The sequence below is a fragment of the Podarcis erhardii genome (assembly GCF_964252035.2).
Source record: "Podarcis erhardii genome assembly, chromosome: 8".
NCBI classification, from domain to species: Eukaryota; Metazoa; Chordata; class Lepidosauria; order Squamata; family Lacertidae; genus Podarcis; species Podarcis erhardii.
In genome coordinates this window covers 44,964,229-45,108,407 of record NC_138499.1, presented here as the reverse complement: position 1 = coordinate 45,108,407, position 144,179 = coordinate 44,964,229, and the positions used below count along the sequence as shown (strand labels likewise).

Sequence of the window (144,179 nt, the reverse complement as noted above, 5' to 3'; positions counted from 1 at the left end):
ATAATCCGCAACCTGTCCTGGACAATGCTGCTTCCTTCTCACAGGGCTTGGGTGGCGTGCTTGTACTTGCCTAAAACAACCCCTGACTAAAACAGCAACAACACAACAGTATATGGTCACAGAGATCAGCTCTGTGGCAGATCCAGATGCCAACTCTGTCTCCACATTTACTTGTATGTAACACTTTTATAGGACCTAATGATGTCATATGCAACATCAGGGGTTCATTCCCCTGGTCGTCTTCCAATATGATTCATACCATAATCTAACAATAATCCTCTTCTGCATTCTACAAAGGACAAGCAGGCCAGTCTCTGCGCAAAAGAGTAAATACACATACTTTTGTTGTCAGAAATTGCAAAAAGGGAAATCCAGCCTCTTAGGCCACTTTTCAAGCAACCTTAACATGGACATAAGGGAACAAGGAAACTTCAAAGGAAGACTGCAATTTGAAACAGCTGAATTACAATTTGTCAGTTGGTTCAGCGCAATCACATGTGTATTGAATCAGAATAATGGATTTTTATATCAACAGTACATGCATTAATTGGTTTACCAATACCAGGATGTCTGTGTTATCAAACACATGTATTTTAGTGACTGGTTACTAAATCTATAGATTTCTGCTTTTCCTTTCCTTCTAATTTCTTTCTTTCTTTCTTTCTTTCTTTCTTTCTTTCTTTCTTTATTAAATTTTGACATAAATATATTTCACAAACGTACAAAAGACAAAATGAAAAAGAAAAAACAGAAAAAGAGAAGAAAAAAAAAAGAAAAGAAAAAGAGAAAAAAAAGAGAAAAACACAAAATACATACAACTTTAAATAACATTGATCGACTTCTAATTTCATTGTTTACATGTACATCCCCTCCGCAGCTTGTACACAAGTGCCAGCAACTCATGAAAACTTTTCATGCATCTGATCATGAAAGCTTATGCCATAATAAATTTATTAGTCTTTAAGGGGCTACAAGGTTCTTGGTTTTTTCCCTGGCAGTGCTTCACTTGTGTCTAGTTATGGTAGATGCATAAGAGTTTTATTTATTTACCTTATTTATAGTCTACCTTTCACCACATGGCCCCAGGGTAGAGATAAATCACATAAAAATCTTAAAATGGACAACAAACACTATAAAATATCACAATAATAAAACACACAATCCACCATACTCAAGTTACTTCAGAGGTTGTTGACTCCAACTGTTGCAGTAGCTTGCAAGCCATAAAGCAGACTTAGAGAAAACTAAATATTCTTTCCATGGCATTCCCAAGTCCTCCTCTGGTGCACCTGTGAGGAGATGGGAAACTTCTTCCTCCATTTTAGATTAAGTTGTGACTAATCTTAAATGGATGTGAATCTCCCAAACTCCTCCTCATGGCTGCTTTGGAGGAGGCAAGAATACATGAGCCCAAAGCCTTGTAAACCATGGGCCAGAACAATGGTTTAGCATTATATGTGACTGCAGTCATACCAAGAGCAGGCTTTTCAACTGCTCTGTTTTTCTTTCATAATAATGTAATCTACTCAGCATAGATAGGTAATAAATATCTCCTGCCTCGTGGTGAAGAGTTTAAGGACTGAGTGATCAACATAATATTTAAATCTGGCATTCAGAAGTGCCATTTTAAGCAAGACACACTTGATGGATTAAGACAGTAACCCAAAGGAACACTGGTTAGTGTTGTGTTCCCATCTTTGGCACTGATGCTTCTTCCCCACAGACAAATGCAAACCCTGCTAGAACTCAGCATGTTCACTGATCTATAATGAAATTAAGAAAGTCCTTAAGTGGACATTTGTAAAAAAACCGGAGGCTTTTCTCTTGGGCATGGTCGGCCAATTGGTACCAAAAAAAGATAAGATCTTTTTTATGTATGCAACTACAGCAGCAAGAATACTTCTAGCAAAGTATTGGAAGATGCAAGAACTACCTACTCTGGAAGAATGGCAGACGAAGGTGACTGAATTTATGGGACTGGCAGAGATGACCGGCAGAATCCGTGATCAGAGGAAGGAGACGGTGGAAGAGGACTGGAAAAAATTTAAATCATATCTTAAGAACTGTTGCAAAATTCTGGACTGATAAAATGTCAAGGGTTAAGAAATAGAGAATTATAGTTGGAAATATTTAAGTTAAGAAAATCATGAAGGAAATCAAATTTTGAAAAGGAATGAAGGATTGCTAAAAATTTTGGACACAGGGGTGCAGTGAAGGGGAGGCATGGGGAAGTCATGTATTGTTTGTTTGTTTGTTTAATTTTGTGTTTTTTGTTTTATGAAAATTAATAAAAATTATTTAAAAAAAAAAATAGAACTCAGCATGTTCACATTCAAAATACCTGCCTAATTATATTTTATAACTGTACAGGTTTTCCCCTATGTGGCAACTGACAATTAGCTCCATTCACTCAGAGGAGGGAACTGCAGCCAGATGGTTTAAGTAACTTACCACGCTTTCATTTATTGTTCCTTTGGCTGGTTAAACTTTGATTAGCAATGACCTAAACTGGAGACTGCAATACTTCACTATGTATTATACACTGTGTCCAATACTTCAACATGTCTGGTCAAATGCTGAAGAGATGGTATTATGTGTTTGTAATGCACATCCCAAATTATAATAAAAAGCACTTTAATATAATCTTAATTTTAAGAAACTATCTCATTGCGTATCCTGAAAATACACTTCTCTGGGCTGAAGCCTATATATGCCATCAGTGCTAAGTTCTAAAACATTTAATAAAAGATGAGTATTCCCCCCCCCCCCGACTATGGCCTTCATGGTATCCTTTATGTGCACATTTTGTGGGATAAATGTTGCTAGTGGAATACTAGTTGCTAGCCTTATACATGAAATTACTCACATAGATATTCGCTCATATGCAGAAGTCTTCTGACGCTTTCTGCTTGTGTGGTGGCACCTCAGTAAAACCACTTCTTAGTGTTGTAGAAGAGTTTTCCCCCCAGAGGCAGAGGACAAGAACAGTAAAAGGTAAAGGTAAAGGTACCCCTGCCCGTACGGGCCAGTCGTGTCCGACTCTAGGGTTGTGCGCTCATCTCACTTAAGAGGCCGGGAGCCGGCCCCGTCCAAAGACACTTCTGGGTCACGTGGCCAGCGTGACGAAGCTGCAGCTGGTGAGCCAGCACCAGCGCAGCACACGGAAACGCCGTTTACCTTCCCGCTATAAAGCGGTCCCTATTTATCTACTTGCACTTAGGGGTGCTTTCGAACTGCTAGGTGGGCAGGAGCTGGGACCGAACGACGGGAGCTCATCCCGCTGCGGGGATTCGAACCGCCAACCATACGATCGGCAAGTCCTAGGCACTGAGGTTTTACCCACAGCACCAACTGCGTTGTAGCAGAGTTTTCCCCCCAGAGGCAGAGGACAAGAACAGTAGTCATAGTCAAATTCCTCAGTCAAGAACTTCTTTATTGCTTGACTGGTTGCACAAGCATTTCTGTTGCTAATATATACAAACTACAGTGGTACCTCTGGTTAAGAACTTAATTCCCTCTAGAGGTCTGTTCTTAACCTGAAACTGTTCTTACCCTGAGGTACCACTTTAGCTAATGGGGCTCCTTGCTGCTGCCATGTAATTTCTGTTCTCATCCTGAAGCAAAGTTCTTAACCCAAGGTACTACTTCTGGGTTAGCGGAGTCTGTAACCTGAAGCGTTTGTAACCCGAGGTACCACTTTATTTACATTACATCTGTATCTCTGCAGCATGGTATAAACTCAGAAAGAGAGAGAGAGAGCCTTCCTCATGCAGAAATTGCAGCCTGAAACTTCCTCCCTTTATTTGCCCCTCCAGCTGACACCAAATCAAGCCTGGAGTGCCACTCCCACACACTAAAGAAAATTCTGGAACCCTCTTTAAAACTTAAAGGAACTTTTATCAGTTTCTTAAAGAATGTTTCTGAACATCTTCTCTAAGATTGTTGAAGCTAGGTTTCCTTTTCAGACCTTTGTGCTCACCCCCCATGACAGGGCAGATCACCAGCCCCACTCCTGCTAGTGGCCTAATGCACAAGGGTTAGGGAAAACTAGATGTTAATTGAAAACCTGAAACTAATGTCACATGTCTGGATTTTATTTTATTTTATTGTTTGGCTGCAAAGCAATTCTAATGTGCTTAACATTTTAAAATCTCAATGTGCTGAAGAAAGATGACACAAAACCATAAAACAGTATAATGAAAACAGGGATGCAACATAAAAGCAGTAAAGCAGTATTATGAAAACAGGAATTCAGAAATAACAGGGTCAGGGAAACCTAATAACAAGAAGTCGTCTTCACAAGCAACTAACAGGTTATGTTTCATGCATGAAAGAGGGATCTGCAGCCCACAGCATGGGGACAGTGGCAGAGAATGCCCATGATCAGGTCAACACCCTCTGGTATTCTGCAGGGTGCAGTGCCACAAGTAAAATTTCCCTATTTAAAATTAAAATAGCTGCCAAAGGGGACCTAATCATGAATGGGCCCATGGCATGCAATGAGAGTGAGATTAACTCTTTCTCTACATGCCACAATACCAGTTACAATTGCCCCCCCCCCATGTGCTGTTCACTCTAGGAAGAAACCATGCACTGGAACTGCTGAAAGTTCCCCTCCTCAGGAGAATGGCAGCTTCAAGATGGAGAGAGATTTTAGCAAGGCCACAACATAATGGTAGGGTTGCCATATTTCAAAAAGTGAAAACCCAGACACAAAAGTTGTTAAGCTTTTTGGGTCAAAGCTTTTTAGGGTTTTTGTTGTTGTTTTTGCAAAACTTCCCCCAAAAAATGGATTTTAAGGAAATTTGTCAAAAAATCAACACTTCCAACATGGGTGGCAATGACTAGGGGTTTCTGAAAATTCCACTCGGATGCTATTTCTGACGTACAAATCACAAATATGTCCAGGAAAGTCCTACATTTGTTGAAAGCCGCCCAGAGTGGCTGGGGAAGCCCAGCTAGATGGGTGGGGTATAAACAAACAAACAAACAAACAAACAAATAAAATAAATAAAAATAATAATTACACAATGGGAAAAGGTTAAACCTCCACATGGTACAATTCCCAGTCCTAACACTGTTTCACTGTTGTTATTTAAATAATTTTAAAAGATATGCGAAATGTAACCAGACATGTGATTTGAATCCCAGCAACATTCTAAATCTCAGAAATCTAACCACATTTCACATTCTTGGCATTCAGTTATCATGATTCTCACTCTTACAGTTATTTGGTTTGGCTATAGGAGGTCCAGATTCTATCATACCCATGTTCAGTTGTAATCTTTATTGGTTGGCTTGGGCAGAACATAATTTCTCATTGTCGCTGGGTGGCTGTGAGACTAAATGAGACCATCTTAAAGGGTCAGGGGACTGCGCTATAGCAATTATTTGTTATTGATTTGTTTCTGCAGCTGTTTTAGATGCAGTTCTCCTTTCACAATCTACACCACAGAGTAAAAACACACATCAAAATCTCCCAGCTGATGTTGCTAATAAGTGCATCGGAGAAGCTATTATATTTTATGCTCTCTCTATCTAGTGGCGATCAGCTTCTCTTGACCTACTTTTCAAATCTCCTGTTGGAATGTTCTGAAATATTGACATGCACATCCTCGCTCACCCCTTCACATTTTACTAAAGGCCCACATTTCACATTACGACAGCAAGTTCTGCCACACCTGGCTCTTTTTATAAATAAATAAATAAATAAATCTGAGCAACACTTGATTTGCAGATGTCGCACCTCTTCTGAGTCTTCCAGCATCATCCTAGACAAACTGTTCTTCATTGGACAGCAGTAAGCCATCTTTTAATTTTGCAGAAATCTCCTGAAAACAATCTGACTGTGAGAAAAGCCACCATTTCCTGCCAGCTAGAAGAGCCCTCTTTCCAGTAATTGCAGAAGCCATTAAGGAAAGGGAGGGGAGGGGAGGGGGAGGGGAGGGGAGGGGGTGGGAGCTGGGAAGCAAGACACAAAAGGGAATAAATACTGTACATAGCCTGCAGCACTTTCCCTCCCACACATATGATTCACTGTTGTTCCCTGCCTCACATGGGAAAACGTTGTCCTGCTGAAAACATACCTTACAGGCAGCTCTGCCTCAGAGACCTCACATATGCATATTGATAACATGCACTTTGTAATGCCTAGAGTTGTTTTTAATGAGGCATGCTGAAATGTACCAACAACTTTCTCTCTTCCCCTTCTGCGTGGCGCAGATGATTTTTTTATGTGTGTTTCCTGGTGGTCCCCTGTCCCTTGTGAGTATGCTAAAAGATGGCAAAGAGAAAAATTCTGAAGGGTCAAAATGGGGCAAGTCCAGCTCCTTTGAACACTTCAGAGCAGGCCTTCTCTTGCCTGATCACTTGCAGAGAAGACCAGGGCCCCCTTTGACATCCCTGTGCATTTATGAAGATTTGTGCTCATGGTGACATTGGAGCGGTTACAGCAATCCCCTCTATCAGTGCCATTTGCACCTGCATCCAGTCAATGCATGGCCCTTTGCTTCCTCGTGAAACCCTATAACTTTCTATATTATTATTATTATTATTATTATTATTATTATTATTGACACCCATTTGACTGGGTTGCCCCAGCCACTCCAGGTTGCCTCCAAGAAAATATAAAAACACCATAAAACACCAAACCTCAGAAACTTCCCTATACAGGGCTGCCTTCAGATATCTTCTAAAAGCTGTAGAGTTATTTATCTCCTTGACATCTGATGGGAGGGTGTTCCACAGGGAGGGCACCAATACCGGGGAGACCTCTGCCTGGTTCCCTGTAGTTTCACTTCTTGCAGTGAGGGAACTGCCAGAAGGCTGGACCTCAGTGTCCAGGCTGAATGATGGGGGTTGGAGATGCTCCTTCAGGTCTACTGGGCCGAGGCCCTTTAGGGCTTTCAAGGTCAGCAGCAACATTCTGAATTGTGCTCAGAAGCATACAGGGAGGCAATGTGTTATATATTCTGTTTCTGGTTCTTTTTTGTTCTGCTTCTGTTGTGCTATAGCACAGGAACGCCCCTCCAGCCAGAGATGAGATTGGGGAAGCACTGCAGAAGGACTAATAAAGGAGAATAATGTGTGGGCTTGTACAGTATAAGTCCACCACTAACATTGTGTCAACAGCATGTTGCAGAATATGTCAAAAGGGCCCCTGAAAGACAGAGCACAGAATTTGGATGTTTGATTTAAAACAACAACAGCAAGCCACCATCACACCATACATGTAAAGCTCTTTAAACAGTCATGGCTTCCCCCAGAGAATTCTGGATTAGACCAATTCATGGTGGGCAAGGCTCTCATTGACTACTAGCTCTGGTGGCTACATTCTCCCTCCAATGTCAGAGGCAGAATGCATCTGAATGCCAGTTACTGGGAATCACCAGTGAGGAGGGTGAAGCTGTGCTTGTGTCCTGCTTGCGGGCTTCCCACAGATACCTGGTTGGCCACTGTGAGAAAAGGATAGTGGACAAGATGAGTCATTGGCCTTCTCCAGCAGACTCTTCTTGACTTCTTACTGAAGTCACAGGGTTTGTAAGGGGAAGTGATCCCCAACACTCACCTTTTCCTTTGCAGAATCAACCACCATAGCATTCAAATGGTAGTACAGGTAAAACACATGCCCCTCGCCACAGGTAAAGTTTATTTACACGCATATTTCTATAATGGGTGTGAATCAGAATCAGACACAAGTAGGCTGGCCAGATGCAAATGAAGAACCTTGAAAGGTCTGTAAGAAGGGGGGATTTTAGCTGGTGTAACTTGTACAACCGCCTACAGCCGCTGAGATGCTCCCTTCCATGCAACTATAATAGGTGCAGGAACTCTGTTCTTTTAGCCATCTGGCCACCCAATTCCTACCTTTTATGCAAAGGATCATTCAAGTTTAATGAACACCTGATACTCTGCTCAAATGAATAATAAAATTTGAACTACATTATTTCATTAGTTAATAAATCTAATGTTTATCTTTCTTGCTTCAGGCGGTTCGCATTCCGTATAGAGTCCTTTTTATGGCCTGCACATACATATGTTATTAAAGATAATGCAGATCTTCAGACTTTCATAAAATAAATTTATGGGAGCAGTGTTTGATACCACAAGGTTTCGTTTATATCCCTGTACATACCATTTACATTCAGACTTCAATGAGCTAATCAGAAACAATCCCTTTATTTGGCAAATTTCTACTCTGATCCAGGAAAACAAACCTGAAAGATCAAGGGATTAATACTAAAGGTCATTGATGGAAACAGGTGAGGCTAGTCTGCGGCCCTCCAGATGTGGCAAACTACAGTTCCCATCAGTCTCAGCTGGCATGACCAATGCTGTCCTCATTGCAACCCTGTCTGTGGTGTGTATTTTGGTAAGAGGCTTATACTTCCTGGGACTAGGACCCTAACACTGACAGCACCCAAGGGACTGTAGAAGAAGAAGAAGAGTTTGGATTTGATATCCCGCTTTATCACTACCCGAAGGAGTCTCAAAGCGGCTAACATTCTCCTTTCCCTTCCTCCCCCACAACAAACACTCTGTGAGGTGAGTGGGGCTGAGAGACTTCAGAGAAGTGTGACTAGCCCAAGGTCACCCAGCAGCTGCATGTGGAGGAGCAGAGACGTGAACCCGGTTCCCCAGATTACAAGTCTACCGCTCTTAACCACTACACCACACTGGCTAGTCCAATAAAGCCATTATATTTTTGAGCCAACAGATCAGTGAATTCTGAAAAAGAAACAGTTTGTCGTAGGAAGAAATGCCAAAAGCACCAGTGCCTGCCCAACAGTGGTAGATCTCAAGCTCTAATGCCGATCATGTATGCACCAGCCTCTTGAAGAAAATGGATCTGTAATAAAAAACATTTTTTTTAAAAAAAAAAAGTGAAAACAGAAAAAGAAAGTCAGTGACAGCAGAACCAGATAGGTGTGGAATAGCAAGGTGTCTCAGAAGAGCTCTTCTGAACAATATTGGAGTTAAAACATGTCAACAAAATTTAATAAGGAAACCTTTTACTTGCTAAATAGGAGGTTTTTAAAATGCTTGAAAGAAAAGGCAGATGAATAAAATGCAGCCCAATATAATAAACATGAAATACTTTGCTTCTGAGATTTCAGCATCAAAAACCCAGCGGGTGGCAATGGAAAAATCATGTTAATCACTGGGATTTGTCTGTGACCTTCCAGCACACCAAATATAAACACCAAATCATAGTAAATGTCAAATATTACGGGAACCTCCGTGGCAGAGTAGCCATCTGTGATTGCCTGGAGGCATTAGAGAAGAAAGGAACTGTCAATGATTTCCTCTGCTGTTTCAAGATTTCCATCAAGGAGGCTCAATAAGGACAGGAAGGAACATAAGAGGCAGGAATAAAGAACCCATATCCCTCCAGACATCACTGAATTCCAACTCGCATCCCCCTTGGTCATGCTGGCTGAGGCTGATGGGAATTGTAGTCCTGCAACATCTTGAGAGTTGCATGTTAGTCGCCCCGATTTGCTCATTTATTCATCTACTTTAAATATATACTCTTATGAAACTGCTGGTAATTACAATAATCCTGCCAATGTTCTTATCTGTTTACAATTCATCTGTAAATATTCAATGAACCATTTCCATTCTTTTATAAAAAGTTTGTTATCTTGACTTCTTATTCTTCTGGTAAGTTTTGCCATTTCTGCATATTCTGTAAGTTTTTGTATTCATTCATCTTTTGCTGGGACTTCTGCTTCTTTCCATTTTGGGGCAAGTAACATTCTTGCCTCTGTAGTTGCATATCTGAATAAGTTCCGATACAGTTTGGGTAGTTCTGTCCCTATAATCCCCAAAGGAAAGCTTCTGGGTTTGTTTTTTTAACAAACATTATTTTAAACATCCTCTTCAATTCATTACATATCATTTCCCAGTAAGTTTTAACCTTACTACAAGACCACCACATATGATAAAAAGAACCTTCTTTCTCTTTCCATTTCCAACACTTATTTGATTTAGATTTATACATTTTTGCCAATTTACTCAGTGTTAGATACCATCGATATATCATTTTCAGACAATTTTCTCTTAGACCATAGCATGCTGTAAATTTTATTTCCATGTTTCACAATCATTTGCATGTTTCCATGTCTATATTATGACCAATGTCTATTGCCCAATGTATCACTGAGTATTTTATCTGCTCATCCTTTGTCTCCCATTCCAATAATATTTTATACATTTTATGCATTACATTCCAACAGGTCTCTCCCCAGTTGTGATATTTGTTCCCCAAACCCTCACATCCTATCTTTCTTAAATGCTTCATTCAAATGATGATATTGTATTCATGTTGTTAATTTTCCTGATAATTCCTTAAATTGTCACTCTCTTCTCTATTGTTTTAATAAATTTCTATAAGTTGTCCACTCTTCTATCATTAAACTTTAGCATGGTCTTTTGACTGCAAGGCTTTGACAGCCTGGGGAAAAGTAGCTGAATGGTTTTGTTTTGTTTTTTGTTTTTTGCATTTATTGTATTAAGGTCAGTCATGTGTTCTTCAGTGAACAAAGATTCATGCCTTGAGCTGCCTCTGAAGCTGCCATGCCAACTGCAAAAGGAAGAAAATGCTATATGTGGCTTAAAAAAAAAATACACAGAAAGATGGAAAGCATAGGTAAGCAGGCACTGTAGGGTGAATCTGTGCCAGAGGTAAAATACATACACAAATAAATTCTAGTAACAAATACCAGGATGTGCACATGTGACTTTTGGGCATCATTATAAAACTATACCCTGAGATGACAAGCTATTCTGGGAACAATCTGTGCCTGAACTATATGCAGCTTGCACAACAAATCTTGCCTCCTCATGACAGAGGAGTGTGAACTGAAGGATGGAGTGGTAGATGACACTCAGAGCAAAGTTTTTGCATTCAGCAATTTGTACTAGAAGTGGACAATTGAGCTTGTTGCGGAATGCTAGACAGAAAGCAACCTGAGCTTCAGATCCTTGGAAGCATGTGCCATTGCTGTGTCGTTTCCAGGGCAGTGGACCAGAGTCTGGTCAGAAATAATAATAATAATAATAATAATAATAATAATAATAATAATAATAATAATAATTTATTTCTACCCTGCCCATCTGGCTGGGTTTCCCCAGCTACTCTGGGCAGCTTTCAACAGAACATTAAAAACAGAATAAAACTTCAAATATTAAAGACTTCCCTAAATTAGGCTGCCTTCAGATGTCTTCTAAAAGTCATATAGTTGTTTATTTGATTGACATCTGGTGGGAGGGCATTCTACAGGGTGGGTGCCACTACTGAAAAAGCCCTTTGCCTGGTACCTCACTTCTCACAGTGAGAGAACCGCCAGAAGGCCCTCAGTGCTGGACCTCAGTGTCCAGGCAGAACGATGGGGGTGGAGATGCTCCTTCAGGTATACTGGGCTAAGGCTGTTTAGGGCTTTTCAAGGTCAGCACCAACACTTTGAATTGTGCTCAGAAACGTACTGGGAGCCAATGTAGGTCTTTCAGGACCCACCGGTCTTGGCGGCCACTCTGTGTCACGAGTCTAGCTGCCGCATTCTGGATTAGTTGTAGTTTCCGGGTCACCTTCAAAGGTAGTCCAATGCAGAGTGCATTGCAGTAATCTAAGCAGGAGATAACTAGAGCATGCACCACTCTGGTGAGACAGTCCGCTGGCAGGTAGGGCCTCAGCCTGTGTACCAGATGGAGCTGGTAGACAGTTGCGCTGGACACAGAATTGACCTATGCCTCCATGGACAGCTGTGAGTCCAAAATGACTCCCAAGCTGCACACCTGGTTCTTCAAAGGCACAGTTACCCCACTGAGGACCAGGGAGTCCTCCACACCTGCCCACCTCCTGTCCCCCCAAAAGAGTATTTCTCTCTTGTCAGGATTCAGCCTCAATCTGTTAGCCATCACCCATCCTCCAACCACCTCCAGGCACTCACACAGGTTCCTATTTAAAAAATAGATAGAGCTGGGTATCTTCTGTATACTGATGAAGAGACCCTGTGATGTGAGATGACACAGAGACTGCAGCTGCTATGGGCAAATTGGACATGTGGAATGACACCCCTTCCCATCTGCCCTTGCTGTTTATCTGGCCACAGGATACCCAATATCTGGGTACCTTTTCTCATATTTAGCATGGCCACTTACACACTACCAAAAAGGGGGAGGGGTGGCGGAAATGCCTCACCAAATATAGAGGACAAAATGGACTGTTTCTTACAATATCACTATGGAAAAAATTATTACCGCTTTCCCAGTCAGTGCCTACACAGTACGAAGACACAGGTAGTGTCTGCATAGTTTGAAATAATCAACATTGGCTCATGAACCTTCTAGGTGAAAAAAAGTAACCGATTCAACCATAAGGTGGCACAGTATAGTTGTCATTTCAGGTGAGCATAAGTGAAATGATTCTCTCTCAGCTGAAATTGTTCACATTGCACAGGAGACTTTGATGGAGTTTCACAAAGCTGCCTTGTTTCCCCCTCTTGTGCATTGGTTTGTTTGTTTTTAATCTCATTCCTATTGCGACTGTCTATGCCTCCTGCTGTTCATTCTCCCGCCCATCTAGCCTTAGTGTCTTTTTTACTCTCAGTGTACTGAGGAGGGTTGTGGGATAGTTGCTGTAGGATTGACAGGTTTCCTCCACTCCCCCCCCCCAAGCTTGCAGCAGCGTTGATCTGAAACACTTTCTCATGTAAAAATGTTTTAAAAGGTCCTGAAATTTTAAAATGCTCTGTATCCATACCTGCCAGTTTGGAGCAGCTACACAAACTGGAAGATACAATGGGCCAGAACAATACCTGGGCACTAAGATATATTAACAATATTCTGAGGAAAACTTGAGTGGGAAGCATGTTCATCAGCTTAGTCAATTGGTATCCTTTAAAATTCCCACAGTGGCAGTGCTGGATGCCTCCGGGAAACCTGAAAGCAGGATTTCAGCACAGGAGCATTCTTCCCTCTTGTGGTTTCCAGAAACTGGTATTTGAAAGCATTACCGGTACTTATTTCAACCATGGATGCGGAACATAAGCATTATGGCTAGTTGCCATTGATCTCCCTTTCCTCCATGAATTTTCCTGATCTTAAAACCAATTCTGCTTTACCAAGATGTCTGCAAATGTGACATGAAGACTGGCAGCATTAACCCTGCCTTATGGGAATCACTTGCAGATGATTGCAGTACCTGGAGACAGTCAGGTTGTGTATCCATAGGTGTGACCAGATGAGGAATGATTGTTGGGAGGAGGGCAGAGAAAAGAAACACCATGGCGCACCTGAAGCAGCAAAACCGGATGCCTTCATCTGCCCCACCTGCAATAAAACATGTCTCTCCTGCATTGGTCACTACAGCCACAGCTGGTGCTGTAACTCTCCAGCAGTTTGACTTTATCCCCAAAAGCACTCTCTTCCATTGTCTCCCAAGACAGATGAATGCCAACCAACCTTTTAAAGCCATATTGTTTGGTAGCCATCACGTTGCATTGGTGGTCAGCAAGCTGCATAGATTACGTGCTGTTTCACAATTCAGAACTCGAGAATCTCAGTGTTCAAGTTGCAGGAGAATTCAGAATGCTGGCACAGCTTCTGGTCAGCATAATGGCCACAATGTCTACAATAGGGTTAATTTCAAGCATTTGGTGGCACACAGAGAGGCATGCATACCAGAACATGGTTCAACATGATGCCCCCATCTCTTCTAATTTCAGCACTGAACATGCCATCGGCATGGCATGCCAGCCCAATAACTGGAAACTAAAAGTTCCTGCATTGAAATACAACTGAATGACGATGTGCACTGCACAAAAAAGACTTGGTTTGAAAAGAGATTGAATCCATTGGTGTACGTCTTACACTCTAGATGTGCAATTGAATCTCCTGTCAATTTTTCGAATCCTAAGAAGGAACCGTGTGTGTTTCCTCCCCTTTGGCTGGGGAAAGGAAGAAGCGTTTCAGAAGGGTGTACTAAATCCTTTTTTTACTGATTGAAGTCTCCCATCTACCCAAGCTGCTATTGGTTCAGTTGTGGAAAAAAGACAAATGCAATAAAGGGACATTTTGTTTTTTCCTGAGCAGGGCTAATACCAGCTTCAAGCAGGCAGAGATTGTGAATGGGATTCGAAGGGAAGAATTAGTTTAAGCACCCCTCATTCAGCACCCTTTTAATTTTCAAGAAAAGTCATAAGATCTGGTACCGGATTTCCCACATCACGTTTATTTTGTCCTCGAGTATCTTTGTATTTATGTACTGCTGTCAGCTGTGTTTATGTCATACACAAACATACAGCAGGATAATCTCCAATGAAACAATTTGCACACTTTTATCTTCCCCTGCAAGGGAAACCAAGTAAATTGCTAAAACACTGAGCACTGGACACTAGATTTAAGCCTTCATCCCAAGGTGCCTGGTTTCTTTAATGAACAAAAATAATTGGCCAGCCACCATGCCATTAATTAGTACCCCAGTGCATTTCATTCTTGCCATCTTAATGTATTTTTCAGGTTCCTCTGGATACCATTAAATTATCCTTTCAAAAGAAAATTAAAACTCCATTTTCAATGGATTATTATGACTATGTATCATAAGCCAGGTGACATCTTCTACTGAGATAATTACTCATTCTCCAAAGAGGTTAGAGCAAATCATAGCCATCCTGGGACCATGAGCTCATCTTCATGTCTGTCTTTCTAATTAGCAACACAAACAGCTCCTCACCTCTCCAGCCTCCCATGAGGTCCACTTGCTAACAGAGTGGAAGAAACATTCCGTAAACACACAAGCTGGATTCTTCACAATGGCTATCAATTCATTTAGTTGGGAACAACATTTCTATTGATTGCTGTGAATCTTGCTTCCATAAGTAGGTCTATATTTTATTAAAGCTACAAGAACTACAGAGTAATTCTGGGGGGACCACATACTAGAGTAGGAATGAACAACATGAGGCCCTCTAGAAGTTGTTGGACTCCATCTCCCATCAGCCCCACTCAATGTGGCCAATGATCAAAGAGAATAGAAGTTGTAGTCCAGAAATATCTGGAGGGCTACAGGTTGCCCGCCTCTGCTATATGAGAGAAAAACCACCACTAACCCCAGTTAAAGAAACCAAGGATTGCACTTTAAGTTGTGTTCATTCTGGAACTCTAAAGCACATTCTTTCCCTCAAAGAATTCTGGCCACTGTAGTTTACCCCTCACAGAATTACAATCCCCAGCAGCCCTTAACAAACTACAGTGCCCAGAATTGTTTGATGAAAAGAACAGACTTCAAATAGGTTTTTAAGATATTGTGTGTGCACAGCCACATTGCTGGTGAACAACATGCATATCTTTCATAAAACCTGTAGGAAACAATCTGAAATGACCACGCATTCCTGTAGGTGACCTTGCTCATGTTTGCAATGGGTTGTCCCTCCCCATTCAAGGGCTGTGTCAGCTACCATGTAGTACAGGTGGTGGTGGGAGAGAATCATATACAAACACAAACTGCACATGAAGAATGTTAAGGAATGGTGGAGCTGTGCCTCTTGTCATCTGTGGTGTCACAGGCACTCTCCAAGACCACCACAGCAATCTCAATGGCAATGAAGGCTAGGAATCTCATTTTAACTTAACACCCATGCCAGGTTTTGCATGGATGCCTGGAAAATGAGATTTCCCAATATCTAACAGCACAACTAGAGGGGAAAGGGTATCCTGTCCCTGAAAGTGTTACAAGCACATCATCATTTCCTACAAAAGGAAGAAGAAAAAATAATACTGGTGCTGCTGACAACTGGAATCTTTCCACACAAGGAGAAATGTATCTGCGGCATCCATTTCTAAGGGTAGCTTGAGGACTTGATTACTTTGAGGGATGTGCCTAGATGGACTCTTTGACCTCCTCCTTCCCTTGTGGTCAGCTGTCCCCCCATTTCTGTTTTAGGCATTTTTTTCAGATATAAAAGGTTGTAAGCCACAGAGCGACATGCTCAGATTTGAGTCTGGAGGCTACAGAAGCTTTCCTCTTGTCCCCTAGCAGTGTGTGCCAGTCAGTAAACTTGAACTGTTCTGGACAGCTGTGTAGAGAGTGAGAAATCATAAGTGCTTTGGAAAACATTCGTCCTTGCTTTTTAGGTCTCCTGTTTGTGATGCAGCTGGTCCAAATTAGCTCTGAGAAGATGTTGTGCAGCTGTTTCTCTGAAGCATCACCACCAGGCAAATGGCATCACAGCCCAACGTTTTCCTGATCTCTGTAACTTGTTTTCTCCCTACCCTGTCATGTTTCATCTCTATACACATTAAGTCTTTATTTTAAAGTGTTGTCCCTGGGCATGTGCTCAGAAGTTTACAGGGACAACTTACCACACCATGAAATGCCCTTTTCCCTCCCACTTTCCAGTTGGCCCCTAAAGAGTTGCCAAGAGAAGTTTCTTGTTTCTTGTGGCAACTTAGTGTTTTCCTGTCTTTTCTCCATACGAAAGGTTCACCCTTTGGGAACAGATGATTCCATCCAAGTTCAAGGCCAGCTTCTGCAGGGAATGATAGCTATGCCCCGTTGACATATATGAAAAATGTGTTTCCTTGTCATTGATGCTGTTAGAATTTTATGCTAGCTAGAATTTACTTGCACAAAATAAACAACTTGCCAAGGAATATATAAGAACCACCATTTTTTCCAGTCTCAGGATAGGGTGCTGTTTGGTGCCCAGGAAACATGCCTCCATTTTTAGATCAAGGGCTGGTGCTAAACTGGTGTTTGGAGGCAGTGGTGGGAGGGATGTGGGTTATTAAAGTGAAGCTGAATTCTGAAAAGAAAGTTGTGTTACATATTCCAAGTTCTTCCAGACTGGATTACTCCAATGCACTATATACTGCCCTCAGAGAGGACTTGGAAACTTCAACTGGTCCAAAATGCAGCAGCCAGATTACTGGCGGGGGTTTCATTTACAACTCATATAACTCCTGTTTTAAAGCAGTTGTATTGAATGCCAGTTTGTTTCTGTTTAAGTCCTAAATGACTTAGGCCCCGACTATCTGAAAAACAACTTCCTTTCCTACAGGCCGACTCTCAGGTATTAAGACCAACAGAGGGGGGCCCCCTTGGTAATTCCACCACCCTCAGAGGTTCAGGGAGTGGCAGCCTGGGAGAGGACATTTTCTGTGGCAGCCCCTAAATTGTGGAATTCCCTTCCAACAGAAGTGTGTCTGCCAATTTCACTGTGCAGTTTCCACCATATGTTGAAGACACACCTCTTTATCTGGGATTTTGACATCTCAGATATACAGGTAATCCCCCATTTTAGGAGTGATTGATATGTGTGTGTGTGTGTGTGTGTGTGTGCGCGTGCACACACACACACACACACACACACACACACACACACACACACAGTGCCAAACCCAGAAACGTAATAAAATATGTCATTAAATGGGTGGGGCGGGAACAGGGCAGAGCAGGAAGGAAACAGGATGGAATGGGGTGTTACAATGGCACACAATTTCATGCAAGAACACAATAACTTGGAATGCAAGCCCCATGCAAATAAGGGGTTGCCTATAATTTGTTTTAAACGGTTTTAATATTGAATTTTTAAATTGCTGAAACCTGCCCAGGGACCCAGTATTATAATGATCACAATCATTGTATCTTAACCTTTAAAAACAGGGGCATGAACAGCATACACATACACCCTCAATTTGATTTCTTGGAATAAGGCATGATCTGATGTTGTTGCTGTAACATCTAATTCACCACTCAGATGAGCACTTTCTCATCCAAATACAGAGAGTCCTCAGTTAAGCATCTCCAAGGTCACAAGACTGGAAATGATGCAAATCCTGGATAGAGCAGAGTAGACTTATGATCTGAATTAACAAAGGATTTTTGAGAAAACCAAATGAACCTTGAGTAAGCCTCACCTCCACAGATTAACAAAAGTGACCCTTTTGACAAATAGCAGTTCACATAACATGCACAGAATAGCTGGACTTCACTGAAGCATAAAGAGAAAAGGGGGCACATGCCTTATATGTACAACAATGGTACAATATTTAAACATTCGATAAATTCATGTTCCCCCAAGAGATGCAGGTTGTAACACAGTAGAATTAAGGACCTACAAATCCCACTGATTTCTCTGAGGTATTAACTGAGCTTAGCTGTGCAACAGATCGAAGACCACTGTAGAGTTTGAGAAGGCACAATGAAAAGGCAAATAAATATTTGGAGAGTGGATAACCTTCCTTGTGGACAACTGCAATAGGAAGGATAGTATCGAAAGCAGACTTGAGATGATCCCTGAGATGACATGGAAGAAATTGTGCACTCAAAATACAATAATGCAGGGTCATCTCAGTAAAATGGTAGGTAGCAAGTTTATGGCAGAGAAGAGTGGTCTTCCTAGGATACCTTAATTCAACATTCATCTATCTGGTGCACTCCAGATATTTTGGACTATACTGACTATCACCATAGGGTTGAGACCCATCAGCTACCCTTACCTGGTTTAGCCAGCCAGTCAAAGCTATTTCCCGGGGTGTGGCTGCTGTTACATGCTGACTGCTTCTAGGAGCCACAGGTAGAGCTGAGTGCATGGTGGGGACCAATGGCGGACAAACTACCCTCTCCAGAGGGACTATCCCTCCCCTAGTGTCCAAACAACTCACTTGGCAATCAGAGGTCTGACTTCACTCATTGGAAAATGTAAATTTTACCTTTGTACAGCAGGTCAGTTTCTACACATACCCACACAACCCTATGTATCCTCTCTAGACAATCAAGGGGCATTATCAGAGTCCAAGGGCACATTCCAGCCAGGAAGGCAACACACAATCCCCAGGCCTGAGGTTCACCCATCCCTGCCTTAAAGAGCCTAAAGTTTCTGTCACGAACCCCTTTGGAATATTATTCCAACCCACAACCTGCAACTATTCATTCCTTATCAAAATGACATTTATTCACCATGACACCTAATTGTCAGCATTCATATCTGATCTCTTTATAACATTTTAAATGCATTTCAAGAAGAAAATGCAGGGATGAATCAAAACAGACAATAGTTTATTTACAAGACATAACCATAAAGAATACAGCAGAAGAGAAGAGGAACAAGATAAAACTCTATTGTTGACAGTAGGACATCTTAAGTAGATTATTCCAAATGTTACACATTTTGATTTATAATACTATTATCACATCAGTTCTGATAAGGTTGAATAAACTTGTAATAATTTTTTTTAATGGCCATATGTTTAGTATGTTTACTAGTTTAGCCCTTATCATTGGTCCTACAAGTGATAGATTATCCTTCATGCAGCTCTTAATAGGCTTTTATAAATTGGATTCTGGATATGCACCTGAGATTTCAGAATGAAATATTTTGTGACATCGCATTTTATTTATTACAGCTTTCCACATTCACGATGAAGATTCTTTTGACCCTTCAGTTGCGGAGGGACACGAGTGAGAAGCAGAAGACAATGCTCCCCCTACTTAATCCACATGCTCCCAAAACTAGCAAAGGAAATTGGCATGCTTACTCCAAACAGATAACATTCCAAGTAAAATTGCTGCCTTTTGTACCAAACATTTCAACTGAAACATATGCAAATGATTATGGCAATTAACTTTGTAGGGAATTGCTGTATATGAATGGCAAAAAATAAAAACAAGAACATTACAAAGGTGATGTTCATGCTGCCATTTCTGCCAGGACCACACTAGAAAGTGTGTGTACAACTATACACAATCTATTCTTTCCTCCCCACACAACAAAGTCCTTAGGGTACTTTCAGCATCCAAATTTCAAATTATTTGGAGGATTTTTTATTTTAAGGCAGAAAAGCTAGGAGAAAGGCAGCTGTGAGTATAAAGCATCTCTTTCAGAATAATTTCTATGACTCCATGCTGGCCTGGTATGGTACACAAAGTGGGATAAACTATCAGGTCTTTCTGTTGATGAGGCTATGTGAAGCTGTAGCAGTCTCTAAATGATTTGCTTTGCATCTAGTGCTTGCTATGAACAACATGGCAACAACACTATCTCAAATATAAGACATGTTACATCTGTTTGTAAGACATCTTAATAAGCCACTGAAATAACCTATCACAGTCACTGAGTTAACAAAATGTAAATTATAAACATGCATTGATGAAACATTACCAAAATACAAAGTTAAAGCAAAAGGCTTAGGAGGGAAAGTACAGTCATATATTTATGAAGTGGAGCTTCAGTGTATAACCAAAGAGTAACTGTTACACCAGTGCAAAACATGTTGAGAAATGCAACCAAGGACACTTGTGAAGTTCACATCACTAGTGAAATGAAAATTCTGTATCTACTTCCAGGATTCTAGATTACATTGGCTGAGGAGTCTTTCTGACTTTTAAGGTTGTGAAAGACACCGAGGGTTCACATATCGAGCATTGGCAAGAGAGTTATTGTAAACTTTGAAATTACAGAGATTCCACCTGGAAATGGTGACTAAAAAGGTATTGTTTTGATCTCTCTCTTGAACAAGATAAGGAAAAGCGTTCTACGTCAAAATCACAAGACACTTGATCTTGAACCAGTAATTTGCTCTTGAGTAATGAGCTCTGATGTTGTCCACAGAACTTCCCTAGACATTTTCATTGAGAGTTCCGTGCACATCTCTTTCTGTTTGCTGAGGTGCTGCACCACAGATGAATGGAACAGCTCTAGGTGTACGTTGGGACACACATGGACATCTTGATTGGGGTAATGATTCATTGCCGCATCTATTCAGGTATAAACTTAATTGTACGCTACCTTACGACCACCAAATGGCTTGCAATGCTTACAAAATACACAGTAGTTTATTTTCTAAGAACAAAAGAAGAGTCTGCTGGATCAGGCCAATGACAAATGTGGTCCAGCATCCTGCTCTCACCAGACTGTTTAGATGCCTATGGGAAGCCATCAAGAGGGATCTGAGTGCAGCAGCACTCATCAGGGCATTAGTATCTTAGTATATGGTATAGTATATTAGTATATTAGTATATGGTCTCCCTTTGGCAGACCAGGTGAATTTTACTGCACAATATGATGTCTTTTTACTCAGAAGTTCCACTAAACCCAACAAGGCTTACTCCTTAGGAAGTAACTTGGTTTGCTTAGGATCACAGCCCTAGTTGGATTTCTTTGTTTTGGCTTTGCTATACGCTCAGTTCTTTCCTTTTTTGTGCTTCACACTGGGCAATTTTGTTAGATGGGTGCTGCTGCTTCTATGGAGGAAGAAGTGTATATTTCTTTTATCACGTCGTGTTTCTTGTGCATAATATTATCTATGTACTTCTCCCTACTTAGAAATATTCACCACTAGTATAGTGTTCTTTTTCTACAAGACCAGGTGTTCTCAGGGTGGTTCTGTACATTCGCCTCAATTCACCACCAAAAACCTTAATAGTAATGGATGAGTTCCATACAAAGAACCTCAGCTATAGCAAATTTCAGTTCTGGCTACATTCAGAGAAAGTGTAAACGTTACTCCTTTTTGACCAAAAGCATTTGAAGTTTATAAAAAGCAAACTCACCGTTCAGCAGCACAACATCACACAAAGTTGCAAGCTATTCCATGCTCTGGCTTCTTGATGCATTGAAAATTCACAGTTGCTATTTAACTGTTTCATTGATACTATAACTGCATGGAGATCATGCAACAGTTGCACACATCTCTGTTGACAATGGCTTTCTGGCCTATGTACACTGAGTGCAAGCAGTGGAACAGACATGTCTGCAACTGTCACACATGGAAATCTACATGCAGTTTGCCTGGATGTAGAGCTTTTTATATAGGAAATGCATTGTGTTTGACGCAGCTCTAAAACAAATCTTTTTAGCCACAGAGTATTCAAAGCAAAGCATCAGTCACCAAAGCATTTCCCAGCAGTATTTTAAATAATTATGAAAAGCCTACTTGTTATGCTTTTTTTTTAAAAAAAAATCACATTGTGAGCAAAATAGTTACACAATTTTAACATTTCAGTTATATAAAATTGGCACAGTAACATTTTATTTGTTTGAATAAGTGCACTGAAAACAGAACAGCCTTCAACTTCTTTTTGATACCTGCGTATTTTTATTTGACATGATCCACCCAAAGTTAACCACTGTTAAGTCCCACTGATGTCACTGGGAAAGTTAAGCTGTGTATAAATGTCTCCTGGTAAAAGTATCTGGAAATCACAGGGCTTAACTTTGGCTGGAATGCACACATTATAAGATGGCATATAATACAGACTTATTTTGTTCATTGTATGTCTTCAACAGTTCCGGCAATAGTATGTCATGAGAACATTTTTGTGGAAGGACAACTCAATGTGGGGGACATTTGAAAGATTATGAGTCAAAAGGAGAGGACTTCCTTTTTTGTGGAAGTATAAAATGTATGAATATGTAGTAGATATAAAATGGCAAATGGCAATTCTTGTTTTTTTGTTCTGTTTTGTTTAAATGTCTTCTCCCCAAATGTAGCATGGAAGGATTAAAAATAACAGGAGGACTAGAAGAAAGGGAGGAATGAGGCTTTTGCAAGCATTTGTTGTATCCTGCATGTTGGCTCTGCTTTCACTGAACCTGCCATAGACTTTGTCATTAAAATTCTAATCAGGATTGACAACAGCCAATTAAGTGTCAGAAGAACAATCTGATAGACACTTCTTTCTGTGTCTATAGGCATCTTTTGATAAGTTTCATCTGTCAATCTGATTGACGAAGATTGCTATTTCCTGCTCATAACTGCTTGCATTAAAACCAATGCCTCTTTCAAAATTCACTCAGAAAGCAGAGAGGGAATTACAGGATTCCCTTATGGCTATTGCCAAAAGGACATTTATGAATTTGGAATAATCTATGAGGATCCCTCAACATAGTTAGCTGCTACCATGTCAACAGAATGGGAGTCTGGTCTGATTAAACAGCTAATTCACTGCTGCCATTTTCCTACAATTTTATGAAGTTGCAGGTGGCTAATTTACAACAAATCTGTCTCTTTTATGGGTGGAAGGCTATCTGTGGGCCTGCTAGTAGACTGTTCCCTGCTTTCAGTGCTCCTTGCTAGTCATACAGATGATAGCACCTCATTGGTTGGGTCTCTACCCTTCTTATCATCACCCCTCTCAAGGTCAAGGACGTGGACCATTCCAGGCTTCAGAAGCAAATCATCCGTCTCCACCTGGCTCCTGGTGTCTTCAACTTCTATGTATTTCCCTTTGGACTGCTGGCTCGTTTTAGTAAACGCTTCTTTGAGCCGCTGTTTGAATTCAGCATCAGGACAGTAGACATATTCATAAAGGGCGCCTGCAAGAACTGCTCCTATAATTGGTCCCACCCAATATATCTGTACAAAACAGGGAGAAAGAAACATACATTAAAGCATGTATTGGGAGTCACATTTCAAAGAAATGTCAAGAGTCCAATAAGGAAGTTGGATGTTACCAATGTTAGCATAGTTGGTGCTTCCCTTATTTGGTGCTGCAGGAAATCTTAACAACCTACTCAGTTTAGCAGGGCTTGGATGTGTCAATGGCACATCAGAGGCTTTGCTGGCACAGTATGTGAACACATGTGTTCAGCCAAGCCACATGAACAGATGTTTTATAAATACCTGGAATGCTGTGTCTTTTATAGGCATAGAAGCACATACAGACACAGAATGATAAACTCACACCCAAGAACCTTAATTAGGCTGACTGAAGAATAGCTAGTATTCTCTTGAATTCTGATTGGATGATGCTTTGTCATTTGTATCAGCAATGCCTTTGTTCATGAATCAATCAGCATAAAATAGCTTTGGATGAAACTAAATCAATACAACACACTGTTGCACACCACCCCAACCACTGAGTGGTGTGAGATTCCAGCAGTTCTAGGCACTTACCCAGGGTTTGGTTTCCTTGGAATGAGGGACAGCGGAGACTGTGGTGTCTTTAGGATATACAGTTTATTTACACATATATACAACCTTAGCCTATGATGGAGGGGTTCACAGCATTAACACCCGACTGGGTCTTTCTTCTCCCAATAATCACAGCCTTGGATTACAGCAGAAATCTGGCATGACTCTGTCTCTCAGGCTTCCCAGCCAACTTCCTCCTGCTTCAAGCTTCAAGCTCACATGCCTCAGGCCTTTGTCTTTCTAACTAACTAACAGTTAAGGCAGTGAGGCCCATCCTCTACTCTCTGCCATGGAGCCACTTCCTTTGTTATCTTAACAACTCATACTTAGTGGATGATTACCAAGAAACTTGTCTGGCTATTCAAGAAAGTGGATCCTTGTTGGAAGTGACTCAGGCATACAGCCTACCCACCCCCCAAACTCACAACAATACAAACACCTGAAGTCAAACAACTGGTACTTAGATTCAGGTAGGTAGCCGTGTTGGTCTGACGCAGTTGAAATAAATTAAAATATTGTCCAGTAGCACCTTAGAGACCAACTAAGTTTGTTCTGGGTATAAGCATGCACAATGAAAGCTTATACCCAGAATAAACTTAGTTGGTCTCTAAGGTGCTACTGGATAATTTTTAATTTATTTCAACTGTCACTTATGTTGCCAGCATATCGCAGCTGTTTTCTAACACTAAGAAAGGAAATCTGGAGAGCAATTCAAAGCAAGCCTAGAAACATACACTCATGAAGACACAGCTAAGGTTCTACGATGGCATTCCAGCAGAACCTTCTGAAGTCTATCTAATTAGATCAGTTAGTTATAGGAGACAACTGACATTTGTAGGAGCATCCTGTTTAAGTACAAGTTCTTATAGATTGCATTGATTCTGTTTCAATACAGAATCAAACTTAATATAGGTAATGTCTCACTTTGACTCATCTTGGAACATGTGAGTTGTTGTTTTTTTACAATCAAGTAGTATATAATTTTTTTGAAATAAATAAAATACATGATGGTAATAATACTGCTATTGATGGTGGAGGAAGCCATAGATGAGCCTTGTCCTCCACAAATTTGTCTAATCCTAAACCAGCAGGTTGGTGGCCATTGATAAATCATGCATGAGTGAATGAATGAGAAGTATTCAGGTATATTCACTTACCCAGTGGTTTTCCCATTTCCCCATGATAACTGCAGGTCCAAATGACCTAGCAGGGTTCATACTGGCGCCTGTGTAGTTAATCTGCAAGATATTTAAAAGGAAGACTGTTAATCATTATTATACAACCATCAGACATCCACATGTTTTAATGATCTTGTGATGGAACCAGCTTATGACTGGCATTGCTCTAGATCTATTGCCCAAGTCACTAATGCCACTTTCTCTGCATTCTTTTTTTTTATATAATAATTTTTATTAGTTTTCCAATTTTAAGACAAGACAACAACAACATACAAACATCAACAAATACAAACAAACACACAAATATAATTTCTTAACCTCATTTTCATAAACCTCCTTTCTCGGACTTCCCCGTACCTCACCCTTTTTGCATCCTTATTTTACAGTTTTTCAGCAACCCTTTTTGCCAATTAAATTTAAATTTATTATCTTTCTCAATTTCACCTTAAATCATCAAACAATTTCAGCTGTAATTCTACATCTTCCTTCCCCTTGACATTTTAGCACTCCTCAATTTTGTAACAGTTCTTAAGATATACTTTAAACTTCTTCCAATCTTCCTCCACCGTCTCTTTCTCTTGGTCACGGATTCTGCCAGTCATTTCTGCCAATCCCATAAAGTCGATCACTTTCGTCTGCCATTCTTCCAGTGTGGGTAGTTCTTGTGTCTTCCAATACTTTGCTAGAAGAATCCTTGCTGCTGTGGTGGCGTACATAAAAAAAACCTTATCCCTCCTTGACACCAATTGGCCGATCATGCCCAAGAGAAATGCTTCTGGTTTCTTGTGAAAAGTACATTTAAGTACCTTCTTAATTTCATTATAAATCATTTCCCAAAAGGCCTTAATCTTTGGGCAGGTCCACCAAAGGTGAAAGAAGGTACCTTCAGTCTCATTACATTTCCAACATTTATTATTGGGCAGATGATAGATCTTCGCAAGCTTGACTGGGGTCATGTACCACCTATAAATCATTTTCATAATATTTTCTCTTAGGGCATTACATGCCGTAAATTTAATACCGGTGGTCCATAACTGTTCCCAGTCAGCAAACATAATGTCATGGCCTAGGTCTTGTGCCCATTTAATCATAGCAGACTTGACTGTCTCATCTATTGTATTCCACCTCAGCAACAGATTATACATTCTTGATAAGTTCTTAGTATTGGGTTCTAACTTTCTCTGCATTCTTTCCCCCACCTGGTTGGCAGCTAATGGGGATAGGAAACATTTCTCAGTGGGCCAGTTCTAGCCCATGGACCTCCAGTTGCTGAAGTCTATCCTCAAGATTCATGCCAGTCCAGAAGCGATGAGCCAGAGATAGCAACGGAAACCAGGATACAGGACTGCTAGGAAATTCTTTCCAGGACTGTGAGCATCCCTCTGGACTACTCATACTTCATAGAATATGAATACTCTTTCCAACTTGCTTCTTCATCTCTATGTGCTTTTCAAAGCTAAGATTAATTCTGCCGGATCTGACTTTTACCCAGATCTCTTGGAAAAGAGAAGCATGTGTGTGCATCTTTGCCCTCTTTCTCTCAGCATAGTGGGGGAGGGTAATCTGGGGTTGGTAGAAGTGACTGGAGGAGTACACATGGCACTCACTCAAAAAGCAAAATGTGCCGGTGGGCCTAGATTGATAGAACACTTTTCAAAATGTAGAGCAAATGTGTACAGTGTGGATGTCACACAATTATGCCTACCAAACACCTATATGTACACACTGTTATTTGATTCTTTACTATTTAATAAATCCACCACTATTATAATGTTACAAACATGTCACAGAATGCATCCACAATAAAGCACCAATCTGAAAGGGTCCCAACAAGATGTCTAGGTACGCTGACTTTATATGTCTCCTTCAGGAATATTTCTACCACACCTTATCAGTGTCTCCTGTGAGACAAGCGAGGATTATTCCTATTTCACATATACAATAATATCATTTCAAAGCAGGGAGTCAATATTTTGGAGCAAGTTAGTCAAAAGGTACTTGGGGATATACAGGCATCACATCAAATTTACTTGAGCCAACAGTGGGTTTTGGAGTAAGATTCATAAAGCATTGAAATGACATGCACTTTACTGTTAGCTACCTAGCACAGCTCATGGAAGAGGCCGGCAACTTACAGCAAACAGGTGTCCGATCGCAACGGAAAGTCCAATTGCCAGTGCCACTGAACCCGTGACATCACTTCGCTTAGAATCACAGCTGGCAAAAATAGTAAGGACCAGCTGGAATGTAATTATCAGCTCCACCACTAGCCCGTGGCCAGCAGAAAGGTCATCATGTACCTAGAAATAAAGGAAACACACTGGAGTTTCAGGAAGCACAGAAAAAGTGTAAACGACTTTTCTTACATCAGGAAAATATAATTTCCTCTCTACTAATTAAAGCCGTTTCAAATTGGATGTGTCTGTAGTGAAGTTAAGAAAAGGGAAAGGAGGGAGAAGATTGTTTTGACTAATTTTACTGTTGTATTTTTATATTGCTGTAAGCTGCCCTGGTGAACATAAGGTAAGAAATCGAATAAATAATGTTGTTGTTGATGGTAATAATGGATTAATTTAAAGTCATTGAAATAACAGGCTTGTGCCACTGACTATGATAGCGCTGGGAGGCAGTGCTTATTGATGGTTCTGGTCCTTCCTTAAAGGGTAGACCATGTGGTGGTGCTGGACAGGGCTCTGGACCAAATTGGTCTAATCCTGAGACTAATTGGGCTGATTTGGGGGGATTTGGGCCTAGGTCGAATTGGGAAAGGGCTTGCAAAGCAGCACCCCACATAGTCCTCCACAATCCTCGGTCCTGAGCAGAGGATTCAGTCCCACAGGGTGGCAGAGTTCCCTTACAAGCTTCTTCCTGTCAGGGAAGGTTCTTGTGAAGGAGTGCCCATCACCACCAGGCCCTGTTGCCACAGTGACTGCCCAGGTCTACTACCACTGCTGCAGAGATCAGCAGTGATGGGAGAAGCAAGAAGGGCGCCATTGTAGCAGAGGAAGGTCTGGGAGGTTGCTATAGCAATGGGGCCTTGAGAATAGGCTGCAAGGCCTGGCAGGGAGGTATGCCAGTGGGGACTTTAACTCTCTTGTTCTCAGTGTGTGTGAGGGGAAGGCAACACAGTGCCTCTTCCTCTGTACTCCTGGCTGTAAGTTTAATAAGAGTTTTTTGGGTTTTTTAAAACAACTTCATTAAACAGAGTCCCATCCCTGAATTGATTCAGGACTGGATACAGGACATGCTGGGTGATCTCTGGGTTGACCAAGGTTGTGCTCTGGCATGGGTGACACTATTTTAGCTCCCTGTGAGTGTTTTTTTTTTTTTTTGCAGCTCTGACAGCAACATTGTGTAGCTGTGGTACTAATGTGGTGTCCATTTTTCAAATGTCAAAGTGACATAGTTTTTCACGTTCTGACACAAGCAATTCTGTGCTGCTGCAGCAAGCCACAGAATTGGGTGTTTAGTCACCGTCATATATGGCAGAAACATACAAGATTTGGATTGAACATGGTCCAAACACGGTTCCATGGGTGATTCTGAGTCAACTCCCTGGGACAGTTTATTGCTGTACATTGTTTCTAAATTTAGTGTTGTATATTGTTTTAATTGTCTGTTTTAACCATATTTGCACAGCAGTTTTTAACATTGTGAGTGTCCTATATTTAAGAGGCTTCTACTCTGCAGCCTCTTATAGTTGTTTTATCTGCGAGTTTTTTAGTTCTTATGCTCTTACAGTTGTTTTAACTGCGTGTCTTTGTTGGTTTTTAGCTCTTATCTGTTTTAATTATTAGTTTTTTATCCACCCATTATCTGTGTTTAATCTTGTATTTTATTTGGATGTTTTATGCCTGTTTCCTTGCTCTCATTTGCCCTAACAATTATTGGTCAAAAATCCCAACTGCTATTTTATCTATATGCTTTTCTTAATCCTGGTCTATGACCGTAATAAAGTTCATTCATACAAGATTTGGCCTAGCACAAGATGCAGTCTGCTATATGCATATAGCTGGTTTTTCCATTAGATGTTCACATGATATACTTAAGAAATGAAAGGCTTCTTTTTTCCTTAGGAGGACTGTAGTTTAGTGTTCTATTATAAATCCATTAATTAGCTCTAACTCAATTAATTTCAGTTTCAATTAAAAGTAGGCAGCATGCAGCCCAAGTGCATTTTAATTTCCTTCAGTGAGGCTAACTGATGGGATTCTTTATTAGTGGAGAATGAAACTAGAATTTAAGGCACAGTCTATTATAAAGAAGTGTGTCATCTTAAATATATGGCGTTATCAGTCACTATAATAATGACATAGATTTCAACACTCCCATGTTTTCATCTTAAAATTGCATTTCACATCTGGCTGCTATGTACCTGGTATTAAATCATTTCTAAAAGTTTAAAAAAGAAAATATCTATTAGAGAACAATTGCTGGGTGTAAAGAAAAGGCTGTCAGTAGGATAAATCGAAGGCATTTACCTAAAATTCCGCTGTTATTTTGAGTTAAAGAATAAATACCACCTACTCTTCACTAAAAGCTTACACAAGCTGCCTCCCCACCAGCCCTGCTCTCATGAAATAGATTTTTAGCATTCACTTAATTATGGAGAGCTACATGGAATCTGTTCTTATGAATGGATTCATGAAGCCCTTGGCAGCCTGCCTATCAAGATTTTTGAAAAACAGTTTGCCAAGCATATGCTAAACTCTTTCATGGAAATGGGTTCCATTTCAGTCTCCACCACAGGATGACTATCAAGAGATCACCCTTTTTATTAAAAGATAGCAGTGTGAATCACACGAGAAGCCATTCCAAATGTGAAGGCACACTCTCAAAACATCTTCTTGCAGATTGTTTAACCTTGGCCACATATTTCTCCTTTGTTCATATAAATAAGGACATTAAAGCACATTTACATGGTATTAGTCTTTCAGTTTATATCCATGCTGGTCTTCTGACAAATCTATACTCAAGTGTGAATGTTTCCATGCATAAGGTTAATATAAAGAGCCTGGCGGAAGCAAGATAAAGCAGAAGTGATACATTTTAATGCGAATGAGCATTTGTGCCAGTGTAAATATAATTCAATTTGAAACTATATTGGCAAGAATGGTGGTTTGCTTTGCAAACTGGCTGAAGCAATAGCTGTTTGAAGCTTCATCAGCCAAAAAATAAAATAAAATTCAGTTGTAGTCTTTGATTAAAGTTTAATTAATGCATCGTGTTCCCTCAGTCACAATAACGGATATGTTAGACTCCACATTGCATCATTCTAATGCTCGATAGATAACTGTTCCACCATACCTAGTACTTGACCACAGCTAATACATATTATCTACCCACCTATAATCTGTAGGGAAATCAACAGTGAGCAAAAATATGCATCTTCCTGAATTTAAATTGGAAACGTGCTGTGGGGATCAGGTTCCATTTTATTATGTTTCATAAGAATAGGGAACTCCCAAGTCCTCTGCCCTACCTTGGTAATTCCCAAGCCGCCCACCACACGCTGGGGGGTGACAAGGTAGAGAATTCCCGCCCCTGCGATGGCACCCAGGCATTGGGCTGCAATATAGAAGACTGACTTGGCAAGGCTGATCTTCCGAGTGCAGACCATTGCAACAGTCACAGCAGGGTTAATATGGCCACCACTGATGTGTCCAATGCATTGCACCATTGTTGCAATGCTGAGTCCAAAGCAGAGAGAAATGAGGACCATGTCGACAGGCAGAGGGTTTTCGGCTCCACCCCAGTTGATTGTAGAGCCAAGGCTGAGGAGGACAAAAATGAGCATGGCCAAAAATTCTGCAGAAACAGCTTTCCAGAAAGGCTGAGTCCAGATGCCTTTAAATGCCACCATGATGGCTTCGCACTTACACAGACGTCTGCACTTACTGAAAAAGGAAAACAAAAACAAAGCAACATCAGGAGCTGACCCAGTAACTTCAAGGTTGGCTCTAAATACTCATAATCATCTGCAGAAGGTCACAGACTAGGTGGGGCTAACATTTATTCATAACTAGCTAAGAGTGGCGTGAAGGAAGGGTGCCCACTTCCCACTTCCATTTACCACATGCCTCCCCTATTTCTCACTGTTATTTCCTACATTTACATACTGTACATGGCTGAGGCTATGACCATGGGAGGATATCTGGGATTTCTCAGATCTGATCCTGCTCTCTGCTATGCCAGAATTATCAAGCACTGAGTAAGAGGTGATGAATGAATCCTACTTGCTACCCACAAACTGCATTTAGGAGTAGTGTGTGCACCATGTCCCAGAACTTTCTCAAAGGTGGTGAGGTCCAGGTTCCAGTAAACACCTGAAACTTCTCCAACAGCACAGCATTGTCAAACTGCATGGAGCGCCCAACCAAATTAGAAGTGGCATGAGAAATTTGTTGTTTTCTATGCCTTCAAGTGAAGGGGGTTTAGTAAAGGTGACCCACCCCCAATCCTGGAATCAGCTCAGACTGCTTTCTCCATCCTTTTTTGAGTGGGGGGGGGCAAGGAGAGAGTATAGGAAATACATCTTCCCCCACAATCCTGGACTCTTTAGAAGGGGGATATACACCCCCATTTATATGATTTGGCCATCGTCCCATACAATCTTCCCAACAGGAGATTGTATGGTAACCAGTCATTTATCTGAACTATGCCCTCACATCACTATGGGAGAAGATGCACAATCTCCACTTTTGATGGATACCTTTGGAAGAATGAGTCATTTTCATTTCCCCTTCCCTGCTCTCTTCCCTGTAACATCCAAAGACACCTTAAAATTGTTATTTGAGTCTGTGTGCAGCACAGCTGCAGTACTTTCTTGATTGCACCATGCATCGGATATATTAGTTGGTCAAATAGGCAAGTTAAATACATGAACCCAGGGCCTCTGGCTTCACAATCTCTGTACAATCTCAAGGAGCCAACCAAGGTTGTTACTGCCAAAGGGTTGAACAGTTTGGAAGCAATATCCCCCACTGTATAGTGTAAATTCATAAGGCCAGGACTTTGCTTGAGAATGCCCTGACCCTGAGCTGTAAAACAGAAGTGGAACCAGCTACATCATGAAGGCCAGCAATGTAAGCCGTACAAGTCTTGAACCAAACCAGAGCCAAGTCAGGAAGAGCTCCCTAAACTGGAACCCCCAGAGATAGCAAGACAGCACCCCTAGAGACAGATTCCCTTTATAGCAGGGACTTCACACTTCCCAGTCCTTGCTCCACAATCCAGGCAATGCAGAAGACATGAGATGACTGATAGGCAACAGGGTTCTAGGCCAGAGAACTACCACTCTAAGGCACTCTACTCTTCAAGAATGGTGCAGAGCATGGAAAGGATAGGGTGTCCAAAGGCTGATACAGGTTTCATTTGAGCTCCAGACCTTGGTAAAATGAGTTGTCTGATTAGAGCTATCCAAGGTCCTGAAACTCCAGCTTGATGCTACGTAGTTAATTAAGCCACCTACAGATGTCTATTGTGCCCTATGTACTTCCCACTTGCAGTTAGGGTATGATGGTGCAGCAACTAGGATTACTGCTGTACAGGCTCTTCTGCTTCCTCAGCCTAAACCTCCATGCCTCTGCTCTTCCTGGCTTCTCTCACTGCCTGCCTTCATCCTCCCCTGCCTGACCTACTAGACTCAACCCTGCCAATGATCTGCTGCCAAAGTAAGAAAATCATGTCACATACTTGAGTTTCTCTTTCCAGCTGTTGGCATGGTTCTATGAGAAACTAACATTGTCAAAATAGAAGCTATCCACCACTGTATTTTACATTATGCTTTCACAAAATAAAGTTTATTTATTCCAGCGATTGATATACCATCTTTTTCTGAATTATACATTTTATACACTTTGTTGGAATTCCACTAACTCAGCTTTGATTTTATAAAAGCAACTTTTTGCTGATTTGGAACAAAATAACAAAACTTCCTAAAAGGCCTCAGTTCCAACTAAAAGAATATAGTGGGATGCATGATGTAAAAACCAGTTGGAAGCACCTTATAAGGTTGATCACTTTCACTTTTGCAGAATTCCTCATATCATTTAAGAGCTTCTTGAAAGGCAGAAATCAAGCAGGTGAAACTTTTCCTGGTACAAAGATGAAGTGATGGGGAAAGCTTCACCTCATGAATTTCTGTGTGCTGTACAACTTTTAAATGAGCCCTTTGCCTTTTAAACAGTTGGCAATCCTAATACTGCCGTCATATAACCAATGAACTCTACAGATACTTTTGCGAAACTTGTATAGGATTCTATCTTGCTGGGACATTTACTCATGAGCATTACTGTTCATCCCCAGGTAGGGAATTTATTGAATAAAAACACAACCTATATTTAAGCAAGATGATACCCTTCTTTATTAACTTTACTGCAGTAAAGGACAGTCCCATAAGTGAAAGGTACTGTAATGACCACAGGTTTTACACAGCTTTTATACCTTCTTATAAACAGCATACATCATATTTGTTATATAATTACTGCTACACTATCCATCACATGCCAGCTATGACATGACAACTTCAGATACCTGCCAAATTAACTGTACAAGTTGGCCAGTACAATAAACTAACTTTTGATCTGGACAGTAAACGGAAGCAGGTCCCACAAAAAAGTTAAGCTTTCAACTAATTAAATCAACAAATTCTCCATCATCTCCAGAGTTTTACAACTGAGCAGGGATCTGAACCTGAGTTTCTAACACCTGAACCCAACAGTGGCACTAGGAGTCATGGAACCATAGAAGGGTTGGAAGGAAACTAAGGGTCATCTAGTTCAACTGGTGCAATGCAGAAATCACAGCCACCCAACCTCTGTTCAAAACCTCCAATGAATGAGAGTCCACTACCTTCGGAGGAAGTCAGTTCCACAGTCCAATAGCTCTTTCCACCAGAAAGTTTTTCCTAAAGTTTAGCCAGAAGGAAGAGGGCTAAGAAAGGCCTTCCCTTTCCCTACCTTAATGGCCCTCTGTTCCAAGCCATTCCCATTGTGGAGGCCAGATCCAATCCAAGTTGCCAGTTGCAATCTTACAGACATGACACCCTCTGCAGGTTCATGCTTCCTCGAAGAGGAGAATTCTAACTATGAAGACACAGAGAGAGACATTCCTGGCAGCAACTGTGCCTGGTTGCAAGTTCTGAGAGCACAGCAGTCTGGAGTGCGTGTGTGCCTGCCTGCATCTCCCCCCCCCCCCCAGCGCCACTTAGCAACCCAGTAGGAGGGGGAGGGACGAAAGAGAACAAGCCAAATATTATCTTTGCAAGCACGAGAATGGAATCCTTCCCCCCTCCCTTACTTGTGCCAAACGTTCAGGGTTTCGAAACCTCAGCAAATGCCGAGGGTCAAGCCCGTGCTGGCGTCCAAAAGGGTTTGAAATTGGAGGTGGGAGAAGAATTTGGAAGACGCAACTTTTTACCTTCGGGTCCCGCGCCTGGAGTCCTCTGGAACGCAAACCTGAGAGTTGCAGTCGCGGGTCCCTTGGCCGCCCTCTCTGCCCTGACCCAGCCGGCACCTCGCGGAGTAAGCACAAACTGCTGGCAACGGTATATTTTTAGGATTCTTTCCAAATAGGTGAAAAAGACGGGGACTGCCCTTGACCTTTCCGTGGACGCCGATCGCCTAGGTTTAACGTTTCAGGCTTAGACAGTTATGGGTCCAAGCGCGCGAGCGTACGCGCACGCAGCAAACCTTGTATATATTGCAAACAGGGGAGACTTGCAAGTGGGGCTTTCTCACGAAACTTCGCCGGCTTGTTTGGCGGAGAGGGAATATACATGCTGCCAAAACAAAGATAAAAGCACCAAACAAACTAACAAACGAAACACCGTCGCAGATATTGATCAACCCAGAGCTCATCCCAAAGGAGCCTACAAAGAAGGTGGGAGAAGCGACCCAGAATCCAAACTCACAACGGCGAGCGAAGGGTGCCGATCCGGGCGCAGGAGGCCACCGGTGGGAGACATGTGGGATTGCAGGGGAGGAGGAGAGAAACGACGGAGCGAGCTCCGCCGAGGCTGCCGAAGGGGCCGGCGCGGCAGAGGACTCTCGCGACGGCCTCTGCTTCGCCCCGCCTCCCAGGCACTGGCCTCCGAGTGGCAAGGGGGCGAGCGGGCAGCCTGCTGGACGTCCTCCTCGCGAAGCAGCAGCTGCTACAGCAGCAGCCGCAACTCTCCCAGCCCCTTCACGCTTTCTGCCAGTCGCGGAGCCCTGGCCAAAGACTCTTTGCGTTGTTGTTGTTGTTGCTGTTGCAGATCGCATCCCTTCCTCGTAATCCGTTTGCCCACCCCACCCGCCGAAAAGTTCCAGGAAAATCTCAAACTCGCCTCTCTCTTGTCTTTTGGCAAACGGAAAGCCCCAAACCTGCCTCGCTCTTTTGGCGCGCCGGAACAAAGCGGGGCTTGTTTCCCTTCTCCCTCTTAGTAGCTCTCCCCAAACCACCTTTTGTGCGTGTGTAGCTGCTGTCTTCATGCATCTCAACTGCAGCCCACGTCCAACCGTGGTCTAACTCCAAGGCATTGCTATTAAAAGTTGGGCGGTTTTTGTTTTTGTTTTTGTTTTTGTTTTTGTTTTTGTTTTATTTTTTTATTTTTTTTTGCGAATTGGACTCCAAGGTCTGGAGCGGTGCACAGTAGCCAAACTTTTTGCGTTTCTCTCTCTGCCTCTCTCTCTCTGCCACCTTTGGCCCCGCGCCCCCTTCTTTCGCCTTCCCCACCTGCGCCACCCCCCCTTAACCCCACACTCGCCTCCCCTGCCATTTGGCGTGAAGCAGCCCTTGGGGCGCCCTCCACCCCACCCCACCGCGCCTTGCTGCAGCGCCCTGACGACTCACCCCCAGCGGCCTCCGGATGCGCTCCTGTCGCTCATTCCTTCCCGGGTTTGTGCGCCTGGCAGAGACGCGCCGGAGTTGCTGGAGAGCGAGCGACGAGGGAGGCGGAGGGAAGCCGCCCGGCGCGCTCTGGGGAGTCGGATTACTGTGCGCCTGGCCTGGTGGGGTTTGGGGGAGCCGAGGGCGGCTGGCCGAGCAGATGGCAGGTTGTCGCGAAGTTATATTTGAACGGCAGATAACTTTCCCTTACCTGATCGGCTCGAGGCACGCGGCGACCGCCTCGCCAAGCACAGCAAAACGCAGCAGTAACAGAATCGGATACACACGGTCGTGAAGGAAATCAAGTTTTGACCATCATCACAGCAAATGTAGATCAGGCCCTCCTCGACGTCGTTTGTTTGTTTACAGGACTCTCTACACCGCCTTTCAGGGCTAAATGCCCCCTCCAGGCGGCTCATCAATACAACCTTGAAACCAGGCATCAAAGCTGGTGGAGGTGACTTCGCTGCAGATAGCGCTGGGGAAATTGAAGGAGGGCAGCCTTTAATCCAGAACATCTTTCTCACTCTCGATTCACCCACCATCAGCAGAGGTGCCCCTAAAGGAATGTGGGCATCAACAAAAAAGGGTGGCCTATCCTTGGTGTAGATTGGGGATCCTTAACAGCACCCTTAGACACACACCCCTTGCTGCCCACCCAGTTGTTTGCAGGGTGGGGCTCTGAGCAGCATCAGTGCTCCTTTGGTCAACTGGGTATATTGTGGGGCCACAACAGTTCCTTAGATTTCCAAATTTGCCCTCTGCACCCTTTTAGACCTACAAAAATATTCAATGAACAGCAGATTTAAAGAAACATCTTTTTTTAATGGTCAACAATGGAGCATCTGCAAGCATAGACAGGTTGCCGCATTCAGCACCAGTGGAAGTTTCCAAACTGTGTTCGACAGCAGCCCTGTAGAGACTGCACCACAGTTTACTCTGGGTGTAACCAGAGCAACAATGACTACAGTGATGCTGAGCTGCAAGGCCCATGAGAAGGTAATTCAGGGGTGAGGAATTGGTCCCAGCCTGCAAGTCTGATCCTGACCTCCCCCCACCCCCGGCACTTCCATGGGCCATTTTGACCAGTGGGTGGGACTAAGCACATGATGTCACCACAATGTTTTCCTTTGTCCATGGGTCTGAAATCAAACTGTACAGACCAAGGCACCATCAATCAACTGATCAGGCAGCACCTGATCTTTTAGCAGGGAGCCATGTCTTTATCTGCCCTAAACCTGTGGTCATTTATTTATTTATTATTCCCTTATTGTCGTCATCAAGTGTAGGACAGGTCACATGGTGTGGGGGAAAATGGGACAAATTAGGACCCTTAATGGGCCTAATCAGGCCTGTGGACCAAATGTTCTACACTGCTGACTTATAGGACTGTACTCCCATGCCAGCATCAGCAGTGGTGGAGAAAGCCACTCGGGCACCATAGGGGCACACCGTGGGGCCTCTGGAGTCTGCCTGCCTCCTCCCACTCAGCCGCCCTACAGCTGGGGGGGGGGAGGCAGTGGGCAACCATTTGGGCAGCACAGAGCCTGCAGTGCTCCCAAGCCACTCTGTCTCTCCCAAGAGAGACACATGGCTCGGGCGCGCTCCAGGCCTGCGGTGAGTGCCACCCGGCATTTTGTCACCCCCCCTCAGTGGTGACACCCAGGGCGGCCTGACCCACCGCATCCCCCTTCCTCCACCCCTGAGCATAAGTCATCCACCAGGATAAAAAAAAAGGCAGGCTGACTGGAGCTGAGTCAATTAATATAATCCAAAATGACATTTTCCAATATTATACTCAGGAATGAAACCTGAGTAATTGAACAATAGTTATCCAAGATCAAAAGATCAAAATTTTATTTTCTTTTAAATATATCTAATCATTGCTTTAAAAAAAAAAAAAAAAGGACCTTCCACCAGAGAAACATTATCCACTGCTGAGGTGCAGAAGTTAAGCCTTACGGTAAAAGGCAGGTGTGAAATCAATCAAATAAAATGGTAAAATAAACTAAGCCCATAGCTGGCAAATTTCATTACCTAGGAAGGGTAAGGATCCACAGAACAGGTGACAGTTCTCAAACCTCCAAGAAGAGTTTCCCACATCATTGGGCAGAACGAACTGAAACAGATCCAAGGCAACGTGTTCCTACATTACACCCATGACTGAGATCATTAAGACTCAGACTCCCCCTGCTTGGATTGTGCAAAGCTGAGAAATGACAAGTCTTTTCTATCTTATCAAAAGGGCTGGATAGCTTTACTTCACAGCATTGAGGTGCTTCTAGACAGGAGCTTAATATTGCAAATTGGGCATTAAGATATTGCAAAAAGGGACAATGGCAGTAGACTTTCTTTTCTTTTCTTTTCTTTTTTTAAATAAGACTAATTGGATTTTCATTGAAAGGGAAAACCTAGATTAAATAAAGTGGCAGAATTGGGCACCTTTTAATTTTTTTTTTTTTTATTAAGGATTTTCTTGTTTTACAGAAGTGTAATGCCTCGTATTTTTTCCATGTAACATTTTTACAAATCCGTTTCATTTGTTGAGACATTAGGGGGAGAAGAAGAAAAAAGAAAAAAAAGGGGGTGGAGGGAGGGAAGATGGGTGGGACACAAGTGAACAACACAAGCAACGCTGACACCAAACTCTACATACATTGGGCACCTTTTTTTGACACTAACAACCCTTTCAGGAACTTAGGTGATGCTAAAAGCCAGGGCTGGCCCAATACATTTCAGCACCTGAGGCAAATTACAAAATGATTTCTCCTCTCCACCAGGGAAAAAGGAGTGAGTGAACATCTACATCATGAACAGAGGGGGAATAAAGATCAACATCCGGATCTGCTGCCACTGTGGATCTGTCTGAGGCAGTTGCTTCACCTCGCCTCCTGAGTGGGCTAGCTCTGCCTACAGCTTCCCTTCTGCCTTTAAATTTATTCTGAAAGCTTATATTTCCTGTTAGGCTTAATCTTCAAGTTCTCATCTTCAGTGGAATTGAAGTTGAAGCACATGTAAGTGCAATGCATTTTCTCACATCCATCTCTTGTTTGATACCCCACTTTGCCTCTTCTGCTCCTCTGCTCTCTGTTGTGGGTTAACATTGCCTGCACCTCATCTCAAGGGCAGAGGAAGGGATGTGCAGTCATCCTGGGTGTCATCTCTGAGGGGGGGAGTGACAAAATGCTGGGCAACACTCACTGCGAGGCCTTCAGCACACCCGAGCCATGCGTCTCTCCTGGGAGAGACGCAGTGACTTGGGTGACCATAGGCTCCATGCTACCCAAACGGTCTGCCCACTGCCCCCCCCCAGCTGTAGGGCAGGCAGTGGGAGGAGGCAGGCAGACTCTGGAGGCCCCGTGGTGTGCCCCGCCCCTGGGTGCGCTGCCGTAGGCACCTGAGTGGCTTCCTCCACCGCTGCCTCATCTCCCTTCTCTTTCTCCTATCATTCCCTTGTTAGGGCCAAAACAGATGTGATGCAGGAGATCAAGAGTCAGATTACCTTTTTTTAAAAAAAAACAACCACATTGAAGCAGGTGCAAGAGACTTCAGTTTGAATGGAGCAACAGCACTGGAGAGACAGGTGCTTAACGCTTTTCCAAGAAGGAGAAGGGGGGAAAAGACTGCTTGACAGTTCTCAGACTGTTTATTGACAGAAGGCTGTGCTTTTATATATGCAGGCCCTTTTCAAGTTTGCTTTGGTGAGCTGCAGCATGACTGCTTTCCCAAGCAGTTTTTGCTCGGGAATCAATGTACAAAAAAATTGCCTTCAAAAACAACCCCACCCCAAATATATTGGGAACTACCACCCTGTGCAACAGTCTTGGTGTGCATGTCTTTATCCCTTGTCTTCCCCTTGTCACTTCCCTCAATATCAATCATATATATGTACATTTACTTGAAAGATGCTGTTAGCATGCTGGACAATAATGTAGGTACCAATATAGTTCCTGCATCCCCCTTGTTCCTCCATGTTGCTAATTTTGGGGAGGGGATATTTAGAGCAAGAAAATAGCCTGGGGCAAAGGGTCATGCAGCTCATCCCTAAAATCAAAGTCTCTTGCAGGTATTTTTTCTGTCTGTCTGTCTGCCTGTCTTTTTTGTAAAAGGAAAGGCCAATGTTTTTCCAGTGCCTCATCTGCTTTGTTCCTTAAGTTTGAAAACAGAAGCCTGCCATACACCAAGTCAGACCATTGACTCATTGAGGTCACTGGCAGCAGCTTTCCAGCAAAAGTTATTCCCAGCCCTTCCTGGGAACACCAGGGATTGAACCTGGGAACTTTCTGTGTGCAAAGCATGTACTCTGCCACTGAGCGATGGCCCTTTCCAAAGATCCTTGAAGCAGCGATTCCCTACTTACGTGGGGATCACTTTCTGGGTCCCAGTGTACATAAGTGAAATGCACATAAGTAGGGAGCCCAGCATAGTAAATACAGCTTCCCACCCAACAGCTGTTGAGTAGGGTAGTGTCAGGATGCTGCCGGCAGCTCCCGGCTGGTTGCCCAGGAAAGTATAAAGACAAGGAATAGTTTCTTAATGTCTTTTTTTATTTCAATCTTTACAGAGAGAGGCTATAGAACCCAGCTTCTTGGATATAATGGCAGTGTCCCAAGTGAATCTCCACCCCCCCATCTCTCCCATTTCCTCATTTGTCATTCTCATAATCTTCTCTACAGGTGCTGCTAGATGCCCTCTGTCTTTGAGCTCTTTGATCTCCTACTTTTAAGGCTTGCTGGGTTCTGGGAGATGGAGGGTCTGGAATGCTTTCTAACAACATTTCAGCTGGGTGTTGTCCTGGCTCTACCATGATTTCCCAGCTTTCCCCCTCATCTGCCTCTGAGCTGCTACATCCCTCAAACCCCTGTTGTAAATCTATACTGTCTTCCTTTTCCTCCTCCCTGGAAGGGTCAGGATGGGGAGATGGTCTCCACCATTCCTCCTCTACCTAGTCCCTGTCAGGTAGCATGTTAGCAGTGAGAGCTCCTGTGTGCCATTTTGGAGTCCTTAGAGTCTTTTTTTTCCTGGACATAAGGCTCTGGGGAGGGTCTCCTTGTGAACCACGAGGACTTTACAGCTCTCTCCTGTCATTTCAAGTAAGCACTGAATGTCCCAAACAGACATTGTGATAAATGGTAGCGAAAGCTGTTGCGCCCTAGCAGAGCCAACAGAGACACTTTCCTCCTGATGAAGACTGGCCACCAAGGCGACCAAAGCTGTTTCATTCCTGAAACTGGGCCTGAAGCAAACACTGGAAAGGATCCAAGTAATCAGTATCATCTTAGAAAGCCTGGAGTTGAGGTGACACAACTCATCCAAGTACCTTGCTTAAAATGGCAGATTGGGCAGAGATCTTAAATTATCCACAAGGGTGGGAATCTAATGATGTAGTTTTCCTCAACAGAGACCTAGTCTTTCAAAACAGATGGTACAACAGCATCCTCATTGACTGTAGGGAGACACAGCTGTGTGCATACTTGGCATCTGTCCATATTGGTAGAACACATGCTTCTATGAAGGTTTCAGATTCTGGGGAGGGCTATCCCCGGTCAGAATAAATAGGACTTCAGTAGTCCAAAGCAGATCCTTATCTTTCATATTTTTAAAGCAAACAAATCTCACAATAAAGATGCACAGTATTCTGTCTCACATCTAAAACACACCAAGCACTACTCCAGCTTTTGTCATAAACTGAATCTTCCCAGATCCATAATAACAACACATTTCCAACACTGTAATCTTAGCCGGGTCAGTTCATTAAGCCTTACTAGATGCTTCGTTCCCTGACATTTAGATCAAGAACTCCATGGGAAATCAGTCAAGGGATTTTGACATTGCTGCTGGCCATCATCCAGGGGGTTTAGTTTTACCATCGTTCTCCAGCACATGCACACATTCTCCCCACAGAAGCTGCACACATAATCCCATGCTAGGGGACTAGAAAATACAACATGACAATTCATTTGAACAAGTCCCTCCAGATTTTGTTGCAGTGTTTAAGAAAAACCTTTAATACGGCAAAATGGTTTGTTTCCTTAGCTGGCGTGAAAGTAATTTGCCAGTCCGAAGTATGTATGTAGGTAGGTGTGTGTGTGTGTGTGTGTGTGTGTGTGTGTGTGTGTGTGTGTATATATATATATATATATATATATATATATTGTTAAAGAAGAAATTGCTATGGAAGAACAAATTGTAAAGCAAATAAAATGGACAACATGGAAACAGATGGAAAGTGTTACAATGGAAGAACAAAACCTGCAAGATAAGTAGTCAAGTAATTTAGCAATGGGGTGTGCAATTCCCAAAATGAATCGCTACAGTTGCTGTGGCACTTAGGGCAAGAGTGCTTTATTAGATAGGTGTTTAATATAAGAGCACATCCAACACACAGCTCATTCAGGGTGTGTAGATTCTCTCATTCTGCACATTTCAGTCCAGTATTTTTTTCTTATCAACGTATCAGTATTTTTAGCTCACCCTTCAACCAAAGTTCCCAGGGTGCTGAACAATTTATATTAAAATGCAAAATAAGATATCAGCATTTTAACTCGAGAACTATGATAATACAGAAAAGACCAACAGCAGGACAGCATATAGTCACAAAGCAACCACAGATCATATTGTGACCTTCCAAGGGTCAGGCTTAGCAATTGGCAGCAAAATGATAAGAACAAGGGATATATATATATATATATATATGCTTTCGTAGATTTTCACGGGTACAGGAATGCAGGTTTTGGTGTCCTCGGGTGTCTTCCCGTGTAAAAGTTGGGGTGTCTAGGCGACGTTTCGACGAGGTCTCACTCGTCATCTTCAGGCTGGTGCTTTCGGCTTCTTGTTACTGGAACAGAGCAGGATCTCAGTGTTTGAGTTCCTATAAATACTGTAGAGGGGGTGTGGTGTATAGCCTCCAATGTTCTGGGCAGAGAGGAAGTTCCCAGGCTAGTGTGCCTTTTCTTCTTTTGTTCCTTAATTACTTGAGAGATATCTTGAGTGATTTCTTGAGTGATATCCTGAGTACCACTTAGGTGGGTCATTAGGTGTGGATTAGTTGTTAAAGTCTTTGTGTCTTGACCTCTTGAACTTTGTGAAGAGTTTTCCTGAGAAGATGGCTGTACTGTACTTAGTTGTGCTCTGGCTTGGCTTCGTGTATAGGGGCGAGCTGTGGTTTTGTGGCTTGTGTCAGCCAGATCTGTGTAGGGATTGCAGGGGGGTGCAGCATCCGGAGGTGCCACCATGGATTGGCTACTGGATGGTGTCTGTAATTCATCTGTGGAGAGGGTCTGGGTTTGGGTCTGGTGTGGTTGATTGGTGTTGGCGTTCTGTGTGCCTCTGGATCTGGTGTCAGTTTTTGTGGGGAGGGCTAATTTCCAGATGTCTGGCAAGCGGGATGTGTCGTCACGCTTGTTCATGTTGTGAGGGTGTTTCTCTATCTCGATGGCTTCCATGATTATTCTCTTGTGGTGATGTTCCGTGTTAAAGAGCAATTTGGAATCTGCAAAATTAATTTCATGAAATAATTAATTTCATGAAAGAAACAGGACACGAAATTAATTTTGCAGATTCCAAATTGCTCTTTAACACGGAACATCACCACAAGAGAATAATCATGGAAGCCATCGAGATAGAGAAACACCCTCACAACATGAACAAGCGTGACGACACATCCCGCTTGCCAGACATCTGGAAATTAGCCCTCCCCACAAAAACTGACACCAGATCCAGAGGCACACAGAACGCCAACACCAATCAACCACACCAGACCCAAACCCAGACCCTCTCCACAGATGAATTACAGACACCATCCAGTAGCCAATCCATGGTGGCACCTCCGGATGCTGCACCCCCCTGCAATCCCTACACAGATCTGGCTGACACAAGCCACAAAACCACAGCTCGCCCCTATACACGAAGCCAAGCCAGAGCACAACTAAGTACAGTACAGCCATCTTCTCAGGAAAACTCTTCACAAAGTTCAAGAGGTCAAGACACAAAGACTTTAACAACTAATCCACACCTAATGACCCACCTAAGTGGTACTCAGGATATCACTCAAGAAATCACTCAAGATATCTCTCAAGTAATTAAGGAACAAAAGAAGAAAAGGCACACTAGCCTGGGAACTTCCTCTCTGCCCAGAACATTGGAGGCTATACACCACACCCCCTCTACAGTATTTATAGGAACTCAAACACTGAGATCCTGCTCTGTTCCAGTAACAAGAAGCCGAAAGCACCAGCCTGAAGATGACGAGTGAGACCTCGTCGAAACGTCGCCTAGACACCCCAACTTTTACACGGGAAGACACCCGAGGACACCAAAACCTGCATATATATATATATATATATATATATATATATATATATATATATATATATTTCCCCCCCAGGAGGGAATTACAATATTAAGGTGCCAAGTCTGAGAAGGCCCTGCTATGTGTCACCATGGCATGAGCTGTGGTTAAAGTTGGCATCAGCAGGGCTGCCCCAGCAGATCTCAATACACAGATTGGCATATATGGGGAGAGCAGCTCCTTCAATTACCAGGAATTCATGTAAGTGTGCAGGAGCTGGATTCACACTGCATTGGACCATTGTTCCCACAGAAGGGCATCTAACACAATTGAAGTGCCAGAGTTTTCACATTTCAGGTTGTCACAGGAATTCCTTCTCTAAAGCCAAGTATAAAAGAAGCTGCTTTGTGGGGCAATCTAAGGCTAAGTTCAAGACTACAAACTCCATCTTCTCCAGAACACCAGTCTATTTTTATTTACAACATTTTAGTTTAGTCAGAAGAATAGATACTATTTCTGATCTTGCAATAAACAAAATCAAACTTTTGAGAAGCATTTACTGTATCTGCATGCTGCTTAACGCCAAAATAGGCCTCTTAGTGGTGTACAAGCACAAAACCCAATGACACAAGCATCAAAACACAAACATCCATAATTAAAATACGGAACAAAACATAGGAGGTAGCCCTGCTTTGTTTGGGGGCTCTTCTGATTCATTCTGCAGAGTGGGGCCCCGATCTGCCACCCCACAGATCTGCCCTGGTGGCACCACTGCCCACCATTGCATGAGCTTTTACCCTTATGCTCTTTAAGTAAATTCTTCAGAGGCTGTGCAACACACAGCTAAAAAGATTTGTAAAGAAACAAGGTGTGTGTGCATGGGTATATGCAGAGGTGGAGCTAGCTGCTCTGGCACCTGGAGCGGCGCACATGCTGTGCACTGGGGGGCGGGGCTAGCTACCCACATGGTGGGGCGAGCATCATAGAATCATAGAATCATAGAGTTGGAAGAGACCACAAGGGCCATCGAGTCCAACCCCCTGCCAAGCAGGGATGACACCTGGGCGGGCTGCACCCCCTTCCTCTGCTAGTGGGTTTATGCAGACAGCAACAGGGATTTCAAATCATACTGTTGGGGGCTGATTCTTGCAGGAGCATTAAGGAAAACGTGAAGCAGGGTAAAATACATCTGGCACAAGGCTTTAAATAACATTTAAACATTTAAGCAATGTTTTCATACCCACCCAATAAGGAAGTCACAAAACCATGTCTTCCCCTTAGTAAAGGAGGAGCTTAACCAAATGCTTTAGCCTTTTGAGATGCTGAAAAGTGGCTTTTAACTAGCCTGAATAAAAACTGGACCAAACAGGATGGCAAATATGATGGGCTTTTTCACTACATTGTCCCCTCTACACAAACATCTTAACATGTCAGTTGTTCACTAGGCCTGTCTCCTTTCCCATTTAAACTGCCCATCTGCTTACTTGACTGCCAATGCTGAGTTTTTACTACCGTGAACACTGCAGAGCCAAAGTTAGATTCTTTTCAACTACACGCATCGCTGAAACAATTATCTATAAGCCTCCAGTTGTGAAGCCTTTACAACTGGAAGTGGGAAGAAGAGTCGGTGAACGATTAATATATTTTTTTTCCAGAAGACAACAGTAACCCTGTTTCAAAACATCCTATTGGTGACAGCAGAGAAAGAAAAGCTGCCAGTTAGGAATAGTGACAACAAAGCAAAACATGATTAGGAAGCAAACTGGTTTTGTTAAAGAATCATTTGGAGATCAAGAATGTTAAAACTGTTAATCAGAGACTTTCCCGGCAGTACCTGAACTTTGATGACCTAGAGGTGTTTTGCTAGCTCCTTTGAGGTTAACTCAAACTTCTCTCTTTGCCAACCCAGAATGAGTCGTGCTATTCCTAAAACACCACCACCAATGACTCAAATGTTTAACTTCACAGGACAACATGAAAGGAAAGCAACACTATTCCAGTTAGCAGAGGTGAGGCGTTTGTATCTTTTTGAAATTAGATTACAAAAACTAAATATGCATTCTTAATTCCAGTCTGAATAGGATTGTATCCTAACGGTAACATGAGCGGAATGCCACTCTTACCGCAGCTCCCTACATCACTCAATAAGTCTCTCATGGTAGTTGACCTTCAAGAAAGGCTTGAGCAGAGGCGCCATCTTTCAAAGAACATTGAGGGGGCCCAACACAATGTCCTGATGTTGCTCAACATCCTGATGTTGCTTCATGCTCTGCCTCAACAATTGGAGTGGGTGGGTGTGCCTATGGGCCTGGCATAGAGTTGTGGGGGCTTTTATTGGGAGGTGGAAACAGGGGTGGGGATGGACAGAAACAGCTTCCATACCAGAAGCTCTGTTCACTCAAGCTGTCCTCACCCAGTTCTCATTGACACACTGTAGCCTCACTTATCACATTCCAGGCCTTTCCTGAAAGGTCCCTTGAACTCCAAGAAAGGCTGCTTGCAGGGCACAGGTACTACAATGAGGAGAGGGGAGAGAAATCCATGTTGGATATGGAGTCTTTTAGTCTTCTGAAGAGTACATTATATTTTTCACAAACCTGGTGACTTTTGAATGGTTGTGGTCACATGTAGTTGTTCAAAAATATTCATGCTCAAGGGATCTGAGATTTAGCAAGAGTGGGACACAAGGCTGCAAAACTAACAGAAAGCACAGTGAACAGATGGGTATCTTCCAGATAATGTGGGGCCAACTATCTTTAACTTGCAAAAAGTGGAGGGCTGGGAATGGACTCAATAATTTTTTTGGGGGGGGGCAGTGGATTTTCAAAGTGTTTCTGAATACACACTACACAGATTCAACTCTGGGTAAAAATGTTTGTTTCAGCTGCTTGGAAGCTCCCAATGAGTCTTTTATCACTAAGGAGGTGGAGTCCAAGGCGCCCACAGCATAAATGCAGGCTAGGGAAATACTTGACTTTTGAATAAGTTCAATTTGTCTGTAATGTGAAGAACTGAGGCAAGAAATAAGAAAAGGAAGAGATGGCATATTTCCTTCCCAAGGACACTTAGAACTTCCAATTACTTCAGAGGCCTTTTAACATGAAAAGGGTACTGTTCTGTGGTTAAGAGGCAGAAAGAGAGCGAGAGGCCTTTCATGGCCTTCTAGTAAATGGTGGTTGCCAGGACTGTAAAGGCTGGCATTTCTTGCTACCTCTAACTGCAGCAAAAGAACTTTCTGTGAAGCCCCACAATGGTTTGATCCTAGGATTTTGCTGCTGTGCCAAGGTGCGTAGTCTAGGCATAATAAATGCGAATGAATGGAAAGTCCAAGCACTGACAAGTACCCAGATTTTCTCGTTCAGCATATTCACACTGCTCAGCAAGCAGAACAGCTTTGGCAGAAAGAAAGCAGCAAGCATCCCTCAAGCTTTCCCCGGGAGAGCTTGTTTCCTTTGGCAAAAAGGATGCTTGGGGAAGAAAGGAGATGCACTGAAAGTGAATAGAGGTGATTTCGCACTATGCTTTTGCACGTTACTCCCGTGTCTTAAAACATTTGCATAAGAAGTGTTTAGTGTGATTTTTACTTTCAAGTCTGGCCCATGTGTACTATGAATCATAGGATGGCTTGGCAGTACCCATGAGACTCTTTGTTTCTGCTCAAATGCATTCTTTAAAAAAAGGCTAACATGGCTATATAGGACTCATTCTGTGGTCTGTGGCATGAAGAAAATATGGCCAGCATCCACTTTTTGGCTCCTGCAACTAAAAATACCCAGCCTGTCTTTATAACGAAGGGCTCATCCACACTTCCTCTTATCTCATGGCTTTCCCCAGGGGAAAACCACTCTTTAGCACTCAATCAGAGCAAACAACAATTTGGGGTTTCTCCAAATTAATGTTTGCGTCAATTTAACACCAAATAAAGGGTTTTCTCTGGGAAAGGAGAGGGGCACCCTAAGTGAACCTGCAGCAGCTATCTGGACTTAAGAAATAATAACAACAATGGCTGAGTTTTCAATCTGATGCCAGATATCTAGATCAGCATTTACTTGCAAATTTACTTGAATTGCTTACATAGCACAAGTTTTAGCAGAATCATTGATTCAGGGATCAAGTCCTCCTTCTAACTAATGAATGTTCTTCTGGATGTGGTATTTTACTTGCTGTTGCACCACACCGTAGTGTTATTGCATAAACAGTAATTTGTACGTTTGGTTAAGACAGCACCATATCATGGATTTTGTCTTAAAGTCCGCACAAACAATTGTTCTTTTGCATGTGCCTTATTTGTTTACATGAATTAAACTACTTGCACATAAAACTATAGATGGTTTGGTGCATCAAGGTAAAATGAAGATTTAATGAATAGTTTAAAGAAGCACTATTAGTTTGACAATAAGAATTGTCATTTACATAAAGCATCTCTCCCAAATTACAGAATGCAATTAAAGACAAAGATGCCAGAAGGTGAAACTACTCTCTTCAATGAGGAGAGGTACATTTTTTTCACTTAATGCATGATCTCAGAAGCACAGAAGAAGAACATTGCTATTTATTTTATTGCTTTCTGTGATATGCAAACAGTCCTATGCATTACTCTAGAGTGAATTCTTTCAAAATATGAGATGGAGGCAGGTCACAATCTTGAACTCTCTTTCCAGAGATAAACAAGCACCTGAATTTTGTCCCACTGACCTGCCATCAAATCAAACCAATGGATGTGAGGGCGATCTGGCTACGACATCTGTCACCCCACTGATAGCCAGGGTTGATGCAACCTGCCATATTTTGACTGAAGACATATGTTGGAACTACTTAAGACTATTATTACAGTAACTTTTAGAGAATTTTTTAAATACTGAATTATTAGCAAAATTCAGTTTATTGTTCCCATTTCTGCCTGCTTGCCTATGTTTTAGCAATGAGGCAATACAGTATTGCTGCAATTTTCAGCTTTTAAAATTTTCAAATTCTAAGTACACTTAAAACTTCTGTAGGCTTGGATGGGACGTGAGATTCCTGTATGTTCCCTGCCTCCTTCACAAAACATGTGGATCTGTGTCTACATGAACTTGTTAGCAGCTATGTGGGGAACAAAGAGGAGAACTGGAAGCAGAGTAAATTAGAAGACAAAGGGGAACTCCAAAGGGGAACATGAAAAAGCCCTTCCCAGAACACAATGTTTTACAAACTGCCATTATTATTGTGAAATCAGTGCCAACATTTGTTCTTCTGATTTGCACCAGATATAATGTACTTTTCTGCACACAGGGACAGGAAGTCCTGATAGAATCCTAATAGAATCTCTGTGCTCAAAAGCCATCCATGTACCAGACAAGACTGCCATCTGTTATCAGCATGTGTCCATACTTGTCAGCAAGACTAAGGAGGCTCCCAGACTGTCACTAGTTTCAGGTGGGATTCAAACACATGCTGGGAAATTCAAAATTATAGTGGATTGGGAGATCTTTCCCAAAAGACTGGACTTTTTGTAATGAGGAAAGTGACGGGAAGAGGCACTATAAAGTGAGGCATAGCACTTGCTTTGACACAAGAAACTCCAGCTTTGAATCAGGATGAATGCTCAATAAGAAGGTCATCTGGGAGCAGCCTGAATCTCATCAAGGAAAGGATAATGCATCTGTGGGCTATGAACAAGACCAGGTCTCATCTCATGTTCTTAGAAGATTTAGAACCACCTGTCAGATGGTGTGTAGGATAACAGATAGAACAATGCCAGATCTGGTCCTTTCCATAACCTGTCTCAATAAAGACAGGTAATGCTTGCCTCCAAGACTGGCTTGGGAAGCACTGTCCATACCTCTTTGCCACTTTTCCCTACAGGCAAAGAGAGCACATTGACAAGCACAGGCATGAAAAGGAATAGCAATTTTTAAACACAGAGTTACATTTTGCTGCAGCTTTGTGAATTTACACTATGCCATTTAATGGTACAGGGAGCTACTTAGCTACCTAAGGATATCAGAATGCAGCTATCCCAACACTAAAGTTCCAGGAATCAAGCTTTTGTTTGATATGAAAGTGTAGCTACATCAATATCAACACTTGTTTACTGCTGCTACACGTTGCTAGCAATTTCAGATCAACTTTGCAGATTTCAAATGACCACCATGGTTTTAGTGAAGAGGGTACAATTTTTAGATTAGGCCTAATTTTAAAATTTCACAATTAGTTTTTGCTCACCAGACCTTCACTTTAAGTCAGGAATGGGGAACTTGTAGCCCTCCAGGAGTTTTTCAGAAGCTGGAAAACTGAAAGTTATATAATTTAAGCAGGATTTCAGCTCATTTCTAAAAATGGTTGGAATGACACAAATATGTACAGATTAATTGCTTTATTAGTCCAACCTTGCTTCGTGTGCACATCTGGCTTCTGAACTTTAGAGTGCATCAGACAGAATATAGTTGTGAAATTACATGGATCTCCCATTATTGCCACTGCTCTTATGTTCTCACAAAAATGGGATGCATCCAACAGAAATAATAAGAATGAAGAACCAATCTCAAGATGTTGAAGAGCACTGCACTGTTTATTAGTGCTTTGTGTTCTCAAAAGGTTCCTGCCATCCCTTCCCTTTCTGTAATGTCGAAACTGCAGATCCTCTTGGCCTTAGTTGGCTATAAGAGGAGGGGGAAAAACCTCAGATCAGGGCTGGCATTGTCACTTCCCATCTTACTTTGCTACTCAAGAAGACTGTCACTATCATCACAGATTTGCTTGCAGACATGGCCAAAGGAGGGGAATGCAGTGACTTTTGCTGTTGCATTTCAGCTGCTATGATCCTAAGCCTGGAGACCAGGTGGCTGCCATATATTTGTGCTCATTCATGTCTCTTAAGCACCAAAAATGACCCTCAGAATACAAGGGAAGTTAGGTATGGGAAGGGTTCTCTCTCAGACTCCACTGCAATGGCACACTGTTCCAGAAGGGGTAGAGGAGCACCACGTGAACTGTGCTCCTCCCAGCCGGCCCCATAGTTGATTGTTGGGTTGGAGGGTGTGTGATTGCAATGGGGAGGAAGCTGTTTGGGGGAACTAAAGGAAGCACCATCTCTCGTTGCTAGGGTGGGGAAGGATCTGCTCTCCTCTGCCTCATCAGGGACTTTGAAAGTGAGGATCACGCTGGCTGCTGCCCCTGTAATCCCCACTTTAAAAAGATTTCTTACTCATTGCTGTGATGGAGAAGCCTGCCTTTCTTGGTCTGAGCAGGGAGAGACTATGGCAATGTTTGTGCGTGTGTGCGCGCACGCATGTGCACTCAGACCACGTTGATGCCACCAACTTAGGCCCTCCAATGGTCACACATTGCTCCATGTGGTCCTTGAGGGCAAAAGGCTTATCCACCTCTGCTCTAGGAGAATGTATGGAAAAATTAATCATAGGATACTTGTGCTAACAAAATATGATTTTTAGCAACTAAGGTTATGGTCTCCTTCTATTCCCATCTGGTGCTGAGTACTAGAGCTATCATTTAGCACAGGGCTGGGGAACCTCAGGCTGGGAGCCTATTTGCCTGGCCCTCAAGACTCCCCCAGGCCACCCTTGGCCCTGCTCCAAAGCCTCTTCCTGGAACAGGATGAGGGACATGCAGTTCAGCAAGTGATAGCACGCTGGACAGCTGTAATTTTGGCCCACAACAAAAGAAAATGTGAGTAAAAAGCAGAAGCTGCTTACTTTTAATCACCTTCTGTAAAGTCATCTCTTCAGCCTACCAGCTCACATTTCACAAGGTGACCATTCAGAGGGTCAAAGCTGAACACATATTGTAAATTCTTCAATGATTTTAGCTTGATGTGAAAGTTTTATCAGATTTCCTGGTGGGAAAGTAACTGAGGAGTAATTAACCATGTCACAGTATTATGGACCAAGCTGGATGAGATGGTGATCCAGCTGCCATGCATACGCAAGTCCAGTTAGAAAGCCAGTTGGTACTACACAACTGGGAACAGTGAAGGAGTGGTGGTGGACTGAGTTCCCCATGCTCCCCAAACAGCTGCTTCTCCCATTCTCATAGCACTAGGACTCAGGTTCATCCAATGAAGCTGAATGTTGAAAGATTCAGGATATAGTGCTTCTTCACACAGCACACAGTTATGCTGTGGAATTTGCTTTCACCAGAAGCCATGATGGCCACCAACTTGGATGGCTTTAAAAGACAAATTCATGGAGAATCAGACTATCAATGGCTACTAACCATGATGGGTGTCTTGCATCTCCGTTGTTGGAATGCTGTTGTGCTCTGGTCCTGCTTCTGGGTTTCTCATAGGCATCTGGTTGGCCACTGTGAGAACAGGATGCTGGACTAGATGAACTACTTCTTAAGTTGCTATGACTGGTAAAGGTAAAGGGACCCCTGACCGTTAGGTCCAGTCGTGGACGACTCTGGGGCAGCGGCGCTCATCTCGCTTTACTGGCTGAGGGAGCCGGCGTACAGCTTCCGGGTCACGTGGCCAGCATGACTAAGCTGTCATGGTCCAGTCTACGGGCAATCAAAGTCCTGGCTGAGGACATCGGGACCGGGGGCAAGATGGCGGGGTGGGAGCAGGAACAAAAGTCCAGAAGCCAGGGGTCCAAGGGTCAGGAAGCAGGGAGTCATGAAGTCAAGGGTCCGGGGGTCAAGAAGCAAGGAGTCAAGGAGATGAGGTCCGAGGATTAGGAAGCAAGGAGCCAAACGCAGCAAGGCAGGAAACGTGTTGCTGTGGCAAAGAGCTGAAGGGAAATGCTAACCTTATATCCCTTCCTGGCTCTTGCCACCAGGTGCAGTGAGTTACCAAGTAGCCTCACCTGTGCCTTGCCTCTCCAGAACAAACTTAGGAAGGCCCCAGTCCTGTGAAGCCCTACTGGTCACAGGTCCTGGCTCCTGCATACACTCCTGACATAAGCTGTTTCTGGCGAACCAGAGCAGAGCACAGAAATGCTGTTTACCTTCCTGCTGGAGTGGTACCTATTTATCTACTTGCACTTTGACGTGCTTTCGAACTGCTAGGTGGGCAGGAGCTATGACTGGTACAGCCATTTTATTTCTAACAAAGTTCTATGTATGCACACAGATGGACTTGCTTACTAGCAACCAATCCAACCCCAACAGTACATTTTGATGTTCTATGAATGCTTGAGATACAACATACAAATTCATTAAGAAAGCTAGTTTTTACTTAATATTTCCTTGGAAATACAAAAATACATTCATGAAACATGACTAGATACAATAATATTATGCCATTTCAGAGGTTTTGAATGCTTGGCTTATTCCCTTTAGATACATTGCTTTGAAGACTCTAAAACTTTCTTAATGTAAAAGTGTTTTTCTGTCCAGACATTTCAGTGCAATTAATTTTCTTCTCATAACTTGTTGCATTTCTTCTGCTCCCAAACTAAATGGTAAAAATTGCTTACATACTAAACCAATCCAAGTCAGGGTTATACATATGGTACACTGTAGTTAAACATTAAATAATCCAGATAATAAAAGTTGTAAATCTGCTGTCTTTCTGTGTTGGAAATTTCTGCCAAGTATTGTCTGACAACTTCTAAATTTGTTCTTTTTTCACTGGAATGCCTGTCTTTGAAATTAGGAAAAGTCAGCCCCTCTGGTGCACCTATTAGTCTCAAAAAATAATTGGCATCATCTCCCAAAGTCTCAAATTTTCCAATGTAATCATAGTTGATAGCACAAGGATAACAGAGTTGGCTGATCTGTTCCCAGTGAGTGTCCATACCTACTGGCCGATGGGAATCTAACAAATACTGGATGAACTCTTTAAATTTCACTCCTGAGCCCGTTGCCAATGCCACTCTATCTGCATTAAGTCTGTATTTCTTAATAATTGCCTTCCCAAATACAGGGTGGTAGTAGCTGTTTGGATGTTCAAACTTATCTCTGAATGCAGACACTAATCTTTCCATGGGATCCCGCACAAATATAACTTTGGTGTACGTCTTTAAACGCTTGTGTATCCCTTTTAGATTGTAGCTGTCTAGTTTTCTGAGATGCTTTCCATAATGTGCAGCATCATGCGTAATGTTAGCAGCAGAATTAGCAATGCCACTGAGCACCATCAAAACCCGCTTCCAGTTGGAACAACCTGCCTTAGGCACCTCACAGTACAAGACTTTGTGCTTATCTTCCACATAGAGTCTGGACACCATGCGCGTAAGGTGAGTCCGGGGTCTGCTTTTGCCAGTGTACCTTTTGCAGAAATCGTAAAGGAAAGATCTTCGTTTCTCTTGCATCTCATCTGTGGTTTTCCAGTGATTGCTTTTGATTAAAGTTTTGTTTAAAGGGCGCAGAACTGGTGGTAAATTCACTTGCCTGAACTGTTTAAGAAGCGATTTAATCTTCTGAGACTCTTCAGATAATCCAGTAGTCAAGGAGCCTGCCATCCCTAGAATAGCGTCAGCATCTCCCTGAGAATGTCCAATCTCAATAAGAGCTTTACTTGGCTTGTCAAGCTTTTCACCAGTGACCCAGTTTTTTGGTTTTCTTTCAGGTTCCTCTGAAGAATAGAATCTGAAGTTCTAAGGGGGGAAAAAAGAAACCAGAGAACTCTTAGAATGTTCCTCTATTGGGGCCTGCTAAAAATGTTGCTGCGTAGAGAGCTGCTTTTCGGGATTCCAGCTGCCCCATTACTTTCTCTCTCCCCTCCAATTTTTCATCCCCCCACTGCCCCAACAGTTACCCAGCATGCTGTAGCAATTAAGCATGTTTTTTGGGACTCTCACTCCCTTAGGGTTTTGGTTTCTTTAGAAAAAACCGCCAACTACTACTGCAGCCCTTGATGTTTCCAGTGTATGCTTGCACTTCCCTCTTGAGCATGGATGCTGTCTGCTTTGGCCACATAAGCCAAACAAATAGCACTTGCTTGCTGAAACAGATCTTATCTGCATTGCTCACCACCAGTCAACCTTCATTAACAAAGTAATGAAGTGATGGGTAATGAGTGAAATTTGCTGTAGGAAGGCACTCTGGAATCCTTGTTAGCAGATAAGGAAAATGGATTCTCAGTATATTTTTTATTGAACAAGTAGTTCTATGTTCTTTAAAGGGGAAAATGAATATTAAGAGATGAGACTTATCTTTTTACAGAAGTTGAGTAACAAGGAGTCCTCTCATGCATGGTTCTCAGGGGTTTGCTAGATTTATTTATTTATGAGCAGATTTATAACCCACATATTTCACAAATGCTTGCACAAGGATTTGTGCAGTACTATAATACCAGGTTCTGTGGGACTTCTGCTTTATCTTGCACTAGAGAAACCACATCTTTGGATTCTGCTTAACTTTTCTGATTAAAAAAAGATCTAGGATGTGGCATAAACTATCCTTCCATGACTAGAAGACACCTTTCACGTGTGGAAGGGAAGGACACTTTTGGAATCTTCCAACTGATTTCACTGGTGGTTTTATTTGTTTTATTTTGTGTTGCAATTTAGTGGCTTTATATGGCGAACTGCCTACAGGGCTTAGCATGGGTTGAGGTGAAAGCTGAATAAACAAACAGACAAACGAACTGATTGAAATTGACTAGCGACCAGGAATCTATTTATAACTGTACTTTTCTGAATGTTGTGTAGATTGAATCCCACGAATCCCTAAATGATACAAATGAACTTCTGCAGCTGAGGATATATACAGGAAATATGCAAATACAGATAACAACACTGATATCACAAACATCTGTAGATCTTAAATTTACCCTCAGTGTATTATGAGTGGAAAACCTTTGAACGATTTCAACAAGAGGGAATGAGATATAAAAAGCCAGGTGATGGCTATTATCCAAGAACTGATTTAAATAAACAAGTCAGCTGGGACCCCTGACCAAAGCTCAAAGTTATCCCTAAGGACATTGCAGAGAGGTAACAGAAAGTGACCAGAGGACTTCTAGTGCAGCTACCTGAGAAAGAAAGTACGCACTTGCAGCAGGAGATGCTGAACCACTATGACAGGAGTGACTTTTGTTGTTGTTGTTTTGTTTGCTAGAGCAGCTAAGCTTCTCAAAAGTGCCTCAGGTAGCTCTCCCCAGGTTCAACTGGCACACACACACAGCAGGAGTGCCGTGGAACTGCTCCCTGCTCAGCTCTGGGAGAGAAATTGTCAGTCAGGAAGAAGGCAGCACTAATCAGATGTGGGGTGGAAAGGGAGACAAAAATAAGGGGAAATGGATGTTGCAAGGTGAGGGTTACATTATGTAAAGCACCATTTTTGCTATTTTGTTTCATGGCCCCCATACTTCATATTTCTGTAGTTCCAAAGTCATTAACAATGGTACCAAGTAGTGACTAGTGGCTGGTGATTGTCAGGTACTGAGTAAGTGAGTGCAGAGTGAGGGAAGGACAATCCACGTCAGTCTGTGAGCCATCGGTTGCTGGTCCATGGTGCCTCCACCACAGCCCAGCTTGGGTGGGATGCTTCAGGGACCAAATAGGGTACCAGTATCTGTGGGGAATGCTGATCCACCACATCAGATAGCGTGAGAAGCACTGAATATTTTGATGCAAGTAGCATGAATAGTCCCTGTATTATCCTGCTTTTTGTTGAAATTGCAATGGTATACTGCCTTGTCAATAAATAAATCATCACTACAGTCTCTCTTCCTTTTGTGAACCTGTGTGGTATAGTGGTTACAGTGTCAGACTATGACTTAGGAGACCAGGGTACAACTCCTCACTCAAAACTTTGGGCCTAAACTACCTTGCAGGGTTGTTGTGTTTAAATGAGATGGGGGAGGACCCTGTACACCTTGAGCTTGAGCCACCTTGAGCTCCTTGGAGAAAATAGTGGGATATAAACGCATTTAAATAAACAGATAGATAAAATAGGTTTATGTTAAACATAATGGATGGAATTCAATGTTGCACTAATTTGATCATTCTCTCAGTGTTTCCACATGCCAGAAAGAATGTTCTCCACACACAGAAAAACACCTGGGGTGTTCTGGGAATTCTCCTGACCCCCTAGAGCTAATTTGGTGGGAGGGCACAGAGGAATAGGGGAAAGAAGTCCCATTGCACTAGCAGGATTTCTTGTTCTGGCTCCTGCTAGTGCATCTGCTCAGTTGAATCTGGCCCACTAACTGCTGCAATTAGTGAATGAAAACAACTAATGTTTGAACACTGGGAGCCTCCATAAGTGCTTTGTTTTATTGACTCTATTTAGGAAAAGGAGCAAAGAGAAAAATGTAAAGCGCAAAGATCAGCTGATCACCTACTCAAATGGATGCAAGTTAGATATCTTGGAACTTGTTTTCATGTTTTCTGTATAAATTAAAAACCTTGGAAGTAGTGATTTTGTGTCTCCCTGTATTAGCTAATCAGCTTTCAGTGCTCCTAAGCAAGAGTCCCACTTTCACCTTCCGAGCATTTCCTGCAGTGCATCAGATATGACATTCCAGGAAGCAGAGTGTCTATGTGCATTTCTTCTCGCATTCCCTGTACTGCCGAGAAGCTCGGAAAGGTCACTTTACCCTCACAGCAATCTTGTGGAGATGGACAGGGCTTGTGAGACACACAAGAGGGGCCATGACGCCATCAATGGATGCTCCTGGTGCACCCCTGCAACACTGGTTTACTGTGCATTATGTTACTCATGTTATGGCCACCTGCGTGGAGCAGCTCTCTGCCGAGGTCGTTTCATGTACCATATTTTTCGCTCTATAGGACACACTTTTTCCCCTTCAAAAATGAAGGGGAAATGTGTGTGCGTCCTATGGAGCGAAGACGCCATAGCCCCGCGACCCTCTCCCGGCTGGAGAGGTGACGCGCGGCTATAGAAGGAGCCTCTATAGCTGTGTGTCACCTCTCCAGCCGGGAGAGCACGCGCAGGGCTAAAGAAGCCCCCCGCGACCCTCTCCCAGCTGGAGAGGTGACGCGCGGCTATGGCAGGAGCCTCCATAGCCACGCGTCACCTCTCCGCTGTGCCTTTCCGCTGCTCCCTGACCTGCTCTTTGGGGCTGGTGGTGGGCTTCCCCCGCCAACCCCAAGGAGCAGGTCAAAAGGAACCTGAAGCCTGGAGAGTGAGAGGGGTCGGTGCACACCGACCCGTCTCACTCTCCAGGCTTCCAAGGTAGCCGCCTGAACGGCACCTTGTTTTAGAGCGGGAAAACAAGAGGGGGAAAATTCTCCCCCTCTCTGCGCAGCACCTCCTGCCGCTTCGCTGAAGGGGCGCTGGGCAGAGAGGGGGAGAATTTTTTTTCTTGTTCTCCCCCCTCTAAAACAAGGTGTGTCCTATTGTCCGGTGCGTCCTATGGTGCGAAAATACGGTACTTTCTACATGAAATGTGTGCCCTCAGTGAACTCATAAACCAGGTGACCTTTGAAGGATGGTCTTCCCTGTTCCATAAGGAATCACAGTGGTCATTAAGTGTCTCAATAATGGTTAGCCTTGGGGTTGTGTCTAAGAATACCCAGGATTTCCTTGTCCAATGCAAGTGAGACAAGGGTCTCAGTTGACTTGATAAATCAACCACTGTGGTGTCCTCTGGATGTTCCTAGACTACAACTCCCATCATCCTTGACTATTGGCCAGATTGCCTGGGGTTGATGGAAGTTGTATTCAAACAACATTTGGAAGGCACACGTTGGCTAACCCTGCCGTGATACAGTAACTTCTGCATTTGACTGCATAAGCCAAGCAAGCCAGAACAGTTCGGAAAAGCAGGGATTTCCATTAGGGAAGCTATTTAAAAGGCTATTTAAGTTGCAATGATGTTTTAAACCTTTTAAATTTAGCAATGTGGTTGTTTAAAATGTAAAAAAATACAAAATGTGAAATAAAATATATTCTGTCTAGTCCAGGAAAGGCAACCAGAAAGAGAAAAATGGGAGCAAGCTTTACAGTGTTTTAAATTTTATTCTCTATTCTCCTGTTTTTGTATTTGTGTATTGTAGTTGTGTTATGCCCTGAAATTGGATAAGATGAAAGTTGGCATTAAAATGTTTTAAGTAAATAAACTTGGGAATGCAGCAGCCAGTGCCCACTTATAGATGACAAAAGGTTAAAAACTACAGAAAGAAGCCACAAAAAGAGGATGAAATGGGGGTCAGTGGCACAGGGGGAAAGGTTTAGCCCTTTTCCCATGAGTAATTTCCCTGATTTTCATCTCTCAAAACAACAAGAACAGCTGTTAGTCCCATGGAGTGGGCTGTGGTGGGAGCTAGACTATCTTAAGTGGGGTGGGAGTGGCGGAGAGAAAATATCAAGACATAATTCCTTGGCTAAGTCAAAACATACCACTTTCTTTTAGCTTCTGATTTGTTCATACAAGACTGTATAAAATCACATGCATTAATGAAATGAGACAGTTTGCACAATCTGGTTCAACAAACTGATTTGTGTAGGCAGTAACTTGGATAAACGGAATTAATCTCCAATTTTGTTTGCCAATTCTTGTTAAACTGCTAATTAATTTCCCCCTTGTCTTCCTCTTACAGTCCAAATATTATGTATTTTTTTCTTAATAAGCTGAACTTCATGATGGCTGAGGAATTCTGAATCTTTGCCAGCCTAGTAGCATCTCCACATTAGGGCTACACTCTATGATCCTCTGAATGGAGTTAACTGCTGGTAAATATTTATATGCATGCAGTTTTTGGCTCTAATCCAGAGAAAGTTAGTTGTGCTTAAGTTTTATTCAAATAAAGGAGATGAATTACTTGCAACTAAATTAAGCTCCAGTTAGATCTTCAGCAAAACCAACTTACTCTGGACAGGAACAACTGAGCTCTGTTAGATAATTTCAAGCCAGCTACAGAGAAAAGTGAAAAACCAACGCAACCCACTGGCTTCAGCAAGAGTTTTATTCTATGTCAATACATTATTCTTTTTGTCTGTATTCAAATATGGTAATGGATTAAGATGAACCTTGAAATAATAATAAAACAAAAAGATTAAATTATTTTGAAAATACCTAATCAATTTGTTTACCATATGTTTTCAGCTGAAACTGTTGTGCTCCTTTTATTAAATGTTAAAATAACTATTTTAATCTATACAAAAAACCTGTTTTTAATGAATCTTCTCATTACACACAATGTCTGGCTCCACCTCCAGTCTGCAGTTTCTACATTTTTAATTCCTTCTTGTCCATTCATTGAATTAGACATAATTACTTCTAAACAGTTTGTTTTTAGTCACATTGTTTTTATGTTTCAATCCTGCTTTTAAGAGGGGGTTGTTTCATATGACTACAGTGGTACCTCAGGTTACATATGCTTCAGGTTACATACGCTTTAGGTTACAGACTCCGCTAACCCAAAAATAGTACCTCGGGTTAAGAACTTTGCTTCAGGATGAGACCAGAAATCATGCAGCAGCGGTGCGGTGGCAGCAGGAGGCCCCATTAGCTAAAGTGGTGCTTCAGGTTAAGAACAGTTTCAGGTTAAGAACGGACCTGAACGAATTAAGTACTTAACCTGAGGTACCACTGTATTTGTTCATAGGGAGTAAGGTAAAGGTAACGTTAAGGGATCCCTGGGCAGTTAAGTCCAGTCAAAGGTGACTACGGGGTATGGCACTCGTCTTATTTTTCCTGCCGAGGGAGCCGGCGTTTGTCCACAGACAGCTTTCTTGGTTATGTGGCCAGCATGACTAAGCTGCTTCTGGTGCAACGGGACACTGTGATGAGTGCTAGAGTGCACAGAAACACCATTTACCTAGCCACCACAGTGGTTAGGGTGTGCTTTTGAACTGCTAGGTTGGCAGATGCTGGGACAGAACAGGTTATGCAGGTGACACTGTGGTCTAGACCACTGAGCCTCTTGGGCTTGCCAATCAGAAGGTCGGCAGTTTGAATCCAGGCAATAGGGTGAACTCCCATTGCTCTGTCCCAGCTTCTGCCAACCTAGCAGTTCGAAAGCATACCAGTGCAAGTAGATAAATAGGTACCGCTGCAGTAGGAAGGTAAATGGCATTTCCATGCACTCTGGCAGTTGTCACGGTGTCCCGTTGCACCAGAAGCAGTTTAGTCATGCTGGCCACATGACCTGGAAAGCTGTCTGTGGACAAACACCAGCTCCCTTGGCCTGAAAAGTGAGATGAGCACCACACCCCATAGTTACCTTTGACTGAACTTAACCATCCAGTCATTTACGTTTTACCATAGGGAGTATAGTGTGGCAGAAACAACAAACATCTGCCTATAAATTATTGAATGGGTTTTAACCTATCTAATGCAAAATATCTAATACAAATTACTGTATGTATATCTCATGAACTATGCAGTTAAAAGATGTATATACATTTTTAAAATACCTGATTAATTGCGTGCTGCTGTATTTTTTCTTCAGACACTGAAAGAAAAAATTAAAGATCAGTAAGTAGTAGTATATTACAATGAAGTGATCATGTACATAACAAAACTAAGTTATGAGAGAAAAGTGATGAAACAAAGTGCAAAAGTATACAGAAATATTGAAACTAGCTACCTTTTTAATCAGTATTTTAGAATATGTGGAATGTTCACACATTAGGAAAAGCATATTGGCCTAGTTTGCATGTAACATTAAAACATGGTTTAAACAAACCTTAGTTAACAAATCATGGTGTAGTGTTACATGCAAACCCAGCCCAGCACCTTAACAATTAACTGTGTGCTGTTGCAACACTATGAAGCAACACCAGTAGTAGCACACCGGTGACACTGTGAAGCAACACAAGGAGTAGCACTGTGGCTGACCACTTCTTGTCCGGTCGTTTGATCCTCATCTTATACCCACATCTTTAAAAACTCTTGCCTGGGAATTAAATTATATTTCCTTAATAAATCCAAAAGGACAAGGGGTTGAGCAGAAATATACTAAATGACTGCCAACAGCATGGTACTTAACATTTTATAACATAAGGAGTTTTCACACACCAGTCACTGCATGCCATATATAGTTACATCTTAATAGTTTCATTCCCCTTCAGAAGAGGATGCTCCAAATACAAGAGAATTTTGCTTCTGCCTTTTGAAGACAGCAGGCATTAAACACAGGCTTCTTGGGCAGTTACCTCAGGCCATGCAAGCTTCAGGATGGATTCCTAGAACATTTCCTAAGCCATAATACTGAGGAGCTGATGTACTAGAGGCTTGCCTAGGAAAGTTTTTATTAGCGTTCTATTACAACACAGCTTTATCTAGGGCTGCCATCCCCAAAAACAACTACATATGAGAAGATACAACAGAAAGAGATGGAGCTTGCACATGCAAAAGTGAACAGGGACTGCATACATACCGTATTTTTCACTCTATAACACACACCATAACACGCAAGTAGTTTTTAGAGAAGGAAAACAAGAAAAAAATTATTCTAAACGAAACAGTGGATGTATGATTTTTGTGGTTCATGCTGTGGCCACAGACATGTGATCTGACAGTGAGTTTGGTGTAGCCCAATGCAAAAATTCTGAGGATCCATGTGGATCCATGCTTTGTAACCATGTTTTTGCACCACTGCGGCCCCAGGCAACAGTGGGTGCATGATTTTTTTGGTGCAAGATGTAGCCATGGACATGCTATGTGATCTGATGGTGAATTTGGGGTGACCCAGTGCAAAAATCCTGAGGATCCATGTGGATCTGTGCTTTGTAACCACGTTTTAAATGGGGAGGGAAGGAAAAGCACTCAAGGGACAAGGAGCACGCGTGGGTGGTGTGGAGAAGGATGCTGCTAATAATGCAGAAGAGGGGTTTAAGGGGAGAAGCACGCATGGGGTGGGTGGAGAAGGATGCTGCTAATAATGAAGAAGAGGGGTATAAGGGGAGAAGGCTCCTCTCCTCTCCCGCTTTGTTCCTTTAAAGCAAGCAGGCTCTGCTTTTCTCCCTCCTCCCCGCTCATCCCCGGCTTAGCGAGCTGAAAAACTTTGCTGCTATTTAGCGAGCTGAGTGGGGAGGAGAGAGGGATAGAGAGCCTGCTTGCTTTAAAGGAACCAACCGGACAGGAGCCTCTTACACTCGTGTAAGTGGCTCCTCTCCTCTCCCGCTTTGCAGGCTCTCTGTCCCTCTCTCCTCCCCACTCAGCGGCTCTTCTCCCGCTTTGCTGTTTCAAAGCGAGCCACAGAGGAGGGAAGGAAGGGGAACCATGGATCCTCTGCTCACGACTGCAGCAGATCCCCCCGCGACTCATAGGCCTTCCCTCCATAACATGCACAGACATTTTCCCTTACTTTCTAGGAGGAAAAAAGTGAGTGTTATGGTGCAAAAAATACGGTAATATGGAATACTCATTCTGCAACAGAAAACGCCAGCACTTCAACTGAGGCAGGTAAGGTGGAAAAGTGGGTTTGACAGATTCAGGCATCTTGTTCTCTTATTAGAAGTGACTTGGGAAAGCCAGCAGGGCCATTTAGAAAAGGGAAGTGCAGGCTGAAATCCTCTTTTCCCCTCTCTACTTATGCAGCTTAAAAGAATATGTCGGAAAATAAAGGCAACAAAGGTTGTTGTTGTGTGGTTTTTTTTAACTTTTCATGTGCACTAGGTTACCGTTATCACTGAAAGGCTTTCACCTTGTTTGTGGGAATTTCAGTTGAACTCCATCAATCACGGTTTTCTGGGCCAAGGATATGTGGATGGCACTCCTTTTACAGCTTGTCAGTGTCACAATTTGTGTAGCCAGAGGGATTGCTGTGGAGCCACATTAGGCAAACTATCAAACTGGCAGGTTTAAAGACATTGACAAATGTGCTCACTTTTGTTCTTCTTCAAACACATAAGGTTGAAGGTTTGCTTTCATGTTTACAAAATTGCATTTTTTTCCCTGCAGGACAACAAATGGATCAAACCTCTTTTTTTTAAAAAAAAATAAATAGTATTTTTCACCTGATTTACAGGTGCTGATCTTTCTACATGGCAGAACATCCAGTAATACCTTCATGGTTACTTTTGTTATTGAGCATATTCAATCCAAATAAACTGGTGATTAGTATCTTTAAAACTGATAGGCTGAATTAAAAAGGTGGCAGATCTAAATTAAATGACCAAATGAGATAAGGCACACATTAACTAGAGATGTGAAATACACATATCTTCCTAAGATATTCCCTTAATTTAACAGCATATATTATCATATCTATCCAGTAATGTATGCATGTCATAAGCTCCCCTGCAAATGAGATGGCTTATTCATTTTGGTGGAGATCCATGTGTGTACTCCTTTCTGCACATAGACCAACTGATAAGCACATGTACTTTATATGCAGATTGGAACAAATCCCAAAATCTCCATGCTCAAGTTCTGCATGTGTTACCAGGTGTCCCAGAGGTCTTCCAGTTGAATAGAAGAAGCATTTTGCATCAGTCTTGCAAATCAAGAAATTGCTTTTTGACTCATCTAGGACCATAGCTTGTTTTGTATGCAGAAGGTCTCAAGTTTAATTTTTGGACATCGCCTCTGCTTGAGAACCTGGGAGAGCCGTTGCCAGTCAGGTAGATTGCATTGGGCTGGATAGATTAATAGCATGATTCAATAAACCAAGGATAGGGAACCTATGGCTAACTCGATGTTACTAAACTCCAATTCCCATCAGACCCAACCAGCATGGCCAAAGGTCAGGGGTGATGGAAACTGTAGTCCATGAACATCTGGAGGGCCAGAGGCTCCCTATTTCTGCAACAAAGCAACATAATGTGGTTATTTCTTGAAATATGTGAGTTTCTTCTGAGAGCTGGTAGTGGTGAATGTCAGACTGGAACTGGGTATCCAGGCTCATTTCTCCACTCAGGCCTAGGTGACAATGAGCCAGGGACCATATCTCAACCTGCCCTACCTCACAGAGTTGTTGTGAAGGTAAAAGAGGGGCATGCATTCTGTATCAAGCTCCTTGGATGAAAGACAGGATAATAAAGAATAAAGAATCATAAAGAGTGTCTGTTAGCTATGGAAGATAAATATCTGCAAGTGTAGGTAATTCTCTGGGTGATAACAAGGAAACCCAAATGGCCTCAGTTTTTGGTTTATCACCAATGGTGTCCTGAATTTCGGAGTGCTTGGAATTTGGATTCTAGGTCAATTCCAAGTAAGGCATTTGTGAACACAGTCCTAGTATTTTCTTACTTTGAAAGGTAGGTTTTAAAGAAGTATCTTGTCTAATGATCTCTTAAAGTAACTATCTTCCTAAAAAGAGAGAGGGGGGGGAAATCAAGATTACTTATTGCTTTAGGCTATGGCAGAGGATTGTCTCTTTATGGTAATTACTTCCTGCATAATGGTGTACTATTTTGTTTTGTAGATACAAGTGTTACTTTTTTGCTTCAAGAAGGAAAATTAAACATTATTTAGGCAGTCTTTCAGTAGGCACTGCTGTGTTCATTGAGAACATCATTGTGACAATTGAAATCACATCTTGAGGCTAATTTTTGTAACCAAATAAGGCTCTCTCTTTTTGGTAATAAAAGATTAAGGAGTATGTGTTTTAAACATCCTTTAATGATGTACAAGATGCTTGGAAAGACCAATGTTTGCAATCTCTGGTTGGATCAACTCTATTTTGCTCAAAGGTTTGTGGACTTTGAATACTGATGCTTTCCTGCTTCCCAGTACATTTGTTTTTAGGCTATTTTTATTTCACTTTAAAGGAATTTTAATAACTTTGTGTTGACAGCATAGACAGCTGGGGCTGAGAATTAAAGAAAAACTCACTTGCTGACTGAGGAAGGAAGTGACATCAATGAGCTTCTAAAGACAGCCCAGAGGGGAAATTGAATTTTGTGCATGTGGCCTGCCGTTTCACTGTATTTACAGGAATGCCTACAAATGCAAATGGGATCATTTATGGTATCTATCTCGAACATACCAAGAAATTGTAGAACTCTGGAAAGACTTCTCTGACAGTTTCATTTTGAAGGATTTCAACAGGATCATTGGCCTAAGTCCTCATTACTAAGGGTAGTTTCCCCTAAGTATTTTGACTTGCACCATTATCTGAAACTATTATATTCTGGAAACTCAACCTGTTTGTAAGGTAAAGGTAAAGAGACCCCTGACCATTAGGTCCAGTCGCGGCAGACGCTGGGGTTGCAGCACTCATCTCGCTTTATTGGCCAAGGGAGCCGGCGTACAGCTTCCGGGTAATGTGGCCAACATGACTAAGCCACTTCTGGCGAACCAGAGCAGTGCACGGAAACGCCATTTACCTTCTTACCAGAGCGGTACCTATTTATCTACTTGCACTTTGACGTGCTTTCGAACTGCTAGGTTGGCAGGAGCAGGGACTGAGCAACGGGAGCTCACCCCGTCGTGGGGATTCGAACTGCCGACCTTCTGATCGGCAAGTCCTAGGCTTCGTGGTATAACCCACAGTGCCACCCACGTCGTACCCATGTTCTTTTCCACCACAGTGGCAACATACAAAGTTTCGTGGTGTTGCAATAGTATAGAAAAAACGATGCCAAATTCTTAACACACAATTTGCTGCCCTAGCATACAAGCCTTTTGCATTTCTACACAATCAGACAAACATTATCACAATTCTGTTTATCCGCCTGTGTTACTACTCCTGCAAGCTCTGAGACAACAATAGCAGTTTCTTAACATATCCCAACGTTATCACTAGGGAGGCTAGTCCTGAATGTCTTACTTCCACATTTGCTACTTTGCAGCCAATAGTTCTAATAACAAGCACCTTCTTCAATCTGAATAGCTCATCTACTGTTATTGTATCTGTTGCATTTGCAACAGTGCTTTCACATCGTCTCTCAGGCACTTTTGCCTTCTCTAAATGCAGCAAACTCTAAAAATATAGGCTTGTCAAATGAATCTTTTCTCCTTGCAATCATTCTAGTTACTGCTCTTTGCACTTGCTCTCGTTTGAAAGCACATGCATATGGCACATAGTGGACTGAATAGCATTGAATGAATAATTTGCGTTGTAGGCTTGACATGCTGGAAGGTTGGACCACAGAAATTTTTAATACCTCAACAATGTAAAATTGGAGAACTGCTTCTTTGCTTAAGAAGCATGCAAGCTAGTAGATTAAATAACACCCCCCAATGAACCATTCCAATTTGACCAGATTTGAATATAGATATGTAAACAAAATTCAATAAAATATGGTAGATGTATGCCTCCTCTCCCTATTCTTAGGAGTGCCTTATAGCTTCACCACATTTATTTTGTGCAAATTAAGCGACAGGGTACGATGAAAAGGTCCCGCCATGAATTAATTGCCTTTTCCTTAGTATTGCATAATCGTAGCAAGCTGTCACGGTGCCAACTCACCAGTTACCCTGGCAGCGTTAAACATAAAAAGGAACCCCAAGTTGAAACTGATTGAACCAAATGAAGGAAAGCTGGCCATTTCAGAGCCTTTGAATTCTCACAGCATTCTACAGTCTTTCCCTGGCTAATTTTTGGTGATTACTTTTGATATAAAAACAGTTCTTTAATTGTCAGTCTCTAATAAGGATGCAGAGCTGTTCCTAGGAGGTTCAAAGGACCCTGGGAACATAAACATTTGCAAAAGTTAATGCAGCCAAATATCTTGTGCTGACCCACGTGTGCACATTCAGCTTCTGCCTAATGAAGTCATTACCAACAATGCCAACCAAGCAAGATGTTCTCCTCAATTTGACAAAGGGACTCTCATGTGAAAAGAATTTGGGAGTACACATTCATTAATGTTTTTGTGAATAAAAAGGGGAAAGTGAAATTAGACTTCAATTCTGAGCCAAAATTTGCCTTAGCTCCTTTTCTAAGCACAGCAGTATGTGTAAGACGTATACATACAAGAGGTATGTATAAATAAAGAGCTGGCATGGTGTAATGAGGAAGAGACTGAGCTATGAATCAGGAAGTCCCTGGTTTGAACTTTTGTCACTGCCATGAACTCAATAGGAGACTTTAGAAAAGCAACCACTTCTTAGCCTCAGTCTATGTTTGATGGCAGATAATAGCAGTGATTTACAGGGTTGTAAAGATTGCAACGAGAAAATCCATGTAAAATGTTTTAAAGCACTATACAAGTGTTAATGATTCTTATTCATTATTATTGCCACTATGCTTAAACATTTCATTATTTTAAATATCAGATTTTACTTTGCACTGGATAGCTAAAACAGTAACTGCAAGTGTTCAGAAAACACAAGAACACTATACCTAATTTCCTAAATAAGAACCATATGGCTGCACACTAAGTCAGCCTGATGGAATAATTTGATTGTTATCAGGAAGCAGCAGCTCATGGATTTGGTCATGTTTGCAACATGGAGGTTATGAATGTAGTTGTTCATTTCTTGGGAGAGGTAAACCCCTAGTTTTGCCATACCAATTCAGAAGAGCTGAAATCAGGCTTTACACTAATTTTAAAACATTTACTTGCTCTTTAACAGGCTGTAGAATGAAGTGTCAGGTCAATTCTTCTTCCTCTTTTTAAATATCGACTTCTTTGTAAAAGGTCCTGTGATGGGTGTGTCATGAAAATGGGTAGAATTATACCTGGCATGAAGTCATGTTATTTCCCCCCTGTAGTGGAACATTTTCTTCTCCTCCCTTGCACACACCAAAAATTTGTTCTAGGGCTCCCCCAACCTCTGCAGGAGATTTGGGGACAGTGTGCCTGTGTGTGTGAGTGCAAGCTCCATTGTGCAAGTGGAAGTCATTCTGCTCACATTATTTAGTTGAATATGGCCCAATGGTTTCATGTTGCAACACCTGTTCACAGTTTATATCATCATCATCATCACTGACTTTTATTGCACAGTAATTGCCTCCTGCTGCTTGGATGCCGCTACCCCCCCTCCTATTTTTTAAACACAAAATAGCTCTACATAAGCTCATTCAGGGTCCATGTGGTGAACATGACCTCACAGTGCTTGGTAGCCAATCAAATTTGAATATGCAATGATGCCACTGAGAGTGAATGAAGTTCTCCCACTCCTCTCATTCTGAAGGGTGGGGGCAACAGAAGTAAATGCAAACATGGAAGTTTGCTGCCCCGGCAAATCAGATTGGCAGTCCCATCTTGTCTTCCTGTGCTTGTGGTTTCATTACCTACCAACACTCTAAGGCAAGACTTTTGCCCCAATCCAGCTTGTGTAGTACAGGCGTCTCTGCATCTACAAACAACTGACTTGCACTCAATTGCGTATAGGTACCAGGAAATAATTAAATATTTCAATTCAAACTCGGAAATGGCGGGAGAGAGCTGAAGAATCCTCATGGCTCATGAGGAGACCTTCCCCAGACCCTGAAGAGAACATCAGTGAGGGTGGATGAAGCCCTGAAGAGACCAGAGGCGCAGTGGGGTTTTGTTTATGCTGCTCAGCCTCCCAGCTTAGCAGCTGATGTGTGGAGTAGCGCAGTAGCAGCCCCTTTCCTGCATGTCCTCCAACCTCCTGCCAGCCCCAAAGCTTCAATTCTAGTTATGGATATTTTGGAATACAGTATTTTTTGTATGGATTGAAGAGAGAGTGGCAGAGAGGGTGTTTAAAACCCTTTAAATTGGTGCTCCCCACTTTATGCAATTTATGTGCATGGGGCCCATAACTTAACCTCAGTGTAAGTGGGGGGATGCCTTTACACTACATGTAGCACATTTGTTGGCAGCAGGGGGAAAAACAAAAACATGGATTCAAAGTGAAGCCTTATTGGAATGCTAATTCATTTCAAAAATAAAACCTGTCATGCTGCCAAGGTGGTTAAATGAGCAGCAGAATGGAAGAAAATTGCTCTTTCAGTTTACTAATGATGCTCAACTCTAGTTTATAGAAGCCTCCACAGCAGCAGCATCCTGCTCCCATGTGAACCTGTCCAGTGGTAGGCAAGGTGCCTCTTACTTTCAGAGATGAGAGGGATGCTGCGAGGAAGAGGACTTTCTATCTGTGGAATGCCCTCCTCAGGGCTATTTATCATGCACCTCTTTTCATCGCATTTAAGTGGCAGGTAAAGACTGCTCTCTTTGCCCAGGCATTTATTTGTGTTATGATCAACCTGACTTAGGCTTTTGCATTGTGATGTGGACAGTTTTATTTTAATCTGGCTTCTGCAGTTGTCTTTGGTGCCTGGTGAACAATTTAGTTGCAGTAAGGAACATCAATAAAAATTACGAATATCCATAGAGAAAAAACAAAGGTCCAACGGAGTGATAGATTTGGCTGCTCTGAAAGGTGTGATTCAACATAAATACTTTGCTTGATCTATGTCCATGAAGATGGAAAGTGAAATGTTACAAAAAAAGGGGGGGCTCTCTAAAACAGAATGTAAAACGCTTTCATCTTGTTTTATTATTAGAGTAAAATAAAGAAGCATACTACAAATTATCTTATTTGTAGTGAAGCATGGCAGTAGCCAGAAAGTGGGAAGAAACCAGGCGAGGCCATCACCTTTAAATTCATTCCTAATGCATGAATTTAAATTATAATTATACTGATGTCACACAAAAACCTCCAAGTAATCAGTTGCTGCAGGGAGTTCATTTTACCTACATTTTCCATAGTTAGATTATGACCTTTCAAGGCTTCTACTTAGATCCAGCTGCATTTATTGGAAATAATTTGTTAAAGGTCATTCATGAATGGGAATACTGGTTTTATATATGCAAAAGATCAAGTTGGTACCGCTTTACACCCTAAAGTTCAAAAGGAATATAGAGGAAGATCATTATCACATCAGATTTGTGTGTTGTTATTTAAAAAGAGGGGTGAGGGTGGGTGGGTGGGGAATATTCTAAAGACACAGTCATCTGCCCCAGCTGCAACAAAACATGTCTCTCCTATATCGGCCACAGCAGGCACTGTATCTCTCCAGTGGTTTGACATCACCTTAAAAGGCACACTCCTCCATTGTCACCCAAGACAGATGGATGCCAAAAACAAAGCTACAAGAATGCAGCAGTGGTGGAGAACCTGGGGTCCTTCACATTGTCGGACTCTAATTCCCATCAGCTCAGCAAGCATGGCCAACCATCAGGGCTGATGCCCAGTAACATCTGGATGTGAGGGGGGACCACAGACACTTCAAGAGAATTGAAGATTTTGGAGATGCTCAACTCTTTATTCTCAGCTGCCAGTTAACATCCCACCCTTGTATTCTCAGGTCTCAACCAGCTAATACAGTGGTACCTCTGGTTATGTACTTAATTCGTTCTGGAGGTCCGTTCTTAACCTGAAACTGTTATTATTTTTTTAAAGAAAATAATTTTTATTAACCGGCCAATCAAATCAAATCAAATCAAATCAAATCAAATCAAATCAAATCACATCACATCACATAAATTCTGAATTACAAAGCCGAATTTTAAATTTTGATGAGGGGACCTATATTTCAAGATCCGAAGGGGGATTCTGATCATCTTCTTGCTACTGCGTTAATGTCCAAATCAGTCCAAACAAAGTTCATAATTCTATCCAGTCTTATCTTGCTGTTTCCACATCACCTCTTGTTCATATATTTTCTCTTTTTTCTTTATGATCTCTTCTGATAGTCTCCTTAAGCCGATAAACACCAATAATAATCCTGTGTGAATTTTTCCGTTCTTCCAATCCTCGAATCGAGATGGTTTCCATATATCATCGCCTTCATAGATAACAGCGCTCTTTCCATCATTAATTACAGAACTGTCGTTCTTAAGTCCTACTGAGGAGTTTCACCCACAATATAAAAACAGCTCTATTTCTCTATTTCTCCTCTCAGACTTAAGTCCTCCGACAGAACTTCCCAATATGGTGACGGCACTTTTAACTGCGCCATTCCAAAGCCCTTATACATTCCACGCTCTTCTCAAAACATGCTTTGGTTCGAAAGTTTATCTCCACACAGCCTTAAATCCACAACTTAAGTCCTTAAAACGACATTTCTGACTTGTGGGGGGGGGGGTTCTTGTTTAATCACATATAAGAAAGAAAGTAAGGTTTTTTCCCCCTCCCCCATCAGTCCCTTTGCCATACCGAGTCTTGGCGTATCTTCTCGTGATTTATACTTGCTCCTTCGACTCTTCTTGTTTTATCAGAGATCTCTTCTGTTAGCAGTCTTTACTCCCCCTTCTTCCTTGAAATATGTGCTTCATCCAAATTGTTTCTTTTGAAGTTCTTGCAGCTAGTGGCGCGGATCAGAGACAACGTCCAGGAGCGCCGAAATCCCACAGGAGGGCATTGTGCCTAGTGCCCCCATCCCCACAAATTCGGGGGTGGTATAGGGCACAGCAGGCAAGGGCAGTCCCACCCCACAATCCTGGGGAAGGGGTAGGGAGGCTATTTACTCCCATCACAGCCTCCAAATTACCTCGTGTGGGTCGGAGAGATGTTATTGTCAGCCATCTTCTGATGCGCCCCCTAGTGCCCCCCGAAACTGTTCTTAACCCCTGGGCCCTCACTTGTGGGGTGCCTCAGGGTTCCGTCCTCTCCCCCATGCTTTTTAACATCTATATGAAGCCACTGGGAGAGATCATCAGGGGGTTTGGACTGGGTGTCCATCAATATGCAGATGATACCCAGCTCTACCTCTCTTTCAAATCAGAACCAGTGAAGGCGGTGAAGGTCCTGTGTGAGTGCCTGGAGGCGGTTGGAGGATGGATGGCGGCTAATGGATTGAGGTTGAATCCTGACAAGACAGAAGTACTGTTTTTGGGGGACAGGGGGCGGGCTGGTGTGGAGGACTCCCTGGTCCTGAATAGGGTAACTGTGCCCCTGAAGGACCAGGTGCGCAGCCTGGGAGTCATTTTGGACTCACAGCTGTCCATGGAGGCACAGGTCAATTCTGTATCCAGGGCAGCTGTCTACCAACTCCACCTGGTACGCAGGCTGAGACCCTACCTGCCCGTGGACTGTCTCGCCAGAGTGGTGCATGCTCTGGTTATCTCCCGCTTGGACTACTGCAATGCGCTCTACGTGGGGCTACCTTTGAAGGTGACTCGGAAACTACAACTAATCCAGAATGCGGCAGCTAGACTGGTGACTGGGGGTGGCCGCCGAGACCACATAACACCAGTCTTGAAAGACCTACATTGGCTCCCAGTACATTTCCGAGCACAATTCAAAGTGCTGGTGTTGACCTTTAAAGCCCTAAACGGCCTCGGCCCAGTATACCTGAAGGAGCGTCTCCACCCCCATCGTTCTGCCTGGACGCTGAGGTCCAGCGCCGAGGGCCTTCTGGCGGTTCCCTCATTGTGAGAAGCAAAGCTACAGGGAACCAGGCAGAGGGCCTTCTCGGTAGTGGCGCCTGCCCTGTGGAACACCCTCCCATCAGATGTCAAAGCGATAAATAACTACCTGACATTCAGAAGACATCTTAAGGCAGCCCTGTTCAGGGAAGTTTTTAATCTGTGATATTTTAGTGTATTTTTGGTTTTTATGGAAGCCGCCCAGAGTGGCTGGGGAAACCCAGCCAGATGGGCGGGGTACAAATAATAAATTATTATTATTATTATTATTATTAACCTGAAGCACCACTTTCGCTAATGGGGCCTCCTGCTGCCGCCGTGCGATTTCTGTTCTCATCCTGAAGCAAAGTTCTTAACCTGAGGTACTATTTCTGGGTTAGCGGAGTCTGTAACCTGAAGCGTCTGTAACCTGAAGCGTATGTAACCCGAGGTACCACTGTACTCCCTTTGTGGCTACCATTTCACTTTCGTTTGTTTTCCAACAGCTTATCAATTAATGGAGTTCTCTTCTGATTGAACTAGTCCAGTTCAGGTAAACTTCGCCCCACTAAACTGGTCCCCAAACTTTATATCTTGATTCAGCTGCTAATGGTTAGGCTGTAGAGCATGCACTTTGTGTGCAGGAAGTCCCAGGTTCCATTCCTAGCATTGTCATGAAAAGAGCAGCAGAGCAAGGAAAGATTTCTTTTTTATGCCTTGATGACCCACCACTAATAATAATAAATAATAGCCAATACCTAGTTCAATGAATACTTTGACTCACTATAAAGACTGCTTTATATGAACACCTTTTGGGTAAGAATTGGCCTTCCTTGCTGATGGGCTCTAGGATCAGAGATATTACAGCCAGTCTAAGCCAGAAGCTGGGTTATTTGCAAATATTATCTAGGCTTTGGCCTGAACCCCCAGTCTCCAAGCTTTTTCAGTTGGAAATAGCAATCTCCTTGAAAGAAGTGGGCAGAAGTACTGTAGGTTGTTTCCTGCTTGGCAGGGGGTTGGACTCAATGGCCCTTGTGGTCTCTTGCAACTCTATGATTCTATGATACTAGTAGATCTCTGCATGATTTGACATAGACTTCTGGCTCCCAACTGTTTAACAATGGCAGCAACAAAATGATGGCCTCCTGCCAAATTATGCTGCTGAAATGAAGAGATTTTGGGGTAAGGAGGAATGATTTTGTGTGTGGAAGTAGTGTGATTTCAATTCCTGCATTCAGAATTCTTTAATTCTGTGTGTAGTATTTTTTTGAATTGGATTCTGGTTTGTGGATCTCAGAGTTCTAAAAAAAAAGTAGATTCCACAAAACTGATGTTTGCTTTGTATTATAAAATTCCATTGTATATTTTCAGGCTGTTGGTTCCCTTTGCACCTTGTATTGAACACTTGCTTGAATGTCAATTTCTTTGGGCCCCCCTCCAGATGACCCATTTATTGAGCGTTCATCATGATTTGCTTGTGCAAAGTGTACACAGAGGTTAGATTATATCTGGTGTTTATTGAGTATTAATTCTGGTTTGTTTTTGGTTCAATTACATGATTTGATTGCAGGTGATTTACATATCTTCCCATTAGCCATTTGTTCACCCTACACATTTCAATGCCTTTCTCCCTCATTTTTCAAATGGTAGAAAGTATGTGGTTTTTGTTTTTGAAGTAGATTTGCTGTGCTAGGGTGACAGAGAGCTTTAATCTACTTAAAATGCACAAACCCCAAGTTCTGGTGTGCACTTGAAGCCTCCCACAAAACACTGATAGTCTGGAGATGCCCTACATATATCCCCACCTTTCATCCCAGGGCCATCTCTATGTGGAGATAAATGCAGATTATTAGTATATTCCATATATGACTCTTATTGTTATGTGTGGAAGTTATTAAAAATGTAGTATTGTAATTAGCCATCTGGCACATGATAACTTCAATTAGCCCGATGAACAGACTCCTTTTTGTTAATATATTGTGTCAATGGGATGTTTACAACTGCCGGTTTCAAGCATTTCCCCCCTTTGGATTTCAAAGATAACTAGCTCCCAAGACCACAGAAAGAAGACAAACATCTTCACTAATTGTGGCATGGTGCCATTATTGCATAATACAAGTAATATAATTGGGGGGTGGAGGAGCTGTACAAGCCTAAAGAGAGGCAAGACAGAAATGAATGTCAACACAAAAGTAAGCATATATGTGACTGCATATGTCCTTGATATTGCACATTCTTGATGATTTGTGCTCATGATGCTATCAGGGCAAGTCATACATGACCCCACTTTCAATCCTGTTTTTGCTTGCTAAAGCTTTGTGGTGGTCACATTGCTTTCCAATCAGTTCATATCTAATAATTTCCTGCTGAAATCCTGTAACTTTTTATAACACAAATATTCTGATTTATTTCTATACCACTTTTGTTGTGCTATAGGCTTTCCAGACAGCAATAATGTGGTAGCATTTTGGAAGCATCACCGAATGATTAATATAGCAGAATACATCAATCACTAATTCACTATTATTGTGGCATAAACATGTAGCAGAATATACCCAGAATAAAACCCCATTCCCAAAAGGCCATTAGGAATGCTTCTGAGTCATCCCTCTTCAAATTTCCCCTAGAATTAATGGTCCTGCTTTCTCTTGCATTGACCAAAAAATGTCACAGACATTTTTTTGTTTGGCTTTCGAGGATTTTATAAGTCTGTGTTTTAAATAATCAATATTCTGCTTTTCTTCTCTATCAAAGTTAGAAGGATATAAATCTATAAACAGTAAAATAATACAGTATGAAGAATCAGAACAACAGTACGGCAACTCAAATATCTAGAAGGGCTCAATAGCTTGATTTTAAGAAGAAAAGTTTTAATTGCCTTCTAAACACAGTCATTGAAGGAAACATTATTAGTCATGAGAGAGGGAGAGAGGGAGGTCTAGGGGAGGGAAGACATCACAGAAAAGGCCCTCTCATGCACTGTCAGCTTACCCTGTAACTTTAAACAACCACTCAGCATGCAAATATCAACCTAGCTAAATGCAGCAACATTGGAACCAAAATGAATCCCCTGCTAATTTCACCCAATAAACTGGTTGTTATGAAGAAAAACAGTCACAGCCCATAAAAGTACTCAACTCCATTAAAGACAAAGCAACCTGTTCAGGAAAAAAGTTGACAACCTTTCTTCCCCCAAACAATCAAATAAACAAAGAATACAGACAGGTTACTAAGAGATTTCCATATTCATTCAAGCTTTAACATGAATGGCAATCTTATTGAATTAACTGCTGTAACTTTTACTTCAACAATGCCTAGATAAACACAGAATTTGAAACACCCAGTTTGAAAATAGTTCCAAGGGTGAAGAAATCTAATCAATGAGAAAATGTACTGTATCATTTTTTGGGGGTTGAAGCACAAAATAATAATACTTGGTGCATATAAGTTTTGACTATCCAAGCAATTCACATACATTTTCAATGTAATCCTTACAAGAATGCGTATTTGTTTTATAAGCAAGTCCATTTTCAGCCAAAACAGCAGGTATTTGACAAAAGGAAAGACCTATTAAGACAAGCATTGTTAAGTTTCCAGAGGAAAAGCCTTTTTCATCTTTTGGAGCAAAAACACTCTTGTAGCACCCAAAAAACCTACATACAGTATTAACTGTAAAGGGAGACTGCAACATGAAACAGTTGAATTGCAGTACGTCAAGGATTGCCAGTGCTATCATGTGCAGATTTTTAGCCTGGAATAGGTGTTAATTGGCTTACCAACGCCAGAATGTCTGTGTCATCAAGAGTTCTGTGTGTGTGTGTGAATTGCTGCTATTAAGCACCTAATTAACACAGTACATTTATACATTTCATTTTCACTTGACCTCACTTTTTATCATCTGTCTCTCCCTCCACCTAGCTGTGTGTGTGTGTGTGTGTGTGTGTGTGTGTGTGTGTGTGCCCCCACAACTCAGAATAACACTCCATGCATCTGATGAAATGGACCATGGTTCACAAAGCTTATGCCATAATAAATCTGTTAGGCCTTAAGGTGCTACAAAGCTCTTTATTGTTACAGTTGTGTCACCGCACAGATCAGGAGTGAAGTCTTTATAAATTAACACTTGTGTCTATTGCATAATTCAACATTGAAGTAGAGAGCATTAGAATCCCAAAATGCCTTCCTTGCCCATGGTGACTGGCGGTGGCAGCAGCAGCAGATCAGCAAAGTACAGCAAGCCACCCAGGGGTCTCTCAATTTACTTCTCCCCATAGTTTGAATAGCTTGGCCACAGGACAGAGTAGGAGAGGGTGGGGAGGAAATAATTTGGCAAGCTGGCCCTCTGCGTGCCCATGCTAGGTAATGCAAACTAGTAGACACAAAAATAGCTCTCCACTGATGCCAGCAAAGATCCATATAAATTGTGAAATTTCATAGAAATCATACTGATCTCACAGTGAGGGAAATAAATTAAGAAATTAAAAAATTATCCAGTAGCACCTTAGAGACCAACTAAGTTAGTTCTGGGTATAAGCTTTCATTGCATGCACACGAAAGCTTATACCCAGAACTAACTTAGCTGGTCTCTAAGGTGCTACTGGACAATTTTTTTAATTTTTTTTATTTATTTCATCTGCATCAGACCAACACAGCTACCTACCCAAATCTAGAATCATAGTGAAGGGCAACTCTGGAAGAATAAAGAGAAACAACGCATTGTTTTGCAGCAAGTCCAATTTTGCTTCTAGTTTTAGACAACTGCTCGTTATTCTATCAGCCATCAAAAATCTCTATGCACCTGTGCAAAACAGAACACTGTTGCACAGCATGCACCCCTGTGCTGCATTCTCAGACACACTCCAAGGTACCTTCCTGCATCAGAACCAGAAACAGTGACCTATGTTATAGTTAAAGAAGTCTGGTTATGTGCCAAGCATTAGCATGCAACTAGTGTTAGCACTACTGCCCTCTATGTTTCTGATGCAAATATTGAACAACAATTTTTAACTAGTTCTTCTCTCCCAAAGTGACTTCTGGAACAGTGTTCTTTTCTTTGAAGTCTTCTCTGATTCTTTTCATTCAAGCTACTAGAAGAAATCTGTAGTTTTAGACTTTTCAGCTTTGCTAAAATGCATTCTTTGGTGATAGTCAAATAAGTTTTACTCAGAGTAGACCTACTTAAATTAATGAACACTACTTAGCCAGCTCCATTAATTTCAGTGGGTTTACTCTGAGTAAATTTTATTGAATACTACCCTGTGTATGGATAGGAATGCCAACTTATATCAACTTCAAAACTCTTGGAGGTTAGTAGTTTTCATTTTAATGTACCTCAACTGCTGAAATTAGATGCCAGGTCCACAGCCTGAACATTGACAATATACGGGTAACTCTCCAGAGCTAATCTTGCAGAAAATCAACTGTATTGTATAGGGGTTGAACAACATCACCCAGTTTCATTTTCCTTTTTCTGTATGATGCTGCTTACATCTGAAGTTTAAAAGTACACATGAAACACATTTCTCTCTCTAAGTTAACCTCAGTATTAACACATGAAATTTTTAGTTTTTCAGATGTAGAATTAAGCTCCCTTCAGTGCTTTCTTTCTTTTTTTTTTTTTTGCATGTAACATAAAAAGGGTTTCCTGGTTTTTATAATGATGATATGTGCATCTCAAATGAAGTTACCTTAGATTAAATTTAACTGACTATGTTGATTAACACTGTTAACCAGTTTTTCAATGGGTTCAGGAAGGAAGCAGCTCTTGCAAGCATCACTTCCTTTTTAGTTGTACCAGGTATCATTTCAAAATGCAGTGAACGGAGTTTTCATACCGGGGAACCTTATATTGAAATAAGTGCTGCATATCCAAGGAACAAGTTAACGAAGGTGATTCTGTGTGGTGAAGTGCCCTCTAGTGACAAAATGAAAATCAGGAAAATAAGTTTTGCAAGAAATAACCTCCAGTTGGTTTTCTGTTTTTTAAAAATCAGTCTGAAAGTTTTCACCCTTACCCATCATATTAATAAATTTAATGTCATGTTTTATTGTATTTTATTACATTGTGGATTTTAAATAGTTGTAAGCTACCCTGAGTTATGCCTAGGGACTAGAAAGGCAGGATAGAAATATCTCTATAAAGAAAACAAAATTGTTAATAAAAATAAGAATTTCAGTTATAATAGTTTGTAGTTGCTAGAACTTAAAATAATAAAGCAATGGTGTCAAATCAGTTGCAGCAATGGCTTACCTTTACAATCAAGAACTTTATGTTGTCACTCAAGCCCCTTTCCCAAAGTCCTCTGGCATGTGCATGGGACTTGGAAGAAGGATTCATTTTATGCTGGGTTAGAAAATATGTTGAAGCTGTGAGGATTCCCCATCACTGCTTGCTTCTCCCAGGCTAGCTTGAGGTGAAAACCTAGTGCCTGCCCAAGGCTTTCTGCAGGTGCCACGGAGGTCTGTAAGGAGTGGGAAATGTCTCTGCTTCTGTCATTCACTGAGAAACCCATCCCCTTCCAAGTCATGTGTGGAAGGAAGCTCATCCACTAACACAGTCACCAGGAAGGGATTCCTGGCTGGGTTGGTGACCAAATGACTGCATTTTGTGGAACATTGATAAGCAGCGCCTTTAGAAAGGGACACAAAGCACCCAGAAACTCCAAACAGTATGCCTAACGCAAGTAGCCATACATTGGCAGGGTTGTCTTTATGAAAATTATGAAGCTCTTTTTGATGGGAAGAGAGGAAGAGACAACAACAGTGGGGAACTGTGGCAAGTGGAATAGCACAAGGAGATCATAGATGAAGGAACTGATTCTTACACACCCATTCACAGAAAGTGCCTGGTTAACGGATAGCAGAGTCACATTCATCTTCTCTCTCCCATACGCACACTTTCTGCCAGCAGCAATTAAAAGATCACAACTGAGAAGAAAATGCAAGAAGATGGGGTGTTGGAGGGGGAGGGAAGAAAACCAAACCAAACAATGCAAGTTTCCAGATGGGGTAATGGGTATTTAAATAACAGTGCACAGGCCTATGACACAAGTTTGCACATGCCAGCTGATATACACAGAGGCCTCTAATCAAATAAAGCTGATGGGTGGCTAAGAGTGTTTCACCAGCATTTTACTTTGAAGTGCACCAAACCATTCCATAAGCATAGTTTTAAAACTTTTTGAAAAGGAGAGGCAAAAGGGAAAAGGATCTGGGACCCATCACAAAAGATTGAGGGCTTGGGTTCCCTGGACCAATGTCCTGGACTAGTTGGATGCAGAAGAATGGTGGGAGGCATCAGCTGGGGTACCCCCAAGGAAAGAAAGCTCAGAGCCAGGGGAATGGTGGTGGGATCACAATGAGTGATCAGTGCTTCAGTGCTTGCAACTGCCTCAATGGGGCAAGACTTGCTGGGAAGAGTTGCTCTGTCCAGTAGGCCTGAGCCATTTCATTTCTTTGAATAAAGAGTTAACTTCACTGACACCTTGTAAGTTCTTCTTGACCTGCTCCCAACTCCCACCTTGACAGTCAACAGCTAACAATGCATCCAAATGTTATTCAGCTTAGGGTGTTTAAGATATCTTAGTCTACTACTAGGAACAGAACAACTACAGGCAAGAGCAAATTCTGTCTTGAGGTCCCCATAGGAACAAATGTCTCCTTAATACATGTAAGGTCCAAGTACTTTTATGGCTTTCAACCTTATGTAAACATTCAGAAAAGGAGGTAAAGATCTATGGTGGTTCAGGGATGGGCATTTTAAGTTGCAGCTATGGAATAATGCTCCCTCAAGATGACTGCTCTGAGTTTTCCTTTTCTTTTGAATTTTAGAAAACTGGTGAATTACTTTACATTCTTTAGAACATCATGTCTATGTCTTAAGAACTTCAGCTGAGGATCTTCGTTATGTACCTTCACTAGGGCTCCTATATGGCAAGAACAGAAGACAGCATTCTCTGACATGGCACCCCAATTGTAGATTACCCCTCCTTGTAGAGGCTGGTGCTGACTTTACAATCTCTTTGGTGCCAGTTCAAAATTTTTAATCTGTTTGGAGATTTTATGTTGTTTGTGTTGACTAGTCTGTTCTATTATTTTATTTACCTATACATTGTTTATATGAAAGTTTTTTGTTCTACTGTATTATTATGTTTTAGTGTGATTAATTTTAATCATGCTGATTGTATACTGCAACAATAAATGGCAGTCTAAAAGTTTAATTAATGAACAAAAATAAATAACCTGCCTTTCAGGACATACTGCCCTCATAAGGTGGTTTACTAATACATAGTGGCACCAAACCATAGTTTGCTGTTAGATGTCAGCCAGGCAAATTATGGTCTGAGAAACAATATAGCTTGTTTCTAAACCATTTAAGAATGTGTAACTGTAACAAAGCTGAGTTTTTATTTGTTTATGCACAGGTATCTTTTTCATCCTACTGCTACTTGTTTCTGCACTATGATTATTTTTATGTAACAAAAATAGCTATGAAAATTTTCCATACTTCAGAAGTCAACTTTTGCTCTGAAACTGAATAAAATATTATCATTATCAGCAGATGACTATTCTGATGCTTTTTATTACAAAATTTATTTGGTCCACATTTCCTATTTTGATGCATTATAGCCCATCTTTTTATGCATTATAGCCAACATTGTCATGACTTATAAATACCAGCAAGGGGAGTAGTTACACTTTAGGAAGCTCTCTCTATGTTTAGCTGAGGAAAATAATGGGGAAATAATAAATACATTGGTGTTGGAATTTATAAACAATGGAAAGGACAGAATTTTTCTGTCCCACCCCAGCACAAAACCTGATCCTTTAATGACTATACCTGAACAAGAAGAAAAAAACACAAAGGAAGCAGACATGCATCATTACAGAAACACATTTAAAATAGCACAGCATGTTAAAAGGCAGGAAACAGGGGGTGGGGGGACGGGACATCATGTCATTCCAACACCCCCCATGAGCCATAAACTCAGAAGACACACTTTCTAGTTTCCTAAATGAATAACTCTGTAGCTGAGGTGCTATAATCTCCCATTCCTTTTGGGTAAAAAACTATGGCTGTTTATTCATATATATATATATGTGTGTGTGTGTGTGTGTGTGTGTGTGTGTGTTCCCTAGTTTTTCTTCTTAATCATGTATATATTGTCTTGAATTGTTTAATTTTATTAAATTCACGTAGCAATCCTTCTGAAATCGGAATGACTATTACTACTCCATTGTCTAGAAGGATATATGAGGTTTACTGAAAAACTTGACTTTTCCAAGGGCACCTATAACAAAGCTTGGGACTTTCAACATCAGCCCCATTGCAACATCATGGCCATCACCTTTTTACCACCTAGATGAAGTTAGCCAACACTTTTATAGAACTTCTTCAAAGACTTCTTCAAAAAATTAGACTTGTCTCTTTGAAATCTCAGATAACTTCTTCAACTGGAAGAAGCAGAAGTTGAATGGACCTCCACAGCATTGATGTTATCTCTAATTCTCTTTCACAATAAGGATTTGACCAGAGACTATGTGATCGTTCATGCTGCCTTATCCCACTTCAATTATAGTTGAGAAATACTGTGAGAAAGACTGTGTCTTTCACAGGAAAGGGAGAATCTTCAGATCTGCTTCACCAAGGGGCCTAGCTGCCTAACTTGTCAAGCTGTTGAAACAAGGGAGGCTGGGGAAAGTGTGCCATTTTTGCCTGTTGCTTTGCGGTACAATGCTGAAATCTGGCAGCAATTGATGTTCAGAGCCTCTCCCATCTCCTTCACTGTAAAGCCTGAAGGGAAGTAAAGGTGGCAGCCTGACTGGCAGCTTGGCTGTGGAGTTCCAGGTATTCAAAATTATTCACTGAAGGCCGAAGACTTCTGTCAAAAGTTGCACAAGACAAAAAACTCACAAACTCTATTATTCAGAAACCCACTTAATGTTGTACTTTATCACAAAGCCATGTGACCTCCTGTCAAGGAGTGAGCTGATATACTTAACTGTCATTCAAACATGTCAATGCTGCGACTTTTGAATTCCATGGAAGAATGGCACAGAGTATTCAATGTAAGGACGGGCTAACTCAACCACCTAAGCAAAATCATGAGAAATTACCTAACATTTAAAAATCCACTTAAATGGGGGGGGGGTTAATATAAAAAACCCAGCAATTTCTTTGGGAAGAAATTCAGCTGGAAGCAAATCAGTGCACTGAGCATCCCAAACTGAATTCCACTGAGAAATGAATGTATCAAGCGAACAATTTGAATTAACATGGGGGTGGATGAGGTTTTGTTTTACAGTTCTGTGGGCCAATTCATGTAATGCAAGATCTACTTCACAACACATTTTCCTCACCAAAGGAAAATGTATCTTGCATTATTGAATATACAAGAGCCAACATGTCTCCAGGACTAGCCAAATTCAGTTTTTGTGAAAACTGGCTGTGGTCATTTTGATGGTTTTCATGTGGCTAGAACATTTTCCAGCATGTAATGTGAACACAACTGGCTACTTGTATTGTACTTTGGGACTTATTTTTGTCACATATATCAGAAATCCTCCTTACTTTCCTGCAGTTTGTCTTATATTAAGACTTCAGCTTCATGTGGAAACTACTGATGAAAATACAAGGCAAATAGTGGGGTATACTATACACACACACACACACACACACACACATTTATATAAAGAAAAAAGCCACAGTAACAATCTTCAATATACTTAAACAGAAACAGAAGTGATGGATGTAGTATGACTTAAATATGGAATACATCTGGTATGCAGGCTTTCCCATTCCAGAAGGGTTTGTGGTGACTTCTCATTGATATATTCTGTTTTAGTCTGTTCTTTTGCTGGTCTAAGCTGATGGATTAATGGATGTGTTAGCTGATAGTTATACTGTTCAACCTGCTAAACACAACCCAGTACATGTGCTGAGGAGCACCAAAACGACTGACACCTTTTAATTCAAAAAACTAACTAAAAGATTAAAAACTGCGAGAATTTTTTCCATTTAGGTAGACAAAACTATCAGAAGGGAATTTCTCTTGGTATGCACTGAGAAGACTTGAAATGTGATGGAGGATTGCTGGGGAAAAGAGAAGTAACTGCGTTTTGAAAGAGTCAGGCATTTTTTTCTCAGGCCTCACCTCACATGCTATTCCTTACTCACTAACACTCACACTTATGTGAATCATACAGGCAATCACGTAAGTCATACTAGGACTGGGCTTATAAATCTCATGTGAGAAGCAAAGGACGGTAGAAATGAAGGACTGAAGCTGACCATTAACTCAAATAACCACCGTAAATAGTGAAAACAACAAGAAGCTGGAGTAGGGAAACAGATTTTGTATACATGTTAAAGAATTGTAATGGTATTATATTTCTATTTTTCACATGCAATGTAACTCATGTATTATAATAAAAAAGAAGAGAGAAAATAGTCTAATATGTGGAATTCTGAGAAAGTGCTATAGGTGCCAGTCACAAAATGGCTGACATATAGTGTGTCATAAAACAAAATGACTGCCACATCCAAAAGAGTAGAAAAAGATATAGGATCATAAAATAGTGCAGACCGTAGCTGTCAACTTTTCTCTTTTCTTGTGAGGAATCCTATTCAGAATAAGGGAATTTCCCTTTAAAAAAAGGGAAACGTTGACAGCTATGGTGCAGACATGTCCCCCATTAAAGAAAAAAGGCAACTACATCAGCCACCACCACACTAATTCACAGAAAGAAGTTATTTCACCTCTTCTCAGTGCGGAAGGAATAGTGAGTGTCCAATCTGAGCACCCAATGAAATATGGGCATTGTGAATTTTTGAGATGTTTACCAAGACCTTTTGCAGGCACTATAAGAGGTACTGACAGAAGCACTGGGACCAACAGGTGCTGTGTTAGTGATCCTGAAACAGAGGTGGGCATTGTAAAATGAAATCAATAACAATTTTTTAAATTATGTCCAGAACGCCTTGAAATATTATAACTAGAGAAGCAACTATGCTTCTCTATTACAAATAGATAGCAGAGTTTAAACTTCTGATGAACTTTTGGTGTCATCATGTGCATGTGCATTGTCCTCATATTACTTCTAATGGCATGTCAAAGCATTTTTCAATGACCTTTTTTCAAAAGGACATCTATTTCCGGCTGTTCGGTTGGTGCTGATGTGAGAACAAAAGGTAGCTTTGTTACTTAAACATTAAAATTTTGTTTAGTGCTTTTCAGCCTAACATGCTACAAACAATTTCGACCCCTCTCTCCACTTATTAACAGTTGGGTGTTTTTGCTCTGTTGCAGAAAATCTGGCTCAAAAATGGCCTCAGACCTAATACTGCATATACATGCTCTTGTACAGTGACTCTGTACACTTAACCCAGCATATTTTGTTTTGTTTTGAAGGAAGGAAAAACACTTAAATACAAGGAGTGAAATAATTGTGCCTGTAGTCAATTGGACATTTGATTATTATTTTTTGGATTAGATTATTTTAAATGCAAATTAAGAATTTTAAAAATAAACTATGAACACTATACAAACATAAAGGTAAAGGGACCCCTGACCATTAGGTCCAGTCGTGACCGACTCTGGGGTTGCGGCACGCATCTCGCTTTATTGGCCGAGGGAGCCGGTGTACAGCTTCCAGGTCATGTGGCCAGCATAACTAAGCTGCTTCTGGTGAACCAGAGCAGTGCACGGAAACGTCGTTTACCTTCCCGCCGGAGTGGTACCTATTTATATACTTGCACTTTGACATGCTTTTGAACTGCTCGGTTGGCAGGAGCAGGGACTGAGCAATGGGAGCTCACCCCATCGTGGGGATTCAAACCGTCTGATCGACAAGTCGTAGGTTCTGTGGTTTAACCCACAGCGCCACCCGCGTCCCCTTTACAAACATACTACACACTTATTAAAACTGAATCATGAGAGTCTATCAAGCACTGTCAAACCATTATTCATCATGATGGGAATGAGCTATGCCTTCCTTCAGGGGTCATGTGCTCCCCTGCCCTGCCTCTCCTCTTCCAGCATGGCTGTGAGAAGTTTAGAAGCTTTCACTTACAATTTAACACAGTTTAGCATTACTCAGAAACTCTGGCTACTCTTAGCTATGTTTTGTTGAAAGAATCCAGGTGCTCCCTCACTACTGCTTTTCCTATATTGGGCTGCAGCTCCCTCTCTGCATCATTTATTTTATTGTCACCAAGTTGGGGGCAATGATGGTTTCCATCCATTTTATTAGCCATTTCTAAGTCTATCCAATATATAGATATATCCCTGTATCCTGAGTTAACATAAAACACTGAAAAAAGTTTTGCTAATGCTTTTATGTATGATTTTTAAACACACACACACAGCTAGCTGTCCATGTTTCAAATTTGCAAGGTGCTTGGCAATGTATTGCTTTTCTTTTCCTCCATTTTGTAGACAGGTGCTAAACATACTGTTTGTTTCCTCATTTATCACACTAATGAAGATGTTAATTGTTCATTTAAAACCTGGACCCAAGGATGATCTCTGTGCCACAAGATTATCTTTCCCCAACCCAGTTTGTTCATTATCATTTGTCACTGTCATTTCAGCCCTTCAACTAATTTACTGTTTGTATCTCTCTCTTCCTATCTAAGTCAATCTGAATGGATCCTTCAGGTCATATTTCATGCAATTATATTAAATGTATTGTTGCATGCCACCCCAATCTTTGAGTGGTGCAAGATTGCAGGGGTCCCAGGGTTCAGTTTCCTTGGAATGAGGGCAGCAGAGATTGTGGTGCCTTTATTTACACATACGTACAACCTGAGCTGAAGATCGACAGCATTAACACCCCAGAAGGTCTTGCTTCTCCCATGCTTCTGCTTGGGATTCCAGCAGAAATCAAGCATGGCTCTGAACTTTCTGGCTTCTGCCTGCAGCCTGCTTCTACTGAGGTAGGTTAGGGCTTTGTAACTGTTATCTCTATGGGATCTTCCATATGGTCAGATTTGCTAGGGCAGTAATGTTTATAATCTCCTCTTCTCTGGCAGCTTTAATTTTGAAGACAAAACAAATGCAAGAGGGCATATAACCTTGTTTGGAAAATTCCATGAGCTCCTAAAAATGCACCTTCTCTTCCTTCACAAAATTAACCCAGAACCAAATTTGTATCATACTAATGAGACACCCCCTCAAGTAACCCATGAAGAACAGACACAGTCAATTTCAAGCTCCTTTGGTGGAATCCCCACAAAGATGCATGGGAGCTTTTCATGTGTTTCCATGAGGCATAATGGAAAATTATGCCTTAGGCTAGGTAAATACAGGCAAGTCTCCAATCCTATGAGGAGCTACATTGCTAGAGTTGCCAATTACAGGATCAACCCCTGAAAGCAAGTTTTAGTTCCTTAGCTGGCATAGAATACGCTTTAATTTTATAAATACTTTCCTCTTCTTTGTGAATCTTTACTTCTATGAAACTATTTGCTGCTCCTATTACGCTATTGAGTTGTTGCACCCTACCCAAATCTCTGAGCAGTGTGAGACTCCCAGGGTTCCAGGCACTTACCCAGAGGTTGGTTTCATTAGAATGCAGGACAGCAGACAACACTGTGGTGTTTTTGTAATATATGGCTTTTTACACATATATACAACTTGAACCTATGATGAAGGAGCTCACAGCATCAACACCCCAGAAGGTTTTGCTTCTCCCATAATCATAGGTTTCAATTCAAACAAAATCAGGAATGGCTCTCACTGTCTGGCTTCTTCCTGCTTCTAGCCCAGCTCTCACATACTCTACTCTGGCTATTATCCTTCTCACTACCAGCCAGGTGAGGGAGGGGGCCCATCCACTTGTCCTCTGGCACACAGCAATTTCCTTTGTCAGACTAATGACATGCTTAGGACTCTTACCAAGAAACTGGCCTGGCTACTTCAGCAGTTGAATTTCCCAAACTCACAACAGTACACTTATTTTTCTGGCTTACCATTCTAAAATGCAAGTATTCATGAAAGCTCTTATATAAATTACACTGCATGAAAAAAACACAAATATCTCTGCAAGTAAAATGGTATGAATAGCCTAACCCCCATAATTGAGCCTAGAATAGTATTAATATTCGGAACACACACTGTAAACCCCCTCCCAACTATCTATATTTTTCTGAAATCAGATGAGCAAAACGAAAACAAAAACTAGACTAAATTCTGCCACATTATTCATACATGCTTCTGTACTTTGACATAAAGTAGCTGAAGCCTACAAAATGCTATTTGAGGAGTTGTTGGAACTATTTTTTGTATATATTTTTCGAATAATAAAGACAGATCAGCAGCCTGAAAAATGTTATTGCCCACAGGCATGGAACAATGTGAATTCTTTGTCAGGCAATGCAACATTGCTTCTCAGATAACCAAGGGACAACAAAGATTAAGATCTGAATGTTACAGAGCTGAATGCTTAACAGATGAGTTTGGCAAGTGAGTTCCAGATCAAAGAGCCATTACAGCTTTACAGTCCTTCAGCAAAGAGCAGCAATAGAAATATAATGTCCTCTTGTACAAGTTAGCACAGTGATCAGGGTCTGTATTATCATTATCAATCTGAACTGCTGATGGGAAAAGCTCACCTGAGGGATTATTCAGACTTCCTTTTGCACTGTGCTTTCTAGGCACATGCCCACACATTCCAGGTCTAGGCCCATCCAAGCAGTACTTTTTTGTCCCACTGCTTTCAACAGGAAAAACCAAGCAGCAGTTGGGGATTCCAACACTTGCAATTTGTTCCAATTCAACATTAACAGTGGGTTTTCCCAGGGAAAGTGGCAGGATGGGAGGGGGGCAGGGGCGGGAACCCACTTAGACACAGCCCTGCAAAGTCCAGTGCAAAAGGAAGTATAATAGCAGAGTTATGGGCAGAGGAAAGTATGGCATCAAGGGATGGGAAGGCAAGAAGAAGGAGTGGCAACTCTTTGAAGGCTATGTCCTTTTATGGACCTTTCACCAGCCAACAAGTTTTGGGTTGACATGACAGCCTTCTGTACTGTACATGAAACTCCTGGGCAAGATAAAGCAACCAGCAAATAACCACCACCACCACATCCTTCTTGATGGTAGCGCTGCTGTTGAATGTGTGTCATCCCCTAATAAAAAAGCACTCGTCTACAATTTGATCATGGTTCATAGAATTGTCGACACCTCTTGCAATGCAGGAATCTTAACTCAAGCATCCATGACAGATGGCCACCCAACCTCTCCTTAAAAACCTCCAAAGAAGGAGAGGCCACCAGGACGCATGGGAGTCCATTCCACTGTCGAGTAGCTCTTACGCCTGATGTTTAGTCAGAATCTTTTCCAGGCTACCCAATTCCCTCAACTTAAGAGCCCTGCTGGATCTAATCCAGCTTCCTATCCTCATAGAGTGCTTCTGGGAAGCCTGGAAGCAGGACCTAACTACAACAGCACTCTTTTGACTTGTGATTCCCAGCAACTGTTATCCAAACCTAAGAAGAACCTGGCTGATGGACCAGAGCAAAGGGGGTCCATCTAGTCTAGCATTCTGTTCTCAGAGTGGCCAACCAGATGCCCCAATGGAAAGCCCACAAGCAGGAAAGGAACACTCCTCACTTGTGATTCCCAGCAACTGGTATTCAGAGTCACAAATCAGAATTTCTATAAGTACTTATTTACAATTAACAAAAACTAAGAATAGGAATTATCAAATTCTTCCATAATTCAAAGAGAACACAATTTATTACAATTAATCACTTAAAATCTTCCTTGCTTTCATTTTGGCTAAAGCTTCAATTACATATCAAGGGATTTGGTTAGCAAGGGGGTGTTCTAGAGCACTGTTCAGTCCCTGCTGTGTTGAATGAGTTTCAGTTAGTAAAGCTCAATAATGTGGACAAGGTGCTTGGATTGGTCAGGGCAACCACTTGCACTCTGGACCTTAACCCTCTTGACTGACAAAAACTAGAAGGGAGGGGAAAGCTGCCTGGGCCAGGGAGGCGAAACATGAATGATCCCCCCCCCCAAGATGTGGGGTGTGGGGGACAGAGTGATAAATCCAGCAAAGTAGAACATAGTAGCAAAATTTCTGAGTAACTGAAAATCTGATGTGCACACTGTCAACAGTTAACCTCACATGATATAACTCCACCCTACTCCTAAAAAAACTTTTGCAAATGAAGAGTAATAAATTGAAAGTGCCGCTTTGACATTGAACAGTAACTAAACAGTTCCCTGCTTGTTCCACACAGGTGAGAGGACAGTATAATTAAACAGTTCATAAAAATGGATTTGACAGCAGCTGATCTATAGTCTTTGGTGTACACATTGTGCCTCTGAACTGGAATGGTTTTATTTCTGCTCTAGTTATAAAGGTTGATAAAAACATCCAGGCTTTAAAAATAATAAACTGCTTGATAAAAAAATCTGGTTAATGATCCTTGCACTTGATTATCAAATTCCCTAAACCCTGATAAGGACATCTCAGATACTGACTAGGTTGCGAGATATCCCTTAATACAAAATAATTGTATCCTTTATTCTGGGTGGAAGGGAAAGGAGAACACAGACACAACTTGGCTCCATAGGACAAGAAATACATTTTTTCATTATTTCAGAGCCCTTCTGGTCTAATGAACTAACAACGCAGCCTTGTGCGGTATTTCAATTTTAATTATATCAATGTTCTGGCAAGCTTAAAAGCTGAAGTTTAAATAAAACATTGAAAAGGAGTAAAACAATCAAGAGTGCCTTTACCAAAAATCCCATAATTTTATACATAACTAAACTATGTCTATTTTGCCACTGGCGAGAGCTTTACAATACTTCTTCAAATTCCAGTCTTGTGCTAAATGAGTTTTTCTGAGTGAAATCCTGCTGCTTGATTGAAAAAAGAAAAAAAGGTACAAATACAATACAAAAAACCTCCCTATATTGACACACTGGATTGCCCATCTGCCAGGCTCAGCATCTGAACAGCATACTGTTTGCAGGGCTTAAGACACAATGAGTGCAACTGATTGTTGAAGAAAGGCCTACTAAAAGATACAAGAGGAGGCAATTATCTATGAGGATCTCCATCTTCTGAACACCTCCTTGTACTGAAAACATAAAAATGTTCCTCAAAGGCAGCACTACAGTTGTTTTATGAAAACACTAACCGTTAATTAAATGACACAGTATTCATTTCCAATATTAAGCACTAAGTAGTTCTGAGAGATCTTTTGATAAATAGGAAAGTGTGTCAACAATACAGTGAACCTGGGACTGTGTATCACTACCATTGAACACAGGGCCAAGAGAAAGAGAAAGATCAACAGAAAGTCATACAAGAAGCCCTTTAACACTGATTGGGCCAAGGCCTGGAATCTATAAAAGCCTCAAGATCAGGCCTTGGTTTCTTTCATCAGTACCAAAGGGATACTTGGGTTGCTCTGTTACTTTGCCACAAAATCTCCCCCTCAGAGAGGAGCCATAGTTCAGTGGCGAAGTGCATGATTTATGAAGCACAGGTTTTGTCCCAGGTAACAGATAGGTAGCCGTGTTGGTCTGCCATGGTCAAAACAAAATAAAAAAATTCCTTCCAGTAGCACCTTAAAGACCAACTGAGTTAGTTCTAGGTATGAGCTTTCGTGTGCATGCACACTTCTTCAGATACACACCTGGAGGTGGCAGCCAGTCAGTGCAGCCTATACTGAGCTAGATAGACCAATGAAGAAAGTGTATCTGAAGAAGTGTGCATGCACACGAAAGCTCATACCTAGAACTAACTCAGTTGGTCTTTAAGGTGCTACTGGAAGGAATTTTTTTGTTTTGTTTTGTCCCAGGTAAGTTCCAGTAGGGCTGGAAAAGACCAATGCCTGAAGTCCTGGAGGTGGCAGCCAGTCAGTGCAGCCTATACTGAGCTAGATAGACCAATGAAGAAAGTACTTCTTCACACAGTGCATAGTTAAGCTATGGTTCTTGCTCCCATAAGAGACAGGAGGATTCAAAAAATTAATGAAGGAGAGGGCTGTTGTTGGCTCTGCTTCCAGTTGAAGGCAAAAATGCTTCTGAATACCAGTTGCTGGAAAGGGGAGAGTGATTTTGTGCTCGAACCCTGCTAGCAGGTTTCCCATAGGCAAGTGGTGGGCCACTTTGAGAACAGGATGCTAGACTAGATGGGCCATTGGCTCAATCCAGCAGGCACTTCTTATCTGACTCAGTATTTAAAGCAGCTTCCTAGGTTCTTAGTATTGCACTTTCCCCACCATGACTGGGTAACAATTCAGATGAACGTGAACGCACATGTACACACACAGCTGTTCATTACTTGTAGAAAAGCCTTTGCCCATCCTATTTTCCTCTTTCATATATATTTCTATAAATGACCCTCTATTTATATTTCTATATAAAACCCTCACTCCTAGGTGTTTATTGCAAGCTCCTCTGGAAGACCGAATTGGATGCTTCTTCCCTGATCGTTAATCAATCTTTCACTAGCCAATTCAGAATTTGCTTTTGCTTTCAAACATTTATTTATCCACATTTACCTGAGAGGTATGATTAATCATAGTCTGTTGCTAGGATACAGATGAAAGTTCATTTAAGCTTAATGTTTCTCTTTGTAAAATAATGCCACAAGGAATACACAGGTTGGTGGCAAGGAAATGACCTTGTATAAATGACATTTAAAACCAACCCCAAAACCTAAAGAAATCTGAAAAGAGTATGGGTGCACGGGGAAAAATAAGATTGAATGTTTAGCTTGCAGAGCACAGCTTCACTTGGAAATTAGATTTTATGAAAAGTACCGTATAGTATGATATTGCGGGGAAATATACAGTTCTTAAAAATAAGTATTACGTAGGCAGGAAAGCATTTGATAAAACTACATTATTTAAAATTTATCTACAATGAGTTTGGGCCAAGATTCAATGAAATGCATGAGGATGTATTTTTCCATTTATTATCCATGTTTAGGGCATAATACTATATGCCACATGGATCTGCAAAAGCTAATATGATGGGACAGTCCTCTGTCTTCTTTTCCACACATGGAGAATACTTGGAAAAGAAGGCAGAGAGGCAAAGGCAACATCAGGGTCTTCTCTAGTTAAGACTATTCACCACTTGGCAGGGCCAATGAACATCTACTGTTTCTACAAGTATTTAATGGTATACAATTGAAAAGTATGGCTCAGCATCAAATGGAATGATGCATTCTTCTAATATAGTTTACTGCTTTTGTTTTTTTTTTGTTTTTTTTAAATAATATTTATTAAAGTTTTGAAAGTGACAGAAAGGAAAAAGTAAAAGAGTTAAACATAACAAAATCAAACAATACAATACAAAAACAAAAATATTACATATACATGACAAAAATAAAGCAAAAACAATAAAAAACACAACCTATACTTTCAATGTTATTAACTTTCTTTTACTTGTTTCAGCGACCTCCTCACACTTCCCTTTTTTTGTATACCACTTTGATTAATTGTTTCAGCTCTGTTGCCCCCAAACACATACAGAGAACTGTAACATGCTGCCCTTAGCTCCTTTAGGAAGAAGGGTGGGATAGACCTTTTAATAAGGAATTAAACAAACATTTAATGAAGACAACCCCAGGTTCCCAGCTGCCATACCAAAGGCAGCCCCACATAGAGTGCATTACAGTGATCCAATCTTGAGGTTATCTACACATGGGTCACTGTAGTCAGGCTATCCCTGCACCAGCTACAGCTTGGAAAAGATGTTCCTTGCCACTTCATGCAACCAGCACAAGAGATGGATCCAGGATCACCACCAGATTGTGTACCACCTAGTCATTCAGAGATAATGCAGCCCCATATAAAACAGGCAGCCTACCTAATTCCTAGTCCCGGCCTTTATCTTTTCAAGAATCAGCTTCAGCTTATTGGCACTCATCCAAATCGCCAGTATGTCCAAGCACTAGTCCAAGCACTGCATAACTGCACCTGATTAAGATGTTAGAGAAATGGAGCTGAATGTCACCTTCTCCAAATCCTCTAATGACCACTCTAAGGGATTTAAAATAAGGTTAGACAACTGCATGGAGGATAAGGCTATCAATTACTACATCACGGTAGTGCACAACCATCAGTATCAGAGGCAGAATGTCTCAGAATATCAGTTGCTTGGGAACAAAAGTAGGGAATGTGCTGTTCAGCTCATGTCCTGCTCACAGGCTTTCCATAATTATCTGGTTGCCCACTGTGAGAACAGGATGCTGTGTAGATGGAACTTTGGTCTAATCCAGAAGGTCACTTGTAATGTTCTTCTTATTAGAACATACCCTCTTGAACCAGTAACCAAACTTCAGGTCTCCCAGGTCCACTCCACTCCACATATGAGTTCTTGGCAAATGGAGAAGTATCACATGGAAAGATGAACCCTTCTCTTAGCGAAGAACACTGAATACGTCTTACATTGCCTATGTAATGGCACAACTTGAGCATTGCCCAGCTGTTCCTTTTTATGGCAAGTAAGCTGAACTGGACGACAGAGCTCCAAGCTGCTTCTGTCTTTGACCGTCCCATATACAATCAACTTGTATCGACGAATTACCCTGCACATTTAAGTGTATGGGAGACTTTTAAATTCAGCATTTCATTTAGCACAGATGCATAAGAATCCCGTAATTCATCATTCACCATGAAATCACTTGAAAGCTGAGGATTTAATAGCAGGGTGGAGTACAGAGTACCTATTATTATAATTCTTTCACAACCCTTACAAATCATAGGGCTACATGTTGATTCTCATCCTGTCAAGTATTGCGGTAAATAATTAAAAACAAAGTACATTTGACAAATAATGAAATGTTGTGCCATTTTCCCCTTTATTAAGAAAGCAAATAATCACATAACTCATTCATTGCAATGGATTTTCAGCCTATTAGAGTGGATTAAGAAGGTTTTTGTGTACAATAAATGGAATTTATATCCCATTGAAGAGGTAATGAAGAGACTGGTTTCTTGAATTATAAAAGCTGGGAAAGGAGCATGCTACTTATATTTGTAACCTCCATTCTTATGTTCTGAATGATGGAACAATAATGAGCACAAGGGTTTGTTGTTTTTTTTAAAAAAACACCTTTATTGCATTAGCATACAGCCATAGCAGGATAAAAAAACAAAAAATGCTATAGACAGGCAACCAAACAAAATTCAAAGCAATATTACTGGGGTTATGACATTTAAATTACCCTAAGACAATAATGTAAAGATTTAGTTGCCGGGGCCGGGAATCAAGAATGCGGATGTATATAAAGCATATAATGGCCCCAAAATAGGCTCGACACATTAGGTTAAAAAAGTAATGAAAGAATTAAAACAGGACCGGGTCTAGGACACACTACCCAGTCAGCGTAGCCCTGAGTTTCAAGGCCTGCACTATAAGGATTGCCACCCCACGTGAAACTTGGGGATTTGCGTCCACGAGAAGCGATTTCAAACAGTCTTCCTTAGATGTAATGGTGGACGGGATCAAGCGGAGGAGCTTAGTTCTTATTAGCTCATAAATAGGGCAGTAGAAAAAGAAATGTATGAAGTCCTCTACTTCATTCATTGTGCATGGACATAGACGCTGAGTAATAGGGATCTTAGAATAAATCCCCTGCAGGAAGGCCGTGGGTATAGAATGGAAACGGGCCATGGTAAACGCTCTTCTCAAATTGGGCTCCGTCAGGTCTATCAAGTAGTTGGCAAGTGATCTTACCACTTTCACTTTAGGGAGCCACATGGAGAGGTGAGCTGCGGTGGACTGTGCCCGGTCCATGGCCTCGTCTCTTGTAAGAATCCAGGCCCAGATTTCATGTTGATCCCAAGCTGACAGCGTGTCAAGATCTGGGAGGGAGTAGCGTGCAGTAATAGTCTCCATGGCCTTGGACCATTTATTGCTGTGAGAACAAGTTAAAAAGGCTTGCCTGGCTAAAAGGGAGCCTGGGGCTTTGGTTAATTTACAATAAAAACTAATAATTCTAATGTGGGCTCTCGCAACAATGGAGGGGAGGCCCAGTTCTGTTCCTAACTGTGCAGCAACCGAGCCCTTGGGGAGACCCAGTAACTTTCGTGCAAAAGAGTTTTGTAGAGTCTCGAGCCGTTGTAGTGTTTTTAAATTCCACCCCCAGATTTCAACCCCATACAGTAACATCGGAAGGACTTTGCTGATAAATGCTTTTCTGATTGGTGGAACCAGCTGGCCGCCTTTTGCATAGAAGAATTTCTCCAAGGCTTTGATGGTTCTACGGGCAGCCAGGATGGAACATATTTAGGTGAGCTGACCAGCTAAGCCCATGCTGAAAAGTGATACCCAAATACTTGAATGCTGAACAATATTCAATAGAGTGGCCCTCAAAATTAAGGCTGGTCTTCCATCCACTCTAGACCCGTTCCAGTTTGCATACAGAAGAAATAGATCTACTGATGATGCTATTTCCATCGCTGTCCATACTGTACTGAGTCATCTAGAACGACAGGGAACCTACGCAAGGCTGTTGTTTGTGGACTACAGTTCTGCTTTTAATACAATTCTACCAGACAGGTTATTCCTTAAAATGACCAATTTGGGTATACATCAGATCTGTTTGTGGGTAAGGAATTTCCTGACCGATAGGCCGCAGACAGTGAGAATGGGACCTTACTATTCTTCTACTCTAGTATTAAGCACAGGAGCCCCTCAGGGGTGTGTGTTAAGCCCCTTTCTCTATTCCCTGTACACATTTGACTGCACCCCACTGTATAAGTCCAACACAATCATCAAATTTGCGGATGATACAACAGTGGTGGAGCTCATTAGTGAGAACGATGAGGCTGCTTATAGGAAAGAAGTACAGGGGTTAATTCAATGGTGTAAAGAAAATAATCTTATGCTTAACACCAAAAAAACCAAAGAACTCATAATTGATTTTAGGAGAAAGAAAAGTGTATTTTTACCATTGCACATAAATGGCGAGGAGGTGGAGAGGGTTGGTAGTTTTAAATACCTGGGCACTTACATCTCTGAGGACCTCTCATGGACTGCAAATATTAATATGGTTGTGAGGAAGGTGCAGGGGAGGTTGTATTTCCTGAGAATGCTCAGAGGATTGAATCTATCTCAGCACCTACTTCTGTCCTATTATCATAGTACCATTGAGAGTGTCTTAACCTATAGTATATTATCGTGGTATGGGAGCAGCTCTGGAATGGATAAAAAAGCTTTACAGAGAATAATTAAAATTGCCCAGAATGTTATTGGGCTCCAACTACCAACCCTGGATGAGATCTTCACGTCTCGCAGCTTGAAGAAGTCACACAATATCCTGAGAGATCCCACCCATCCTGCTCACAACCTCTTTGAACTGTTGCCTTCGGGCAGAAGATACAGGACAATGAAAACACGAACCACACGCCTTCTGAATAGTTTCTATCCAAGAGCTCTGATTGCACTAAATAATGATCTCAGGGCCAGTTGTAAGAAATAGCAAGCAGTGAGTAGTAAGGAATGAGATAGGGTTTAGGTTATGCTATGCTTCTAATAGGTTGTGTTATATTCTGGATTATGTATGTTTTAATAGATTATGTCTGAATAGGATGAGAGTGTTGGAGATACGTGCAAATGTGTATGTGAATCCGGTCTTGGGTGTTTGATTTTCGTTGTTGTGTATACTGTGTATATACGGACAATGACAATAAATTTATCTAATCTAATCTAATCTAAAAATTCCAAAATGGCTTCCGAGTTTTCGTGCCAAAAGTAAGAATTTTGGTTTTGGTGAAATTGATTTTGAGGGAGTTGGTATCACAATATGTCATGAGCCCCCTGAGCATGTTGTTTAAGCCCTGCTTGGTTAAAGACAGTATCACCATGTCGTCCACATAGAGTAATATGGGGATCTTGAGCTGTTGTAAAGAGGGGGCAGATTGGTTTAGGGCCTTCATGGTTGTAACGATGTCATTGATGTAGAAATTAAATACAAAAGGGGCCAAGAGGCAGCCCTGTTTGACCCCTTTATTCAGAAGGAAAGAATCAGAAAGGGCTCCCAGAGGGCCAAATTTTACTCTGGCCGATATATCATTATGAATTTCCATAAGAAGGTGGAAGAGTCTCTTATCTATGTTGGTGTAACTAAGCTTCTGCCATAGCCTATCTCTAGGGATGGAGTCAAAAGCGGAGGTCAGGTCCACAAAAGCCGCGTGTAGTTTGCAGTTGAACCTGTTTAGGTATTTATCAATCAGGGTAAATAGAACAAGACATTGGCCAGATGTACTATGACCTTTACGGAAGCCCGCCTGTTCCGGGTGGAATAGCTTTGTTTCTTCTGCCCACTCGGTTAATTTCTCTAGCAAGAATCTAGAGTAAACCTTGTATGATATATCCAGCAGGCTGATAGGTCGATAGTTACGCGGATCTTGTGGGTCCCCCTTTTTATGTATTGGAATGACTATGCTCTGTTTCCAATTAGGTGGGATCTTAAGAGTAGTATTAATGGTGGTAAAGAGAGATGCTAAAATAGGGGCCCACCACGTCTGGTTCAATAAAAATACCTCAGGTGGTATCATATCCTCCCCCGGAGATTTATCCCCTGAGAGCATGCTGATTAGTTGTAAACATCTCTCTGGGGAAACTGGTTCCCAGGTGGGCAAGGCAGATGCTGGAAGAGTAGAGACTACGTTTACTTCAGGATCTGGGGCGGAATACAGCTGAGCAAAGTGAGAGTGCCAACTGGCTGCTGTGATGTTATTAACTATGAATGAGTGGGGTCTTAAGCCTGCATTGATTAAATTCCAGAATTTCTTGTCGTCACGGGTTTTAATGGCCTCTGACAGCGCCGTCCAGCATTCTTTCGCAAAGAGTAATTTCTTATGTTGAAGCAGCTTCTTGTAGTATGATTGGAATTGGGCTACCTCCCTGATTTTGCTCTGGGTGCTGTCTGATTTCATATCAGACTGAAGAAATCTAAGCCAACTTCTGCACTGTTTGCATTCTTGGTCGAACCAATTTTGATTCTTCCAGGTTAAAATCGCACGGGGAGGTTTCATGAGTGAAGGAAGCAAGTAGGCTAGAATTTGCTGGAAAGTTGAGAAATGATTCACATTCATTGTTAACAGCTGAGCTTTCAAGGCTAGGATCTCAGGGGAATTTAGGAGGACTTTTATGTCTTGCTCCAGATAGGTATCCCACTTCTTACGTCCGGGGGACAAGGTTTTTTGTTGTGGTTTTTTTTTTTAAAAAAAAAAAGTCATTTGAAGTTATTTGCATCTGACTGCCATTTTTAGCCCTTTTGGGGGTAAGAGGCAAGCTTGACTACCACAACTGCAAATAAGTTAAATGAACTTTTAATTAGACAGAAAGTTAGCAGAACTCTTTTCTGTACCTCATTCACCATTGCAATTTGTACAAATTTGTTGCCAATGCAGTTAATATCACATTTTGTCTCATTGCATGAAGGAGATTGGTCCCATCTTTTGATTTAACATGTTCATTGGAAACTGTATCTGTTCATCTCATTTCTAACTTCCATTAGAAGAAACAAAGTACAATCTTTGAGGCTCATGTTAACCCTGTCCATCCTCGTTTTGCAGAAGTGTGCTGCTTAACTGATCTCATAAAACCTGCATAAAACCTCTGCAATTCTCTTAGTATTTTCTGTTTGACGAAAACATGTTTTTTTTTTCCTTGAAGAAAGCAATATAATCACTGTCTTGTGGTTTCATGAAAGATATCAGTGGAGATAGAGTGCTGGAACCTTCACACACACACACACAACACAAAGGAAAACTCCTCTCAGCTTCCCACCAGTAAAATAGGGATTTGTTTCATCAAGAGTATGAGTAAGAATGGAACACTTGTGCAGATGTAGAGTTTGAGTTCTTTATCACAGCTGCTTTGATTAGAAAAAAAGTTGTTAATGGATTTCTTTTGTTGTGTATACATTTTTAGTCTCATTAAGGATTACAAAATGAAACACAGAACAGCATTCTTGACTGTTCTATTCAATAAAGCTTTGAGATCTTGCACATTTCTGAGACTCTAAACTGAAGATCACCTTAAACTAGGTAAGAGTGCTTTGATCTCCTTTACTAATAATACACTGCACTGTGAAAGTACAAGTGTTGAATTTGAATGCAAAGCAAGAGAGGGATATGGTTTAGAACGGTGTGTATTTCAAGTTTTCTCAGAGCTAAGCTGTCCTGTAACAGAAGACCCCAGAGCACTTTTGGAAGGTGATGAGTTGACAAGTCTTTCTCTCTCTCTCTCTTAACACAGTGACAACAGCTGTTCAACATTTTGCTGAGCATGTATGCCCTTTGAGAAGACTAATTTGAAGTTGAGTTATTCCCAGCAAGAGTTCATTTTCCTAGCATAGCCCACATGCCATTTTAATCAGCAGTAAACCATAACTTACAGCGGGCACAAAAAATGCAGTAGCTTATTGGGGGAAATCATCACAACACAGAAAAAAAACTTGTTTGCATGTCCTCCATGACACCGAATTGGCTGCATATCTAATATTGGAGACTTCAGAACTGTAAACACAACCTCGAACCATTCCATGATAATCTCCTCCTTACTAAGTAGTACAATGCACCTTACAGAAAGAAGTTGTCTAAAGTCCTCATCTGTGCCCTTACATTTATCTTCATTTTGCGGTGTCTGAAATAATTGCTATTCCAGTGGAGAGGCAAATATGGAGTTTTGGCTGTTTGAGGGGAAAAAGAGCTGTGATTCTCAACATTATTTCCAGGCTTCATTCACAGTCGTGGGCCTTACATGTGCACAGTCAGTCTCCCCCTTTTCAAAATATAGTTTCTTGAATTGCCTCTCTATATTGAAATTACTTTTTTTTATTATTCATAACACCACAATAGCCTATTAAGTCATTAAACCTAGTAGAATATTGGATAGAAATACTGACTGGTTGCTTATTGTACAAATTAGGATATTAGTACAGATATACAATGAAGATGGAAAGAGAGCAACATGCAAGCCTGCCTTCCAAATATAGCCAAATTATGGTTGAGTGAGATGTGAAGGTGTTCGGGCTTGCACACTCCCTACTCCTTCTCCTGCACACACGCCTGCCTGTCGAGGGAGGGGGAGGGGAGAGGCTGCCACCAAAATGCTGCCCCAAAGGGGCTTGTACCTTTGGGACGGCACTTCATGGGGGGAGGGGTTAGGGCATGGGCCAGCCCCCTTGTGGATATACAAAGGAACACAACCAATTCCATTCATTTAGAAGCCACGGCAGAAAGTGTTTCTTTACTAGTGGGCTTCTTTGCAGGCCAGGTGCAACTTACAAATCCTATTAAAAAGAAACTAACAAATTATTTAATGAAGAAGTGAGGACTTCCTTATTCCAACAGATTTTTGGGAACTGACTGTTTTTAATGAACTGTGTTGTTTTTATTGCAATTATGTCTAATACCCACACCCACACCCACACCAGTATAACAACAACAACAACAACTTATTTATATCCTGCCCTCCCCAGCCGAAGCTGGGCTCAGGGCGGCTAGCAACAATAAAATAATACAACATTCTAAAATCATATCATTATAAAATTAATTCAAATCAAATTGATGGCAACCATTGGGCTAGAGTTCTGTGAAGATTGCCAAAGGAGGAAGTCAGGCTGTGCCCTGGTCAAAGGCTTGGTGGAACAGCTCTGTCTTGCAGGCCCTGCGGAAAGATGTCAAGTCCCGCAGGGCCCTAGTCTCTTGTGGCAGAGCGTTCCACCAGATCGGAGCCACAGCCGAAAAAGCCCTGGCTCTGGTTGAGGCCAGTATATTGTAGCTTTAAATTATATTAATGTTTAATTGTTTTTTTAAATGATAACAATGTTTTTAGTTATTCTTAATTTTATTTGTAAATATAAATATATAAATATAAATATACCATGATGATGATTTAAATTTTTAGATCATATATTCATGCTGGATGTGCCTGGCTGCTGCTGCTTTTAAATTATAAATTTTGTTATTTATGCTTTTGAGTGTCAATTGACTCTTGACATCTTTGGACTAAATAATGGCTTATAAATGTTTGTAAGATAGAAAAAAAAATGCTGCTTCTTATTTCTTAAAAGTATACAGCATGACTTCCAAACTCTGTACTCTACTTACATATAATCAAGTAGTGGTCTAAACATTCCCAACAGTATCAAACATTTTGAACTAATAAAAGCAAATCATTCACTTGTCTATCTTTTGCTGGGATTTCTCTCAAATAAGCTATGTAGCCTCTTACCCAACTACATTTTCCAACTTCCTCCATATTTCCCCCCTTTTTTTACTTCAAACTAATTATGGAAAAGAAAAACATTATGCACAGTGGGTGGTCTACTCTGACCACAAAGTTAAATACCATGTAATCCCTTAAATTCTACTTAATCAGGAGCCATTCATTTCAGATGAGTAAACATGGCTTCTTTGGAATTCTTTGATGTATTAGCTGTTAACTTTCAGAGACAGTCATACATGGAGATTTCTCCCCCCTCCCCACTCAGCTTTATCTTGCGAATGGTTCAACCCACATCTGTGTGACTACACTTCTCAAACGGTGTGTGTGCATATCACAAGCTCATGCCATTGTTTATTTTTCCACTGAACAGCTGATATGGATTTAGCTAGCTTATTAGTTATTTTACCTGTATGTTGTTCTTCTATCCAATCTTGCAGGTACATGAAGAGGAATAAACCCATTATTCCAAACATCAGTACGGATACATAGACTAGTTTTAGGTTCATGGCCCTATCGGAGGACTACATTTCTACTCGCTTCAGAGGATTGCACAATATACTTTTCAGATGCTTTCAGTTCATTATCTTTTTCTTCTTCTGTTTTTCTGGAAATGCCAATCTGGAAAAGACACTAAGAAAAAATCATTTTTCTAGTGCACTCTTCTTATGAATTTCACAGCATACTATATATACCTTTGCAGGTTTCCCCCTTCCCTTTTATTTCTCCAAGTGAAAGGAACCAACAAGCTTGTGTTTTCTTCTGGGACTATTTCCCCCACTTCCTCAGTAATTCAGCTTTGGATTTAAACTGGGAGTTGTGAAGATTCTTAAAATCTGATGCCTTTAAAAAGGCTCATCTCAGGATTGCATAAACAGTAGTCATGTTTTCTCAAACTTTCTCTTACTGCCAGAGGTAAGGCATCCAAGATTGTGAGAAACTAAACCAAATAACAGCCTTGAGAAACAAATCAGCACAACTGTACTACTGTTTCCTAGCAGAACACTTGTTCACATGTGCTTGGATTGTTATAAGAATTTTAAAGTCATATATATATAATAAATGTTCATAAATGTACCAATGTATGGAGCAGCACAGGAAGACCTTCCTGAAACCATTTTGACTCCCAAACTGACCAAATGTTTTCTCTGCAAGGAGGGAGGGGGGTGAGGGAACTTTCCCATTGTCTCAGGAAGTGGGTAATCACCAGGCAATCAGATAAGGCATTATCAGAAAACCTGCCAGACAGGAAAAACAACAACACTCAAATTTCTGTTATAGACCATCTTTTCTGTGATGTAGGTATGATGTTTGTGCGGGGTGGTCTTGGGTTACACCCCTTCTGTAATGTATGTATGAGTTATGGAGGGGTGGTCTTGAGCTCCAGGGCAGGGAATTTGAAATGTCTATATAAGGGCAGGCACACCTTTGTTAGGGGTCCTCCTCTGTCCTCCTGCATGTGAGGGGAGCACCCTGTTGCAACAGTTTTAATGAAGATCAGGCTTAGTAGCTGCTTTGCTACTCAATATTCTCTGGTTGGCCTCTGTTATTTTCTCCTACCAATAGGGAACCCACGTAAGGACTCTATATGGGCTCTTGGATACCCCATAAGGGGAAAAGGGGAAATTTTGTTTACAACAGGGTAAAATTTAGGAAACACCTCTGACTTGAAAGGAGAACCAAAAGAATAAGAATAAAAATAAAATAAAAAAGTTCTGAACCTCTTACACCGCTATTGTCAAGATGAACAGCTCTCTGAAAGCAGGAGGCAGGATAAATACAATAATATGGGAAGCCAATGCAATGCTGTACCTTCAACAATATTCCTATAGGCCAAAAGTTAGCTCAGTGGCAGTTCCTATTAAAAGCACAAACCTGGCTCTGCAAGGAACATACATCAAGGTTTGTTTTTTTATAGGACCACTTTGCAGTCATCGATTCAAACTACATAGGAAACAACCCTATTAAGAGCCAGATTCTCACCAGTGGCTTCAAGTGGAACAGGCTCAAGCCCAAAGCTTTCTGAAGAATAATCTTACTTGCAACACAGAGCCTCAGGAGAGGGAAATCATTAATTTAAATGCCCTTCACCTGCCACTCAAAAACAGCAGGATGTTAGAGTTGACGAAAACGCAATACAGAACCTTTTGTAGAATGCTAGAGAAAGTAAAGCTTCTTAAATTGCTTTTAAAATCTAGCACATTGTAATTCAATTGAGTATAGTATAGAGGGAGTATTAAATTGCAAAGCAAAAAATCCAAGCCTATCCTGAAATTCAGTACAATGATGCCCTTGGAAAGAATATTCAATAAGCAGTGTTTCGAGTGAACTAAAGAAAAAAATAAGTAATAAGGTAAAATAAGACAGTTGGGAACAATCATTTGAGAAATATTTGATGTTTTGTTTGCCATTCTGGTGGTGAAGTTTCTATTTGTAGACATAGATCTCTGCAGAAGAACAGGCCTATAAACAAGTTATATAAGACTGAACACCATATGGTACACAGACAAATGAAATTGGCCCCCAAATACTGGATTCTCCATAAGTTTCAGAGCCAGCTTTTTGGCTCTTATTAAGAGAAACGTATATGTAAGCAATAGCTATCATAGGAACCTTTAAAAAAATGTAGCCTAGAAGTCTGAAAATAAAATGCTTATGCATTGATAAAAGAATACAGAAAAGTTAAGGACAACATGATAATTTCAACCAAATGTTGCACAGGGAACAAAACAACTTAAATGTTAGCACAGGATTATTATCAGAATGCCAAGTTGTGCTTAAGTAAATAATAATAGCAAAACTATTTTTTTTAAATGCCTAGCAGATACTGAGCTCAAATACCTGTAAGTTTTTGGAAGGTACCCAACCCTGTGCCAGTGTGCTGAAAAGGTTGGCTTTCCACCAGGGGTGGAAAAGCTGTGGCCCTCCAGAAGTTAAAACTACAGAATCCATCATCCATGATGATTGGCCATGCTGGTTGGGGCTAATGCGGGTTGAGAGGTCAGCAACATCTGGAGTGCCACAGGCTCCCCACACAGGAACTAGCACTTACTAGCACAGTGACAGAGGCATGGAAGCAATGTGGTTCATTGTACCACAGGTCGTAGTTGCTGACTGGACAACTGCTGCCCATCCTCTTCTATCAGGGCCAAACTACATGTTTTGTTAAAAGGGCATGGTGCTGCATGATTCTTTTAAAACTTTAAACAAAAGCTGCAGGGAGGGGCTGATAAGAATTGGGGCAGAACCAAAAAAGAATTAGGATCACAGCATTATGCTCACCTTGATAAAAGTCCCTCTACTCCCTGAGCTGCTATTTCCATAAGGGGAAAAGCTGTCATTGGGCTCAGGTTTGGTTTTATTTGAATTTTGGCAACAACAAATGTATGGCTTTGACATGGAGCCCGCTCAAACCAGAGACCTGTCTCAATCAGGCTGACTAAATATCTATTTTTCCTATGGGTTTATAAGCATCTAAATGAGCTCAAATGCATTCAAGTTACCAGGTCAGGTTGGGTCAATTACTTGCTATAGCAAGCATGAACTTGCTGGTGATGAATGATGAGAAAGCTAGGTTGGGGCAAAATTTGTTTTCATCAGTGGTTGAAAATATTTTAGGTGCAATGTAAAATCGTTTATGTTTCTTTCCCTTTTTTAAGGCTGGCTCAATTACCTGAGAAGTAAAGAAATAACAGCATCGCCAGATGAACAGCTGTACTCCATCTATGGGGTTGTGAAACTAAGTTGTATTGTATAAACTATCTGAAGAAGTGTGCATGCACACGAAAGCTCATACCTAGAACTAACTCAGTTGGTCTTTAAGGTGCTACTGGAAGGAATTTTTTTATTTTGTTTTGACCATGGCAGACCAACACGGCTACCTATCTGTAAGTTGTATTGATAATTGTTGTCCTCTCTGCCCTATAGATTTCTGAACGAAGGCTGTTGTCAGAGGGTTCTATCCTTCATTTTGTTGCTATTCATGCACACATCTTGATTAACTACATTTTTAATCAGCACTTCATCAATTAATCCCAGAGAGTTACAACAAAATTAAAACAACAATTAAAACAATCCAAACTAAATAAGAGAAAGCTATAATCAGGGGTGGGGAACCTTAGGCCTAGGCCAGATGTGGCCCTTCACTGGTCCTGATTCACAATGACCCTAAATGTTTTTGCCAGGCTGCAATTTGTCCTTGAATGCTGATAATGCTGCTTGCCTGCTTAGACAAAGGATAGAAGGAAGGATAAGTGTGTGTTGGAGCTAGACTACTGTAGGATTGACATTTATTGCTTTTCCCCATTTATGTCTCTGACCCTTCCCAACATTGGTATGTGGGCTCCGGCAGGGTGACTAGGAGGGAATGCAATCCTTGGGCTGAAAGAGATTCCCCACCCCTGATCTAAATCAAATGCACAATAAAAATTCTGCCACATCTATTGTAGCAGTGGGCCAACATCCCATAAATACCTAGGCGAACAGGCATGCTTGAACCTGGTCCCAAAATGTCAACGAGGTCAACGCCAGTTACACTTTCATAGGAATGGCATTCTATAACTGGGACACTGCCACTGAGAGGACCCCATGTTGTGTCAGCACTTAATGAATTTCCTCTGGTGTAGAACAATGAAAAGCCCCCGATCTCCCAAAACTAGGAACCTGAGCAGATTGATATACGGAGAGACATTCCTTCAAATACCAGGAGACCCCATGTCATTTAGGGCTTTATAGCACAACAGTGTCATCTGAAATGCAGCACAGAATTGAACAGGTGCCCAACGGAAATCTTTCACAATCAATATGGCATGATCTGATGGCTGCCCCAGTCAACATTCTTGCTAACTGAAGGTGTGGGGTTTATATTTAAAGGTAGGAGGTTCCAGGAAGTGGTTTGGCACAAAAAGCAGCAAAAGAAAAGAAAGAGGAGAAATGGCATGGGGGGCGGGGGGCGGGGAGCATTAATTCTTTTTTAAAATTACTGGCATGCTGGATGCTGGGGCTCACTTGTGGTTGCTGCTTCAAATTATACCTTAAGAATTTTGGCAGTGACACAATTTTATTGTGTTTAGGCAGAGTTTTAATTAAGACACACACTTCAGGCTCAGACTATTTGCACAGTTATTATTCTGCATAAGATTTGAAAAATGCCAGCCTGATTAATTAGTGCAGTTAATACAATGATTTGTGATCTACAGCCTGCACTCATAAGCTTCATTAAAACCATGACTATGACACGAAGATAGATCATTGCCTTCTGTGTCAGACACAGCAGGAGGTAACTTTTTTCTATTAGAATTCTCTGTAAGAGTTCTTAAGTTTGTGCCATTAGCATATTGCTAAGGAATAGTCTCTTTCACACACAAGTCCCAAAAGTTCTACAGACCTCAATTCCATCACCTGGGAATTCACCTCATGTGATAAATTTAGTTTATGCCACCCTACTTGAATGCAAGAGCTCTGCAGTGAAGTATGTCTCTATGAAGTTGAAAGATATGAGCAAGATGTTACTGTTCTGTTATCAGAGAGATACTCTGTAGAGAAGCATGGGCTTTTTATGAAAAGCACAAGAATCAGAAAGCAACGAAAACAAAAATAATAATAAAAAAATTCAGAGTACAGTGGTACCTCGGTTTAAGAACAGTCCGATTTAAGAAGGATTCAGTTTACAAACTCTGCAAAACCGGAAATAGTATCCCGGTATGAGAACTTTACCTTAGTCTAAGAATGGAATCCAAATGGTGGAATGGCACTGGCATCGGGAGGCCTCATTAGGGAAAGCACGCCTCAGTTTAAGAACGGTTTTAGTTTAGGAATGGACTTTCAGAACGGATTAAGTTCGTAAACCGAGGTACCACTGTATTGGAAGGTTCCTGATTTTGGAAACATTTCGGGCTGAGAACACCAGCATCCTGAAACAAGTTACTTCATCTTATTTATTCCTATTCCTTTATATCCCGCACTGAAAATCTTTACTCTGCTCAGAAGGAGCTGGCCAGCAACCAACCTGGCAACTTCATTTCATGCCTGCAGCAACAATGATTGAAAGCAACTCAACCAGCATGCAGAAAATACTGAACGAAGAGTAGCATGCCCAAGTATAACCAGAACATTCCAAACAAGGAGACAAAAATGGGCAGAGCAACATATAGGCATTTTACATTCATACAATAGGCTAGTTTCTACACATGCTCCTCTCTATTTTTCATCTAGGCAAGCATGAAGCATTAACAGAGTTCAAGGATGCATTCCAACCAAGTAAAAATACGTAAGGAGGCTACAAAACAGGGCTGGTGACGGATGCAGCCTGGGGAGATGGGGCATGACCTGGCAAGACTCTCAAGTGCTAGATAAAGAGGCCTGGAGAGCCCCATGTGACTCCGTATCTGAAGTTCCTAATCCCAGCAATAGTGCTCTTGCAGGTACTTGTGGAAGAAAGAGGGGTGGAAATTGTACCTGGTTGTATGCTGAGGCAAACAATATGGAAGCAATAGACTTCCAACAGGCTAAGAAGCCAGATATAAGCAACTCTATTTAAACCAGTATAAAGCAGCTACACCGGGTAAAAAGACCAGTATAAACCTTAAGAAATCCACAGAAAGTGGATCTGTTTTATAGCCAGTATTGGGGTAGGGTTTCCCTATAAAACACCCACATGGAAAGAGTCCAGCAGAAGACATCTTCATAGCTCTCACTGGAGGCAAACGATCTATGAGATGTCACTGACATGCACACCATAGCAGTTGCTTCAAAGAACCCTCATACCATTGTGACACACAACTTTATTGCAATGCAATATATGATAGACTTTAAAGGGTCATTTGTGCTTAATGAAAAGCCCAAATTTCTGGGCTCATTATAGTTCATCAGAAATTAGAAACATATTGGTTAACGGTGCCCAATCACTGCTACCTTGCTCCTCATTTGGCACTAAAAAAGGTAAAGGGACCCCTGATCATCAGGACCAGTCATGGCTGACTCTGGGGTTGCGGCGCTCATCTTGCTCTATTGGCCGAGGGAGCCAGCGTACAGCTTCCGGGTCATGTGGCCAGCATGAATAAGCCACTTCTGGTGAACCAGAGCAGAGCACGGAAATGCCGTTTACCTTCCTGCCAGAGTGGTACCCATTTATCTACTTGCACTTTGTGCTTCCGAACTGCTAGGTTGGCAGGAGCAGCGACCGAGCAACGGGAGCTCACCCTTCGTTGCGGGGATTCGAACCGCTGACCTTCTGATCAGTAAGTCCTAGGCTCTGTGGTTTAACCCACAGCGCCACCCGCGTCCCGTTCATTTGGCACTAGTGGGACAAAAAAAAAAAAAAGAAAAAGAAAAAGGTGATCAGGTCCACTTCATGCCCAACTGTCTTGCCCCCCCCCCCCGATCTTCTGCCAACGTGAGTAGCAGGGCTGTGGCCCTGCCACTCTGCAAAGCCCCACCAGCAGGGTATAGGCATTTGAATTGCCCCATGAAACTTCATCCTAACCTTTTCTACTCAGAAGCAAGCCCTACTGAATTCAATGGGGCTTACTCACACTGGGTCTCAAGAAGCTGCCCTTTCCCACATACAATATAAGCTAGCTCTTAGGCCTACTCAGCAAAAACAAAAAGGTGGAGCAAGGTGGTATTTTGTACTTGTCTCCAAAACATTTTGCTATAGGTATTTTAAAATACGGTGGAGTGGTGATTGCTCCAGAGTTGCTTCAGAACAAACAATATCAGTTGTGTTATTGAAGCCTTTAGAATGATGCCAGTGTCATTTAAGCTTGTCATTAAAGCTAGAATCCACATACAATCAGCTTAAACTGCCGTATATCACTATGATCTGGAAAATCCCCATACCTGTTACAAGAGATGTTGGCAATCTGTATCAAAGTATTTAATTTTATAGGAGTATTGTTCTGTACCTACAGCTGAAAACTGGGTTAGAGATCTTTTAGAGTTGTTTTTTAAAGAACAAATTGTTCACTACAGGAGGCTGAACTCAGAGAAATTGCCTATCAATTGTTTGCCTATTCAGGATAGTAACCTTTTATTGGTACTGATGTATCCCTCTTATGCAAAACAACAACCTGTCATTCCTTGCCAGTTTTTTTTTTTTTTAATTACTCTAATTCAGCACTTAAGTTATGTTAACCTTCTTTTTAAATTTTACTGTCAGCTTATTTAGGGAATGTTTATTTGAAAAATTGGAGGAGGAGTGTCTGATAATTACGGTAACTGTTATCTTCTATAGATTCTGATTATACTAGATAAAGGTAAAGGGACCCCTGACCGTTAGGTCCAGTCACAGACGACTCTGGGGTTGCGGTGCTCATCTCGCTTTACTGGCCGAGGGAGCCGGCGTACAGCTTCCGGGCCATGTGGCCAGCACGACTAAGCCGCTTCTGGCAAACCACAGCAGTGCACAGAAATGCCGTTTACCTTCCCGCCAGAGTGGTACCTATTTATCTACTTGCACTTTGACATGCTTTTGAACTGCTAGGTTGGCAAGAACTGGGACCGAGCAATGGGAGCTCACCCCATTGTGGGGATTCGAACCACCGACCTTCTGATTGGCAAGCCCTAGGCTCTGTGGTTTAGACCACAGCACCACCCGCTGATTATACTATTGAAACCTTAATTCTGCTAGTCCCCTGCTAATTATTCAAAATATGCAACAACCTGAGCTGAAGCTCATCAGAGTTTGGCCCTAGACTGCACCTTGAAGATCCTTCCCAGTCTTGAAAAGTGTTTTATTCGCCACTAGAGAGGGGGACTCAGAGAATGAACATTTCAGTCACACCTGCAAATAGGAACAAGAGTTTCTAATTTTGCAGGTTGTATCTCCTAGACAGAATTAAGCACCAACACTTCTGTTTCCTACTATTAATATTAGTAAAGTTAAACAATTCTGTTCTACTAATACTGCTGTAGTTTTCTACATAAAAAAAGCATTTGCTTAAAGCTACAATAGTGTCAAAATGTGGTTTATATTAAGCAGGAGGGGTTGTCAGAATGTATGACACCTATACTTGTTCTCTCTGCTGGGGGGTACAGAACACTGGACAGGAAGATGGCAGAGATACAGAAATGTTCACACTGACAAGTACAGCAAACACATTCAGAGAGCATTTCACTTCTTTCTTACAAGAGGAAACAGAGGAAGTGTCAGCACTGGACAGAACTGTAACAGTATTAAAAACAAAACACAACACAAAGCAGACTACTAGCTAGTAATCCAGTGAAGTCAGAAGCTGCAGTAGCACATACTAAAAACTATGCCCAACTGAACAAAGCCGGACTTACTTCTAAGCAAGCATGTCGGACACATTCTTTTTCTGTTAAAACTTTTTTGTTTAACAAACAATAAATCATAAACTGGAGCAAACTTTAACTAGCAAAATGACACTATACATTTGGGTCTGCAATGACCCAGCATCTGATTTGCATGCAGAAGGTCCCAGGTTTAATCCCTAGCATTTTCCAGTAGGGCTAGGAAGGACTCCTGTCAGAAAACCTGAAGAGCTTCTTCCGGTCAGTGTAGCCAATACTAAACTAGATGGAGCAAGGGTCTGACTCACTATAAGGAAGCTTCCTATATTCCTAATTCTCAATATACATGATAGGAAATGATTGCAAGTTCAGTTGTACGTGGATCATAATCACAAAATTGTCCCATAATTCAAGAAATTCTTTCCATAACTGATTAAAGTGGTCTTTGTCTGTTATCTCCACTTTGAATAAAAGTTACGAAGTTATGGAACATCCCAAAGAATGTCCATTTGTTTGGTAGCCATTTGCATCCAGCAGGGTAATTTTTCAGTCAAATAAGAAGCCAAAAACCACTTTATTTAAAAAAAAATATTAGTTGACTGATCAACCGATTTTAATCAAATAGGTTCACAGAAAGCAAAATGGACAGCCATTTTGACCTTTTAGATGGACATACAGTACAGAAAAACAACAACCCTGTTCTATTTTGTTTCAGTCACACTATTAGCAACTTTAAAGAGTTTTGTGTCAACCAGTTATATGGAACTAACTTATATTCAAGTAATTTCCATACAGAAGCTTATTTTCAAAATGTAGCTAGTGAATTTTTGACGTATATAAATATTTGAACAGCAGATGCTCAAAATGATGTGAATTATCCAAAAAGCATGATTTTCTCAGTTCCTATATATGCCAAGTAAGCAATCTTGACAGTATCCCAGGAAACTTTGTCTTTGTCACTTATGCCTGCTTTTTGCTTTGAGACTAACGTTTAAGTTTTGCACTGCAGTATCTGGAAAATAGTGTCTAGGTGACATTCTCACAAGAATCACTTAAGTCCCCGACTTCTCCTTAACTTTGAAGACTTCTTTTAATGCACGTCAAAGCCCTTAAAAAGCAAACTTTCTTTTTAAGGGTTTTCTGCAACAGCCTAGTTATTCCATTCTCCTGTGATATCTTGATAGGTGTTATACACATACTCAGAATATACAGGAGGAAAATGAATAATTTGAAGCTATCTGAAGACACTTGCTATATTTCCACTGATGTCTGTAGACTGTGGTGTCAGACCTAAATGCACAACTCAAAGATTTCATGTGTCAACCATCATCACAATTTCTCTCTCTCTCTTAAAGGGTTTTGTCCCATGCAGCTATAAATATGTGCAAACTTTTAAAGACACACATTTAAGAGATGGAAACACAGACTCTGCACCAGCTTTGAGGAACAATGCAATGTATTCTCCAGAATAACTCTTTGTAAAATCAGGATCACACCCAATAAGGAGAGAATCTAGATAGGACCATTTTGATGACAGAGATCCTTAAGTCCTTCTGGCAGGACAAGAGTTAAAAGAGTGCCAAAGTGACAAAGTGCCTAAAGGTCATCTAAAGATCCTCAACAGTGTGCATGGATTCTTTAACCTCATTAACAACACTGCATCCATACAGTTCGTTTCAAGCATTCAGCGTTCACACTTCTGTTTCAGATATTTTAAAATTTCTTTAAAAAACCGAAACCACCACCTCAGCAACATAAAAGCCCTGTAAGGAAGGCCGGTATGGACTGCAGATGGGAAGGTGGAGCTCAGCTGACAGCCCCTTGCCCAGAGCGACCCCTTTGAGTTGTGTGCAGCCTTTGAAGAAAGGAAATCTCCAGCTCCCACACTTGCTCATTATGGGATGGACCCAGAAGACACCGTAGGACGGTCTCCCCCTCGCCCTTAACAGATGCAGGAACTCGAGAGGGGCAGCACCTGTTGAACTTCCGCTCAAGCTGCACCACCAAGAATAGTCCCCGGCGCTCGGGGAAGGAGCGGTCCCCTCAGGAAGCACAAAAGTCGCGGGGTTTTGCGCCGCGGGACGGGGCTTCCCATGGGGGAACGGCGAGGGCGTGGCGAAAGAGCCTGTCAGAAAAGGCTTGGGCAAGCCGAGGCAAGCAGGTGCCCCAGAGGCTCTAGTGTGAGGGGGCGAGAAGAGGAGACGAGCTCGCCCCCTTCCTCGCTGGCGGACTCCGGACAGCCGCCTCGGGCAGCCCCAGCCGCCGCCGCCGCCTCAGGGAGGGCTGCGGCCACCGAGTTCGCCTCGCAGGCGGGCAGAGGGGCTTGGAAGCGGACGCGCCCAAAGAAGCCGCTTGTTTAGCCCGCGCGAGCGAGTTCTCCTCTCTGCCGGCCTCCCCCCTCCCCTCCCCGGAGAGGGCAGCTTACCTTGCTGGCGCGCCCGCGGCTCGCTGTGGAATGGCACCGGGCGGGACAGAATTCCCCGGCTCTCTCTTCCTCCTCGGCTGGCCGAGCCCCGCCCTGCAAACTTCCCAACCTACCCGAGGGCGGGGCGGAGGCGGCAGAAGAGCGCCAAAGTGTCGGGAGGTTCCCCTCAGGCGCGCGCGGCGCCCTCTCGGAGACCTCTCTCCGGCCAGAGCGGAATAGAACAAGCCCCAGCAGCGCGTCTCCTTCTCCCGACGGGCTGCGCGTGCACCACCGCCTCCTTTTGGCGCCACCTCCACCCCCCTCGCCCTTACTTTCTGCCAGGAGAAGTTGGCGCTGCACTGAGGCTGCAGTTCTAGGGACGCGGAGCGCGCGCGCGTCCGGGGGGAGGGGGGGGGCGCTCCTTGGAATTCGCTGCTCGGTGACCCTGAGGCGCGCAGACCTCGCTCTGAGAGCGCTGCCCACCCCTCGAGGGGTCCTGCGACTTGTCAGAGCGATGTGACAGGCAGAAAGGGCACAGGGGCGCAGTCGTGCATTGTAAGTCGAAGGAGAATTGTTCAGGAAACACGGTTTAGATTTGTATATAAACTTTTTTAAAGGTTCGCTTTCCGTTGAAGCCAGTGAGGTTTAGTTATTCAAAAGTATACTTTTACTTTCTGTGCATGCTTGCAGAGAAGTAAGGTGCTAAGTTTCTGTGTGATAAAAGATAGGATTGCTTGCTTTGCAGGCTCAGAACAAGAAGCTTTATTTTACAATGTTTTTATAGGTTTTTAAGAATTTTTTTAAATATAATGACTGGTGTTTTGGAAGCTGTCCTGAGTTGCTGGGGCAACCCAGTCAGATGGGCGGGGTATAAGTAATAAGTTATTAATAAGATTTGCCCCCCCCTTATTTCCCCCTTCCTCCCTCTTCCACCATGTTGTTTAGTCGTTCATGACTCTTCATGACTCCATGGACCAGAGCACGTCAGGCACTCCTGTCTTCCATTGCCTCCCGCAGCTTGGTCAGACTCATGTTTGTAGCTTCGAGAACACTGTCCAACCATCTCTCCTCTGTCATCCCCTTCTCCTTGTGCCCTCCATCTTTCCCAACATCAGGGTCTTTTCCAGGGAGTCTTCTCTTCTCATGAGGTGGCCAAAGTATTGGAGCCTCAGCTTCAGGATCTGTCCTTCCAGTGAGCACTCAGAACTGATTTCATTAAAAATGTATCTTCCACCATAACATAACTCAAACATCATCATCATTAACATCATCATCATAATTTTATTATTTATACCCCACCCATCTGGCCCATAACCCATTAATACAAGAGGCTATTTATTGATGAACGGATTAAAACACAACTGGATAGGAAAATGAACCATATGAAGGGTCAAGTCTTTGTGACACACGAGTTGCTTAGCTAGGACCAAGTGGCAAGTGTCCCAACATGGGGTGCAATGTTTTTATCTTGTGAGCTGCCCTGAGCTTTTTTGATAAATGGTGGTATATAAATCTAATAAATAATGATGAAGGGGCATTTGCTGCTGTTCATGTTAAATCAGAATTACAATTTTCCTTGTGTCATATATGTGGTTCATGAATATGATTAACAACAACAACAACAACAGTCCTGCAAATTACATTTTTTTGTTTGATCATTAATACAAATAGCAATTTGAGGGGGGCACACAATATACGGTTCGCACTGGGCACAGTTATGGTTAGTTGTGGCACTGCTCATAATAGCAAGAGACACTGTTTAACTGTATTACCTGTTACTACCTAAGGCCTATGGTGCTCAGTGGTGCTTGCTCCCAAGTAAGTCTGGGTATGACTGGGTGTGCACAGTTCCCCTTCTCTCAGCTGAGGACCAGGGTTATGATGACTAGGATGGGACCATTTTTATCCCCATCAGGCCACTTGTCTGAGCAGAGAGGTTTAAACTGTGGCCAGTTTAATTTTTTCTTTATGATGCTGTTGCCAAAATTGATAGCATCTTGGGGAGTTTAGCATCAAGCATGGGGACTTACGATTCCTGCTAGGCACCCCCACTTGAACATTGAGTTCAATGAGGCTTACAGCCAGGGAAGTGAGCATAGAATTGCAGCTTGCGAAAGAAAAAGGAAGAAGTTTTGCACAGTGGCAGGAGGCTTTGTGTAATTTAACGTTAGGATGTTTTCCCTGTTGGTCAAACTAAATTACAGCTGCAGTTTTAATGTTGTGCTTTCTTTATCCTCTCACCCCCTTCTATTTTTTGTTATTACATTGTCCTGGAAGTTGTTGTGTTAGCCCTCAATCTTTTTCTCTCTAGGCAGAGAGAAATATGGCAAAGGATTTCCAGGCTATTTATAATCTCTCTGTTCCCCTCTGAATCCTCCACAATTTACAGACATCAAAGTAAGTTGCCCCAAATATTCTTGGCAGAGCTTCATCTTTGCCGAGGAATACAGAACTATTTATTTTTGTATTTCAGCCATGTAACACTTTGAATCATTCAGGCCAAACTAGAACTTGACTTTCTGTGCTGAATGATTTTGTTTAGATAACAAAGTTGTTCTTACTTTTTTGTGATATTGTGATAAGAAGTTATGGGGCATTATTTCGCTGTGCTGCCTTGCCTTGGCGCTCACAAAGGTTTGGAATTTGGGAGGGTGTGTGTGTCCTGTTGTTTCATTGACCAGGTGCATGTGCTAACCTACTGTGTGTTTATTTACATGTCAGGAGGAAATACAATCTTCTGTATAGGCATTTTCTCTAAACCTAGACCCTGCTACAATTTCACATATATAGGTGAAACTCTGGAAACATCATTTTGTCAAAACAATTAGCTGAATGCAAGCATTTTGAGTATGTTTATTTTTAAATATATGGTTACATGTTCTTATGAGATACTTTCTTAGAAAGATACTTTACTTTGAGCATTGATAAACACACAGTGACCAAGTTTGCATATAATGCTAAACCAAATCATGGCTTAGTGTGTGGAATCAAACACAAACGTGTGAGTTTCCAGAACAAAGACTGTAGCCACAGTGCTCCCCTCAATCTATTTTTATTTAAATCCCATTTGCCTATTATCTCCTGTGTTTGTTGGTGATTTGAACTCTCATCTTCCGTCTACACCCAAAGAAAGTGTGTGTGGAGATTGATTTGAGTAAAGTTTCCATGAACTGCATATATCTGTTTGTACTCTAAACATTTTAGTTTTCTTTTTATATATGCTGTTATGTGATAATAAAGTATTTTGTTGTATAGGTTTTTCCCTGACCTTTGTATTGTTTTCAAGTGTTTCTTTTGGTCAGGGATAGCTTTCCTCTTTCTATATCAATTACCTGGCAAAAGGATGAATTACCAAGTGACTGCTGGTGAAAGGCTCATGGTTTCCTCTTGCAAGTGTGATGTTGAATGGACTTGTTCATCCTAGGATTGAAACATTTACAGTGAAATCCTATGCATGTTTGCACAGACATTAATTCCATTGTTTTCAGTGGGGTGTAATCCCGGGAAAGTGTGGTGCATAGAAATGCAATCTTAGCCTTGTGAAACAATATATCTGCAATATTACCCATGCATGTATTTAATGATGTTCAATAAGCAGCCCTCAAAAATGTTTTCCCTCTGCTACTTATGAAAACAGCCCAACTTGGACTGCTCCATTGTACCCTTGGGTTTCATGAGTTTTCAACCACTCAAGTTGCTAAATACAAAGCAATCTTATCTCAGCTTCCTGAGCTTGGTAAAACACAATACATAGCTGTCTGCCATCTAATAGTAACAAAAGAACTTGTTTTACACCCAGTCAGACCATTGGTCTTTCTAGCTATTTTGTTTCACAGCCAGTACCTTGCTTTTCTGAAAAGTCTCTCTCTGATGCAGATGTTGGGGGTTGAATTTGGGACCTTCTACATGCAAAGCATGTGTTCTGCTGCAACTCTTCACAGCTTCTGACAGCCACTTACAGAAAGAGCTTCATAGAGAATAAACAAAAGGGGAAATATCCAGTTTAGGGGGAAATTTCAATAGTGAGAAAAGCATGAAGGGAAAGGGTTGAAAAGCTCTTTTCCCAGTTCTATAGTCCCAATCTACTTCGTCCACCACCCAGTGTAGCTGCTTTTAACTTTTAAAATACAGTGGGAGATCTGATCAGGAGTCTCCGACTACATTGTCTAGATTAACCCTGAAAAACCTGCACTTGTTTGGCAGCAGTCAATGTCCTTATGTGAGATTGAACAGAAGAAGTATAGTGGTTGGCATCTATCTGTCTCGGGAGACAATGGAGGAGGGCACCTTTCAGGGTGAAGTCAAACTGTTGGAAGGTTACTGAGCCTGCTGTGGCTGTACAGACCAATATGGGAGAGACATGTTTTGTTGCAGATGCAGATAGTTACAATAAAAATAAAGCAAGGCCTTGATGATAATCCCAATTCACATAAATATGATGCTTCAAATGGGAGCAAAACTTTAAGTGTTTCAGTTTTAAGTTTAAGGATCCTTACAAAAATGAGCACCAAAAAAATTATTGCCTATACAGTTTGTGCACAGAAAGTTTACCCAGAAGATGGCAAAAAGGATGTCTCATTCAGAATTTCCAAAGGGACACAGCAGTGAGAACAATGGGCCCATGGTTTATTAAGTTCAGTAATGATCCCAGAAGCCCCTTCTTCTAGCTGGAACATTCATTTCTCTACTGGTCCTAAGCATGAAGTGGGAGTAGAAATGGGCATGCTTTAATGGACTTCAGCAAATTCTAGCCAATGCTGCATAGCCATTAGTGTGAAGGAGAATACTGAGGCTAAAATGTATTTTATTCTTAAGAGAGTCTATACAAATTTATTTTTCCTTCTTTATGGTATCCAGTTCCTGTGAGATTTAGTGGAGCCAATTAGAAGCAGTGATCAAACAAAACAAGTGATATTTTGAACAGTGAGCTGTTCATTTTCTAACATAAAAAGGAAACACATGAAATGCTAGAAGTTGTTGTTCAAGGATTCTCAAGAACTCAAAGTCGCAGAGTTCCATCTGTGGCCAAAACAGAACCAATAGTCTATATGATATCATACTGGCAGAAGGAGGGAGGGAGAAGTATCATAATTATAACACAGCACAATCATCAGGAACATTGTGAGGAGGGCCATGGCTCATGAAACAGCACATGCTTTTCATGTGGAAGGTCCCAGGTTCAATCTATAGCATCTCTAAGTAGGCCCAAGATGGGAGAGATTCCGTCTGAAATCCTGGAGAATGGTAGCCTGACAGTGCAGACAATACTAAGCTAAGTGACCAATGGTTTTAGTATCCCGGGGGCAGTGAGAGCCAATGTAGCTAACAGGATTTACCTGCTCCAGAACATATGTGAGCAAATGAGCTGGGGCTCTGCACTCCTGCCTGAACAGTTCAAGAACCGGAAATGGTGTCAAAAGGGCATGTGTCTGCCATGCATAGTAGATATATGCACATACCAAACTGTCATGTCTGACTATTAATCCAAATCCAGCAGCTAGAAACAGAAGGAGCTTAAACAAATGAACTAAGAGAAGCCAAAGGATGCCAATCAATCTGCCAATTTCTCAAAACTGGGATGTGGTCTTTTTTCAAAGGTATTTGACAGGGGCGGGGGGCTGGGCCCTGAGAAAACATACTTGAGCAGTCTACCATTTATTTCTGAAAGCATGGAGAGCTGTGACTGCTCTGAGTCTCAGAATCGAAGATGAATATGGTATGATTGGGGAGCAGCTGTAGTGCAGCTGCACCTTGCTTTTCCCAGCATAACACCAAGCAGTTGCAACAGGGACTCTGTGAGAGTTTCTGTCTGGGCACCAGTATCCTTCCTTTCCTATTTCTAAAAAAGATGGATAAGTGTTTCCAGAAGATGGTGAACATTTCCCACTCACCTGGTGGCAGACATAATCCTTTTGGTGAATGACCTTGAAGGCTTTGACAACTGCAACAGGAAATGTCACAACAATTTAATTGAATTAAGTGCAGGTATTAGTGACACAGCTCAGTTTGGATATGGAGGGATCCTCCAAGCAACTTGTTTATGGAACATTCATTCTGATGTGCCTTTATAAAGTTCATGTACAAGTTTGACAATATATGTATTGAAAGTTCATTCTGATCCCCCCTCCGGGAGATTGTACATCAATGGGTATTCATTCTGATTTACTTGTGCAGTGGTCATATGTATTCCTGTTGATCAGTTATCTATTCCACACTTTTTAGTGCATTTCCCCATCACTTTCCTAACTACAAAGAGTCCATTAAAAAAAGTTGATGTAATGTGCCAGCATGCATGAATCCATTTTAATCGTGTACACCTAAATTTCTTGCATACAGTTGAATCCCTCCCACAAAAGTATAGAGTACATATAGAAAGCTGCTCAATATTTTTTATGTTTGAAATTATTTCATTAAAATGGGTTAGGTTTTTAAAGGTTGTAGATAGAAAGAGTGAGCTTACATTGTTTTCATATCCTAGCTTTAAGGACTACACACACACACACACACACACACACACACACACACACGTGTGAGGGTACAGCCCCAGAAGAATAGGAAATATTGCTCTGTGAGGTTTCAGAAACTCTTTATGGCAGATCACAGGGTATGACAGTGACAGCATAAACTCAAATCCCTTACAGTGCAGATCACAGATAGTGAGTCAGGCAACACAAGTTGAAAGTAATTGAATTTGGTCCCATCTTTAAAGAATTACTATCACCCACAGTAAATAAAATATACATTAAGGTCAATTTCTCACTGAGATGATTAATGTGTGTCTCTTCAGTACTATTTCAGACTGCAGATAGGGAGTTTATATTGTTATATTATTCTCCACACAAATAATTTCCACTACATAGGAAAGGATGTCATTTACTCTGTGACATGCTAGCTTTGAAAACAAAAATACCAAGATTTTGTTCAGCATGTGTTCTAAATCAGGTCATTATCTCTCAACCTAGCCTACCTCACAGGGTTGTTGTGAGAACACAATGATTGAGGGAAGCAAACTGCTTTGAGGAAGTGTTGGGTTAAAATGTAGATTTAGTTCCTGTTGACTTTGTCCTTAGCACACCCTTTCTAGGATACCTCCAGCATTCTTAGTATAAAGTCCAGTTAGTTTGCTTTTCTTTATTTCTGCCTCTCAAGGGGATTATCAATTCCAAATAGCATTGAGAACACTGAGAGAGATTGGTTCATAACTTTTTTAATGATTTCAGATGGAGCTTCTTCCATTACTGTCCTGTCCCAGAAGACTTTTGAATAACTGAAAACCTTGCACATGCTTTAGCAGTTATATGGGAGAAAGTACTTACTAAGTTAAGACTTGATCCTAGTTTTAATCTCATTATGTCTACAAGTATTTTTTTCTAGTTTTGAGACCAATGGTGCACTGAATTTGATAACATGCTCCCACCCAGAACCTTGTTTCTTTCCTTTTTAAAAAGAAAGATGGTTATATATTGTTCTTTAAAATCTACCCTGAAGGAAAAAAAATTGTCACTCAAAAGTTAATGGGCTCCATTTTGAAACCTGGTGGGTCTAATAAAAGTTATTAGTTCACTTATTTTGCCTGCCTAGAAGTGGTTGTGGTTTTAGTGCACATTGTGTTCCCCTTAACAGAGGAGAGAGACAGAGAAAATATTATCACAACTGCACTTCCCAAATCTACCACACATCTTGAATCTATTCAAATGATCTTTAAATAAAAAGGTAAATGGTTATCTGCTATTACCAAGGATGTCTGTTCAACTGGCACTCTGTGGTGCCTGGTGGCTGGTGTCAGACACCTGCAAGGAATTCCCATGGCCAGTTGCCAGGAACGTACAAAGACAAGGAAAAGTTTCTTACCATCCACTTTTTATTCAGTATTTACAGAGAGAGAGACTTTGGAACACAGCCTCTTGGATAATGGTGTTGTCCCACCTCTCCACCTCACTTTTCTCCCACTTCCTCATTTGTCACTGTCATCACCTCTATGAGTGCTGCTTAGGGCCCTCTGTCTCCAAGCTCTTTGCTCTCCTACTTTCAAGACTCACCAGGTTCTGGGGGGGGGGGGTCTGGAATGCTTTCTAAAGACACTGTGTCCATCAGTTGTCACCCCCTTGTGCTTCCTCTTCCTCTTCCTCCTCTCCCATTATTTCCCAGCTTTCCCCCTCATCTTCCTATGAGCTATGACCTCCCTCAAACCCCTGTTGTAATTCTGATCTGTCTGGAAGGGTCAGGCTGGGGAGGCCATCTCCACCATTCCTCCTCTGCCCAGTCCCTGATAGGTGGGCAATGAGTGCAGGGTCTGGAAGGAGCACAGACTCTGGATGTATGCTGATGCCTTTTACTGTACCTAACCTATTTGTGATTTCTACTTTAGCCATTGATCAGGCTGCTCCATTGCTTGTAACTCTGAAAAGAACCGAATTATACAATGAGCTCTGCCATGTCAGGCCAGGTACTCTGGGGGAATCATGTCAATAGCCCTTCTCATCCCAATGTTCCACAATGAGGTAAGGGCCTCAACAGCTTAGCTAACTATCCAAGGACCACAAAGGGGCTAGTGGCCCAAGTGGTTGCCACACACTTGTGTAACACAGATACAGCACACACACAACACACAATATAATGCCTGACTATAGGGAAGTCACCTGTCTTGTTGACATATTTCTACTGCTTGTTTGTTCCCAGTATTTATAATATCTAGATTTCACTTGGAACATTGATTCATGGAACACATATTTAATACTGCAGCCCCTTCTTAGGGGCTCTCCTCCACATATCACTTTGTTCTTCCCTCAGTCCATATAGGTGCATTTTCATGGAATGAGCATATAACTTTTGGCTCAAAACAGGCTGGTTCAAGTGTTTAACAGTATGAACTGCACAGCCTACAGATTTGTTCCAGCATGAACAATGCCTAAAACACATTTCCATAACCAAATTCCAGCACTATTTATCATTGCCCAGCACTATTTATCATTGCCCATTGCGTGTGTGTGTGTGTGTGTGTGCATATGTGTATTGCTTTTATGTATAATTTTTTAATTGACACCATTACTCCCCTTGTAAACTACCGTTGTTTTTTGTTTTTTTTTCTGGTCTATGACCGTAATAAATTAAATTCATTCAATTCATTGCCCAAATGAGTTAATATATCAGAAAATACCTGCATAGCCAGATTTTCCTTCCTTAAAACTTCCATATTAAGGAAACCGGCAATGCAAAAGGAAGAGAAGAGAACATGATTCTTGATACACTGAAGCTGGCATGGCTACATGTTTCAGCTGACTCAATAAAAAAGCAGTTCAGCCTCAGGGCAAGCCTTTCATAATAGGTTTTTCTTGTGCCACGTATCATGATGCAGATGGCTAATGAGTGATTAGGAATTGCTAGGTCTCATTCTCTTAGCTGCACAGAATGCTTAAGTTAAGTTTTACGCCTGCACAGTATAGATGGAATAGGAAGACTTATTAGAGCAATGTGCAGTTCTTACATAATAAAAGAATCTTACTTGTTTTTGTAATATGGGGCATTGTAATATGGGGCAAGTGTTCCCTTTCTTTGTTCAAATACAAAGTTTAAAGCACTTTGTATTTTCCTAATGATTCAGCTATATAGTCAGATGACACGCATGGTATCTGGGTAAATTAAACCAAAAATAAGTATTTCTTGAGCATGTGTTACTCTTGTAATTCAAACACCAGGACTCTCAGCTGTGGACCTCAGCTGGAAATTCCTGCTGGCTTCATTAAATATTTCAGTGTAACTCCACTGTATCCAACAGGTGCAACTAGCAGTACACAAAACCATCATATTTCTAACAAAATCTGATTGGTCACAGTTGATAGTTTCCATCAGTAAATGAAATTAGCAAGGCAGTGAGTCTATTTATACATGGAATTGATAAGAACAGAAGGAAAATGCTTACAAGTGGTTGACTGACCAGCACTAACACTGCTGTTGAACAGATCGATTAGCCAAGTTTGGAGAGCATGAAGATTAAATACTTTATACCACTGCTTTGAAAAGTTTAGTGTCAGTTTTAGTTTAGGGTCAGTTTAGCTGGATTGCAGCCTTCAACTTCAATCCCATGCACACGTGTCTGGGGATGAGGCCTATTGAGCGTAGTTGGAATTAGAAATCAATTGATGCACATGAACTTAAAGCACTCTGGACGTTCAAAAATCCATACAATAATGCTAAGTAGTACTATTAAATGCATAATAAATAAAGCTCATTTTAGCACATACCTGCAGCTGCAGAGCCACATCTGTTCCTACTGTTCTTTTCATATTGCTTGCTTCACAGAGCTTCTCATGCAAAACCTCGACCAAGGCTAATGAATGAGGGACAGACTTAATGGGATTTTGGGAGCTCTGTAATCTAGTCCTACATTTTTAAAAAGGCAACTGCAACTGCAAAGGAACCCTATTCAGATTGGGGCTGCTGCAGTGGGGGATGATTTTGTTTCAACCCTACTTCTCTGTTCCATTTCTTAGTTGCCATCCCAGCCTCCAGAGCTGCAATTTACCATAAGAGGGAAAACTTTCAAGGTTCATGATTCCTTAGAGTTCTCCCCCATGGGACAGTAGACTGAGAAAGTGGTACCTGAGGAAATGATGCCAGTGGGGAACTCCCCAAACCCTGCTCCCTTAATCTGGATCACCCCCCTCCTTCCATCAGCAAAATCCTGCAGGAGAAGTGATTACAAATCCCTCAAAGTCAAGTCTGACTTCTGAGTCCATGGCACTAAATTTACCCCAGGACAGTTAACCAGCAGCTATTTGCTATTGCACTCTAGACTGGAAATCAAGCCTTATGAGGAAGTTTGAGGAAGTTGAGTATGTTTAGTCTGGATAAGAGACTGAGATGTGATATGACAGCCATCTTCAAATATCTAAAGGGCTGTCACATGGGAGATGGAGCAAGCTTGTTTTCTCCTGCTCTGGAAGATAGGACCCAAACCAAATGATTCAGGTTACAAGAAAGGAGAATCCAAGGAGATTCAGGAAGAACTTTCTGACAGTGAGAGATGTTTGACAGTGAAACAGACTCGGGATTTAGTGGACTCTCCCTCCTTGGAGGTTTTTAAGCAGAGGTTGGATGGCCGTTCTGATTCTTGCATTGCAGGGGGTTCGACTAGATGACCCTCAGGATCCCTTACAACTGTACAATTCTATGTATGCCATGTCTAAAAAAGAATATGTTGTTTTTTCCCCTCCAGATACTGCATAACTCAATGATACTAACTCTTGCTGCATGTGCTGAAGTAATATGGGTGTCTAGGAATAACGCCCAAGTTGATAATAAGCTCCAAAGTTGGAGCTCAGTTCCATTTAGGGTAATTATGTAGCTGCTTAAAATTTTCCTAGCAATTCCAATTTCATACTTGCCACCCTAAATGGTTATCTACAGCTGCTGGATGCAGTTAAATGTACATTTCCCCTCAATGGTTCACTTCTTTCATTGCTGCTGAGTGAAGTATTCCCTAACCATTTGGTGTAGATAAGGGTGTAAGACAATTTGAGACATGTCAAATGGAAACAAGCCATTGAAGCATAAAGATTATGTTACAGGTGTCTGAAGCAGCAGAGGCACCTAAAGAGACCAAGATAAAACTTTAAATGGAATGAAAGTTTAATGGAATAAATTGTGGTATTAAAATGATTAAATTGTGCCTGTGAAGGGAAATCTACCTCATACTTTGGAAACTATAGTTTATTGTTCAGCTCTCTTCCCTCAGGAGTTAATGGGAAGTGAAGACCAGGGGTTTTGAGGAATCTCTGAGCTTTCATCATCTGAATGGTTTGCTCTGTACTGAAGTAAACAGTCTGAAAGAGATCCTGGTTCCAAGTTGTTTAGGGCTCTAAATGTCAACAACAAAACCCTGACGATTTCTCAGATGCTACTTAATAGGCAGTTGGTATAGATCTGTCTCAATACTGGTGTAATATATGTAAATCTGGGTGTCCCTTTAAGACCCTAGCAGCTGCATTTCAAATCTCAATCCAGGAGGGGAAATATGGAAAGTGGAGGGAGAATGCTGAAAGGTTTATATACCTTAATTTGTTTATGAATGTCACAATTAGCTCATTTTGGTTTGGCTTAACTTTCATTGGCTTGACATTTTTCAGATTAATTCTTTAATTAAAACACAAACAAAATATCTGGCTAATTTAAAAAAGTAAATGACGGCAATGATGAGAGGTTTTCTAATTCAACAAAATGTTTTCCAAAAAAAGAAAGAAAGGGGGGGGGAGCAGGAGATATTAGATGCCCTAATGACTAAAGCGAATGAGTTAATTGTAAAACCAGAGGTTACAGATGTGCGCCAAGCTAAAAAAATTACTAGAAGCTCAATTCTTGATGCTAGTTAATCAAGAGATTGAGAGGAAAATTAACAAAACAGAATTTTTTTGAATTTGCCATTAAACCGGGTAAATTGTTGTCAGGGAAGAGTACCAGTCCTGACAATTGTTAGCATGGCAACTCAAAAGAGAAAGAAAGAATAGGATAACAAATAATATTGTTGATGAGGATAAGTATCTTACCAGCCCAAAAGAGATAAGGAAAGTGACAAAAAAATTGGCTTCCAGGTGGAAAAATCAAAATTGGAAACAGAATTGCTAGATCCTAAAATTAAGAACTTGTCAAGAATGTATAACTTGCTGTTGAAATGGAATACTCAGGATGAAACGGTGAAATCTCTTATGATTAAATGGGCACAAGACGTTGGACATAATATTATGATGGCTGACTGGGAACAGTTATGGACCACAGGTATGAAGTTTACGGCATGCAATGCCTTAAGAGAGAATATAATGAAAATGATATACAGGTGGTACATGACACCAGTCAAGCTTGCAAAAATCTATCATCTGCCCGATAATAAATGTTGGAAATGTAAAGAGACTGAAATGAAAAAGGTATTTAAATATACCTTTCTGAAGAAACCAGAGGCCTTTCTCCTGGGCATGGTCGGCCAATTGGTGCCAAAGAAGGACAGAACTTTCTTTATGTATGCTACAACAGCAGCAAGAATACTTATTGCAAAGTATTGGAAGACACAAGATCTACCCACCTGGGAAGAATGGCAGATGAAGGTGATGGAATATATGGAATTGGCGGAAATGACTGGCAGAATCCGAGACCAGGGAGAAGAGTCAGTGGAGGAAGACTGGAGGAAATTTAAAGACTATCTACAGAAACATTGTAAAATTAATATTTGTTAGAAGGATGTTGGAATAATATTATATGATTTTAGCAGGAAGGATATAAAGGATTTGGGAATAACTGACTGTTAATTGGTGAAAGGAGGAAAAGTAAAATTACACTATATTAAGACAATTTACAGGACAAAAATTTTAAAAGAGGGAAAGGATTTGCTGAAATAGACAATCGACCTAGAATACAAAAAAGGGAGGTGTGAGGAGGTCAAGGAAACAAGCTAATGAAAGAACAGAAAGGAGATTTGATGCTTTTTCTTTTTTTCTAATTTTGTTCTTGTTTAATGGGTTTTATTTTTCTGGTTTTTTTCTTTCTTTTTTATATATTGTGGTGTGTTGCTTGGTTTTTGTTTAACGTGGTATGTTCATTTTTTCTTTTTGTAATTCTTGAAACTTTAATAAATATCATTTTTAAAAAAAGAGATAAGGAAAGCGTTTGAAATTTTTTATACTTCTTTATATTGGTGTGAGAAAGAGTATATTAAGAAAATTGACTCTTATTTGAGCAATTGTAATATTCCCCGAGTGTCTAAAGAAAACCAGAAATTATTGCATGTCCCAATATCTATTTCGGAACTGCAGATGGCAATAAACTGAATGAAGATGGGCAAAGCACCAGACCAGATGGACTTACCACAATTTACTATAAAAAGTTTCAGGATGCACTTATAGAACCACTTAAGGACACTATGAAAATAATTTTTGTGACTTGCACGGTCCGAGCTTCTGGGAGAGCTGCATTTATAACTTTGATCCCTAAACAAGATAGTGACCTAACAAAGACTTAAGAATTATAGACCTATTTCCTTATTGAACTGTGACTATAAGCTCTTCGCCACAATTTTGGCTGATAGACTAAAAAGGACATTGACCAAGTTAGTCCACAGAGACCAGGCCGGTTTTATACCAAGCCGGCAAATGAAAGATAATATAAGAAATGTAATTAATTTAATTGAGTACTTGGAAAAAAGGAATAAAAAACAGGCTGCTTTGATCTTTGTAGACATGGGAAAAGCCTTTGATAATATTTCTTGGTCATTTATGCTCAAGGTTTTAGAAAAGATGGAGAGAGACAGGTAATTTGTTTCTAGCAGATATTAAAGCAATTTATACTGATCAGTCAGCAAATATATTAGTAAATAATATTCTCTCAGACAAATATCAAATAAGAAAAGGAACTAGACAAGGTTGTCCCCTATCTCCGTTGTTATTTAACGTTAGAAATATTGCTTCAGAATTTAAGGAGAAATAGGGAAATTAAAGGTATTGAAGTGGGATGCAGAGTCTATAAATTAAGGGCATTTGTTGCTGATGTGGTCTTAAAATTGGAACAACTATTGGAGAGAATTCCCAAAGCTCTAGAAGAAATTAAAAGGTCTGAAGAAGTGGCAGGTTTTTTTTTTTTAAAAAAAACAATCACATAAAACAAAAATGTTAGTCAAAAACAGTTGAAAAAAGTTTTAGAATGGTTGTCTGGCTTAAAAATAGGAAAAAAAAGAAATCAAATCTGGCTGACAGCAAGGAACCTCAACTTAATTGAAAATAATTATATTAAATTGTGGAAAGAGGTTAAGAAAGACTTGAAGACACAGGGGAGGATGAAACTTTCCCTGCTAGGTAGAATTTCAGTGGTTAAAATGAATGTACTTCCTAGGATGCTGTTTTAATTCCAGTAAATTCCAATTGTAAATAATGCAAGCTCCTTCAAATAATGGAAAAAATATATTTCTAAATTTATCTGGTGGGGGGAAAGCCAAGAATTAAATATAAAATTTTGAAAGATACAAAAGGAAGAAGGGGCTTTGCCCTGCCAGACTTGCAATTGTACTATGAGGCAGCTTGTTTGTGCTGATTAAACGAATGAATTGTATTGGATAATACAGATCTTTTAGACTGGAAGGCCATGACTTAAAATTCGGCTGGCATGCATGTCTTTGGTATGGGAAAGCAAAAATCTATAAGAGTTTTACGAACCACATTCTCAGGAAGAATTCTATGGAGTCTGGGAGAAATATAAAAATCTGTTAGAAAGAAAAACACCTTTATGGTTATCCCCCATTGAAACAATTACAATTAAGAGAGCTAATATGGACAGACAATGGGTGACTTACAGGGAAGCGCTGGACTTTGCAGAGGGCAAACCCAGACTGAATCTTAGGGAGAACTTAAGAAGCCAAGTTATGGATTGGTTACAATACCACCAGATATATGATATGTTCAAGGTAGACAAAAAATTGGTTTTTGGACCAAAACTCACAAATTGAAAAATAACTGTTACAAAACAAGAATAAACTTCTGTCTAAAATGTATAATTTCTTATTAGAGTGGGAAACAAACAATTAGCTAGTTAAAGAATCAATGACACACTGGGAATAGATATAGGACAATGTAGACCTAAACCTCTGGGAGAAACTTTGGAAAAGTCATTTGCAATTTACTGTGTAAATTCTCCGAAAGATAACTACTTGAAAATGATTCATAGATGGTATTCAACTCCCAGTTGGCTGGTTAAGATGTATAAAGAAGAATCAGATATGTGGTGGACATGTAGAAAGGTGAAAGAATATTGGGAAATGATTTATAATGAGTTGGAAAGAAAGGTTTTAATTTACCTACCCTGAAAACCAGAGTCCTTTTTGTTGGGAATAACCAATAAATAAATAAATAAATTCCCAGGTGCCAGAAAAGTTTATTTATGTATGCAATAACAGCAGCCCGTGTTCTGTTAGCCAAAAAATGGAAAGTGAGTGAGGTTCCTTCGAAAGAGGATTGGCAACTTAAGATGTCAGAATACGTATGCAGAACTTGCAGGGGATATTTTAAAGTTTGAAAAATGTTTAATTTGAAATGTAGGAAAAGGAAATCTCTCTCTCTCTCTCTCTCTCTCTCTCTCTCTCTCTCATGGCACTGTGATCTTGTGCTACAATGTCTTGAGGTTGCACATTGCTGTTCTACTGACTTCGTACTTTTCTGTTAACCAAAGTGTCAAGATTAATACATGCAAGGTGGAAACAGCTTTGCAATTACTGGAACAAATATTGACACTAGTCTTACGCCTTGATACATTTCCTTTTTTTTTACATAAACACAATCACCTAGGGTGAAAATGGTAAGCACATTCCACACATGCTATAGTACAGTCATGATTAAAGATTCATTACTTATGCATTAAATAACAAAGAATAGTGTCCAGGGAACTGTGGTTAGCTTGGCCTGAAGCTTTGGGTGCTGGTAGATCTTACTATTAGAAATGTCAACTTGTAATTTCCCATTATTTGGTTCTGAACAAACATCCCTTTCATGGCCAAGTAAACAGTAATAGTTTATTGTTGTTTTTCATTTAGAAACCCATTTTTCTTTAAATTAGTAGGTCACCTCTAAAAAATATTGGTAAAATACCATTTGAACTTCAAACAGAGACTCAATATGAGAGGTTTTTTTTAAAAGAAAAGAAAAGAAAAAGATTCTTTTTCTCTTTTCTTATTCTTTTCACCATTGTCAGATTTGTATTGCGTATGTACATTCACAATCCGAGTTTCTTATCATTCTTTGCTCAATACTAGAAAAAACGGCAAGGCTTTGTTTTCATAAGCTTTTCTAGCTTTTGATATGAAAGGATTTCCAACCATCATGCGCTTATAAGCGAAGTGTTTCATTCATAGCATTTCAACCTCTTTACTTGCGGGTGGGAGAGAAGGTGGGGGAAAGCAAAAAGGAAATTACTTTTCAACATAATGACCAGGAACCAAAGAGCTGCTCTAGGCAAGACTTGTTCACAAGAATGAATTCCACACCCCCGCCTTCCAGCAGAAGACTATCCCATCTCATTTGAGAAGCTGCATTTCAGATAGCATTCACTTTCAAAAGTCACTTCCTGCTTGGGAAATACTATGTTTCAGATTATATACAGCAGGGGTTTGCCAACGTGGCACTCACAGGCACACGTAACCACAGAGGTCTTCCTTGGTGCTCCAATGTCCTCTTCCCCCACTGAAATTAGGCTTGAAAGCATTCTGTTGTAACCAAAAGAACAGGTTATGGCATGTGTGCTTGGGGTGTGTGTGTGTGTGTGTGTGCATGTGGGGTGCCTCCAACTCTTTATCCACTATGCATATGTGCTCACGGAATGAAAAAGTTTGGCAACCCACAATGCACATCATTCACTGCTTGAAAAGGTCAAGGGAGCCGGCGTACAGCTTCCAAGTCATGTGGCCAGCATGACTAAGCTGCTTCTGGCGAACCAGAGCAGTGCACAGAAACGCCGTTTACCTTCCCACTGGAGCAGTACCTATTTATCTACTTCCACTGGCGTGCTTTCGAACTGCTAGGTTAGCAGGAGCAGGGACTGAGCAATGGGAGCTCACCCCGTCGCGGGGATTCAAACCGCCAACCTTCTGATCGGCAACTCCTAGGCTCTGTGGTTTAACCCACAGCACCACCTGTGTCCCTAGCACCACCCGTGTCCCTTGATCTTAACTAGTCCACTGCCATATTTTTACGTCCTCTGTGGGCTTCTCTCTTCTGCAGAAAGTATACCACAATGTCCCCAAGAATGGCATACTGATTGCAGGGAAGGTTTTTGAGTGGTACAGCTTTTCAGTGTATCTTGAAATTACATATTTTGGAAACTTGACTCTCCTATTGGCAGACATTCTGATATAAAAGGATTGTCACTATAATCCTAGTGATAATATACATGCTAAATAAATATTGCATGATTGCGATTATTTCAGTTCTCACGAATGGTGGACATTTCTTTTAAATAAACAATAACCTCTAAGAATTGGGAATAAAAGTTTACGTAGCATGTCATGCACCCATCCCTTCTGTGTTTTCCCCCCAGGTACTACTGCTGACAGAAAGAGCCAATAGCCTCAGCCACCCAGCTGCTCAGGTGAGAAGAGGACCCACCCACTAGGCATAAAAACATATGTTGCTACTTGACCTTAGTAGCTAGGTAACACACTTCCCAGAGGGCCCATATCCCCCTGGGCCATGATGGAACTTTGAGAGAGAGCGCAGCTGTGGTAGCATCAACAAAACTAATTATATCATCAGCTAAGGACAAAGCAGGGCACATCTGACACCATCAGTCGCCACTCCCTTGATTTTTAGGTTAGCGTAACATGACAGAATTCTGGAAGTGACATTTGCACACCCACAACCCTTACCCTTCTTAGGGGCATCAATCAGGTGACATGACAGAGTCAATAAGGTATCATTGATATAAAAGTCTGGAATTTCTTTCACTCTTGGCAACATGTTGCTGTAAAATGCTATTAGGTGTTCCACCCGCCTTTCCAGTCTAACTTTGGCCTTAGGCATAACATTTAACAGTAATCCCATTTTGAGTAGACCTATTGAAGTTAATGGACAGGATTCATTTGGATCATTAATTTCAGTGGATTTATTCTGAGTAGGACTAAGTTGAACGCAAGACTAAATTATCAGCTTTCAGCCTGTCTCTCGCCCCCCCCCCCCCCGGAACTGAAAAACTAATTAAAAGCGCCAATTCTGTGTCTGGAAACACCCTTAACAAAAAGGGTGGCTATGTAAATTGGTTTGCATGATTAGACATTTCAGCACAAAGCACTTTGTGTATCTGAAAACCTCCCAGAATATATTACTTTAGAAGAAGAAGAAGAAGAGTTTGGATTTGATATCCCGCTTTATCACTACCCTAGGGAGTCTCAAAGCGGCTAACATTCTCCTTTCCCTTCCTCCCCCACAACAAACACTCTGTGAGGTGAGTGGGGCTGAGAGACTTCAGAGAAGTGTGACTGGCCCAAGGTCACCCAGCAGCTGCATGTGGAGGAGCGGAGATGCGAACCCGGTTCCCCAGATTACGAGTCTATCGCTCTTAACCACTACACCACACTGGCTCTTAAAATTTGTTTTTTTGTTTCAAGCTGAAAACAACCTCTTTAGATTCTTGCAGTGTACTAATTTCAAGCAATAGTGGTTGATTTTTTTTTAAAAAAAACTTTATTGGGGGCAAAGCATATTACTTGATTTAACAGCACCCATTTAGAGATGATCTTGGATAAACTGAATCTTCTGCCCCATGAAATCTAAAGCAGTCTGAACTCTGAGGATGTCAGGCAACATATTGCTTGCATTTGATATGTCACTTGGATATGACGTCTCTATTGTCTTTTTGATGTGTATTGAAGATCTTCCTTTAAAAAAAAAATAAAAATACAGTAAAAATCTTTTAAGTATAGATTTTTACCCCAGTCTTTATCTGTACTGGATATGAAATTGCTTTTTATATATGAGATAATTTTAATTGGTATATTTTCTTTGTTAAGGCTCTTTGAGGTCTTTTATAGACAGTGATCCATAAATGGAAATGAAGAAAAAATGTTTTAAAATGGAAATATTGAATACAAATATACTTTATAGTTGCAGTTGCTGCTGCTAAACAGCAAAATGCAATGCTTTGTAAATAAATTGCTCAATCAAGTTGATAACTTCTGCTTGGTAGCTTACATTTCTGCAACAGAGACATTTAATACTGTCCCCCAGTCTGCATGCTCTATGAAAAAATACAAATTTATGAGAAGAAACGGCACATCCAGACCATCAGGTTATGATGCCATTGCATTTAGTTCTATACTCAGTAGATGAACAGATGCAAGGAATAGGGTTGGCGGCAATGGGGTTGATATTCCACGGTGCTGGCATTCTTCCTGGAAGTAAGAAAGCAAGGAGAAATACCTCTGCTGGGGAAATACCTGAAGTGGCGAAGGATAAAAGGACTTCAGCTGAAGCTAAGGATGGGGGCCCTGAGATGCACCAACAGAGGGGTGAATTGAGGAACCAAAGCAAAGTTCCATTTACAGGCTTCCCAAGTCCATCTGATTGGCTGTTGTGGGAATAGAATGCTGGACCTGATGGCTTGATCCAGCAGGGTCTAATGACACTGAACCATCCTTGTAGGAAGAGCTGGATTGGGGAGAGAAGAGCAGCTCCTTCTCTTCCTTATAGTCGGTAGCTCCTGCCTAGTGCTACTTCCACCAACGGACAGGAAATCTGGGCTCGCCCTTGCTTGGCTCTACCCTCCCAACTAGTTCTCACTTGCATCTATTTGCACTGCCTGCTGTTCCATAAGCTTGATTGGGGTGGCAGTGCAGCATCATGGAGTGGAGCAGCTGTTTCTTCCTGCATTGCTGCCTTCCCTCTGCATCCTAGAGTCTGGCTCTCCGGTAAGTGTGGAGTCTAGTCCTTATAATTATTTCATATTTGCTGGCAGTGTTTCTCCATGGCTTTTCCAGCCCTGCCTGTAGATGCCTTAGGGGATAAAACCTGGGATCTTTTGCATACAAAGAATGCCATGCAGTGTTGAGCTATGTCTATGGCTTAGCACTCTAAGCCTCCCCACTAAAACACCTTAACAGGAAAGGTCCCTCATCATATCAGCAGTGCAGCAGCCAATAAATCAAGAGGCATCCTTGAAATGTTCAAAAGGTTTTTTGAATGGAAGATTTGCTGTTGAAGCCAGGGATACAGCAGTAAACAAAACAGAAGGGTTGGGCATTCCCCAGCTTTACATTACGCAGAAGGAACAATTTGTGAATTCTATGCCAAGATATGCACCAACATGTGTACCAAGTCTGTTTAGAAACCTGCAGTTTTCTTTCTTGAGTCATGTCTAATAATTCACACTGACTTAAAAAAATATATTTATGGCAACTCATTTATATTATTGTTTAAATGTTGCTTCTTTGTTCATCAGTGTTGCATTTCTAATTTTATCTATAGCAACACATCTGCATCATCATTCACTCCAATAAATAACTGAATTACTTTGTCTTTATTTGCCAAATCCTGCTCTGAATTATAAACCATTCAAATCCAGCAATTTCATACAAGGCTGAAATCAGCCTTGAATTAGGTACAAGCAATTTCCTTCTTCAAAAAAGTGGACTCAAGCAGAGGACTTTGTTCAAACCCGATGATTAATACTAATCTTAAAATGAAATGTGCCATAGGCTCTTAATAACAACAAAACAGTGCTCTACAAATACATTGGGATTTGTTTTTTATATAAAACTTCCTTTACTGAGTTAATTTTGGTAACATATTTTAAAATAAAAGGAAGTGTTTACTAGGGGTTTGCACCAGCCACAAGATTTGACTTAATCTATAGGATTGGAAGCAACATGATCAGTTTCTGATCCATTCTGTCTTTCTGATTTCTGATGATGGTGAACATCCTGTGTGAGTGTTTGGAGGTAGTTGGAGGGTGGGTGGTGGTTAATGTATTGAGGTTGAATCCTGACAAGACAGAAGTACTGTTTCTGGGGGACAGGAGTGAGCAGGTGTGGGGGACTCCCTGGTCCTGAATGGGGCAACAGTTTTCCTAAAGGACCAGGTTCACAGCCTGGGCGTTATTTTGGACTCACAGCTGTCCATGGAAGTACAGGTCAACTCTGTGTCCAGGACAGCTGTCTACCAGCTTCATCTAGTATGTTGGCTGACACGCTGTCTTCCTGTGCCCCATCTCACCAGAGTGGTACATCCAAGTAGTCCACTTGGACTACTGTAGTGCACTCTATGTGGGGCTACCTTTGAAGGTAACTCAAAAACTACAGTTAATGCAGCTGCCAGACTGACAACTGGGAGCGGCTGCTGGAATCATATAACACTGGTCCTAAAAGACCTATATTGGCTCCCACTATGTTTCTGAACACAGTACAAAGTATTGGTGTTGACCTTTAAAGCCCCAAACGACCTTGGCCCTGGATGACATAAGGAGAATCTTCATCCACATTGTTCAGCCCAGACACTGAGATCCAGTTCCAAGGGTCTTCTGGTGGTTCCATCATTGTGAGAAGTGAAGTTACAGGGAACCACCCAAAGGGCCTTCTTAGTAGAAGCCCCTGCCCAGTGGAATGCCCTGCCATAACATGACCTGGAAACTTGCCAAAACTTGCACCAGGAAAAAGTGTGGTGCAAGTCAAACTCTATTTTCAAGGTTTGTTTTCTCTCTGCGAGGCTTAGGCTGGGTCCTGAACAGAATTTGGATTGGCACACTTTACTCCAGATATACTTAAGCCAACATAAAATACACTGGATTCCCATATTTAGGACTGCTCCGTAAGGTTGGAAACTTATGTCCATTTACCTGGGAGTAAGCCCCATTGAATTCAGTGGAGATTACTTCTAAGCAGACATGTTAATCAGTAGTATCTAAGTGTGGTTGTTATTAGCTGATAGTCTTTGTTTAGCGTGGCCAGATACCAAAGAAGACAGGGCTCTTGAACATTTCATAGTTGCAAAGAAAGAATTTTCAGCAGGTGCGCTCCTAGGAACGTTTGAGGAATGGGATCATTGTGAATTCTGGTGTTAATTGATCTGATCTGCACCTCCCAGATTAATGTGTCATTTGGAAGATAGCTATCCTTTGCATTTTGCACATATCCAAATTTTGCAATGCAATTCTCAGTTCAAGAAATATATCAAAAATGTTTACAAATGCATATGTTAGGATTAACGTATTTAGAAATATATTTTTTTAAACACACACACCCTAATATTTAAATACGAAAGTTTACCTTTTTAAAATTCTCAGATTGATGAAAAAACAAAGCAGAACAGAATTATGAATGCATGCATGCAAAAGTGAGATAAACTAGAAACAGAACATGTGTCCAGCTGCTAGCTACAGCTGTTGAAATTCCCTCTTTTACACAATTACTAAAGGTGCACAAGCCCAGTGCTCTTTTGCATCTGGCAACACTAAATCAAACACAAGCCTGTATCTGCTCAATGAGTTACAGGGGTTTGTTTGCACAGGAAGAAAATGAAAGAAAGGAGACAGGAAATAGAGGATGATGCAAGACAGTGTGGCCATCTTTATGCAGATATTATCTTGCAAAGCATGCCCCAAAATTGTTGCTTGATATATCTTAGTAATGTCATGAAAACAGTAGTTAGCCTATGTAAATGCATGGTTTTGTTTGTCTGCGGGAAATGTAGTCCAAAAATACTCGAAACAAACACTAATAATAATAATAATAATAATAATAATAATAATAGACGGCATTCATCTGCTATTCATTAGCTTTTTTGGCATGTGTAGCCTTATTTTTGTTTGCTTGGCATAGCAGCTGTATAACTTGTAAAACATGAAGAAACAACATAACATTTCCAAAATGTTCAGAAAGAATTAATCAAACAGGAAGATCTAGCCATTTGGCAGATGTCAGCAGAGAACATTGGCATTTTGGAAGAGGGTTGCTTGCCTAGTTCAAGCTGCAAAGAACATTTTGGAAGACCTAGAGTATAAAAATAAATAATAATTGCATTTCCCTCTTTTAATTAGAGCAATTACAATTCATTTGCATGCTTTTTAAAGTTCTAGAACTTATTAGAATTTCATAACATGGAACTATTTCACTAAAGAGACCGACTACTTTTTTTAGCAGCATAAACTTCACAGGGTTTTCTAGGGTGGCAAATGTGTTATAAAAACGGACATATATCAGACAATGCGTAGGAAGCTCACATCAAATTTGTCTTAATTTCCACCAGGTTTGCAAAGGTCATTCTTACACAGGCATTTTTATTTCCTTGAAACTTTTAAAACTAATGTTGAACAGATGAATTTTGCAGGCTTCACTTGCAGCAGATTTGGGACAAAATGACATTTCCATCCATCATCAAGAGGAACCTCATCATCCTGGGTGTAAGGTGCTAAAGCAGAGGCAGGTCACACATCTGCGCAGCTTTTGCTTCAGAAATTACAATGGAAGGTCACAAAACATTTAAGGTTTGCTTTGAAACTACCATCTGGAGTTTAATTATTGCATAGCGCACCTGCCGTTCTCTGAACAATGAGAATTAAGGCAAAAGCAAATATTTTGTTGCTTAGAACATGGGTGGCCAATGCAGTGCTCTCCATTGGATGCTGTTGGGCTCTGCTTCTCATTAGTCCCAGCCAACATGGCCAAGGGTCTAGGACAGGGGTCAGCAAACTTTTTCAGCAGGAGGCCAGTCCTCAGACCTTGTGTGTGTGTGTGTGGGGGGTGGTCTATAAACCACCCCCTGCCTCTCCCCTCTTTTCTCCACAGCACCGGATGAGTCCCGGTGGGTGCTTACCTGTGTCTTGCGAGCAGCAGGGGCTGGTGGCGGTGGCAGAGGGACAATGAACGGTGTGCAAAAGGGCTCCGAAAAGGGGCTGCTTAAAATAGCAGCTGCTCGAGTGCTGCTGCTGCTGGCACCAACAAAGCCCAGCCCCCTTCCTCCTCTAGGCAGGGCAGGGAAAAGCCAGGTGGTGGGAGGGAGGGAGGAGGCACCGCCACCACTGCCGTGTGAGGGAGAGGGAAAGAACATGCGTGCTGGTGATCCACGTGGCGATTTCCGGACTGTCTGTGGGCCGGATCCAGAAGGCAATTGGGCCTGATCCAGCCCGTGAGCCTTAGTTTGCCTACCCATGATCCAGGATGATGGGAGTTGTAGTTCAACAACATTTGAAGGGTACCACGCTGGCCAACCCTGGAGAAACGCCCTTTGAAGTCTGGTGCCACCTTCTAGAATCAGGTATTCATATCAGAACTAAATCTGATCAGCAATTGAGGCCTGGTGAAATAAAAATGCTTTAAGGTGGTGCCTAAATGAAGGCAATGTGAGGCACAATCAAATCTCTACAAACACAGAGTTCTACAAACATGGAGCTGCCCAAAAGGAAACCCAGCCTTTCCCGCAGTAATGGAAAATGTTTGGGTTAAATTTTAAACCTTCATTATATTGGACTCTGCCCTGAGACTGTTCTTGTGTTTTACTTCTGTTTCCTTATTCAGTTCTGTTTGCTTGTTCTTCAGTAAATAGCTTAGTAAATTCTTCCTCCTTCGAAAGTAAGGAACTTAACAAGATATGTACTGTACACACTATATAATATGCAACAGCTGCAGAATAAGGTTAACAGCTACATGCTCTCTGACAGTGTAAATCAGAAGACTTCATACCAATTGACCAAAGGACTTTCTCCTATTGGCATGGCTGATCTATTTTGTTTGGGAGAACAGAAGTAGACCCTCCAAGTGTCCCTATTTTCCAGGGATGTCCCTGATTTAGAGAAGCCATCCCGGATTCTGATTTGATCTCAGAATGTGCTATTTTTCTTTAGGATGTCCCTATTTTCATTGGATAAATGTTGGAGGGTATGTAGTTATCTGACTCCCAAGCCATCTGAAGGCAATCCTGTATAGGTATTTTTTTTAAAAAATGTTTAATGTTTTTATATGTTGGAAACTGCCCAGAGTGACTAAGGCAACCCAGTAAGATCTGTGGGGTATAAATAGTAAAATTATCATTATGGAATGGAACATCCCTATTTTCAATGGAGAAATGTTGGAGGGTATGCAGAAGAAGTGTGCATTATATTTCCAAAATTGCTTCAAAATTCACTTATTGGCTCATGTGAGCAATTGCATTCGTTGAAAATTTCAGCGCTTTTAGCTGAAGGCAAAACAGGCTTGAAGGAGACAAGGTGAATGCAAAGATAACTACTTTGTCTTTTACCTGCCTTCCTGAATGCTTAGAAATATCCCATTCTAGGGATACCATTTACTCTAGAGAAGTCCAAACTCACAGTATATTGTCTGAGGCCTATTGGATACTGAATCTAAAGCAAAATGAACTTTGGTCTCATTTGCTGGGGAATATACTTTGTCTCCCGCCCACCATGTTTTTGGTATGACCCAGAGGTCATGTGTAACTTTGGTCTCTGTGTTACCTATGGCGGATGCGCTTTTTCCTTCACTATGTAAGGCAATAAAACATTTTGGAACCGGCAACACAAGTAGTTCTCTTTTTGAAGCAGAAATCATTTGGCAAATAATGTCAAGATGTTTCTAAGGAAGAGAGTGTATCCTATTTGTTTAATTGTAATGGTGATTGCATTCTGCTGCTGTAAGTGGCAACGGACTCTTCAGGGTACAATTGTAACTTCCTGTTCCAAAATAAAATAAAATTACTTACGTTAGCATGCTTGACCAAAGCAGACATAAATGTTAACACATGTAATTTTGTGAATGTGCATCCCTAAACTAATTTAATCATGTATTTCCTAAAGCTGGGCTGCCACTTGGAAGAGGTCATAACAATAATAAAAGTAATCCAATTTTGTGGGGGAAGGGAAGCGATGTAATTCAGTTAAATATTGAGATCGAACATCATGCTTCTCTGGCAGCAGCTGCAAAAATCTTTACATCCTTTTGGGAGGATTGTTAAGAACATTAAAAATAATAACAAACATCTGCTATCATTTTCTGCATAAAATAAAAAGATACTGATTTCCACTAACAGTAAATCCCTAACATACACGGAAAGCTTATTCTAAATCTTGGAAGCTGTATTCTATTATGCTTGTGCTGTCATTCTAAAACATGCAAAACATTCTAAACCTTTGCCTCTCCAGATATTGCTGGACTACGACTCCCATTATTCCAAGCTCAGTCGGTAGAGGATGAGACTTTTAATCTCAGGGTTGTAGGTTTGAACCCCACATTGGACAAAAGATTCCTGCATTGTAGGGGGTTGGACTAGATGAACCCTGTGGTCTTTTCCAACTCTACAGTTCTATGATTCTATGATTCTATGATTCTAAGCTTAGGATCTCCCTCTGGGACCAGAGAGGAAAGTCTGTAGAACTGCATAGAGGAGTGAACCCCAATGCTTGTTTGCAGTGTTCTTTTGTAACATTTATCTTCATGCAACTAGTATTCAAGACTGTTCTGCAATAAAGCTCTGAAAGTCATTCTCGTGGTGGAGAGAGCTGATTTTTACACAGGGTCCAGATCAGGAATTCCACTAAACAACTCTCCCACACCCCTCCTTAGTGTTTTTCTCATTCAACAAGGGGATTTATTTGCTTGGTACATTTATTTGTCTCTCATCATGGGACTCAAACCAGCACTTTTGGGGATCCAGGGGGTCTTCCTTCCCTGACCTGACTAGACCTGCTAAGATTCAGTAACTTAGCTGCATTTATTAAGCCTAAAAGGTTTATCTGTCCTGCAATTTTCTTTCCTTGTGTTTTATTCCCCGCCCTGTTTATGTTCAGTGATTTTATGTTTCTTTTTCATGCTCATTGCCTGCTGAGAAAAGAAATATGCAAATGCAACAAGTGCAAGGTTGTACATTTCCAGATTCCATTTGTACAATGTACAATGTAACATTTCCAGATTCCATTTGTTGCTTTAGAATGATTATATTAACATTCAGAGACTATTTTGCAAAATGTATAATTGAGACAGTGATTTGGAGTGCAGGCTATTGGTCCAGTGAAGCAATTGAATAAATTATTTCAAGCACATGATGATGAGTTCAGCCCAGTCCTGCCAGTGGGTGAACATCCTTCATGTTGTAGCACATCAATAGTTGAACTTAAGTGTGTTCAGCACCTCAAAGAAAAAGAATCCCAGTTTCACCAAGTATTCATTGCAGACAGAGGGGGAACTGTCATTCTTTTGAAATGTTTGAGGGAAAATGACTTGTAATAAATAAATGAAATGTTCATTTAAAAAATGTCATTGCTGTTCACACAAATCCTTTGGATTTGGTTGTGCATAATAAGTTCTTACACCCTTCATTTCATAATAATAATAAAAACCTACCTGCCTTAGACATGTTGCCATCCATCAGACAGATAAGCTAAATTATTGAAATTTGAAACTAAGTCTCTCTCATGAGAGGTGAAGCCCAATTCAATGAATATTTACTCAGAAGTCAGTCATACTGAGTTTTACAGGACTGAGTTTTACATACCTAGGATGAATTGTGTAGGCTTGCAGCGTAAACTACTTATTTGACTGGGTTCTGGCTTGGCTTCCTTATTCAGAGAAACACTGTGATCTGCATTAATCAGGAAGATGCATCTCCATTCACTTTGGAATGCTTTTTTAAGGACTATGGTGGGTCAGAATCTCAGAGGACCCTGTTCTCACTCAGTTCCCTACTGCTGGCTGAGTACAAAGAGAAGAACAGAATGAGATGCATCTGCTTGGAGCAGTGTTGGATTGTTGTTGTTGTTGTTGTTTTAAAAAAGAACCTCCTCCACCCTACAAGGAGACACGATATTATAGCTGAAGTCAGGTACATGATTATATTTATATGCACATGGCAGTTTGAAATTGATTCAATGCACCTCATGTGTGTATGTTTATCGCGTCATGCTCATGATGTTGGGCCTCATCTAAGTGGCAGCCTGTCCTATTTCCCACCGCCTTAATTCAGATTTTCCTGATCTGCTGATAATGCGGTAAGAAGGGGGAAACCCAAAATATTTTGGGGGGGCCCCTCTTTCATAGGAGTCAACTCCTAGGGGCCGAGGGCCCTTCTCCCTCCCAATAAAATATTTGAGGGGCTAGTTTCCCCAAAGTTGATGGGCATTGTCATTCAAATGGTGTGTGAGTGCCACATCTTACAATCAATTAAGCGGGGCAGGGTTTACCTGGACACCTCAATATTTTATTCAAGTTGGCACCGCTACCCTCTTTTATTTTAAAATTAGCACTATAGCAGTATAGCATTTTTTCACAATTTAAGCAGTATTTTGCCCTATCTATCTATTGGGAGGGTTTTTTTGCTATAATTTAAAGATTGATTGAAAAAATTAATTGGGGTTATAAAATGGGATTCATTCATGTCAAAAGTTATATTGAATGTATGTTGAGTTGGGATAGGTTTACCGTGCCTGATAGGTCACTAAACACATCAATCGCAACTCTAAAAAAGGTAGAGGCGTGGCAAGAAAACCCACACCTGTGGAGCTATGCTACGCTTCTATCTTTCTGAAAAACTTTTGCCTTCCTGCAGTAAGAATGAGACAGGCACAAATGGATTTCAAATAGATAATTATGCATTGTGGAGTGCTCATACAATATGAGTGAATGAAGCAAGGCAATTTCAGGCTAAGTGCCTAATATAGAAGCATCCCAGGTCCTGGAAACCTAAAAAGAAAGAAGAAGCAGCCCATGTGCTCGTTCCAGTTCTAGGGAAAAATAGGAGTGAATTTTCATTGTGTCCTTATGGCTCCATTTCTTCTGATTTGAAAAGGCTGCAAATCTGAGATCAATGGATGTTTTAAATAATTTCTCTTAAATCAAGATAGGCAGACTTCTTCGTTACTAGAATGCTAAGATCACCAACTGCAGCCAGCTGCAAAGAATATTCACTTAAGGTTTTAAGAATTCTTGCTCAGAAGAAAACTGTTCTCACAGTTCTTCCACACCATAAATCTACTTTTGGTTATCTTCCACCAAATTAATTCATTTCTGATAAAAAACAAAAGATTACAAATGTTCCTGTTAATACTGCTAAAGTAAAAACAACAACAAAAAACACAACTACTGTATGATCACTGGTCTCAAGCACAGAGATACTGTTGCTGAAATCTCATAGTTACATAGGGGCTGCAATAGGGAATGTCACTAGAACTAAGCAGTGTGCCAGGATCTTTTGCAGTGACATAAACATGGTGGTATTTTTACCATTAAAATGATGGTTTAACTTATTCAGACTATGAAAAAGCAATGGTTTGTTGAATCAGTGTGGTTCAAAAGTTTGTTTCACTGTGAAATCAGCTGCCTAAGCTGTGCATTCATGGAACAGCTGCACTGCACGTAGTGTGTAACAGTTCCATAGCTCAATGGGAGGGCATCTGTTTTGCAGGAGAAAGGCCCGGGTTCAGTCCCTGACATCTCCAGGTAGGGTGAGGAGAGACTCTTGCTCTTAGGCCTAAGGGAAAGCACCTGCCAG

At 41.4% G+C, this 144,179-nt stretch overlaps 2 protein-coding genes across 5 annotated transcripts; both read right to left on the bottom strand.

Moving 5' to 3' along the window:
- Positions 1-19,039: 19,039 nt before the first annotated feature.
- AQP4 (aquaporin 4) lies at positions 19,040-36,050 on the bottom strand. 2 transcript variants are annotated; one of them, XM_081873716.1, is made up of 5 exons: positions 35,928-36,050; positions 30,577-30,991; positions 27,230-27,394; positions 25,074-25,154; positions 19,040-23,358 (listed from the first exon to the last, which is right to left on the bottom strand). In XM_081873716.1, the coding sequence occupies exons 1-5, from the start codon at positions 35,960-35,962 to the stop codon at positions 23,080-23,082; spliced, it is 975 nt and encodes a 324-aa protein (XP_081729842.1). In that variant the 5' UTR covers positions 35,963-36,050; the 3' UTR covers positions 19,040-23,079. The 2 variants fall into 2 exon arrangements, with proteins under 2 accessions (XP_081729842.1, XP_081729841.1); XM_081873715.1 differs by lacking the exon at positions 35,928-36,050 and adding an exon at positions 35,422-35,586.
- Positions 36,051-53,404: 17,354 nt separating this feature from the next.
- Positions 53,405-114,467, bottom strand: CHST9 (carbohydrate sulfotransferase 9). 3 transcript variants are annotated; one of them, XM_081873708.1, is made up of 5 exons: positions 114,217-114,467; positions 103,618-103,777; positions 102,949-103,160; positions 61,525-61,562; positions 53,405-54,791 (listed from the first exon to the last, which is right to left on the bottom strand). In XM_081873708.1, the coding sequence occupies exons 3-5, from the start codon at positions 103,046-103,048 to the stop codon at positions 53,694-53,696; spliced, it is 1,236 nt and encodes a 411-aa protein (XP_081729834.1). In that variant the 5' UTR covers positions 103,049-103,160; positions 103,618-103,777; positions 114,217-114,467; the 3' UTR covers positions 53,405-53,693. The 3 variants fall into 3 exon arrangements, with proteins under 3 accessions (XP_081729834.1, XP_081729833.1, XP_081729835.1); XM_081873707.1 differs by lacking the exon at positions 103,618-103,777; XM_081873709.1 differs by lacking the exons at positions 102,949-103,160; positions 103,618-103,777; positions 114,217-114,467 and adding an exon at positions 65,891-66,102.
- Between the last annotated feature and the right edge of the window lie 29,712 nt (positions 114,468-144,179).

Coding starts and splice junctions, on each gene's coding strand:
- CHST9 (XM_081873708.1), bottom strand. CDS start 103,048: ATGAACCTAAAACTAGTCTATGTATCCGTACTGATGTTTGGAATAATG. Junction 61,563..102,948: donor GATAGAAGAACAACATACAG/GTAAAATAACTA, acceptor TTTTTCTTTCAG/TGTCTGAAGAAAAAATACAG. Junction 54,792..61,524: donor AGCAGCACGCAATTAATCAG/GTATTTTAAAAA, acceptor TTCCCCCCTTAG/AACTTCAGATTCTATTCTTC.
- AQP4 (XM_081873715.1), bottom strand. CDS start 35,570: ATGCATGAAGACAGCAGCTACACACGCACAAAAGGTGGTTTGGGGAGA. Junction 27,395..30,576: donor GCGGCTTGGGAATTACCAAG/GTAGGGCAGAGG, acceptor CTTTATTTCTAG/GTACATGATGACCTTTCTGC. Junction 25,155..27,229: donor CGATCGGACACCTGTTTGCT/GTAAGTTGCCGG, acceptor AATATCTTGCAG/ATTAACTACACAGGCGCCAG.